The 142,615-nt window shown below is 51.1% G+C and overlaps 1 protein-coding gene and 1 long non-coding RNA gene across 3 annotated transcripts; one reads left to right on the plus strand and one right to left on the minus strand.

The window, feature by feature from the left end:
• Positions 1 to 34,072: 34,072 nt before the first annotated feature.
• Positions 34,073 to 74,503, minus strand: LOC124985434 (uncharacterized). Of its 2 annotated transcripts, XR_007108861.1 has the most exons (4): positions 74,344 to 74,503; positions 38,281 to 38,577; positions 35,808 to 37,924; positions 34,073 to 35,014 (listed from the first exon to the last, which is right to left on the minus strand). It is a non-coding gene; the product is annotated as an uncharacterized LOC124985434 (long non-coding RNA). The 2 variants fall into 2 exon arrangements; XR_007108860.1 differs by having other exon boundaries at positions 35,808 to 38,577.
• Positions 74,504 to 74,944: 441 nt separating this feature from the next.
• On the plus strand, positions 74,945 to 100,116 carry Irs2 (insulin receptor substrate 2). Its single transcript, XM_047552355.1, has 2 exons — positions 74,945 to 79,478; positions 99,393 to 100,116. Exons 1-2 carry the CDS (start codon positions 75,449 to 75,451, stop codon positions 99,395 to 99,397), a joined length of 4,035 nt encoding a protein of 1,344 aa, XP_047408311.1. The 5' UTR covers positions 74,945 to 75,448; the 3' UTR covers positions 99,398 to 100,116.
• Positions 100,117 to 142,615: the final 42,499 nt, after the last annotated feature.

Genomic DNA, 142,615 nt, shown 5'->3' on the forward strand with positions numbered 1-142,615 from the left:
CATCTTCACGTGGCCGTCTTCCTGGGTTTGCTTTGTGCCTGGTCCAAATCCTCCCCCTTTTAAACTGAAGTCCATGTTTTATTCAGATTTCCTTTTTCAATTAAATTCATTTATGACTTATACCTAAAAACATGAAAACTGCACTTATTAATGGGATGTCATGGGATGTTTTGATACATGCACACGTTGTGTGGTGTTTAAATCAGGGTAACATGTCTCCTCTAACAGTTATTTTTTTATGATGAAAACTTTCAAGATCCTTACTCACAGTTTATTTAAATGTGTAGTACATTATGGTTGCCTGCAGTCACCCTCGGGTGCAATGGCCCGGCAGAACTTTCTGCTCCTGACTGTAGCTTAGCACCCATCGATCAACCTTTGCCTGTCCCTCCATCCCTCCTTTTTGGAGGGACATCAGTCACAGTGGATTAGCAACCCCCTGTGCTTCAGGGCAGCCTCCGCTTAGCTAGCTCTATCTGCAGTGACTCCTGTTTCTGAATAAGGTCATGTTCTGAGGTGCTGGGGTTAGAACTTCAACATATGAATTTTGAAGGGACAAAATTCAACCTACAGCAGTTCTCATTATAGCAAAACTTAATGTTGACTTTGCTCACAAATTGAGACAGGGCGGGATGGGAATGGCTTGTCTCATCACCTCAGGGCCTTAGCTGGGAGGACCCAGGTGACTCTGTGGCTGGAAATCTCCAGAGGGCCTATTCCCATGCCTTCTCCCGGGCTGGATTTTGCCATGCCGGGAACACCTGCCAGGTGTCCAGAGCTGGGCTTCTGCACAGCATGGCTGCCCGTGGTCAGACTTCTTGGAGGCTTTGCTGCAGGTTCCAGGGTGAGGTCGCCCGTGAACAAGGAGGACGTGCCACATTCCAGAGCATCAGTCCACACACTAGTGGGTGAAGCAGTCACAGTTCCTGGGTTGGAGGACAAGAGAATTAGACATTACCTGGCTTTGGGGAAAGGAACATTGCTGTGGCCATTTCTGGATTATAGGGTCTTTGAGGAACAGCTGTCTTCCCCAGGGTGGGCCTCGCTGGCAGGGAAACCCTCTCTATCGATATGTGTGAGGTGACTGTTGGAGCTGCCTCAGAATTTTCTTTTCCTCTTAGTGCCAGGGATTTAACCATGGCCTCCTGCATGCTAAGAACACACTGTACCCCAAACCACTGCGCCATAGTGGAAGGAATTTTAGACTTGCAGAATGTCAAATCTGTCCCCCAATGGTCTAAAACCATGACTAATGCTTCCAGCTCTCCCCCTGACAGCCCTGTGTGAAATCCGTGGGGCTCTGTGTCTGTGCGTGTTCACAAGGAAGTCAGATTAGTCTTCATGTTTATACGAAAATACACCCACTGCTTTCTTTGCTTTCTTTGGGCTCCTTTCTCTGTCTTCTTTAATTGAGTGCTAAGTTTATTTGTATTTCCTTCATGTTTAATAAGGAAATCATTTAAGGATAAGACTTTTGCCTCAAGGAACGGCTTTGGCTACCATTCCTGAATTTTACTACTTTGTAGTCTCAACATTTGATTTTCAAAATAATCTGTAACACTGCCTAACCCCTCTTCTCTTTATTCAGTTTTCTATAGAGGAAACGTTAAAATTTTGTCCTATAGAATACAAGGCTACTAATTCAAAGATGAGGTTGCATAGGACCCTGAATAAGTCACGCCAGGTCCTGGTGAGATTTACGAGAAAGGTCTTTTTGTTTTATTTATTTATTTATTTATTTATTTATTTATTTATTTATTTTAATAAAAGAGAGTCAAAGCTAAGACCCCAAATGCATGTATCAATCCAGTGTTTGTACTGAAAGGGAAACACTGTGTATTGCTTTTAGTTTCAAAGCAAATTGCATAAATCTGTGTAAAAATCAATACAAGTGTTTTCATCCCAGGGAGAGAAGATACTGACCCGACCTCTCCTAAAACAGAACTGAAGGCAAGCCCTGTCTTTTTTTCCTAACCACTAGCCACCAGGGTAGGGCAGTCCCTTCTGTCCTATGATCATGGCCCTAGAACTGACCCAAAAAAAGATTTAAATTCTTCCCAGGCTGAGCGAGCTCAGCGACTCCCCTCCCATCACACATGCAGGAGATTCCAGGCATGGCCCTGGCCACCAGCAGGCAGGCTCTGGCTAGCTCTTTCAGCTCAAGACAACTTTCCACTCCTTCCTTCTTGCTCTTGGTTCATAAAGGTCAAGAATCACTGTTCATATCCACCTGCAGATTTTCCAAAGTGGCTGCTAGAAACTTCCTTCCAGAGTTTTGCTCAATTCAAGAAAACTGACCGCTGTGACCACTCAGAAAGATCCGCCCTCAGCCTGCTCAGCCTGTGTCACCAGGAGCTGAGTTCAGAATTGTCTTCTGAGCATGGTGCTCCTTTCTGCCCCTGCCCAAGCCAGGAAGCCACTTGCTCCCAAATGGCTTAATATTTTAGTATGTGAACAGGAACAGCCCTCCCTGCAGAAGGCCGTGTGAGATCTCTCGATGGCTGTGTCTGTGTGTGTTCGGGAGGAAGTCAGAATTAGTCATCCTGTTTATATGAAAATACACTCACTGATTTCTTTGGGCTCGTTTCTGTCTTCTTGAATTGAATGCTAAGTTTATTTGTATTTCCTTCATGCTTAATAAAGAAATCATTTAAGGACAAGAGTTTTGCCTCAAGGAACAGCTTTGACTACAATTCCTGAATTTTACTACTTTATAGTCTCAATGTTTTATTTTTGAAATAATCTGTAACTCTAATTTTTAAATTTCATTTTGGCCTGAGAGTTAGAATTTTTATTCTGAAGCTACATGTTTTAATAAAATGTGAAAAATGAGAAAAGGAAATGTAAACTATAACATCTTCCCATCATTCCAACAGAAAAATCGTTACCATTATTTACCATTTCTTCTGCACTTTAAAACTATACATATAATAGATGTAAACATTCTTCTTAAAGAAAGAAAAATAAAGAAATGTTATCAATGACCCTCAATTCTCATTGATAATTCCCTGTGTTATTTCTATTTCCAAGGCCCTGGGTTCATTGACTGGGCCAGGACACACGAGCTGAGCTCATTTTCAGTTCTAAATGCCTTCATGGTAACCCATCCTGCTGCATTTATTCTCCCTCCCCCCCAGTGGCTGTCCCCCACGGGGCTGTCCCCATAGTTGGCTGTTTCGGTCAATCCCCACTTTCCCCTGGAGCCTAGCTGTGGGGGTTCTTGGCCAGCTGTCCCGCTGTCTGGGGGGAACTCCAAGGACCTCATGCAGGCAGCAGGCAGCAGGCCAGGTGTGGAGAGGTCTAGGTGCTTTTCCGGCCTCTGCAGAAGCTCACAGGCAGCGGGCCTTCTCCACGCGCCTTACTGGCCAACTCTAGCGGCAGGTGACCGAGGGCGTGGTTTATGCCCTGCCTTCGGCCCGTAGGCCTTAAGCCCCTTAAGTTCCTAACGGGTCGTGCTTAGGGTTCTGATCCTAATTTCAGTTGCATTAAATTCACGTCCCTTGTGATCAGGTGGCGTCGTTGCCTTTATAAGTTCTGAGCCACTCTGCCCTATTCCGTCTGCTTCCCCTGTGCGTCCTAAACTCGGGGCCACCACACCGGCGCTCTCCTCTTTTCCTGTCATCTTTCCTGCAATCCCTGCCCCTGTCTTGCATCTCCCACCCTTGAGATGGAGATCGAATAGCTTATCATTGACTTCCTGTCCTTCTGGTGTATCACTTGGCAAGAGAGAACTCTCAGGGCGACTTGATATTTGTTCCTTTTTAGATGATTTGGTTATGATTTGAATGGTTGTGGCGATATTCTGTAGGCTTGTAATGAAAATCCATTCGCGGATGTTCTTCCTTTGATTCTTCTCTAATTGCCTATTTCAAGCTGTACTCCTAAGCCTTGTTCTCTGCTCTGCATGACGGTCATTGCTGGTGGGTCTGCGGCTCTGCCAGCCCTTGCTCTCTGCGGGGCGCTTCTCGTCCTCCAGGTTGCTGATTCGGTATCAGGTGTGGTACTTAGTGCTCCCCACACTGATGCGCTTGCTTTCGTTGTGCATCGAGTTACACTCTCCTGCTCTCTCCACCTCGCGTCCCTTGGGGAAGACCTTTGTGGTGTCATATGGAGGCACAGAGTTTAGAAAGCCCTATCCCCTGTGGGCTTCCCGATGGTGCTGGCACAGTGACCTGTTCCTTCCTGTCCATCCCTGCTCTGTGGATGGACATGATCATGCTGGAGACGGACTCGCTGGGGCCCAGTGTGGAAAGCCTAGCAGGCGTCCTGGAGGAGGCTGCTGCCCATGGGAGCTGGAGGGGCAGTGGGAGGAGGGGCAGGGTGGCTCTATTCAGTGTCCACCAGGGTCCTTTGGGGTCGTCTGTGAGAGGATCTTCCCATCCTCCTTTGGCTCTTTGCCACCCTCACAGCCGAGGCCCCGGGCCCCAGGCCGTGGTCTCTTCTCCAAGGGCATGCTCCTTGCTGGGACTCCCATGCACCAGCCTCTGTGCTCCTCCTTACTATTCCTCTGTTCTTATCTTTATACAGATGATAAGATCATGGGAAAAGCTGGCCGGGGTGCCGTGCGGGTGTACAGAGGGAGCTGCAGGTCCTCTGAGCTCTGCCTGGGCGGGGCGTGGGCAGCACAGGCTTCCTCCCAGCACCCAGCACCCAGCACCCAGGGTGGTGTTTTGAGGCGTGTTGAGTGCTGAGGTGAGCGTGGTGACACTTGGCCGTGTTGGCTGTGTCCTGCCGACTCCGGAGAGTGCTAGCTAGAATCTGCTTAATGATACCCATCCTAAGGGGCTTTCGGAAAACCCCAGCTCCCTATCGTGCTCCTCATTAGATGCGCACGTAAAGGTTGCTGAATGTCAGACAGCTATCAAACGGCATCAGTTCCACCAGGCAGTTACTTGAAAAGCATCATGAGATAATTCTGTGTCACAAACGCCTGGCGTCAGGGAATCACTGATTAGTGGTTGGTGCCCAATAAATGTGACTGAGTTTACTGAGTTCACAGAAAGGGGGTGGAGAAGGGAAGTGGGTGGAGGGTGGGAGCCGTGAGGGGGGAGGAGAAAGGGAAAGAGGAGGGAGGGGAAGGGGAGGAGGAGAGAGGAGGAGAGGAGAGAAGGAGGCAGAGAGGGAGGAAGGAAGCAAGAGAAGAAGAGAGGAGGGAGGACGGAGAAAGGGAGGAAGGAAGGACAGAGGGAGAAGGAAGGGGGGGGGAGAAGGGAGATCAGAGTCCCTTATTCCAAAATCTCTAGGCTAATTGGAGACATTATGAGATGAACAGCAGAGCATTTTCTACCTGTAGACCAATGTAAATAACGGTGCTGATTAATCAGAAAGTGAAACATTAGAATAAGCCAGGAACATTCTGTTCTGTGTGCATATATGCTAATATTTTATAGTTAAGAGCCACAGCCAGAGTCTAGCTGGACAGTTTTATTGACTTTGTTGTAAATTTAGAAGCAGAGGGCACACTATGCTTTTTATAAACCTCACAGCTTATAAAGTCGCTGGAAAGCTGGCAAAGGCCCACTGCGCGTCGGCGTATGGTGGTGATTCCTGCCTGCTCCTCGTGCTCCGCCTCCTCGGCCAGCCCTGACCCGCCACTCCTGCGCTCCCCTCACCTTCAGCTGGTCTGCAGCTCCCTGCCCGGGCCTCGCGCGGCAGGCTGGCCGAGCCACGTGCCTGTTTCCATTCACCTATGGCCCATGTGCCCCGTAGCTGTCAGCCCCCGACTTCCCATGTGACCCCACGGCTCCTCTGAGGATGTCCCTCTGTGGAGAGTCCTCTGAGGGGTCACGCGCCTTCCTTCAGTGCTGGCCTTTGCTTGTGGTTTTCCCTGAGGACACTGTTCTGCCAGGTGGGCCTGGACTTTGTGCTAATGAGTCTCAGCCTGGCGCCTCCCGACCGGTGGCTCGGGTGCAGCTTTGATTTCCATGCAATAGGCTCAGCCTGGCTGAAAGCCCGCTGTGCCCTTGGGCGTCCCGAGCGTGTGGCACCATTGAGGGACTAAGGGCATGGTCTACCCAGGAAACCCCATGGCTTTCCATAGGAAGCATGCTAAAAATCGTAGTATTCTCTGCCTGCCAAAAAATTAATTAATTTCAAAAGTAAAGGTCAATGTGAATTTTCGTCAGATCCCACTCACAGAGGAACGTGAGCCCGTGGCTTTTTGTGCCAACCTGAGGACCTATGAGCAAGTCACGGCCCAAGAGTGTTCGGAAGACATCAGCCTGAATACCACCTAATTAACACAGTCAGACAATGGGCAATTAGCCGGCCACGGTGCACAGGGCACCTGGAACATGGCCGTTCATTACAGGGGAGCACATTCCACTGGGCTCGGATGAAATGCCAATTCGGGGTTTATAAGAACTGACAGAGCTTAAACAAGCTAATAACATTTTAACGAAGATTTTAATACCGTGTTGACGACTAAGGCCAGGGGAAAAGCGTTTCCAGTTACCCACGACAGGCTGCTGTCCCTTGCCCTGAGGGCCTGTTTCACTGCACGCCGCGCCTGTGCACCACGGAGGGAGGCCGGGTCAGCCGGATCACAGGCTCGTGACCGACTATTGTTTTCCTGCCGGAGGAACAAGCTGCGCCGAGTTAGGTCAGCTGCCAATTCAGTCCTTCGCTCGTCCTCTGTTCTCAGCAACGATAGCAGCGGGCCGGGAGCCAGGCCTGCTCTGCCCGCCAAGCGGCCTGTGGGCAGCCTCGCGCCTGCTAGGGTGAGGGGAAGATCCATCGTCAGTACCCAGGCAGCCTGAGACGGGAGCCCAGGTGGAGGCCCCGGGGGAGGCCAAGGCAGGACGCCGTGAGGGCAAGGCCCTGTGACTCTGGCTCCTGGTTGTACCAGGGAAGGTCAGAGGCAGTGGTGGAGAGGCCTCGTCACGTGCAGAGCAGGGCCGAGGGGGACGTGGCCAGGCCGTGGCTTCAACCGCCCAGAGGAGAGCCAGGAAACCTGAATGAAAGGGACTTGTCCACGCTGGACTCTCCCTCTGCGTCCACTCCACTCAAGAAGTGCGCCTGGAAGCTGTCAGGATGGAGCCGCGCCTACTGGCCCGGCCATCTTCTCCGTCTCCCTTCCCTCTGATCTGTTCCCATGGCAGCAGACTGCCCCCAGGGACGGGAAGCTGGAAGTCATGCTGCAGCTCTGCCCACTCATCTCTCCCCTCCTCCATGCCCCCCCACACAGGAGTGTCTCCCCACAACACTACAGCTGCGGAGCTCCTCGGCTCAGGCCCATGGAGGACAGCAGCAGTGCCGTTCGAGTCACTACGCGGCTGAAAAGTCCCCGAGAAGATGGTATCAAAAGCCGAAGGAGACCACCTGGGCATGTGTGCGTGCACTCTGAACCACAGACGGGCCTACTCCTGGCATGGCACCAAGAAGCCCTGCCGAGAGGAGGGCACACAGGCTGAGGCACATTTTACACACAACTCCCCATGCTTAAGTGTGACTCTCAGGGCAGTGTAGGCGGCTGGTGTTCAACACACACACGCCAGACCCACAGGGAACACAGGCGTGCTCTCTGATGTGGCCACACTCCCCAGTGAGATGGAATTCAAGTACCTGGCAAGGGTCCCGGAAGGTGGAGCTAACAGCGTGAGCAGTTGGGCTCTTCACATGTATCTTTAAAAGAAACACATTTCGTGTTTCTTTATGTTGCATAAAAATATACAATGTTTGCACCTCAAAACCAAGAAGGCAAACAACCCAATAAGAATACAACACTATGTGCAGAGGACAATCCACAAAAGGTGTGCAGAGGACCCCGGAGCACAGCAGGGTGCTTGCATTGTTAGTCACCAGGGAAACGCATAGTAAAACCACAGGACGCTGGGGGCACGCGACAGCGGGGCCCACCCCTGCCCTCCACGCCCACCCGCCTGTCTGTCCTGAGCCCCACGGCGCTTAACCCCTGACCCTCAACCCCAGACCTCTGTTATGTTTTGAGATAGGTTCTCACTAAGTTGCTTAGAGTCTCCTAAGTTGCTGAGGCTGGCCTGGAACTTGTGATCCTCCTGCTTCAGTCTCCAAGCTGCTGGGATTATAGGCCTCTGCCACCATGCCCAGCTCAGAACCTGCATTTCTCAGACAAAAAATATCATCATAAGTCAAATCAACAGAATCACTTAGCTACAACTTTCCTATCATCAGTATTTAATGTGTTTGCTGCATACTGTCCACCTTAATTACATGTGTGTGTCTGTGTGAGTAAGTGTGTGAGTGTGTGAGTGTGTGTGTGTGTGTGTGTGTGTGTGTAGGCAAGGAAGCTGTCATTATTTTGAAATTCTAACAATAACTGTAAGTTTACAAGGAAACTGACAGACATTAAAAAATCGCTTGTAAAGTGCTCATGCTAAAAAATAGATCTATAGATACACCAGTCACACGAATCCCCAGCCACACTTCTGTGGGACTGGGAGGAAATGTAATTTTAATGTTGTCTGGCAAGAAGCAGGGGTGGGGAGGCAGCAGCGGGGGTGGGGTCCGGCCCCATCTTGGCCATCTCGTGCTCAACTCAGACCCCCACCCTCGGTAGCAGGGAAGTGGGTGGGGCCCACCTGAACTAGAACGCTGGTGGGGGGCACTCTATAAATAGTACCTCTGTCCAGTCCTCGACCACCTCCTCTCTGACATTTCCAGCCACTCAAGAGGCAAGGTATTGACCTTGTCCACCTTGGACAAGTCCTATTCAGCACGCAGGCACTTCAGGGTGCGTCTCGGGTGGTGGCGCGGTGGCTGCTAAGTGCAGGTCCCATGGGTGCAGGCCCTCTGCTGTGCCAGTGCCTCTAAGCCATTTGGGAAACGTGTCTTCAGTGTGCAGAATGCAAACCTCGGCCCTGTGTCTGCAGTGCTCTTGATGGCGACCTCTGAGCCCCTTCTTTGAAACCACATTAAACTCGGGATCTTGGAGCTGGCTGCCTCTGAGCCACCTGGGGCAGGCCAGGAACCGGGTCTTGTTTCTCTCTGAGCTCTGCTCGTGGCCCCTGGTGCGTGTGCCATCTGCATGCAGACAGCACATGGCACTGATCCTCTGGTGCCAGACTTTCAAGGCTGGTCCGTGGACCTGGGCTCCCACAGTGCCCAGAAACTTGTGGAGCTGCAGCTCCTCCAGCCCTGCCCAGACCTATCAAACCGGAGCCTGCATTTCCACCAGACCCGGGGGATGCGTGGACCCAGCAAGTTTGAGAAGCACTGTCCCCAGGTGAGGCAGGGTCAAACAGATTTCCCACGTAAACCTCTGTCCCTGACAGTCTTGGCTTCCTGAGTGGAATTTGGACGTGAGGTCTGCGGAGACCTGGAGCAGATGGTGACTCAGGGATCTCTGGTACTCTCCAGGCCACCCCACCGTGCAGCAGCAAGGGGCTCTGGGAGTGGAGCTGAGGTTCTGCAGCGGCAATACATGCTGCCACTGCAAACTTGCAGGTTGGTCCCACATCCAGGGTGTCTTGCGCCTGGACAATTAAACACTAGACATGCACCCTGTCTGCAGCTGCTTCTGCCAACACCACTCTGCTGCGGCCACCAAGCCAATTCTGTTTTGAAACCGAGCTGCGTGCCTGACCCGCAACCTGTAGATCATTCCAAAGATTTGTTTGCAACCTGTTATCATTCCGAAGTACATTTTGGTTCTTATGCACACGTGCACATGCACACACACACAGGTTTGAATTTAGAATGAAATCTGAGTACCTTCCAGTATCTTCAATTGAGCTCCACAATGGTGACCCACTCATAATGTATTGCTCTGGAATTATTCAATTCTTTTGCTAGTCTATTTTAAAATTTTGAACTAGATGTAAAGTTAAACTCTTAGGGACCCAGAGTATGTTTTGTGCTCTGTTTTCCTTAGAGAGACGCAAGCTCTGTGGCCACACAGCTCTTGTCTGGCTCTTGTCTGGCATTGTAGTGTGGAATTCTCCACATCCTAAATGCTGAACCTGGAGAATGTTTAGGTGACATTCTCAGAGACGGCTGCTCCCCATCCTTCACTCAGAGGAGGAGAGTGCAGTCAGGTGGAAACACAGACCCAAATACTCAGATTCCCAGCCCTGGCTCATTTAAGGCACATGCTGCCTCCAGCATTGTGGACCCTCTGGGAACAGGAATCTGCTGCCCGCACATGGGCACATGTAGTCCCCTGAGCCCTCCTGAGCAACTCAAAAAGTTCATCCAGGGTGAGATGTGGAGCTGAGACAGGGTGGCTGCCGTCCTCAGGAGCAAGTCAGGAAGAGAACCACAGGGCCTGGATGCAGGCACTAGCAGGGAATTCCTGGAGGCACCTCCATTCGACCATCTTGGTCTGAGACGTGGCCTCTTGTCCCTTGAAGAGTTTTGCACAATATCTTGACCATAAGAGGTGTTTAGTGCATGTTGTGTTAGGTTACAAATCTCTGAACTATTTTATTTGGATAGGCATTTACATCTTATGCTAGTTGCCACTGGCTGATTGCTTCGTTAATATTAAACAGCAATAATAAAAAAAATCATGCGATATTTTGAGACTTGACTTTAGAGGTGAGTGCTGGTAATGATGAAATCCTGGATTCACCAAGGATGAGACCAGAGAACAGATTTTAAACACTGAAAATATTGAAGCAAATTTTATTTATTTTTTAGAACCAGCATTTTAAAATGGAAAGACCATCCAGATTTACTATTCACTGAACTCATCTAAATAGGCCTAAACTCCCGTGCTTGGTGAGTGTGGTGGCTGTGCTGTGCTGCAGTGCGGGCAGCACTGGAAGTCCCTGGGCTTCCCCTGCCTGTCCGTCATGGGACCCATCCTTCTGCTGCTCTGTCCGGGGACAAGAGTGAGTCACAACTGAAGAGCTAATTTCACATGAAGCCCAGGGTATGGATTTGCCCTGCCCTTCAGGCTCTTCTTGGAAGAAATCATCTCCTTTCAGGCGCCCGTCAGAGGCCTTGTCCTGTGTTCACCTCCGCTGAAGTCCTCGCGGCTGTGTCTCTTCCCCTTCAGTGGCTCTGGGCTACGTGTGAAGATCTTTCACATCTCTCATGCTTCACATTCTGTGGCTGAGCCCAAGCCACGAGGGACCTCTGCCCTGGGCAGAGTGTGAGCTTTGGTCCCACCCTCCGAGCCTGCCACGTCAGGGAGGCGCTGGACTGGAGGTACCCGGGAAACCAGCATGGCTTCAAGGGGCCCTAAATCTCTGGCCATCCCACTTTCCGAACCCCAGCTGCGGAAGGACCTGGCTGCTGCTCTGCAGGGAGACCAAGCCCAGGGCCCAGCCAGCACAGCAGCTTCCACGGCTGGCCCGCCCCCAGGACAGAGGCCGAGCTCACAGACACTCGCCTGACACACGAAAACATTTCTGGTGTCTGACATCAGTGTTGAAGACTGTCTCTGTGTGTCCTCAACATCTCAGTGTTTCACAAACACGTGCCACTGCCTGACTCACCACAGTGATGTCTCATGCCGTGAGACATCACCAATGAGAGGGCCACTGCTCTGACCCTCCTAGGGTGTGGCTTCCCAGGGCAGATGCTGCAGGCATTAGGTCCATGGCAGTTTCTACTCTGTGGAGAGATTCACGGAATTTAGAACAGGAAAGACCTAGGGTGAACGGGTGGACCCTCCTCCCACAGATGAGGATCCTTTCAGGCCTTGGTCTCTTGGCTCTTTGGAAGAACCCAACTTCAGTCAAAACCATGTAGTTCTTTGCCTGAAGGTGACTGACTGTCATGAAGCAAATATGGATTCCAAACATGGCACAGAGCAAGCCAGGGAAGTGCATGGTGAAATGCGCCAGAAGGAGGCAGATCTGCGCTGCAGATTTAATCCTGCAACTTAGTTTTCTGTGCGGATTTTGAGCAAATCTCTTCATGCTTCTAACACACAGCTGCCTCACTAGGCAAGAGTCTAAATGGAGATTCCTGGCTACAGGAGTCCCTGGTGCACCAGGCAGGACTCCTGGCTGTGGAAAATGCCAGGGCTGTGCTGGTGGCTCCTTGCTGCCTGCTCAGGACATGCAGAGGACTGTGGGGCACGTTGCATTTTCTCCGTGGACACGGACATCTTTTCTTATGCTTGCTTTACACACCTGTAAAGTCAGGCCAACAGACAGGTCACAAACCGATTTCTAACATGTGCAATGAAGTGGATCATGAGCGAACTGATGGGAGGAAGTCCCGGGTTTGGACAGAGTCTGGGAGTCAGTGGGGCTGGAGGCACACAGACTTCTTAGATCCACGGTCTTTTTTTCTTTCTTTCTTTCTTTCTTTTTTTTTTATTAGTGAAACTGAACTCTAAAAATTGAGTCCGACTCAGGTGTATAGGCAGAGAGTTTGTATGTCTCTGTCAACAATCCCCTTGCTGATGTCTTCTAGCGTCTGATCCAAATGCACCTCGACGGCAGTGGGCAGCAGCACCGCTCTGCCACCAGCCGTTCCCTGTGAGGTGGGGCCTGTCCAGCTGCCGCGTGGGCTCCACTTCTGGCTCACCCCCACCACAGACACCTGAACCTTACCGTGCCCACCTGTTCTGGGGACTTGTTTTTAGCTGTCTCAGCCAATCCATGCTCATCCTGAAGAGAAAACACAGGTGAGGGTTGCTTTGTCTTTGAAACATCTTTTTAAAAAAATGTCCTACCCAGGCGCCCTGTCCCAGCATTGCCTGGGGTCCCAGAGAAGGCCCAGACTGGGACAGAGGGCCCCTGCCAGCTCCACAGGTGGTGCCTGGGCCACGCATCACATGGCCTGAGGTGCGTTCCTCGGAGGTCAGAACCACTCAGAAACAGAAGAGGACCTTCCCAAGGTCAGGGGCTGATCAGCTGGGACTTGGAAAAGGATATGTGTGTGTCATAAAATCAGAAAAGCTGGTCAGCCTGCTGTGACCCTTAAGCCCCACAGAACGTTTCTTTCACAACGCAGATCAAATTAAAAGTGATAGCAAGGATAAGCATCGTCACATAGGAAGATCTCTCGATATCCTGCTGGGTCTCCTGGTGGAGAGATGGAGAGCGGGTAGGACACTCTGGGAGAGCCAGTCTGACCTGAGGCCCACCTCCCACCTGGCCAGGCCTGCTCTGCTGGACCAGCCCCTGAGGAAGAGGCTGGCCCTGGAACCCTGGGGACCCACAGTGGCTCTGGAAACTGGGAGCGTGCAAGAACTGATTGCCAGCCCAGGAAGCAACCAGCTCAGACCGGGAGCACCAGGCTTGGAGTCCAGGCGTCCGTTTTCAGTGGGCAGATGGTGGGGCACGTCCCAGATGGACACGATGCTGGGGTGCAGGATGAGCTTTCTATTGCGCGGCCTGAGCCCTCCCTCCCTTCCTTTTCCCTCTCTCCACACTTCACTTTCTTTTCTTTACTTTCTTTTTAAATTCTCTTTTTAGTCAAAGTACCCAGCATCTCTGTGAAGTATGGCACAGAGCTATGATCTTGAAACACTGCACGGTCTCCCTGGTGTTCCTTGGGCTTCCGTTTGGCTCCATCAGAGAGTGGGAAGGCCCCACATGGATGACGGTCTTCACGTGACCAGTGAAGGGACCAGCTGGTCTTTGTCTTTTGACACCTCTTGCAGCCTTGCCAGAAGCCAGAGACGATCAGGCCTGTGTGGTTTTACGTCATCCATGGATCAGTATCGAAAAGTAAGGGCATGCAAGGACCTTCAGTTCCTTGGATTTTTCGAATGCTTCTCATACCAGTTAAAAGATGATTTTATCAGTGGCCTTTGTGGACTAACTCTGCAGTAAACAGGAAAATATCCAGCCGCCCTGAATTACGTAACATCTGAAGTTGTCTAGACAGCGTTAGGAGGGCAGCAGATGGAGCGCATTCTGAGAGAAGCAGTTTGGCAACCGTATTCGGAGCAGGATGTCTCCATGTCCCCCTGCCGGGACCCCTCCGTCCCCTCCCCTCCCCTTTGGCCCTGAGACACAGAAGGATTCCCCTTTCCACGGATGCAGCAGTGTTGTATTTCTCCTGCTGTTGTCTTCCTGCCGCTGGGTTAAGGTGTTGCTAGAACGCGCGAGGGCACAGCAGACAGAAACAGTGGCTGCGAGGTGTCTGCCCGGCGCCCTGCCTTCAGTTGCAGGAGGGAAGGAGCAGGGAGGCCCTGGGACGCCATCGATGCCTGACCTCAGTCTTCAGAGCGGGGCTGTGCTCCTTCCAGGGTGGAACACAGGCTGCGTCCTGAGACTGTCCTGAGCATGTCCATGGCAGGACATGGAAAGTGAGAAGGAGGAAGGCAGACCCGACAGCACTGTCCTTGCTCACAGAGACCCCCTGGCCAGAGGCCGAGGAGGAAAGAACGTGGAGACCACAGTCGGCTGACCTCTCCTCCTGGTGAAGACAGAGCAAGATGAGAGTGAAGCCTGGAGAAGCTAAGAGAAACATGAGCGCCCGGGAAAGTTTCCGCAGCGGGAGGTGCGCACGTCCAGAGGGCGGCCAAACGGTACGAGACTCTCCAAGGGCCAAAGCAACAGGAGGCAAGGGCGACCCGGCCCTCTGTGCTCGGTGGTCAGGGGTCGCCACGTAGGAGGGGCAATTTGAGCTGGTTCTTGAGGGCAAAGTTTAGGAGACAAAGGGGAGGAGCACCACAGGCAGGGGGTGTCCCTCAAACTGGGCAGACGGGAAATCCTGCAGGGGCAGTGGCAGCAGGGTGCGGAGGACCAGTGAAGGCTGGGCAGAGGCAGGCGCTGCTGGGAGTCTGGCTTGGGTGTGGGTGTTGACAGGTGCACTCCCGCCACCTGTGGGCTCTCCAGGATCCTTGCACACACCTGGGCAAAGGCACTGGCCGCCAGCACTGTTGAGGGAGGCCTCCCCCTGGCTCTCACGCTGTCATCCTAACTGGTGCCCCCATAGCAGAGCTGAGATGGCATTTGTCTATCTGGAAGGTCAGAAAACGTGAAGCACAGGGTGGGGCGGCCAACAAAGCAGGAAGGACCCAGGGGAGAAGTAGGCTTACAGGGAACACATGGTCATAAGGTGACCACTGTCACTGACCAGTCCAGCCACACAGGAGACCTTCATCCAGGCCAGCCCTGGGCAGGGCAATTGCACATCAAGGCCAGCTTGAGGCCCCTCTGGGTGTCTGAAGAGCTCTCTCTGGCCAAGCAAAGGCCTCTGGGAAACTGGGGGTCAGTCTGTAGTGGCTCGGAGTAGGGTCTGAAAGTCTGCTGCCCAGCAAGGGCAGGCAGAGAAGACCCTAGAAGTGTCTTCAGAGGAGCCAGACAGCTGGCCCAGCATCAGGCCCACGGAACCTGGTGAGTTCTGATAGCTGGATGAGGGTAGGACCGTGGTCTGCAGAGCGGGTTTCCTCCAATAGTCTTTCCCATAGAACTTTTGCTGTTTTCTTTCAGACTGGCTCTCCAAGGATCCCCGTCCAGGCAGGAGGACCTTCTGGCACCACAAGTCAGGTTGCTGGGCAGGCTCCCACCCTGGTGGTACTGGGATCCTCTACCACCCCAGGTACACCCTGCGCCCCTCTCTGGAAGAGCTAGTCCCAGGCAGCAGTTGAAATCCTGCAAAGGCAATAGAGGAAACTGTCAGGAAAAGACACCACGAGAAGCAGAGAGGAGAGCACCTGGGACGTTATTGGAAACGAAGCCTTTGAGTAGCTATTTCTTGGAAAATCTTTGGAAGAAATGTAACGATTTATCAATCCAGGGAGAGTTATCTTTGGTTCACCACCTGTCTTTTCTCCACTGGGAAGAAACTGTTTTCTGGAAAAAGAATGGAATTGATGCTGACAAGTTTTGAGAACTGGAAAAGGCACCAAATAAGGCTTGTTTCTCTCATGTCTATGTCCCTTTTAAAAGGATGTGTATGATTCAATTAGTAGATTCAATTAAAATCGATCGAGAGCCCCCAGACTTTGTGGGATTGGGTTTCTTCTCCAGCCTTCTCACCTTTCATTGCTTGGAAATTATCCACTGCAGGGCAGCTGAACCAGAAACATTAGCAGGGTCCTTATGTGATTATTTGAGAGAGCAAGCAACTTTCCCCTGGAGCCTTAAAAGACACCCTCAACTCTCAGACCAACAGGGCACACCTTCCTAACTCTATTTCTTCTTTCTTTGTACCCTGGACTCAGACAGGAACTGTAACTCACCAGTCTAAGGGCTAGATTCTTATTGCATTCTGATCTAGACTACAGTTCAGCAAAGACTTCTCCACGGGGTAGAGAGAGGCAGTAGAGAAGGGATGGAGGGTTAGGGTTAGCTGGAATGCCCTGGCTACGGGCAAGACAGACCGCCGTCCTCAGCATGTTCACCAGCACAGCTCCAAGGTACCATGCATCTCAGAAACAAACTTTTCTTGAAATTGAAAGAGGATATATAAAAATATGGTGCCCTATATTTTACTGGTTTGGAATATAACTTAAGGGGCTATGACTTAAAAATGGATATCACATAAAGGACTTCATAGACTTAAAAATGGATATCAAATAAAGGACTTCATACTTTGTGGTACTAGCCAGCAAAAACACCTGGTAAACTGCTTTACACTTTCCCTGTATTGAGGGACTGTAAAGAAAGATTGCAGATCCAAATCTTCTCCTGGTGTCCGAGGCAGAGGCTCCATCGTCACTGCATACGATGATCAACAGTCCGTATTTCTTGCCAGAAGAGAACATGGGCTCAAACGCCTTTGCATTCAGCTGCGTTTCTTTATGGCAATCTCCCTCTACACTGTGTAAACACACCTCCCAGCTGCTGAGCAGAGCGTTTCTTGAAGCAGCTTTTACTGAGTGCCTGCTAGGTACTGAGGATCTAGGCCCACTCATCCAGCTCTGCTCTAGAGGGTCTTTGGGTGTTTGGGGGCAATGGCCGCTGACCAGACCTTCTTCCTGGGAGTTGCTGCTCGTCCACCTGGTTCCGTCCTGCTTCCCTCTGATTTGGGCATCTCTTCCTGCCAAGGTGATTACAAATCTGGACAGGAGACGCACCCTCTTAACTAAAGCAGCCTGCTCGCCTCACTTGGCTGCTTTATGCCTGCTGCTTAGTAACTTCCAGAAGGAGTGCTTCTTAGAGGCCTCTTGCCCTCCGCCACCCACATTTGGGCTGTGGTCCTCTCTCTTTGGGGTTAACGTAGCCCACACTGCCTGTCCTTGGGTGCTCAGGTGACTGACCCTCTACTGTCTGAATTCTCACCCTATGTACCTCTCAGGATGCATGCTGTCCTCTCCCTGTCTTCTCTGCCTGGCCACAGAGCAGACAACCCACGGGGCTCTGCGAATTGGGAACGGAGTTAGCAGGTATAGTGTGTGTAAAAAGTCCCTTCGTGGGTGACCATGCAACAGGGCTTCCAGGCCCAAAGCTTCCCAGAGGGCTTTGGCAGAGCAATAAGCATGTGTCAAACAAGGAACAGAGCCCTCCAGGGGAAAGGCAGCACACCCAGAGGTGCCCAGCTGTGGAGGACTTGCAAGCAGACTCCACCTACCCACGGGAGTGGGGGGAGCAGGGTGAGTGCAAAGGGGGTAGGCAGAAACTGCATTGCCCAGGGCACTGCAGGGCGACTCCCTGGCTCTAAGGGGGCACCAGTGAGAGGAGTCTTTAGGCAAGTGCTTGATCCAGAGGCTGCTAAATCGGCCTCTGTGGATGAGCCCGACGTCTGCTGGAGGAACTTCTCATTTCTTCAGGGCTGGCAAGGGAACCCAGATCCTGGAGCACAACAGGAGAGGGATCCACCACTGAGCCACACCCCAGCTCCCTGGAGGAACTTTCCAGCAATGAGCCTCCCCAGGCCTGGGCTTCTGATGGGTAGCTTTGGTGCAGGACTCCCTCTGTCACTCAACAGACAGCACTTGTGTCGCACACAGGCCAGCCGGTTTTCAAAGGTCATGGAGATGGAGAGCAGTGGGTCGGGGTGCCACCCCGCGCTGCGCACCCATGTGCCTGGAGAAAGCACGCAGCAGTCGGCTCCTGCTCCCTCACTTCCCTGCCCTTCCTCGCCGCCATGTGATCACCGTGGGAGACCGAGAGGAGCAGGTCCCTGGGAAATGCGCGGCGCCAGCCTCACATCCCACGGCGACGTCATTTCACCATGACTATTAGTAACTGCAGTCACGATCGCTAGCAGTTCCGTGCGGGGGCTGGACGCCGCCTGGTGGGGCCTCCCCAGCCGGCACTCTTGCGCTCAGCCCCTTCCGCGCCTTGAGATTCTGGTCAGGTTCCTTCCCGTTCCCAGCGCACTCCAGGCTGGCTTCTGCGCAGCGGGCTCCTCTGGGTTTCTGATGTGCTGTTCTTCATGAGCAGACGCCTTGCCTTCCCCGTACCGGCAGGGCCTTCCCGGCACCAGGGGGAGAAGGGGCTTTCCCGCGAGCCGGAGCGGCGGGCAGCCAAGAGGCCTGCGCGGCGCCCTGGACGCGGCCTCCAGCCCAGCAGCTGGCCGCCTTTGTGCGCCGGCGGCCGGCCCTCTCCCTTTTGTCTGCGCTCCCTCCCGGGCTTCGCAGATTGCCTGGCAACGTGCTGGTGCCTCCGACGTGGGCAGCCACTCTCCCTTCTCTCCCTGTCATGTGTGTACTCACCCAGAAAGATGGCAAAATGGCTCCGGAGTCGACCGTCTGCCCTGCACGTCTCCACCTCGCCTAGCGGGCTGCTCGCCCCAGACACTTCACTCACAGCGAATGCTTGATTATTTTCCAAGTGACGGTTCCCTGGAGTTCCCAGGAATGTGGCCTCTTTCTCTCCCTCTGAGAGGAGACCTCGGGGTCTGCCTCTGGAGGAGAAGAGTGTGAGGCAGGTGGCGTTTCCCCCGCCCTCAGTGACACAGGCCACACAGCCAGGTGGCTGCACTGACTTCCTCCCACCAGGGGCAGTAGCCATGGGGAGGTCGTGTTCCTGGGAGCCTGTCCTCCACTCAGCTCCCCAAGGCTGGACTCCCTCAGGACTTGTGATGCAGCTGGACTGTATTCTCCTGCCCAGGCAGGCACTCAACAGCCTGCTAGTTCACTGGTGGCTGCAGGCAGCTTGTGGCCACCCTAGGTTTGTCCCCATGGCTCCTTGGGGTTCTCATCCTTTCTGCCCTATTGTTTTGAATGTTTCAAGGCAATCGGAGATGACTTTGAAGTCTGGTGACCTCAGGTCATGTTCCTTCTCAGAACTTTATGAGCCATGTGATCTCGTGGAGGTAATAACAATAAAAATTAGTACAATCACTAAGACCCAATATGTCAAGTGCTTGCTATGCCCCCCGCAGTGCCCAGCACTCACCGGATCAGCTCAGTTAACCCACGGGGAGGCATGTGCGTGACTTACGTCATCTGTGTGATACCAGTCAGTGTGGGGATGGTGACAGTTGCCTTACTGAATCCAAACAATGTTCTGAGGATTGAAGCCGCGGCGTAAGGTGGAAGTACTTTGCTCTCTCCAAAGTACCATCCAAACCCATGGATTGGACCCTCCCTGAGCACCTTCCTGACTCAGGGTTCTTGGGACAGTCGTACAGAGGGGTTCACCCCGGCGCAGGCAAAATTCGCACCATGCTGCACAGTGTGCTCTCCTGTGTGACAACAGGCAGGAAGGGCAAGTGCTGTCCCTGCAGCTAGCACAAAGGGCTAGTGCCCTGCAGGAGCCCAGCTCTAAACCCCACAGCCCTGCATACCCATGACCATTAGGCACCGACCACGTTGCTGTTGCCGGTTACTCTTCCACCTTGCTAATTTTAACAATGTTTCCTTAATTTAAAATAAGCCCAGCATCTCACTATAACTAAATCTGAAACAGCATTTGGATCTCATTGTAATTTCTACTTGTAACAATTTCCTCATCCAGGGGTCCTTGAGGAAGGTCCAGTAATTACTGCTAAAAAAGTCAAGTTGGATCATTTTCAATGTTTTAGTCATACATTGAGAGCTACATTATTACAGCAACATTTTTTATTGTCCCAGGTTATGTGTTAAATAAAAACTGTATATGTACTTTGAACTGAACTATTAAAAATTTGCCTCTGGGTATTGGAATGAAATTGTATTTTCCAAGAGCAAACTTTGATCAAAAGGCAGGATTTTTATTTAAGGACTGCAAATATTTTTACAACCATCCGTGGGTACGTGTGTGTATGTGCACGTGCATATGTGTGCCTGGGCTGATAACATTATGTGCTGAGTTATGTCCCCTCAAAATCAGACACTGAAGTCGTAACTCCAGAACCTCACAGTCTGACCTTGTTAGAAATAGGGTCTTTGTAGATAGTCAAGGTAAGATGAGGTCATTAGTGTAGGCTCCAATGCATGGTATGTCTGTGGTCCCTTAAAAGGGGGGACTACGGTCACATGCACACAGGGAGAACATCATGTATAGATACAGGCAGAGCCAAGGAACCCAAAGGTGGCCAGCAAATTTCCAGAGGCTGAGAGGCCTGGATAGATTCTGCACAGGCTCAGAATAAACCAGTCCTGCCGACGCCTCCACTTCTTACTTCTGGACTCTGTAACTCTGAGTTGACACATTTCTGATGTTGGAACCATCCAGTTTGTGGCTCTCGGTTATGATGACCCTTGGAAACTGCAGTTACAGATGAAAGACAGGCAGACATAACAGAGAGACGCAGCAGCCCATGTCTACAATCCGTTTTTTATCAGCTTTAATCCGTATGTGTGTGAAATGTACGTTTAGAAAAGTGTGCGTATAGTAGATGGGTGACGCTCCTGCTCGACCTCCACCCAAACCCCACGGGGCCTCTCCAGGCCCCTTCTGCTCTCTGTTCTCACTGCTTCTGAGAAGCTTCCCTTCCCTTTTTCTGTCAGTTTAGATTAATTACTGAAGGACGGGACTATAAATCTGGGACTATTTAAATAGTGCTGTTATAAAGATCTCGTGGAGTCTTTGGGGCACGGTCGCGTGAGTTTTGGGTGGACACCTGCGCACCGAGCGGGGGAAGCGCTCGCTGCAGAGCAGCACAGCGTGCGCCTTGGAGAGTGCTCCCAGCTCTGCCCTGGGTTCCCTTGGCCACTCGCTCACCAACGTCAACAAGCACCCCGGTTTTCCTTCCTTGCTCCTGCCTTCCGCCCTTCGCCCTCTGTCTGCTCTTTATTCCTTTCCTTCTTCCCTTCCTGTGACTTAGGACCATGGCCCCGGGTGAACATGTGCTTTGTGGTCTCACCAGTTTCCCGCCCACGCCTCCTGTGTCCCCTAGTGTGGGTGGACGCTCCTGGGAAACACCTTTTAAATCCTGGCTTTTCTTGATTCTTTCAGGTTTTCTACCTCTTTTTCTTCCAGGTGTGTGGAAAGTCTCCATCTGTTCTGAGGACCATCTCCTGTTAGACACGCAGCGCAGATCGCTGTCTGAAACCCTCCACCCGCTCCACAGGTTGCGTTTTTATTTTTTTAATGGTGAATTTCATGAACAGAAGTTCTGAATTTTACGGAAGGAGAGTTGATCTGGTTTTATCCTTTCTGGAGAGCACAGTTTGCACTCTGTTGGAGAAATCTTTGCCTACCCCAAGGTCAGGAAGATTCCTTACATTTCATGATTAGACCTTCAACCCATCTGGAATTTGCTTTGATGTGTGGCACGAGGAAGGAGTCAAAGTCTTTCGTGCCACACGGACACTCCATTATTCCTGTGGCATGCATGGGCACGAGAGGGGGACATCAAAGCGTCTTCAAATGCCACAGTAGAGGGCAAGTTTGGTTGTTCTTTTCAAGATCATCTTGGCTATGTCTTGAATCTTTGCTATTTAACATTCTCAAAATGCCTGGTGGTATTTTGTTTGAGATTGTGTTGAATACAGAAGTGAAGTCACAGATGATATTCAACCCCTGGATTCATGAACAAAGAATATCCCTTTACTTGTTCAGATATTTTAAATCTTTTCCATAAGATTTCCAACTTGTCAACTTTGTCAAGTTCATTCCTAGTTGATGTGCTATCATACTTCACCTCATTATAAATATCGTCTTCTATTTGTTGCTGGCTCATAGAAAAGCAGCACACATTGAATATCGACTTTGTTACCCGAGACATGTGTTCTGCAAGCTACTTTCAGTAGCTTTTCTGTGGCTCCTTTTAGACGTTCTACAACAGAATCATGTTGTCTGTGAATAAATATAGGTTCGTCTCTTCTTTAATCCTTACACATTTTCGTTCCTTCAAAGTTTGGTGAGGAGGTCAAGGAGAAGGGTATAGTATCAGTGTGCTGCTGTGACTAAAAGACCCAATCAGAACAACTGTAGAGGAGGACAAGTTTATTTGGGGGCTCATCATTTCAAAGGTCTCAGTGCATAGGCAGCTGGCTTGATTCCTCAGGGCTCAAGGTGAGGCTGAACATCATGGCAGAAGAGTGTGGTGGAGGGAAGCAGCTCACATGGTGATCAGGAAGCAGAGAGAGAGAGACTCCACTCACCAGATACAAAATATATACCCCAAAGCCATGCCACCTCCTCCAGCCACAGTCTACCTGCCTTTAGTTACCACCCAGTTAATCCCACCAGGGGATTAATTCACTAATTGGGTTAAGACTCTCTTAACCCAATCATTTCTTCTCTAAAACTTCTTGCATTGTCTTACACATGAGCTTTTGGGGGACACCTCAAATCCAAACCATAACAAGTGGTGAAAATGGACATGCTTTCTGACAAGTGGTGGCCAGGCCGGGGAAAACCGCTGGAGTTTTGAACATGAGAAATGAGATTTTAGTAGCCTTGCTACAAACTGTATTTAGCAGGTGAAGGAAGCTTTCTTTCATTCCTAGTGAATGTTTTTAAAAATTGTGTCTATTTATTAAATTGTATAAGGTAATTTATTCATATATAATGAATATTTGACTTTTTATGTAGCAAATTACAATGACTTATTTTTGAATGTTAAACCAACCTTGCATTTCAAGGACAAATAACAATTTAGTCTGATGGGTTATGTATTTCATATATTGACTGATTCAGTTTTCTAAGATTTCATTTAGGAACTTTACATCTACATAAAGAAGGTGGCCTATAGGGCTAGGGAGATAGCCCAGTTGGTGGAGTGCTTGCCTTGCAAGCACAAGGCCCTGGGTTCGATCGCCAGCACCGAAAAAAGAAAAAAAAAAAAAAAAAAAAAAAAAGAAGATGTCCTATAATTTTCCTTTTTTCTAATGTAATCAGATTTTGGTGTTATGATATTGCTGATTTCACAAAAAGTTGTGAAGTACTCTCTATATTTGTAAAATATGACTAGTTTGTGTAAGATTAATAATTTTTTTCTTTCTTAAACATTTAAAAAAATATTCTCAGTGAAGCAACATACCTCTATTGGTGTTTGGGTGGGCATATTTGTGTGTGTATATAACAACAATTTAAATTAGGTTATAAAGTTATTTATGAGATGTGAGTCTCCTCAATTTTTCTATTTATTTTTGTCTTAATTTTAGTACACTTTTTCTAAGAATTTATCCCTTCATATAAATTTTTAAATTACTTGTGTAATAATTACATATAATAACTTGCAATTTTTTAAAGAGGACCTTAAACATCTCTAATGGTGTTCCTTTTCATTTCTAATTTTTGCAATATTTTCCTTAGTAATATTTTAGTGCCTCAATCTTCTCAGGGACATTGCAGTTTTTATAATCCTGTGACAAAGCCAGATTTTCGACTTATCTACTATCTCTATTGTGCCTCTGCTTTTCTATTTTATTAATTTCTGCCTTTATCAATTTAATTTCTTTTCTTCTATCTTGTTTGAGTTTCACAGATTTTGGTTTCCAAACTTGTTGGGACAGTTAAAGAGATTATGTGTGTGTGTATAATATATAAATTTACAATTATAAACTTCCTTCTGCAGGACTTGCTGGCACACACCTGTAATTCCAACAACCTGAGAGGTTGAGGCTGGAGGACTGCAAGTTTGAGGCCAGCCTCAGCAACTTAACAAGACTGTCTCTAAAGAAAAAATAAGGATTAGGGGTGTAGCTCAGTGGTAAAGCACCCTGGGTTCCATCCCCCAATTTTATTTTGTTGTATTTTCATTATCATTTCAAGAACATTTCCTAATTCTCCTCGAGATCCTTTCTTTGCTCAGTTTTCTGTAAGTGCATCACTTGGCTTCCAACATTTGGAAGTTCCTGGTCATTTTATTTTATTTATGTTTTTACTTCTGGAACAGCACCACGCCTGGCCAAAGTTGCAGATATGAAGATGGTATTCCTGCAATGAAGTGGGTGGACTTCGCTGACCTCCCTAAGATTTCTTGTTCCTCTCCTTTTCTGAAGACCAGCTCTGTAGCTGGGAAGGTCTCCCCGCCACCCAGGAGCTGGCCACCATAGCCCCTCTGCCCTGGACTCCCATCTCTCTGTGTCAGCGCCTCAGGGCAAGTGCTCTAGCACATCCCTTCCCGGAGGTCATGTCCGCCTTCCCAGGAGCAAGCTGGTCTTCATCCATTATTAACTCATTCTCAACAGAGGTTTGAAGCACTGTGCCTGGGCTTCTAGTCCTCAGCTCCACCACGAGTTCTCGATTGAACGTGAATATGACCTACTTTTAAAAATGTTTTGCTGTCCGTTTGTTTCAGCAAGTACTTATTAAGTTCTTAAGGTATAAAAGGCATTATGTGTGCAAAGGCTAAACAAGAAGCCCCAGGGCGCCCACAGTCCTGCAGGAGGGCAAACCTGCCATCTTATACTTTTAGTGTCACATCCTCAGACTTGACCCTGAATCACATCCTGGAAAGGTTTGCCTCTTCCCTTGTGGGACTTTCTCTGTGTCTGAATGTCTACGATTCATGCAAGAGTCATACTTCAGGCTTTTTAAACAAAAAAAATTATTTATTTATTTATATGTGGTGCTGAGGATCAAACCCAGTGCCTCACCTGTGCTAGGCATGTGCTCTACCACTGAGCCACAGCCCCAGTCCCAGGTTTTTATTTTTAATGCATAAATATATAAGATGATAGATGGGCAGACTGTCTAGAACAAGGGAACAAACCACCGCTGGTGATTCCCGGTGAGCATGGTGTGCTTTCCCGGGGTCCTCCAAAGCATCCACCAACCCTGCCTGAGAGAGAAAATCCATCTTTATGCCTCATACTTTTCTCTACGCAAGAAGAGATCCTGTTCAAAGAGGTTTGGGTAATGACGCTATGGTCCTGCTTTGAGATTCACAAAGAAGGTCAGCATGTCAGGGCCCCTCGGCACATCTGCAATAAAGAAAATCGCACTTTAATTCAACATTTTCCATGCAAAGCAAACTTCAGCTCAGAGCACCCCTTAAACTCCAGGCCCGGATCTTATTAGCAATGGGGATGTGCGGCCCCAGCCCTGGAAGCTCCAGATCACTGTCACTCCTCCCCCGGTGACGTCCTGCTGCCTGCTGCTGGAGGAGATGTCCGTCATGCCCCGTCACCCCCACGGAACTCTAGTCCTCACATGTGTCCCCTGCGGTCGGCAGCCAGAGCCTGGGGAGTCTCGCGCACAGAGCTCACCTCGAGGCTCCCCTGAATACCCTCCCGGGGCCGCTCCTGCCAGGCTCCCACCCAGCATCCTGGCCCACACTTCCTCCCCACGGATGCTGCGGCTCCGCGCACAGCATAGCTCAGCTCCACTTCAACATGCTCTGCACACACCATCCTAAGAACTGTCTAACCCAAGTCCCCTGATGAAGGCTGTGGTCACCTGTAACTGAGGCCCAACTCCTGACGAAGAGTCCCTGGCCTCTCACAATCTGTCTCAGTCTCAGCTCCCAGCCGTGTTCCATACTGGCAGTTCCCAGCACTGAGGGTCCACGAGGATCACGTGCAGACACTAGGAAGCCCAAGCACCGGGGCCCAAGGCCCAGCGTGATCAGCAACTCTGGGAGGGGCCTCTGGGGTCTAGCACTGGTCACACATGAGGTCGGGAGCTGTCACAGGCTCCAGCGTCCGGGGCTTCCGGCCACCCCATAGTGGGCCCCATCTTATCCTTGTCCCTACCTGTAGCATAAAGCCACCTCTACTCAGTCAGGAAGAAAAAGAAGAGAGAGGGAGAGAGAGACAGAGAGAGATCACTCTTCCCTTTGCCCTTATTGTAATATCCATAATGGATTTCTCTTCCACTCCAATTTAGTAAAGATGAGAGCAAATGTAAGAAGTCCAGTAAAAAGCGATCTTCCAGGAATTTAGACATGCCAGGGGATGCATTAACTTAATTGGCCTTTATTAATAGAATGAGGGAGAGGCACTCAGTTGTCTTCAGGATGTATTATGAAAGCATGTTGCTGTTTTGCCGTAAGAGAAGATAAAAAAGCAGCGTGTGGGGTGGGGACACACGGCTGTGGACCTTTGGTTTCTTCTTTAAATTTACTCTGCTGAAGACCAACTTTTCTGATTTTCTAACTTGGCAAAATCCTTACTGTGAATAAGACTTAACTGACAGTCTGAACAGTGATGAAGATCATTTAAAAAATTCCAGGTCAGGCAAAAGAAAAAAAGAGATTCAGTCCCATATTTCACCTCATCTTTAATTTGCCAAGATGAGTATTGAATTTTCCATCATATTCTCCACATAGCTTTCTGTTTACTTCTTCTAAACAGTAAAACCTATTTTGTTTAGTATTGTCATTTTAACTAAGCATCCTCGGTTAACCAGTAACTAGCTAACGAATGTCTTTCTTAGTCTTTAGTTCCAAGGCACAGCAGCACCCACAAGCAAGTCAACCTGCTTCCAAGTCCCACATGGAGGAAGAGCTGCTGGAAATGAACCAAGGGAGTGGACAGACACTGTGGGTGGCCGAAGGAGAAACAGAGAGGACAGCTGGGCAGTGAGTGAGGACCAGCCACTCCCTTGATCTCTCGGAGAGCAACAGGAGAGGGCGCTGGAGAGCCAGGCACTGGAGAGCCAGCTGGGTGCTGACCAGCTCTGGGAAACCATCTCTCCCTCCTGAGGGCAGCTAAGAATGGGCCACAGGAAAGGATCACCATGTAAGTCCACGCAAAGTTTCTCCAAGAGAGAGAAGGAAGGAAAGGCTGTTCCTCCTGATGACTAGATCGGAAAGAAGTGCCTCCCAAATCGGAAAGCCAAACCATCGCAATGAGCACTTAAAAGTGAATGAAAAGATACCCAGGAAGTAACGGAAGATGTAAAGATCAACCTGACTCAGAACTAGGAAACTCAAGGACGTCGGGGGGCGTTCAGCAAAGAACCGGAAGTTTCAGAAAAGTTGTTTTACAAATGAGAATGATCTAAATGAGGAGAAACACAATGCCTTAATAGGTTAAAAGGAGGAAGTTTTTTTCCTTTTTTATTACATTAAAACATAAAATTTGTACATATTAATGGAGTACTTGTAATATTTACATGCATGTATATTTTTAAAAAATTTTTTTCATACATGTATGCAGGGTGATAATGTCTGTCTCATTCTATTGTTCTTCCCATCTCCACCCCCACACCAATCCCCTCACTCCCCTCTACAATCCAAAGCTCCTTCAATCTCCTCTGCCCACCTCCCATGATGGATCAGCATCTGCTTATCAAAGAAAACCTTTGACCTTTGTTTTTTTGGGATTAGCTTATTTCACTTTAGTATGATATTCTGTAGTTCCATCCATCTACCTGCAAATGCCATAATTTCATTCTTTAAAAGGAGGAAACTTTTTAAAATCAAAAGGAAAAGGATTCAAAAGAAAGTGGCAAAATTTAGACTTTAGGGAAAAAAGTTTCACCGTGTGTGCAGTAGAATTTCCTAAGAAACAATGAAATAAAGACTAAACATTGAAATCCAGTCAATATTTCCTGAGGTTGAAAGGTTTAAAATACATATTAAAATGGAAACTTGTTTCCTGAGCATACAGACCAATGGACCAAGATGTATTCCCATGATATTATTGGATATGACAAAAAGATTGTTTAAAGTCCTTTTTAATCTAGACCAACAAATTGGTCGATTCATGTCTTAGTCCGCTTTTTGTTGTTGTTATCAAAGATCCAGCAAGAACAACATAGAAGGAAGAAAGATTAACTTTGGCTCATAGTTTCAGAGGCTCAGTTCATGGTTGGCTGACCCCATAGCTCTGGGCCTGAGGTGAGGCAGAATATCATGGCGGAAGGGCATGGTGGAGGAAGGCAGCCAGGAAGAAAAGAGAGAGCTCCACTCATCAAGGACAAAAGGCAAACCCAAAGGCACACTCCCAGTGACCCAGCCCCTCCAGCCACACCTGATCTACCTATAATTGCCACCCAGTGAATCCATATCAGTGGATTAACTCGCCGGTTAGGTGACACCTCTCATAATTAAATCATTTCACCTCTCAACATTCTTGTATTATCTCACACCTGAGGTTTTTGGGGATGCCTAATATCTAAACCATAACAATTCACAAAGGAAAGAAAATCAGGTTGCCTTCAAAATTTTCAATGGCAATGTTGAGGGATAATTTTGACACTTGAGGGAAAAAGTATGTGAGTCAAACATTTTGTATTTTGGCACATGATGCTTAAATATGAAATTGCCAACAGTTATAAAACTGTGGACTCTCAGGCAACATTGTTCCCATCAGCCCTCCCTGGGGAATGTTCTGGAGAAAGCTCCAGACCATCAAAGTCAACATCAGGACAGGCGAAGGGAACACCCAGAAGTCCCAAATGGCAGGAGGCCACATCCTCACTGCCCACCAGCTGGAAAGACCCACAGAAGGTCCCCACCAACCAAAGGCCAAGCCACCTTTAGAGGTAGTACCTGGCTGCCCCCACACACCAGCTGGGCTGCTGAGACTACTGTCTTCTCTAACCATCAAGATGCCCGACCTTTCCTTGATGAGTACTGACATCAGCATCGGGAAGTCACATCTTGGGAAAAGAGCATGACACTCCTAGGTATTCTACCATGTGGACTATTCCTCACTTCTGTATAGTCAAAACAGTTAGCAAGTGGTAATTACTCTTTTCTTACAGATATCATTCATTGCTTTCCAAAATTTCCTGTGTTGAACACTCACTAGTATTATATACCCCAGAAGGTTTTAGAGATAAAGGGCAAAACATTTAAAGCAAATAGGTAGTCACTTTAAATAAGGAGACACCGGATTTGATTTTTAAATTCAGACTGTTAACAGCTGGTTATGGAAAGCTGTCAGCCTGAGGAGGTCCAGTCTGGCCAACTAGGAGCTTCAGCAACAAGGACACAGCCTCTCTGAGGAGAGCTCAGCAGCAGTGCCCCCTTCACTAGAACCCTGCTTCCCGGGTGCCTCCTCTCCTTCCCGCCCGAGGCCCATCAGAGGCACGCGGTCTGGGGAAGACTTCCAGAGGTAGACGCTTCCATGCAGTTAACTGCTTCAATCTCTAAGCCACAGGTGCTGGGCAAGGGACAGCGGCCCCTGCTGAAGCCAGCTCTGTTTCAAAACCTCCCTCTCCATCTCAACATTTATGAGAAGTTCCGCTAGTGACGCTTTGTTCCTCACTGTCCTCCCAAGGCTGGCGGTCCTCAGCAGGTCTTGTGCCTCACCCAGAGGTCACCGTGGTTGACCTGGGATGACCTGATTCCAGGCCCAGCCCCTCCTGGGGAGTTCCTGGTGGTCATGATCCTTACACCTGCATGTCCCACATCTCTTCCCACCTCCCCTTTCCTCTGTTCCTCCTCATCTTATCTCTGACTCGGTTCTTAATGTGTTTGAAACTAAGACTAAAGAAACAGAGCCAAGGCATCCCTCAGCCAGTTAGCAGCTCCTCGCGCTCTTTCCCTGCCTGACTCTCGGGGTCTGGTCTGCGCGGTGGCCTCTTGCTCCTGTTGAGGCATGATTTTGGCTCTTGAGGGCAGCCTCCTCAGGCTCCCCCCAGTTCTTACTGCTGCTGATGGAGGAGGCCGCTCTCTCAGGGGCTGAGACAGTCCCCCAATGTCCAGGATCCCACTGCTTCCCAGACTCCCTGTCCTTCCCTTCCTGTCTCTGAGAGCCCCTCAGGAGGCCGCTGCTCCCTGGTCACCACCATCTGACATCCTTCCTGTCCGTGCACGGACCCTCCAGGCCCTTCTGTGGTCCTCCAGAGGGTCGTATGTGCATAGTTAACCCATATTTTCTATATTCTTTTAACCTAAAATATGCTTAAGCTGTTTTGTACATTAGGCTAACTCAGATGCACCCTGGTGTGCTCACGTAATTATCCAGAAGACAAATTCAAAACGTGGCGTTTAAGAGCACGTGCTTTGACTGCACGTACTCTCTGAGACCCTGAATCGCCCTCCGAAGGCAAAGCACGAGTTTACGTTCCCAAGAATCCGCGTGCCATTTCCTCGTATCCACAGCGGGAGTGTGCTTTCCAACTTCCGTCTTTGCCGGGTGACAAGAGGATCCCCTGGAGGCTTTCCTTCTTGTTCCCTAGCGGAGGACTCGACAGCTTTTCATGTGCTCAGGAGTCACTCCTGCGTCCTTCAGATGAATCGCCCATTCACGTCCTTTACCCTTTTCGATGTGGTAGTAGATTCTTCTCTTACGAATTTGTGAAATAAATCTCTTATATATTAAGAAAGTTAAAATTCCATCTATCCGATATATTACCACTATCCCAGGCTTGGCTTTTCTTTCAACTTTGTTACTTTTAGCAAGGAAAAAATGTCATTGACTTTATCGGTCTTTTTGGTGGCTTCTCGGTTTTGTGTCCTGCCCATATTGGGAGAATGTGCCCACATGTACTGGCCTGAGGGTCATCTCCAGGTGGTCTCCAGTTGCCTCTTCCAGTTCCCATGTGGAGCTGAGTGTGTCCCTGCTCCAGACCTGTTCCTCAAGGACTTCCCCTCCCAGCCAGGCCTCCATTATCTGCTCCTGCAGAGGTAAAGGTGCTCTCTCCCCCTTTCACACACCAGCCAGCCTCTGAGCTATGCTGAGTCTCCACAGAGTCTCACTCTCAAGTCTCTCTGATTGCCAAGGTCACCAGAGCAGCCCAACACCCACCAACATCCCAAGTCCAGACTGCAGAACCTGTCGTGTCTTCCTTGATGTCCCTGGACCCAGTTCCACTGCCCTGTTGAGTTGAAGGCAAGGGTTGAGCCTCATAAAATGTCACTTAAATATGTTTTCTATAGCACGACCCCTAGAGCAATTGTGTAGTGGTTCCTAAAGTCTTCCTTGTTTTTACTCATTGCAGTTGGCAGATCGGGCAGGTTGGGTGGTGATAGTTGCAGGTACAATCCATGCAGAGATGCTCACCCGAGTGTTCTCACCGCCACTGAACAGCCGAGGCGAGGACCAGTCAAAATCACCTACTCCATAATGTTGCCTGGTTGTCAGAAAAATGTGTGGTCCCATGCAGCTCTCTTGAAGGACAGAAGCCAGGAGAAATCAAGTAATCAAACTCCTGTCAGCTTCTACTTTTTGAGAGATTTCAAACAGAACAGGTGGGCAGGTGGGAGCCAGCTGGGGGTGCCTGAGTGGGCTGTGTCTGCAAGCGTGACCCCGGAGTCTGAGGACTTCTGCACAGGAGGACCACCAGGGAGAATCAGGGTCCCAAGGCCGCTTGGGGTAACCAGAGGCTACTGTGGTTCCGTGCAGAGGAAGACTTACTCCCTCTGACTCCACAGAGGAGGGGCACAGCCGTCAGTGGAGATGGCCCACTTGGCAGGTCTCCTTCCTGAAGCCTTGGCAGTGGCCCCTCAGGCGAAGGGACAGATCAGAGCCAAGAAGCTGCTCCCACAGGGAACATTGAAAACTCCTCGCAGCCCTGGCCAAGTGGTAGGGTAATCCCCCACCCCTAATCCAGAGGGGCCAAATCCAGTGGGCAGAGTGTCTGCTCCTGCGGCACCGATTCCCATTGGAAATCCCAGGCTGGGGCACCCTCGTGTGCAGGCCGGCCCCCTTTCCTGTGACTGTCCATTCCAGGAATGGACAGCATCGTTTCCTGGTCTCTGCCATGGCTACTGTGGCTCTTGGGAATGCTTCCTCTGCCTTTTTAGATAAGAAAGTGCTAGAATGGTGTGATCGAAAATGGTGGTATTGAGGGTTTTCTTCAGCTGTGAAGAAATGGGTTGTTTTGAAAATTCATGCTGGTGTCTCTGAGAATAGCTAATGCCACACACGGAAGCCTGTCACTGAGAAAGCCACATTCCATGTGGGACAAAATCTGGAATTTTCTGGCATGGGCAGTTTGATGTAGTCTCTTAAAACTAATAAAGATCGATTTTTTTAAAAAAAGTTTTCCATTGATTAGATCAGAAGACAGAAAAGGTATAACTACTATACACAGGTTTCACTATGGTATTCCACAAAAAAGGGAGATATCAAAATAAATAAATGCCTTTTTACACTAAAAATAAAACTGGAATGACAGTTGAGAGTTACTTATTACCTAGTGAGTAAACTTCAAAGTCTCAGAGGTACTTGTCCATAAGAAGTATTATAAAAAAAAGAGTAAATAGAGTAAATTACAGCTAAAGCGATGAAGAAATGTTGATAAATGTATATAAAATACCCCCATGCCTTAGGAGCCCACAGAACACAAATGTTTTTTAATGAATAAAAAGTAATGTGTCGTAAGAGTCATACACTAATTCAACTGTTAAATATTGTAATTTAACTTTCGAACTTCGTTAGTGGTTCCCAAAGTATGGTAACTTAACTTATTCTGCATTTTTGGAAATTGAAAATCAGAAAACTAAGAAATGATCTTTGTGTCTGCCCATGGTGCAGAGGACTCTGCCTTTGCTCCTTCCTCTGTACCCTCGCCACCGCCGGCGGGCAGGGGACTGAGACCTCCCCAGGACAGCTCCGTAGTCACAGGAGGCTGACCTCCCTGCCGCCGCCTGACACTCAGGCCCCTCCGGGCACTCCCTCTGCACCCCTCGACTGTCAGCAGGTGGTCACTTTCCCCAGGGGCCTGAGGGTGGAGGGGCCGCTGGCCATCCTGTCACTGTGCCTCTGAAACGGGGCATCTGTCCAGCAGGAAGGCCCCACCCTGCTTCTGCCTGGTTAATAGAAAATAACCGCAAAGTCGTCCTTTATTTTCATCTTCATTCTCCTGTATATTTTCAAAATGTCTGTGGAGTGTGAACATCGTAATTAACACACTTCAGGGCGGCAGCTGCGGCCTCAGGGGCTGTGCCTCATTCTCAAACAAATGGGGATCACTGTCGCCCAAGAGCAGAAGAGGATCTGAGGAGGAAGAGCAGCGGCAGCCTCCAGGGACTCCGGCCCTTGCTCGGCTCTTTCTTCCGGCCTCCTGCCTGCTGGCCCCCAGGAGGGGCTGCCCGTCACCTATGTGAACATTCCATGGTGGGGCCCAAATCTCTAGTCAAGCATCACCTGACCCCTCTTCCTGCTCAGGACGTGTGGCTGCGCCCGGGGGCCCTGCACGTTCACTTTGAGTGTGGCGAGGAGGATGGGCACGCGGACAGGGGTCCTCAGGGCCTCTGCCTGGGTGGCCGGCTGACCGAGGGCAGGGTTGTGCAGCGGTTCACTACCTCTCCCTGCTCTGTCTGCTGGGTGCCTGCCTTGGTCACGTGTGGCTTCATGGGCGTCCCTGTTCCTGTCTTGGTCCCAATCCGCCAGCCAGGGCTCTCTTGGGACACCTCATTACCCTCATGTCCTCCCCAGTCACAGCAAAGGCTGAATGCCTCCCAGGGCACCTCTGCCCGGTCATCTGTGCCACTGCCTCACGCGTCTGAGACCTGAGCTGTCGTCCCTGAACCAGTGAGTGGCACTTGCCAAACGAATGTCATTCAACATCCAGTTTTTGCGAAAGGACCTCGCATCTTCCATCATAAGGTGAAGCACTGAATATTCTAAAATGGAAACCTTATGTGAACTACGGGTGGGGAGGTGCCAGCCTGTCAGTCATCGAGGCTGGTGGCATCCAGTAAGCACCTGACGGACTGGCCTTTTCCAGAGCTGAGAACTGGAGACCTCGGAGGGGGAGATTCCTTCAGGACCAAGTTCATATCTGCCTGACATTAAGTCTGGTGTCATCGGTACTGGGCAGACGGGCTGGCGAATAAAATGGCTTTATGATTCATATCCCAGAGCACTTGTGCAGAATGAAACGCAGCAATTAGACAGAGTGCTCCAAAGTGTCCCTGTGAGGGAATGTGGGAGGGACCCTGCTTCCCACACGATTTTAATACATGAGGTCACAGGCTACTTATATGTGCTCCTGGGCAGGCGTTTAGCTGAAGTGGGGACCAGCAAACATGTTTGTGAGACCCCAACCCTGTGCACATTTGGAGGATTTTATTATTTCAGAACAAGGCAGTTCAGAAGAAAAGCAAAAGAAAGAGCATTAATGGATGAAGAAAGCATTTTCCTTCTCATCTCTTATAATTGTCTTCATGTAAAAACTGAAGATATATAAACAGACTGTGGTACATCAAGGCAATGGATTATTACTCAGCAATAAAAAGAAATGAGCTTGGAGCCATGGAAAGACGGAGGGCACTAAATGCACGGCACTAAGGGGAAAGGCCAATCTGGAAAGGCTGTGTGCAGATGGCTCCAGTCGTACCACAGCCTGCGAAAGGCAAAGGGAGAGGTTGAAATGTGAGTCTCTGGGCGCCACCCACACCTTAGAACCAGGCCCCAGAGTGAGCCAAGGTGAACCCGGGCCTTTGGTTCACCATGCGTCAGCACTGCTCGCCGTGTAACCAGGGTGGCTCATCCATCCAAGGGGGCACAATAAGGATTGCTAGCGGTGGGGCTCAGGTTAGGGAATAGGTGGGGATTCTGTGTACTCTCCCCTTGATTTCCTTCTTTCTTTTCTCTTTCTTTCTTCCTCATTTATTCATTTTTGTAAACCAAAAACTATACTAAAAAGTACAGTCTGTGAGTTTTTAACAAAGTGAAGCTAGCTCTTGGCCACTTGGAATTTTCAGGGACCTGTTCTGTGCTCTCTGGGGACTCCTCCGGGCCCTGGGCTTCTGCCCATTTCCTGTTCTGCGTCTTGGTTCACAGTGCTGAGGGACTTCCCTGGAGACAGGGAAGTTGGCCCCCATGTTGCTCCCATGCCTCTCTCCCTGGGACCTGGGTACCAGGCCTGAGTCGAGCCCACTTCAGAGGTTTTGACCCTTATTCCACTCTGCTTTCCATGTCGTTCTTCTCAGCCATGGGAGTGCAGAACGTGTCCATTCCACTGCACCTGATGTTGGGTGGACCATGGCTTCTTCTTTCCTCAGGTGACTCCTGTGGAATGGGAGAGAACAAAGATGTTTAGCAGTAACCTTTTCCCACATCCACAGTGGGCCCCACAGCACTGCCAGGAGGCGCTCTGGAAAACACACCTGTGGGCAGCGGAGCCCTGCCACCCGTTACGGGCCAGGGTCTCTAACGGCCAGGGAAGATGATGCGAATGCATCCAGCCCTCCAGAGACTTGGTTAAAGGGATGAACCGCGAACAAGGTAAGGGCTATGCTTTGGAAGAGGTGTGGGAGGAGGGATTGAGGGTGGAGTCATAGTGGAAGCAGCAGGAGGAGCTGGCCAGCAAGCAGAGGGGGGAGAAGAGAAGCTTCGACAGTGCCCAGTGCGTGTCCGCTCTCCTGCAGCCCTCCAGGCCAGGTCCCTGTCCCCTATCCACCTGTTCCCCTGGTGGGACGTCAGGACAGTCCCTCGGCCTGCAGGTGAGGCTCCTTCCTTGCCCTGTGGTGGTACTTACCACAGGATCATTCACCCAGTGTTCTTTGGGTGCCATTTCCAAAGGCAGCAACGCTACAGAGGAGGATGCCCCTCAGCGTGGCACTCGATGCTTCTAACCAATTTGTCATATGACATCAGAGCCGGACGGGACCTCTGAAGCCCTCTGTGCCTGCTAAGGCTTGAGGACCAGAGTCTTCGGGGACCAAGTCCAGACAACGTTCCCTGCACTACCGTGACGTTTCTCCAAAGCAGGGCTGGGAGAGCAGAGACCTGGGAGCTACGTTCTCCTCTGGCATATGCCAGTCTTGTGGGTAGGCAAGGACCCAGGAGCATGAGAACTTACCGTGCCCAGGGCAGGGAAGCTGTTTTGGGGTAGGCTCACAAATGCTCAAGTGCGCACGTGGCCTGGCCGTCCTCGGGACACTGCCAGTCCCCCAGGTGAAGTGCCATGTGATATTTTCCACACTCCTGGGAAGACGTGGGTCCCTGGCGAGCAGGGCGCTGTTGGGGCTTTCTGAGTGTCTTACGAGTGTCCAGTTCATGCTAGGTGGTTGCAGCGTGTCCCGGGCACCTAGTAGACAGACGCTCTTCCCATGCCTCTGGGTGGGGCGGCTGCCAGCTCTGCTGATGGAGACGGGGTGACTGCTTCCTGTCGGGGTGACTGCGGAGGCCACTGAAACCGTCTCTAGGCAAAACGGAAGCAGAATAGGGCAATCAGGGCTCCACGTTTCCATCGGTTTTGTAGCTGTGAGGCGGGCGTGGGTGCCCGTGTGCCAGTCATGGTATTGCTATGGTGATGCTCGGGCTGGAGCGCCTCGCAGCGTGGACAGTGTTTTGTTGCTAGTGACCTTCGTAAAGGGCCCTGCTGTGTAGGAGAAAGGTGCTGGGTGGTGTCCGCTGGGCTGCTGGGCCTCTCCCCAGACCCTCGGTGGCAGAGGCTCCGGCCGGGGCATTTCTCCAGTTGCAGCCGTCAGGGGTCCAGAGCAACAGGGGCAGCACCCAAAGTAAGCGAGAACTCGCCTTGGAATGAGGAGGGGTGAGCTGAGGTGACAGGCCACTGTTCCAAGGGGGCTGCACACCAGAGAGAACGTTCTAGAGCAGAGCACATCTGCCAGTGGCCATGAGAGCAGCCAGCTGACTCCTGTCTCCCCGGCTCTGTGAGTCCTTCCCAAGTGCAGACCTGACACTGGAGAAGAGAGCCGGCGGGGACAGCTAAGCCTGGGGAATGTGGCATGGCGCTCCCGGGTGGGGACCTGCCCTCCGTCTCTTCGTCCTCTGAGGAGGGCGAGGGCACACGTGCTGTCACTTGGTGCTGGCTCAGGTCCACTTCCCAGAACGTATTCTTCCGCTTGCTCTGCTGTGGTGTCAGATGGTACCTCTATGACAAGGTCCACCCCGAGAGCACGCTGCACCCCAAAACCACACACAGAAAGGCCCACGGTGCCCCGTGCTGCGATCGTGTGCCACCTGCCGGCCCCTCTGCTATGAAGCCCTTGAGGGCGTCTTCAGCTCCCCTGGGGCAGGGCCCGCTGCCTTCTGCTTCCTGGGTGCTCGGTACACATTCTCTGAGGAGGCTCTGGAGGTGAGCAGCCGCGTGGGCACTCAGCAGGACGCGGGCACTGCAGCCTCCCCCGGGAAATGGGTCCCACGTAGGATGGTGGCTTTGCTTTCCCACTGTTGGGCTAATCTTCCCCAAACACGCTTCCTGTTTTCTCTTAAGTACCTCTTTCCCTCCATAATTATATTTTAAAAAGTGCTTCCTGTGCTTTGTGCTATTGATATGGGTTCTCTTAACCCTAAGAAGGAGCTGGCTTTTCAAGATTAACTTGCGGATGAGCCAGGCCTGCGCCCAAGCTGTGGAGCGTGCGCTGCTTGCACCTAGCCGCGGGGCGTTTGCCTGCTGTGCCTCTCAATCCCTCGTCTGCCACCAAGGGTGGGAGCGCAGGTTGATTTATTCACTCCGGAGCTAATCCAAGGAGAGCGCTGACTTTTTTGTGGTCTCTCATAATTTCAATAAAATGTTTGTTCAGTTCTGTTGGTTAGTCACAGATGACCCGACAAAAATGGATGTGTTATGCCACCAAGGAAAGTCGTCCCAGAACCCTAATGGCAGGAGAAAAAGCTGACCACACGAAGCCAGTAGTCAGCACAGTGCCAGAATCTCTTTACATTAAGATCCCAACGTGAAAAACGCAGGACGGTGGTTAGCTCTGCGTGGCAGGCCTACGAATGACCTCAATTCTCTTTTCTGTTTCTCTGGTTAGGGAGTTTTCCTGGGTGAACAGAGATTTCTTTGTAATAAGTGGGGAAATCCACTTTAAAAAGTCTGGGACATCTGGTAGAGCCTCACCCGCAGTTTTCTCCTTGTCCTCCACTATCGGGAGAGACAGAGGTCTTGGTGCACAGAAGCCAGAATATTCCTGTTCCTCTTCAGGGTCTCAGAAAGCTCCGCCACTGTGGCTGTGAAGGACAGGGACAGCTAAGCCACAGGACATGTGGCTTGGGAATCCTGAGGACAGGGACAGACAGGTGCCAGCAGCAATGGAACATGACGAGCCCTGATCAGGGAGAGCGGGGTTCCTGGAGGTAGGCGAGCAATCCGTGCTTCCCTGGGCCACTCGCACCCAGGTGAGCCGAGACCCCTCAAGGACGCCGTGGCAGACGCCTTGCTCACACAGGGCACAGAGCTGCCTCCTCAGGTGGGGGCCCCGTTCTCTCCCAGGTAATGGGCGCTGACCCAGGACTGAAGCTGGACTCTCTGTGAAACCCACCAGCACTGCACACACTTAAAAAGGAGCAAAGAGGCTCCCAAGTACCTGCTCTGTAGAGCCTGTGAGATAGACGGATGGCGTCTTCACCAGACCGTCAGGGAAACTGAGGCCGAGCCAGAGAGCCAGGGCTGCCACACGCACCTGCGCCCTTACCACATGGCACCCATGCCCAGGCCATGGCACGTGGCCTCGTACCAAGCAGGTGCTCCTGAGCTTCGCCTCTGCCTGCGCCACCAGGCCAGGAGCTCAGTGGGTCTCAAGACGCTCTTTCTCCTCGGGTGTCAGCTTCATCCGACCTCAGGTGAAATGCGGCATTCTTTCTGCCGCTAACTTCACACAGTCCTGTGAGCAAAACAAAGAGAGGTCACACATTCAGGGGATGGAAGATTATGAGAGAACTTAACTGGAACTGTCTCCAGTGGCCGCAGCCCCCGTCCCCAAACAGCACCAGAATGTTGGAGGAACGGAGTGTGGCCCAAGGCCTGGGAAGGGGGCTCCGTCCTCACTGGATCGCGCGTTGACCTCTGCATGGCTGCACCTGTCCCCCTTCCTGCTGGCAGAAGTGCAGATTAGCTGCTCATCTCCCTGGAATCCTCGGTTCCTCAAAGCCTTGGAAACAAGACTACAACGTGGCACGCGAATCCCTTCCTCCTTCACTTCCACACTAAAGTGTGCACAGGCCCGGGATGCCGAGCGCTCTCCCTGTGTAGGAAGGGGATGAGTCTATGAGAGGGCCACAGACCGAGCAGGCCAACAGGACAACCAGCCAGGGGAGCCAGTCGTGCCAGTCACTCATATCTTTGTACCAAAGTTCTTCAATTTATAGCCGCCATTAATGACTGGAAAGAGGATACACTGGAGTGTCAGAATTTCACATTTTTTAATTCTATGGTGTAAATAGAAAGTTCAGTCCCTAAGTTTGTGTGACTCTGTGTTCCTAGAGGCATAAGAATGATGTGAGCTGACTGCTGAGAATTGTTGAGCAACAGGACTAGAGAAGGACTGAAGATGATGTCAAAACCATTCTCTACAGTCTGGGGAGGAAAGGATCGATACGATTTTTTAACGTTTCATGGGCCTCAAGCTAGATCAGAGTGGAGACCCATCGTCCATAGAACAGCTCTGTCGCTGACTTGGAACGTGGATGGAAAGAATTTTGGTAAAAGAAGTCTCACAATGCTAATGAAAGTAAATAATTTGTGAAATTCTTACAGAGGTTGATTAATCAGCCACAAAATGAAAATCTAGAGAGTTGGAAAAGCTAATCATTTGGAGCATGCAAAGATGTAACTCTTCACATGTGGTTCACCAAGGGCCAGGGAAAGCACAGATGGACAATTAGTTTTTCCGACTGGTCACCCTAACTTTTACTTTCAGTGACTTATCTCATCAGAACCAAAGGCTTAGACAGTAAAAGTAAAGCTGCCCTATCAGAACTCTCCCCCAGGAGAGTGGGGTCCTTTATTGATTCCTGTGGTTAGTATTTCCCCATCGATTTAGTCCAGGGTGAGGGCTCAGAGTCTGAAATATTACAGAAGAATTTTCATAAGAAATGCAATCATATGCTCTATTATCCAGGCTCTGTGCCAGGTTTTTAATCTCATTATCACATCAGAGATATAATTTTTAATATTGCATATGCCCAGGATTTGGCTAGAAACACAACCTCTGGAATAATCTAGAATACACTGTAGTTAACTTCTTTGTCCTCAGGAGTGGGATGCATGTTGGATGATGGTGGGGGAAGTGGGGGGTTTGGACTAAATCACCCAGAGAACCTGGTTAGAACTACTCTCTAAATGGTGGGCATGGTGTTTGTTTCCATCACATCCACAAACAAGACCACGCTGAGAGAGGAGTCCTGGATTGCCGCTCCTGAGACTTGAACAGGCAAAGCAAGACACAGATGATGAAGTGTCTGGAACCGAGTCCCACTCTGTCCTGGAGATGAGAGGACCATTTGAAAGAGCGGGATGCCGACCCTGGTCTGTTCACATTTTGCAGAAAGACATGCATGTTTCCTTATCCTGACCAAACAACAGCATGTCCTCACCCACTGTGGGTTGAGAAGGTGGTTTCAGAAAACCTGATCTCTGACATTTTCTGCCTGTTCCACTCAAGCTCTTCATTTTTTGTCTCAACTGATGAAGCCATGGCCACATGTTATCAATCGGTCTCCCCACCCATGAGAGAGAGCTGTCCTTCCCACCCCAGGGTGTTGTCATAGTGAGGTCCATGGTCAGGGTACAGGGCTGGACCCGCCACCACCATCCCCAGCTGAAGACATCAAGGAGATGCATGGGGAGATGGAGAACGAGGAGAAGCTGGGGTGTCCACTGGAGCATCTTTAACCTAGAGGATCACAGCAGTCCGTCAGGGCCCTGACCTTTGGCCACCTCAAGGCATCACAACCCTGGTGCTCGCCTGGTAGTTTAGTTTTCAAATTATTTTTCATCAGCTGATCCTGTCCTCCAACAAATCTTAGGCGGGTCCCTGGCATTAGAAAACAGGTAGTTGGACGCAGGGAGAACTGCCCTGATTAGAGCAGGCGTGGGCTGGGGCCCAGGCGGATCATTCTAGACGATTCTAAGAGATTTCAGAGCCAGGTAGCAACCCGAAACAGTACTGGGATTGCCAAGGTGCTGTGCAGGGATCCAGCTCATTAAGCACAAGTGCCATTAGAGCCCAGTCCCTCTGAGACACAGGGCACTGTGCTTCTGGTGTGATGTGGCATTGTGGCAACAGGAAGCATCCCGTCAAGTTCGGGGGGATGGTGAAGATGCAGAGGGAGCTGCGGTTTGATTCTGAAAACTTCCCACTAAATGGTCACGTTGAAACACCTGGTGTCCAGGGATTCGCCTCTGTCCTTCCAGACGAGTTGCTCTGGTGAAGGGACACTTCATCCGAGAGCACCGGGAAACAGGCAGTTGGGTACATTTGTAGATAACAATACAAACCCATTCTTGGTTTTACGCTGTGCACCTCTTTTGAAGCCTGGGAACCCCAACAAATCCCTCCTGCACTTGCCTCCTTCCCGCCTCTTTCCGGGGGTACCTGGGAATTTCTCAGGGTCAAGAGACCAGCTCGGTGCCAACATGGTTCCCGGAGCGTCTCTCAGGGCAACACTGCCTGTGGGAATCTAAGCAAAGCCTCCCCCTCTCGAGGTCGGCAGGACCGTGTCAGGGCCTCTGGAGCAGAGGAAGCTGGCAGAGTGACCTTCCTCCTCCCACCCACTCTGCTGCTTCCCTCGGACACCAGTGACTGTGCAGGGGGCACTCGAGGGGCCATTTTTTAGACGACATAGGCTGGGCTCAATCTACGCTGAAGTGGAGAGGTGCGGATCCGCACATGCGCTGCAGTGGTGTGACTGTCCTGGTTTGATGCTGTAATGTCGTTTCGCAGCATGTAACCACTGAGGGCAGCTGGGTAGTGGGCTGGATCGGAAACCTCTTGGTATTTTTTTTGCAACTTTTTGTCAATCTCTAATTATGTCAAATTAAATCATGTTTTCATTGGGATTTGGTTTTTCTCTCTGCCTTCCTCCTGACCTGCCTCATCTCTGCAGCCTGGGGGCTGACAGGTGGCAGGAGACCTCAACCTGGAAGGGACACTGGAGCCCAAGGAGCTGCAGGACTCCTGCCTCCCCACCCTGTCTCCTCTGCCCATGCACATCGAGCACGTGGACGGGGTGCTCCTGATTTGCTCTGCTGCTTCTGGGGTTTTGCATTCAGTCTCCACATGTCAGCCAGACCTCTCACGACAGATTCTTTTAAACACAGATTATCTTGGAGGAGAAGTACACAGAGATTTCAAGTTTTGGAGTGCATGCATCCCAGGTAGGTCTCTGTGGCCACCACCAGAGGTAAACAGCTGCTCCTCTGTGGCTGCCCTTTGGCATGACGGGCAACAGATCCCCATCTGGGAATCTTCCTCCCCCAGTTTGTTTGGAGGTGTGGGAAATCTAGGTACTTTCCCCTCAGCAGGAAAGGTCTGTGCAAAGGGAATAACATCACAGGACAACAGAAAGACCCAACGAGAATTCCTCAAGTATTTTCCCAAATATTACTCCCTTAAAAATCACTGTTTACAGTGACCACATTTATTCTAAGGTTTATGCTTGTGGCACAAAATGTATGGATGCAGCTTTTTCCTTGGGATATGCAAATCATACATTGGAAATGGCAAAGCTGAATTGAAGCTTCTTCAATCCCGCCCCACTGAAGATGCTGCATTTTTGACCTGTTAGCAAAGCCCTGTGGCCTCTGACTGTGTCCACCTTCTAATGATTGTCAGGTCTGTTCTTTAAAAGTTCCAGTTGTTTAAAAAATTGCAAAACAATATTTTATAATCACCCAACACTGATTATAAATTGTGTTCAAATTTTTTCCAGGAATTTCAGAAACTTGTTATTAACGAATTGAAAGCAAGAGGAAATAGCTACTCCTGGTCTTTGAAGTCATTTGAAATTTAATTGACTGTTAGGCCACTGACCATCTTGGCACATGACCATTAATAATGAGAAACTCAACATTACATTAAGAATAGGAGCAGCGTAATTCATCAAAAACTACACACCACTTACACTGCTTTCCATGGAGATTTCTTAGGGAAAGTGCAGAACACACAGTTTTAAGTAATTTATGAGTTTTTAGTAGTGTTCCAGCTATTGAGTTCTGGCAATAATGAAAATGTTTGTTGACAAGAATGCTTAATTTTTTTGACTTGAGCCATGATTATACCTCGTCTCTTACTACAAAAATTTAGACTGCCATTAATGAAATCACTGGGGCAAAATTTCAAAAACAATTTGGTGATTCTGATAAACAGAAATATCTTCAAGTGTTTAAACCAGTTTAAACCATACTGCCTAACTGCCAAACTGCATCCATTTGTAAAATCATACAACTATTCTGAGAAATCTCAACTGATCCATATGGACTTAATTATTTAAATACCAATTTAACAATTAATTTTCAGACTTGAAAAAGCACCTCTGTCAGGTTAACCCTTCAATATGCTTGTGACAAAGAAATGTAGCCCCTGTTTTTTCATGATTTGATTTGAGAATGGCCCAGGCCCTGTCCCCCGAGGGTTTTGCACAGAGGACACTGAGTGGAGCAGGTCCACCTTCCTTCCTGCATCAGAGGCCAGTGGCTCTCCGCAGGAGGACCCACAATAAACTGAGCTCTCCCCCAGTGAACTTGCTGGCCTCATCACTCCACCCTCTGAACTTGGGTTTCAGCCTCGCCGGTCTAAAATGTCACGAAGGATTGTGGTTTTCAAGCCTCAAACGCACCTTCTGGTCAAATTCTTCCCCTCCAATCACTGCAATGTCAGATGAAAACCCCACGCCCAGCCCACGCCCAGTTTTATTTATTCCACAGACTTTTACCTACTGGGTCCTGTACAGAGATGGATTCTGGGTGTGGGCACAAGACATCCATGGGGTGCAGGGGGTGAACCCACTGCTGCTTTTCAGCGTGGCTCTGCGTTGATTTGTTGATTGCCGACTGCTCCGCATTAGCCACGGGAGGTGTATATTTTGGGAGAAGTTTGCCTTGCAGAAGTACAACAAAATAACGGCTTTAAACTTTTTCTCTGGCCACCACTCTATTATTTATCAAACGGTATTCTGAGCCTGAGCCTAAGAGCCTCCAAGATAACTAGCTGCAGGTCTTTCACGGGCTCTCCTTGTCTTCCTGCTTGAATGTTTAGGCATGGCCATATTGCCCACCAGCATTTCTGGGGAGATCCCGTCATGCGATTTATCACCCATAGGGTGTTTAACATCCCTGCTGAGAGAGCCGCAGCTTCCATGGTGAACGCTGGACAGACACAGGATGCCACTCCTTAAACTTGAACCAGACAGGTGCCAGCTGGGTTCTGATAGTGTCTGTGTTGTACATACACCCCCACCCTTCCATTCGAGTCCACCTCCCCAGGCTGGGCCACGCGGGTCCCGCCCGCGCCTGGGAAGCCTGGTCTGCCCCGACTTGGTGCTGGAGTGGGGACCCAGCAACTACAGACTTAAGTGAGCAAATACATGTATTGGATCCCACTCTTATTTGGGGTCACATTTTGCAGAAGAGAGCGATGTCTTTCCCATTCCACTCTATAATCTGTGCCTTCTGCATTACAATGATTTTCTAGAATATAAAGTCCACTCCTGCCCACATGATCACTATGACTGATGTTAAGTCATTTGAAGTTGCTGTGTTTCAATACATTTATGTAAATTCTGTTATTAAAGTACGTGCACATAAAATGTTTAAAAGAAGTGATTATTCCTAATTATGTGTTAACCACATTCTTTCTTTATTCACTCGAATACATTTATTTCAAATAGTCCACAAGAGACAAGATCCCTACAGGAACCCACTTTACTCTGGCAATACTTTAATGTGATACGATTTTGCAGATACTAAAATGTTCTTCTTTTTCCAAGTTTTATTTCCTATTTGAAATTTGACCAGATTATTTACTGATACCCTGTGTAAGGAGCTACAGGGATTTTCTTAGCAATGTTTTTAATGACAGAAATAACAGCTCAATGATGCTGAACTTGAAAAGTAAATAAATGCTTCAAGAAAGCGTCTTGGGAGGCATGACGATTTGATGTAGCCTTAGTAAGGACCCAGAGAATGCGTGCTACCCCAATTTCAAGTATTACAATTGCAGAAGCAAACAATAACATAAAAGCCCAGAAGCAGCCCTCTGCATCTCATCACGAACACGAGGGCTACATACTTTTGAAAACTTTTCAATAGCTCCACGTTTTTCCTATCATTTTTATTAATAAATTCAACCAAATGTTTTACTTTTGACCAAAATAAAATATTCCAAGTTGATGGCTCAACATTTGTTTTGTATTATTTTTGTCACAGACATGTTTAGTTGCTACATCTAATTTATGGCTCGTGACATCATTTTGAACACAAATAAAGATGAGTAATTTCTTTAAGGGAGCATGTTTTCTGAGACCTTGGATTCTGAGAACAAGTTTGGAAGGAGTTGTTACAGCTATTAGTCAATCAACAGTACTGAAGGGCAACCACGCTACAGGTAATCAGTGTGTCAGGGGACACGGAAGACACGGGTGTGTGTTCTAATGTGGGGCACGTACTGTGAAGAGCAGATCCGATGGCAAGTTGAAAGTGACTGATGTTATCAGAAATGAAGAAGGAGGGGTAAACTAAGGGACCGAGGACACGTGACCCACGCCTGGAGGAGCCTGTAGGGGAGGGTGCCGTGGGAAAGTCCCCGGGCACGTGTGGGACGCACAGCAGCCACGAGGGGCAGAGAACCAGGAGTGAGGGTGGACATGTGCTGTTGGTCCTTGAAGGCGCTGGAAAGCCCTGGACTTCCCCTGAAGAGATGGGGAGCCACGTGTTGTCTAGAAATTACTCTATGCAGAAGGAACAGAAAGCACAACCCACCTGTGGGAGGTTGAATATGTTCCCCCAAAACAACACTTGACCCCGATCCCCGGGACTCGCAGTGTGACTTACTTGGAAACGGGACCTTGGCAGAAGTTGTCGGGTTAGGATGAGCTCATTAGGTGGGCCTTATCCTTCTGACTGGTGTCCCTGTAGGAAGAGGCAAAGACGCACGGGGGGTGCCCAGAGAAAACAGAGCTGGACACTGGAGGGCTGCACCCATGAGGCGAGGACCGGAGCCACCGCGGAAGCCAGAAGCGGCCCCGGCTCCCTGCAACTGTCGAGGTCAGAGGGCACGAGAATACTCCTCCTTAATTTTAACCTGCCCAGTTTGTGGCAGGCTACCTCAGGATTGTGAGAAGGGCCATCAAGGCACAGAGTGAGGAGCAGGGATGAGTGACGGGGACAAGGAGAGGGAGGGCAGGATCACGGAAGTTCTGCAAGGTGCTGCAGAGTCCACGGACGTCCGGAACAGACCCTGTGGTCTCAGCACACGGCCTCAGCCATACTCCAGTGGGGGTCTGCAGGTGGGGCAGGGCTGGGCGCACGCACAGTGCTCGCAGCTAGTTGGCTGCAGAGTTCAAGCTGGGAAGGGAGGGAAGCCAGGGCTGGGGAGGAACGAGAAACCACCAAGAACGGGAGAAGCACTGCTGTGTGTCCAGCAAAGGCAGGTTCCCGGCCAGTGCCCAGCAGTCGCTCACGGGCGACTTCTGTCCAGGGGATCACTCTCTGGTTTCATGCAGCGCCCAGGCTCTGTTGCTCTGGGCTTAATGCTGTGGAAGAACGTACATTTTTAGAGCAGGAAGGAGCCTTAGCAAGCCTCCAGCCAGAACCCACCTCTTTTTGATGAGGAAATACGTTGGGTGAGTCACTGTGCATATCACACAGCATGTCACGGTGCAGAAACGAAACTTGGGCAGCCAGTGGCTGTCTGGTGTTGCCCCCTCATCCCCTCTTCGTTTGAATGGAGATCGGTCATGGCCTTGGGTCTCAATAGCGACACATTCTATGAATGTGGGGCCAACAACAGGGAGGGACGAGAGGGAGAGGGAGCGGAGGGGAAGACACATGCCTTGGGCTAGGCGTTGATGCTTATGTCAAATTGTGCATTTAATCGTAGCACGGGGAACCGATGGGACAATTTCAGCGTGCGCACGCACCCTGGTCTGTCTCTTCTCTTCCCTCTTCTTTACCCTTCTGTTCCTGTGTACTCACAAGTGTGACTGTGACTGTCTGACTCTCAGCAGTGAACACCTGGGAATCCAGGGAGAGATCCGGCCCTGCACAGGCCCCGGGCACACCACCACTGCTACCCCGGAGCTTGTAGGGAAGCAGGCCAGGTGTGGACTCATTGGTTCACAGTTCAGGAGTAAACACAGGTCCTTCCAACCGGAAGCTGTCCGGGGTCACCTGTAACTTAGGTGGCTTAAACAGCCATCAGCACAAACCTGATAGAAGCAACTCTGAAATGCAGTTCTGTTAAGGTGTCCGTGTTTCTTTTAAAGATTATTTAGGACAGTTTGCTTATACAGCTCATTTCAGAAATCAAGTGATATTAGAATAAAAGTAACCATGCCATTATATCCATGTTCAGTTTAAACCTATTCTCCTTTCACACTAAGGTACGAAACAAACTGTTACACTTTTCTTATGTCTTTGAAGGATAAGGCCAAGGCAGAGGTGTCCGGCAAGGCGAGTGTGGTGATTGGCATGAAGGTGGCATGCCAGATGCTTGGTGATCATTACGGACAACACATTTCACTGGGGCTTAAAGGAAAATATTGGTCATAAAAGGGAAAATCTGCACTACTGGACCTATCCAATGTACCATTTTATGTTTCAGTAAGCTATTTTGGAGGGATTAGGCATTTGCAGCATGGCTGGGCTTGTTATTGGCCTTCAATACACTAATCCTTCGTGCAATTTATCAACTTTATAAGATTAGTAGAACCTTAATACTTCCATTTCCTTCTGCTCAGGTACTCAGAGCAACGGGCACTATGAAGCAAAGATCAAGGAAAAGGTGGGGCCGCATACCTGCCCCACTGGGGACAGCAGGACTCCTGCGAAACCTGGGACTACTTCTGCCTTGACCTCCTCTACTCCTGCCACTCCTGCCCCGGCTGCTCCTACCGAGCCCGTCCACTCACCGCCCCCCAACTGTGGACGGACAGCATGGCTCTGACCCTCCTCTTTCCACTGAGAGCATTCCCCTTTCATCCCATGTGACTGCTAGCTGACACCTCTGGGACCCACCTGACCTAGCCACAGAAGGAACACGCGTCTGTCACCCTGATGTCCCACCTGCCCTCTCCAGGGTCAGGTGCTCAAAGGTAGAGACAAGTCCCAAGCGGAACGATGGGAGTCGTCCCATCAAAACTGACCAGCAGCTACGGACAGAAAGAGGGGGCTGGTAGCTTTGGCTTGCCGGCTGCAAAGATGTCGGGTGCTTGCCAACAGCCACTTCCCCTCATGTGGTGTGGTCTGCAACCGGAGACCATGAAGCCCACAGAAGAACGGACTAGAAACGGCGAGAAATGAGGAGGAAGGCAGAGGCGGCAAGGAGGGGCGGAGCAGGCGACATTGGCACTTAGGCCCCAGATCTAGGCGCACACTGGGTCCACTCCAGGGCTGAGCTTGGGGCCCTCAGGCAGGAAGTCACACTGGGTCCACTCCAGGGTTGAGCTCGGGGCCCTCGGGTGGGAAGTCCTCCTGCCTCAGCACCTGCACCCCACACTAGAAGTCCTGCGCCACCTGAAACAAAGCCCAGTCTCTCCCCCTGTTGAAGATCTGTCTTCTTCCCAGGTCAGGACCCCCTGCAGCTCCTGGTGCCAGCAGTGAGGCAGGGGGCCTGGGGCCTGTCCCTCCTCTCTTGCTGTGCCAGCGGGTCCCACTGCACCTGGCTCTCCAGAGGAGGAGAGAAGTTCCTTCGAACACACTTTAGTAGCTCAGCTGTTTATTCCTTCTGTTAAGCAAATGTCTGGGCACTCTCGGTGTCCCTGGGGGGAGATCCTCAGGGTCCTGAAGCCAGCTGGGACTACACTTCATCTATGCCTCACTTTTCCCACAGCCCTCTTGGAAGAAGACCTTGCACAGGCTCCGGGCCCTGCCACAATGACCATCCGGTCAGTGGGAAAGCTTGATGTCTTTCCTCATCCTCTGCCCAGGCTAGGACAATTGGTTTCTCCCACTGCTGCCCTTTCTTGCACTGGGCCTGTGCTTGCTCCAGGCTTTCTGCTCTCCTGTGTCTCCTAGTTAGTCAGTTGATGGACATTCCTTTGTTCAAAAGTGGACACCAAGACCTCCCCCCAGGAACTTAGCTGCATGATTGAACCCAAGGGCACTGAACTACTGAGCCACATCCCCAGTCTTTTTCATTTTTTATTTTGAGAAAGGGTCTTGCTAAGTTGCTCAGAGCCTTGCTAAGTTGCTGAGGCTAACCTTGAACTTGCGACCCTCCTGCCTCTGCCTCCTGAGCTGCTGGGATTACAGGCATGCACCATGGAGCCCAGCTGAAGTCTCTGTCTTGTAGGTACAGTTGGTTCTCCATGTTGGTTCTACAGATGTGGAACCCAACTCAGAATAAAAAGACATCAGAAAAGTTTACAACTATACAGAATATAAACAGGTCTTTTTCATCATTCCCTAAACAGTAGACAACTTTACTCACCCCTTACCTTGTACTAGGTATTGTAAGTAACCTGGAGATGATTTAAAGGATGCAGGGGTGGTTAGGCTCCTGGCAAACACCAGGCAGTTCACCAGGGAACTCAAGCATCCCTGGAGTTTGGTATCTGCAGGACTGGGGAGGGGATCCTGGGACTCAGGTCCCATGGATTCTTAGCCTATGCTGCTCTGTGCTTCTCACAGGCACCCACCGATCTGGGAGAACAAATTTCGCATACTCCAAAGAAGCCTGCCGCTCCCTTCCAGGGAAGCCACCTCAGTGATCCAGCTCCTCCATTGCTCCTCTTAAGTTACCCACTGGTGGGCAATGGGCCAAAGGTCCCAGAGGTGGTCTTGGCCACTCTTGGCGAGTCCTGTGGGTCTTCCGCTAGTGAGGAGGAGATTCCTGCCCCACTATCCTCAGGTTTGAAGCTTCAACGGAGTCTCCAAGGCACGATGGACTTCCACTGGTTTCAGCTCAGGCTGTGTGGGCTGCAGTAGGGGGTCCCGACACACACCCCCGTTGCTCGTGCAGCCCTAAGGCCTTCGGGTCTGTTTCTTGTAGAAGCTTGCTTCTCCCCTGTAAACGCTAGGGTTATTACTATGGTGTTTTAATTCCATAGCTGCTGATTGAGCCCTGGGGCACTTAGGCACTGAGCCACATCCCCCGCCCTTTTTATTTTTTATTTTGGACAGGGTGCCATCCATTCGGAATCTCCTAGGAATTTCCCTCTGCTTACACAGAGGTCCTATATTTTCTTCACCTGCTCCCGGCAACAAATGGCTGTGAGCGCATGCGTAAATTCATCCACGAAGGTGTCAACATGCCCCCTCCTCCTAATGTGCTCAGGCCAGTGATCTTCCACGTGAAAGTTCATGTCCAATTCTCACCTTGAGCAGTAAACAGACCACTTTCCTCCCCACACAGAAAAGTGCGCATCTGTCTCCACAGAGATGTAACATGAGCGGTGAGCTCCACCAAATGACCAGAAGACAATGACAGCCCTCAAGGAAAGGGGAATGAGCTTCTGCCAGCTTGGGCACAGCGAGAGGAAAATAGGAGCCTTCTCAGGGACAAATCAACAGAACAGACACTACAGGAAGAAGATGCAACGTGCAGTGAACAGACACAGAGCTCACACATTTGTAAGGGCGACCAGACCAGTAAGGTGAACTGAATTAGGCTCCCCAGGAGACCCGTGCACCCTTGTCTCAGCCGTAGTCCCCTCTCTCCCCAGAGAAACCACTACTCTTGTATTACTTGCTTCCTGTGTTTTAAAAAATGCTGGCAGTTAAACTTGATGTGTTTTATGTCTCCATGTCACCCAGTGGCCTTCATTTTCTTGCAGTCCATCCTCAAGGAACACAGAATCTGTCCTGTTAGTTTTCCCAAGTGAGAACGTGCTGAGTCCCACTGCACATGGCGCTTCTCCTGTGTCTTCCCTGTGCAGCAGGATGCAGAGGTTTGATCAGATCTGGATCTAATTCCGATGGCAAGATGACAGGTGGCACCATGCTCTATCATCAGGAGGCACACAGTGTCTGGGTTTTGCTCCATTTTGACAGAAACATTCATTGGTGCTCAAAGCCTAGATCCATCAGGTCATCTGGGACTAGAAAGCACTTATTCTTCTGTTTTGTTTTCTTTTGCTTCCAGTGGTGCTGGGGATGGACCCCAGAGCCTTGTGCATACTAGAGAAGTGCTGTACCACTAGGCTACATCCCCATCCTTAGAAAATATTTCCATTCTAATTCTACCATCATCATGGTTCAGATCTGGAATTTCCCCAACACTGCAGCCATGTTCAGAGGTAAAATGATTGGCTCACAAAGGCTCTGACCCCATCAGTGGATCGATCCATTTGATAGACTAATAATTTGAGCGAACTGCTGAGGGGTAACTATAGCGGTTGGGTCACAGGTGGAGGAGGGAAGTCACTGGGGGCATGCTCTTGGGGGCTGAACCTACCCTTGGCCCCTGTGCTCACTTACTCTCTGCTTCCCAGCTGCTATGAGCTGACAGCTTTCCTCCTGCTCGCCTCTGCCACAGTACGTCTACCTTGGAACCAGGCAGCCAGACTGAACCTCTGAAACCATGAGCCATAATCCTCTTCCATGTTGTTCTTATAAGGTATTTTGGTTACAGCAATGGAAAACTAACTAACACAGTCATTTTGTTTGCATTTATTAGTTGGGATAAACTTGCAAGGAGACCTCTCATCAAATGTTTTGAAATTCCACGGTGCAGTTGATGGAGGATAAGCAGTGCTTGGTTCTTTCCCCTATTTACTCGCCATCCTTAGAAACTGATTGTTGTTTAAAATCATCATTATGAACCCCAGTACCTAAGCCCACGTGATGTGCAGCAGTCTTGGCTATTCCCACGCCTACTGAAAGGAACGTCTTCCGTGAGAGCCTTCATCCACGCATGGGAAGTAATGACTGGCAGGACACCATGAGGAGCCTTCACACCCTGACGGTGGGCCCCGGGGTCCAGGACCGTGATCCCTACAGCAGACGAGAGGACAGCACACTTAGGGATGGGTCAGAGGCCTCTGAGTTGTGGGAACGTTAGCAACAACAGTTGGGCTCAGTCAGGGAGGAGGGAAGAGCGTTCAAAACTTTTACTCTGGGCCAAGATTCTGATGCTGCTAGAGTCCCTTCCTTGGCGTATGTGCTGTTATGGCTGGATCTGGAGTGTCCCCGGAGGCCCACGTGGTGAGCTCATTCCTGATGCAGCAGCCTTCAGAGGTAAGGGCTTCAGGAAGTGACAGATGGTGAGAGCTCTGATCTCATCTGATTAATTCATTAATTGATACTAACTTGATGACATTATTGGGAGGTGGTTCTAGTTGGAGAAAGTATGTCCCTGGGGTCGTGCACTGGAAGGGTATGTCTAGTCCTTCCCTGGCTCTGTCTCTCTCTGTCTCTGGCTCTCTGTATGCGTCCCACCTACCACGAGCTGAGCATCTCTGCCCCACCATGTCCTTGCCACCATGAATGCTCTGCGTCACCTCAGGTCCATAGCAGTGGAGTCAGCCAACCATGGACTGCAACCTTGGAAACTGTGAGCCAAAGTAAACCTTTCCTCCTCTGTCATTTTTGTCCTCCCTCAGGAATCTTGTCACAGTTAGCAATGCGATTCCAGTGTAAAGGGACGGGGTTCCTTCTTTCTGATTCTTGTCTCAGCCACTCCTTGGTCCACACTGCTGCTCCTCTCAAGCCACAGCTCCCTCTGGGCTGCAGGAAGAAATTGCTCTGCCAAATTGCTTGGGGCAGGATACGCAGCAGCCACCCTGAGGATCCACAAAGAGCATGAGCCTAAGGACACTTACACCTGGGCCAATTTTTCAGGGAAATCCGAAGCTGGCACTTCCAGGAAGCTTCTTAGCCCAACTGCACTGGAAAGCCTCACCCGGTGCCAGAGGTTGGCAGCAGGGACACAGTGGGGGTCCTTCCATGGCCATTTGTGGTCAGACAGAAGATACTGGACATGATTTCCACCCAGAGGGTGTTTCACGGGGTGACAGGAAGGATCCACACAAGCTCCAACCATCTGCAGGGCCTGGGGCAGCTGCTTTCTGGGGACCCCCTGTGGATTCTGGTTCTTGCTCTGTAGGGGCTAGAGCACTGGTCATTCTCAGACATTCAGGGCACCCCTAGCCTGGCCAGCAACTGCTCCTTCCAGTCTTCCCTTGTGGTGACCTCACACAGAGTCTGAATAGGCCCTGGAGGCTGAGCTGGACCAGCCTGAGGTCTTGGGACACAGTGAAATCATGATACACGCAGCCAACACAATGGTGTCTTCTCCCATCCATTTTATTGTGTGATTCCCGAGGGCAGGAACCATGGGCATGCTTCACTGCCACCCAACCCCAGGGCATGGTGCATCACACACAGAAGCCCAACCTCACACTCTTTGCTTAGCAAATTATAGATGTTTTAGAAAAAAACAAGCCATTGGCAGTATTTCCTAACTAGCTGACTGTGTGGGTTCTGAGCCCATCCGGCTGCTGCCCACACCATGTGGCTTCAGGAGGATGTCCAGAAGGCGGCCTGCAAAGTCCAGCTCCCTGGCCCCAAACCCTCGCTCTGCTATCCATTTGCTATGAGTTTTTAGCCTTTAGCTGAATGCTTCTCTGTGTCTACCTCATGATCTAGAAGGCAGCAATGCAGACATATTGAGACCGGTTCCTCACATACTTTCCATTTTCTTTACTCAATTTTATGTCCAGGAGGGAAGAGGACATGTCTCCTCTCTGTTGGTCCTCAAGAGCCAGGCTTCCTACACACAGTATGGGCTCAGCACAAGTGTGTTGGACCGACAGAGCTGTACACCCGACCTGGGAAGTCCGCACGTGCTGGGTGTGCTGTGGGTGTGGCGGCCTGAGGGCTGGGACACTGATGCACGACTCACTGGGGTGGTCTTCCAGTCACACGGGAGGCTGCCCTGCCCACACGCGGAGCATGATGGGTCCTGTGTCAGGCCAACAGACCGTGAGTGGTCCTGATGCACACAGCCCTGGTCGAAGCTCTGAGTGCTACACCATCCTCACTGCCCTCTGCTCTGCTGGTGGAGGGAGGAGCACCCAGAGGCCCCTGGATCTGCTCTGGGAGTGATTATGTGGAGCTCTGCCCCCACCAACCTGAAGGCAGGTTCATCATATTAGCCAACTTTTCATTACCATGACAAAACACCCAAGGCAAGCTAACTTACTAACAAAGAGGTCTATTTAGCTCACCGCTTTGGAGGCTGGAACTAAACAGCATGTTCCAGACTCTGCCGGGCCCCCTTGGCTGCATCACACCTTGGCAGGAGCACCTGTGCATCTCTCTGGGTGGTCTTTCTCCCTCTCCCTACCAAGCCACCAGGATTCAACCAGGGGGATCCACCCCAAAGGCCTTGTCTAATGTAATCACTTCCTAAAGGTGCCACATCTAAACCCCATAGTGGAACAACGTTTCCACCCTCATAATACCTTTAACATAAGACTTCAGGGATTTCTCCTGGACGAGCTCAGGGGGACAAACCCCAGTCCCACCAGAGCATGGACTGGCATACATCTGTGAGCAGCCCTTACGACCTGGTAACCATCAGTCACCAGGGCAGGACAGAGCCCATTCTAACATACCTCCAAGAGAACACGCATGTGCGCCCAGTCAAGTACACAGGACCCACGATAAGCAGGCGAGGAAACAGAACACCCTGCTTTCTGACTTGCTCAGGGTGAGCGCCTGGTCCAGCGGCAAGAATCCAGGCCCAGTGTGGAGCAGTGTCCTCCACCCACGTGCGTCTCCTCCCCAGTATCCAGCCTCGTGCTGCTGTTCCTTCTACCACGATGGACTCCTCCTTCCCTGTCCCACGTGGGCCCCAGGTCCTCACGTGGGCGTCCTCGGAGCGTCCCTGGGACTGTGTTCTAATCCATGAAGCCCTGGCGCAGGGCTCTGAGCTCCCACCGCTATCTGATGCCCCTCCTGAAGCAGATACGTGACCACCGTCCCCTCCTCTGCGTCCCCACAGATGGAAGCGGTGAGGTCAGGGCGCGCCAGCCTTGCTCCTCGGAGGCCCGCGGATGAACGCGGGAATACGGCCGCTGCTCTGGGTCCAGGTCGGCACCGCCCTGCACAGAGCGCTCCCATGAGAGGATGTTGCGGTGCCCTGATGAAGATGAGGAGCGCCAGGCCAGAGTCACAGCCTCACCCTGAGTGACGGAGCCAGGGAAAGTGCAGACGGGACCTGGACCTCGGTCTCTGAACGCTGTGTTCTCATCACCCCTGGCTGCTCCGCCCGCGATGCCCAGGGCATTAGGGCAGATGGCCGCACTGCCTTGTGGGAGTAGGGCTCCGCAGCCTGCTTCCAGGGCTGAGGTACCCAAACCTGCCTACGTGAGCTTCAGGCAGGTCCGGCCAGTCACTCCGAGCATGCTGCTTCTCCCTCCTCGCGACAGTCGTGGCTCGTTTCTGCAGCTCGTGATGTTGCAACTGATCAGACTCTGCCTTAACCCGCTGCATGCGCTCTTCCGGTCCACACGGCATGTGTCCTCCAAGAGCCTCTAAGTGGGGCGCTGCCTACTTGCATCCTGTCTCCAGTGCGGGAAAGTGCTGCCAGGCCAGCGCTGGCTACGAATCTCTCTGAGCCACAGGGAGGGTGCCCCAACCACAGTCCCAATGCACATTTAAGTACTTCCCTCAAGAGAACAGAAGCCGGCCCTCCTCACCTTCTCCAGACCACGAAACACTTTGGGATCAAAGAGGAGCTCAGCCCCAGAAGGGACCAGAGGTTCCCTGGCCTGAGGATGTCAGGTGCTCGGGAGCTGTGGGCAGCAGAGTCCTCCCCTGGGGAGGCCTGAACTCTGTCAAGGAGGTGCTGGTGGCCACGCTGATGTCCTCCAGAGGCAGGAGTGCCAGCTACCCTCCCTCGTGGGCTCTGGTGGGCTGCACAAAGCCCTGGAGCCCGTCCTGGTTCCACAGCACAGTCCTGCACTCGCAGCACGAGGTCGCCCTGAGGCAGGTGGGCACTTGCCTTCAGCAGCCTCCCGAGCCCTGCAGGATCAAGGGACCCAGCCCTCCGTGGCCTGTGCCCCTTCCAGGCATACCACCAGGGGTCCACCCAGGGACCTACAATCTGCATCTCTAAAGGGTCAGGCCGTGACGACTTTGGCACTTGTGGACCAGACAGCTCTCGTCAATCCCTGAATAGATGGGTTGGTCCAAGAGTTGAGCTCAAGCTTTTCTGACTCTAAATCCTGCCAGATTTTCTCCCAGGGACCCCAATAAAACAGCAACTGCAGAACCTTCCTGGGTCTACGTACGCCAGGCACTGTCTTGGGCATCCTTCAAAGAATCGGCTTATGGGATCCTCACAGACCAGGAACTTTGCTGATGTGATCCTGCCTTTCAGGTAGGGGTTGCTTTCATTTCCCTTTTGGGAATAAGGAAATGGAAGCACAGGAAGTTTAAGCAACTTTCCTGAGGGTACAGGGCTCACCTGCTGGTGGTGGGGCTGGGATTTGAAACTAGGCAGAGGGTCTCAGGAGTCTGGGCTCTTGACTGCTAAGCTACAGCACAGAAGAGACCATGATGAAAGCTCTTATGTAATCGAGTGCTAAATTGGGTGACCCAGACCCAAGTGACTGAGTAGGAAAGGCCGCACGGCTCAGAACCATCAAAGCAGGCCCTGACTGGGCCGAGCGGTTGCTAGAGCTGACTCCTGTTGGGAGGGCAGGGGAGGACAGCTCTGCGGAGGACGCATCTACTCGTGTCCAGACACGTCTGTCCCACCTACAACCAAAATTTATGGAGCACTTAAGAGTGTGCCTTACTCCATTAAGCACTTTCATTTCCCTAAAAGACAAATCAATCCGTTTTACAACAGAGATAATCAGAGAACATGAGAGAACACCAGGGCCCTAAGACACCTGGAGGGCTCCAGCTGCTCCCCTTCAGGAAGGCGGCATCTCAGTGTCCGGCTGGCTTCTGCGACATGGCTGTGCATGCCATGCTTCTGTTGGCTGGGTGGCTGGCCAGCAAGACTTTGTCTTGCCCAGATGTCTGACAACCCAGTGTGATCTGACCTGAACCACAAAAGGAGTCTGTGGCCATGAGCTGATGTGCCCAGCGGCTGCAGCAGAGCCAGAGGCTGGGCCACCTGGCTCCAAGTCTCACCCGCGTCCCTGGCTCCACCGTGACCCTCCCAGCCCCACAGTGGCCTGGTACTGTACACCTGCAGCACCTGCACGGGGCTGAACAGAGAGTAGCAGGGAACAGGGCACACCTCCATCGCAGCCCAGGGCACACTCGCTCCAACCAACTCATGCAGTACTGCTCCATCCCAGCTGGCACAGGAGCGGACGGGCAGGTCCAGGTTACAGACGGTCCCTGAGCTTGGATGGAGTCAACTTCTCCAGGACAACACAGACTGCGTGCGAACAGGCCATTTTGAATCCTGTCGCCCAGTTTAGCCTTGAACGATCAATACGGTTTTATTGTGGCTGCAGAGCCGTTCCCTAGAGGCAGAAGTCAGGCACTCTCACTAAAAGGGAAAGGGTGCTGGTGTCCTGGAAACAAAGTTCACCTACTCTTTTCAGTAGTCCTGGGCCAGCACCTTACCCTCAGTTTGTTTCAATTTAAAACAAGCATGTCAAATAACTCAGAAGATTGACGTGCTGCATGTTCAAGCGCTAAAAGCGAGGTGGCATTCTGTTCTCACCTTGAACAGTAGGCAGTCCCTGCCATGGCCCCCACCCCGTTCCTCCAGTCCAGTCCTCCAGAACTGTGGGGGACCCCTCCCTTGGGAGTAGGAATCCCTGGGGTGGAGGTGATGTTCCCAGGAGACCCTGTGCTTCGTCCTTTCAGAACGTATCTAAAGACAGCAATACCTACTCATGGAGGGGCTCAGGGGTGGCGCCATGGTGGGTGTGCATGCCTAGAAAGGCACAAAGCAGGATGGAATGCATACACATCCCCTCCCGGAACGGGACAGAGCCTGGGGTGGGAGAAGCAGAGCAGCACCCCCACACCGTGAGAGCTGAAGGGCAGCGAGGAAGGCCTGGGATCTAGATTCACACCTGGGCAGCTGCAGCCTCAGGAAGCTAGCCGCTAGGAACAGGAGGTAAGTGGCTGTCTGCACAGCACTTTGGCCTGACCTAGCCAGAGCAGATTTGGAGCTCCATTGTGCCTTGCACTGATCCAACCAGACACTTTTTCTTCCAAAACCCAGAGAAGACCAGGGAGTGCAGAAAGAGCTGGTCCAAATTGGAAAAGTCCAGACTAAATTCCTGAGAGGTAAAAGGGAATGGCAGAAGGGAAGAAAGAAGGCAAAGAAGGAAAGGGGTGTGTCCATGTGGATAAGGGGCTGGGGCTGTCAGAGAGCTGGGAGTTCAGGATGGGAAGAGAAGTTGGGGGGAAGCAGAAAAGGCTACAGGGTGGAGAAGGAGAGGTTTGGAGAAGGTGGCCACTCAACACTGCTGCTGCAGGTCAGCAAGTAGGTTGCTTTTAATGTTCTTTGACAGATGCAGGAAAATGTAACAGTTATTTTCATATCTTTGGTTAGTAAACTGCTTTCTTTGAATGCTAGCCCTGTGTCTTTCAAGATTGATGACAGCCTATTAATATGTGTTGAAATAAAGTAAGTATTGTTTTAAATAAATAAGATGGATAAGAAAAGAATATACCAAAGCACACAATAAGGAAAAGAGCTGCTTCAGGAGACTTGCTCCTGCTGAGCGCACCATGTTTTTCTCCGGGATCTTGGTCACGAGCTCTCAAAGTCTCTCCACTCTGCTATGTGGCACTGCCATATGTATTTGTAGTGCCTGAACATTGAGGTAATGTGCACAGAATTCCAGTACAATGCCTAGCATGTGCCAGCCCAGAAATCAGTCGATAACATCCTTTGCCATGCAGAAATGGTATAGTGGAGGTTTAGATATAAGGGTCCCTACCCAAGCTCACGTGAGAGACAATGCAGGACCACTCCAAGGGCAAAGGACTAGATTCAGGGGTATAACTTAGTCAGTGGATTAATCCACTGATATGGATTACCTGGGTGGAAACTGTAGGCAGTTAGGGTGTGGCTGGAGGAAGTGGGTCCCTGGGGGTGTGCCTTTGGGGCTTATATTCTGTCGTGGGTTAGGAGAGCTCTCTGATTCCTGGCTGCCACATCCTGAGCAGCCCTCCTCCACGCCCTTCCACCATGACATTCTACTTATCTCAGATCCAGAGGAATGGAGTCCACCCTCTAGGGACTGAGACCTCTGAAATTGTAAGTCAAAATAGACTTTTCCTGCTCTACGTTATTCTGGTCAGGTCTTTTGTTCACAGCAATACAAAAATTAAAGATTAAAAAATTAAAAAAACAAAACCTGACTAAAACCCAGGTTAACAGCTCCAGGACAAATAAGTAGCAGCAGAGATGAGTCTCTTCAATCCTAGGTCTCTTCCAAAATCACATGCAACTTCTTAATGGCTGCTCCACCCAAATCAATCAATTTGCACTTCTCAAAACTTCTACAGGGCTGGCGGAGCTTTACCTTGGCGCATGACACTTGGCAAACCACTTCTAGACGTTAATTCCACACCAGCAGGCTTTCACTTGTCAACCGAAGGATGAAGTACAACATTTTTAAGTGTGTAGCTTGAAGAATCCACAGTTTTATGCACACCGTGAATACTTTTATATCTACGCACTGAGACCAATCACGTGGCTCCCAGAAGGTTCCTGGACGGCCTTCCTCAGTTAGGACATTGTCACGCGGCACAGGTCTTCCCTGCCTGCAGCTGCACGCACGTGGAATGGCGGTGTGTCTTCCCGCCCTCCACATCTCTTGACGCAGTCTCACTGCCTGCGCAGCCATTTCTTCTTTTTCATTGCTCATGTTCATTTTCTGCACCTCTCCTAACTTATTACCCATTCTACTCAGACGAATGTTTCGCTCGCTCCTAGTCTCTGCTCCTGAAAAGACGGCTGCCAGGGACGTTCCTGGGCCTGTCTTATAAGTGGGTGAAAATCGGTCCCCGTCTGCGCTGGTCACTGGCACATGCCTGCAGAAGACTGTATGTGATGACAATTTCATGTGTACAAAGCTCATCAAAGTATCGTTTACGAATGAAAGCAGGAGAAATGACACAGGTCAACAGGGAAAAGAGTTCATTAAATGCATGGTGTTGAGAATTAAAACTTATATATGGAGAAAAGGCAGTTCTGATTTTCACTCATGCCATTTTACTATAAAAAATCATTAAATAAATAATAAAGCCATAATAAAGTAAAAGAAAACAAGCAATTCTTCTATCCAGTCATAGCAGGAATTCATAAGTATAAAAATGTATTAAATAAATGAAGATGTTTTTACTGCGCAGCAATTTTAAGTTTCTGCAGGCCAAGAGATATAATTAACAAAATTATAGTTCACCTAATAATTTATAAATATTTATAACAAATATGTCACAAAAAAGGTCATCACTTATAATAACCAAAGTTCACATATGTCTGTGAGCAGAACACTACCAACCCAAGAAGAGAGTCAGCAATCTGTAGGAACAGATTTATAAAAGAGAAAAATCCACGTGGTTGGTCAAGGAATCACTTCATCCCTATTAGTAATCAAAACAGAGATGAACACTGGGGCCTCATTTTTCCATATCATGAAGTACAAATATTGAACAATATTAATTCTGAGATGGAGAAGGTGGAGAGACAGGTGTCCTCACAGGCTGAGGGATGGCATCTCTGGGAAGTCACTTGGTGATATGCACATAAATGTAAAGACGCCACCTCCTTTGGGCCAGGACTTCTCTATGCGAGAACCTACCCTCCAGGGACAGGCAAGTGAAGGAAAGGCACGTTTCACACACTCATCAAAACAGCTTTATCACCGCCAGGAAAATGAGAAAAAAGGCCCTCACAGTAAGAAAATGGGCAATGACCACTGGCTGTGTGATGGAGTAAGACACAGCTCCTGGGCGACGCCACACGTGCAGCAAGGCCAAAAGGACCAGCAGCGTGTCCCAGGAAGGGACAGGTGTATTGGGCTCATGGAGTTGAGTCAGGGAGGCAGGGGACGAGGGGCACACAGGCAGGGGAGAGAGACATGACAGATGCTGGCCGACAGAAGAAAGCCCCTTGGAGACTGGACGGCGAACACATGCATGTGCAGATGTCACACACACACGGGACCAAGCACAGCAAGAGGCTGGACATTCTGTGGCACAGAAGAGAATATGAAGCCAAATGAAGAGTAGCCTGTGATCCTATCTTTAACTTCCTGTTGTGCTGAGCTAGGGAAATGTTATAGGTACCCAGAAGAGAAAGAGAAAATGTAAGAATAATGTTACCTAACTCGCTGTGAGATTAAAGGGGAATAGTGGGAAACTAGGACAAGTGAGTTTCTTTGCTGCTGCCCTTGGCTTTGACCAGGGTGTTTTCCTGACTCTGTTATGTAACCTGAAGGTTTTAAGGTAAAAAGCAAGCAGGATCTGTGGCAACTTCACAGGTTCTCAAAGATGTGCTCAGAGTGACCCCAGCTGTGTAACAATGCCATGCATATTACCCTGGTCACTCACAGGGTGGACCCTCATTATGACACTGATGTCATGGGGGGGTCACCAAGTGTTGGTGGACATGATCTGCCTCACCATGAAGACAGCTGGCAGAGGCGCTCAGGGGTGCTCCTGTGCAGGGCATGGCTTCCTGTACCTGTCCGGGCCAACCAGAATAGGTGGTTCTCTGCCATCTGGTTCCAGGGCCTCATGTGACTAAAATATGCAACTGAGTGAGGACAGAGTTTTCTCTTTCCATTTCGTAAAATATAATTTATATTTCAAATAATATTCCTCTCAAATAAAACTTACTAAGGAAGTAAGTCATCCTTTGACAGTTTAATATTTTTGTAAAAAATCAGGTAACTGGGAACTATATTTTATTTAATATTGCTATCTATTGGTCTGACATAGTACTACCATCAAATACCATTTAAAGAATATATATATATATGCATATACATAGAGTCATATTTTCTTTCTAAGTATAAAAACAAGGAACTAAGCCATTAAAAACTTTTCCAGATTGAATTGCCTATTTGAGAGCCCCTGGTTTTCCCTTCTTGGAAAGCTTACAGGCTGTATATTCTGTGAAATATCTGCTATAAAATACATATAAGGTCTAAGATAAAAATTCTAAGCTCATAATGAGCATGGAAGAGAGTAAGGAAAACCATAGGGACAAAACCAAAGGCAGGGAGGCAGCTGCGGGCAAGGGGTGCAGTGGAGGTGGCTCGCTGGGGGCACCCGAGCACAGCCTTGCACCTGGAGCTCAGGTTTTCACTGGGGGTGACATCCACAAAGGCAGAGAGAGTTGCCACGGGCTCTGGGAAGTAGAGTCTGACTGGACTTTCTCAGTTGGTTAGAGGGAGAGAAGGTCCTTAAATACCAAGGCGCAAGGACCGAGAGTCAGGTAACAGGGAAGCCCAGGTGCACAGGACACCAAGCAGAAGCTGGGACTGCCGATGCAGAGTCCTCAGCACAGGCTGCACAGAGGAACCCTGGTTAAAGAACGGCTGGGTCGGGTTCGTTCCAGAAGTGTAAAGTTCACCCAATATTTGAAAGTCAATAAATAAAGTTCACCACACTTCTAAATTAAACTAGAAAAGCCCAAGATTATCTCAGCAGGTGCTGAAAGATGCTCGATAGATCTTTTATATCCACTCAGGTTAAAGCCATTAGCTGAAGGGGATGGAGGAGAGCTTTCATCCTTTCTTTCCTTTCTCAGTGGGTTTGGGGTGGTCTGTTGCCCAGACTGGCCTTGGACTCTTGATCCTCTTGCCTTGGCTTCTACAGGTGTACACCACCACACTCAGCTTGGAGGAAAATGTCTTAAACTGAAAAATAATAATGATAATAATTTTTTTTGAAACTGTGAAATCCTAGGAGCAAACATTCTACCAAATGGCAGATTTAAAGCATTTGCTTTCAACAGGCCTGAAGACACGGACACGGTGCCATTGGACCCCCAATCTGTGGCTCCAGCCATGCCTTCAGGTGTGAAAGGCAAAGGGGCAAGAATTTGTAAGGAAGGTACAAGAACAACATTACTTGTTTATTTTCTACAAGGAAATCCCCTCCCTACATTTTCAAATTATTAGACTGTTGAACAAATTTGGGGAATATAAGATAAATTTAAAACTCAATTTCATTTCCATACCCAAGCAACAAAGAAAATATAATTTTATGCAGGTACTATTTATTAAGAGTAACAAAATATGCAATGTGCAAGAAATAAATCTAAGAAAATATGTTTAAGACCTCAATGGGGGAAAATTTGAAACTACACAGACCTGTAAAGTCCCCTATGTAGATCGGGAGATGAGCCATGCGTGTGGGTAGGAGAACTCAGTTACCTTGAAGATGTTCAGTCTTTTAATTTATGTAAATCCTAACAAGGTGGTTCATTAAACCCTAACAAGCTGACTCTAAATGAATAAGGAAAAGGTGGCCAGTATCCAAGATGCTCAAGAGGAGCAGGTGAAGGCAGGGTGTGCAGCCAGGGAGACCGGCTTTAGAAATGCAGCAGCTGAGACGGTCGTGTCGCTCTTGGAATAAGCAACAAAGCACAAGAGGAAAAGAACAGAGGACCAGCAACTGCCGATGGATTCCAGGAGACTCCGGCAGCAGCTCAGGCCAGTGAGAGCCGCAGACTCAGCACGTGCTTCAGAAATGAGGGGAAAGTGGCTGCAGCCACAGTTACGCTGCGCACGAACACGTGAGACGGGTGAATAAAAGCCAAACCCATAAAGGAAAGACAGGGTTAAACACTTGAGAGTTTGGGGGGAGGAAAAAAACTTGAACCAAATGAACAAAACATAAAATCCCAAAGGAAAGCTGACACATTTGACTTGAGTGAAATTCGGAATGGCTGCTCATTACAGCATTAGGAGAATGGGGAGACAAGAAATCAGGAAAAAAAACAAAAACAACAACAACAAAAAAAACTAAAGCATTAGTACTTGGGATGTTTGTAAACTATGCCACTAAATCAATGGAAAAATGTAGGAGTCAATGCTGTTGGTGGAATTTTCAACTCGTTCACTTACTTAAGAAAATAATTTTTAATTATGCATTAAAATTGAAGGTGGGATGAATAGTGGCAATTTTACTCCTTTGTCCAAAACAGCCTGCATGAGAATACATACATGTGCATGAGGAGTAATTGCTAAGAGGAACTTTTACTGTTAAAATGCATGTAATTATTAAATATACTTTAAAATGCTATTATTAAATATACTTAAAAATACTGTTAGAATTAAAATTTAAAAATAAACAACCATGCATGATTTATACTTCAACTAGCAGATATGAAAAACTGTTACGTATTTATTACAATTGAATGAACTCAGCTACATACATTAATATAGATGCTGCTCAAAAGCCCAATGCGGACTAGAGGCAGAACACAGTGATTGGCAGGGGCTGGAGGTGGAAATCAGGATGAGACTCCTGGGCACAAGGATTTGGGAGGGTTTTTTGAGTGACGATGAGTGACAAAAACGATCAATTCATGATGCATGCATATATGGAAATATCACATTAAACTGTACAATAAAAAGGAAAAAGAAGAAAACAGTTCCAGATTTAGACAGTTCACAATGCCATGAATACACTAAAAAATACTGAATTGCATATTTTTATGTTGTGTGGGTTATATCCCAATTAAAAATACCAAGAATGTTGAGCAAAAGAAGCAAGTTGCAGAAGAACACAATACTTACGGTGATGTTTCTATTATGCTTAAATAACAGTACAATGCATCCATATTTGGTAAAACCACAAAGCAGCCGATGAAAAATAAACAAAATTTAAGACAGTGAGAAAGCTGGCCAAAGGACTTAAAATACTGGTGATGTTCTCTTTATTAAGCTCTTCAATTGAAAATGTTTTCCACTTTGCCAGGTCAGATATTGTTTTATATGTTCAGAGGAAACCTCTGCTTGGATATAAATTTTCTAAATGGAGGATCCCTCCCAGTCGAACATGAGTTTGGGAAGCAAGTATGACGGTATGGGGAGAGAATTCATTTCTACTATATGGAAAGTGACTTCAAAATAAGAAAAAGATTGTTTCCATTGCAATAAAAGCTCTCAATCCACAGACAAAAGGTCACTGAGAATAGCTGCACTTTACTCAAGTGACCAAGGGTAGCTGGTACCCCAGGCCCAGGCCCCTCCTCCAAATAACCCCACAGATACTCTCTAGCTCCAAAGATTACACACTTCATCCTTGTAGTAGGTGAAACTAGGAACTGGTAGAAATAAATTCTAGATTATTATAATAGCATGTCAGAAACAGACTTAAGATTTTATAGTTTAATCGTCTTCCCTGCAAAGGCATACTTGTTTCTCTGAAAAAGCCTCAGCCATCTTTGACTTTCCTTATTTCCTCACCAGCAATGATTTTTTAAAAATCACTGCTTTTCTGAAGCTAAGGAGAGAGATGTTTATTAAATACCCACTCGTCCGTCCTCCACAGTCACAGATATTTTTCCAGATTATACAGAATGGCTGGCGAAGGACCACTGGGTCCCCGGGAGACAGCAGCAGTGACTCCCAGAAGCAGGAGGCTCCACCTGCAGCCTGCGGCTCAGTCACTCTTTCCTCTGTCGGGCTCCCAGATGCCCTTCTTTCCAGACCACTCCGTGGCACCCTCCGGAATTCCCACGTGTCCATGAGGAGACAAGCCCCCAGGATCCTGGGATGCAGCACTTCACCCCTCGAGTGGACAGGCTCCACCAGGTCCTCGACGTACGGCTCCCAGAAGATGAGACAGGACACAAAATGAAACAGCAAACACTCTCTGGCTGTGTGTGACGCGGCGGCAGGAGACCTCAAGGACCTTGACGCACACGTTTCTGTGCACTTGTCACAACCCCCTACAAAACAAACAAACAAACAAACAAACAAACAAAAAACCCCACACTTGAAAGAAAATACTACAGAAATACAATCCCAAAAAAGCCTACCAATTCTGTCACAGAGAGCATCTGCTATGTGGCAGGTCCTTTGAAGAGTGAATCACAAACTTGCCATTCCAGACAAGAGCTCAAGGGACAGGTCTGGACCCAGCAATATGCCATGGGTACCCTTGCAGAGAGATCCTGTCACAACGCAGAGTGATTGCTAGGAGTTAAAACAAGGATGCAGGCACTTGGGTTTTGGCCGTTTTGATGGTGCCATCCAATTACCTTGCACAGGTGAGGCTTCTGTCTACACCACCTGCAGTTTTGGGTGGGAACCCACTTCCCAACAGTCTGCAAACACCCTGTGGAGTTCGACTTCTTGGTGTGTGCCAGTCTGCTAGGTGAACTATCTGACCCACTGTAGTGGCAACCTTCATTGTCTCATTACGCGACAGCATAGGCAGCTTTCTACACATACTTTGGTGACTAGGAACTTTGTGTTCAGATTGCCCATTTCTGGTCTCTTTGTTATCTTACAGCTCTTAAGACATGAGATGAACAATCAGTACTTCATCCATGATATTGGCAGCGATGTCTTTTCCCAGGTTTTAACTTTCCTTTTACTGTTTTTTCCTTACAGAATTTAATTCTATTCTAGAAAGTCAAATTTACAATTTTCCTCTTCTTTTCCTAAGTTTTGGGGGTTCGTATTTTAATATTTAATTCTTTGATTCACCTGGGACGTAAGTAAAAGATGACAGGGATCCAACTTCTATGTGGATGTATTTTCTGGTTATGTCGACCTCATCTGTCTTGCCCCTCACTGCCATTGAATGTCAACTTCACAGCACACTACCTTGGTATGGCTATTTGCAAATAGGGTCTCCACCTCCCATTAGTCCGAGTGCTTCCTGGGGATACTGTTGGGGTCAGGGATCTCATTCCATTTTCCTCAGAAGAGAAAGAGCCTGGTACCCATAATCAAATGCTAGCACAGGATGCCCAGCACTGGGGTCAGAGAATCATGGACAGCAAGCAGCAAGGCTTTCCTCATTCCTGTTGTCCCCAAGCACCTGGAGCAATGTGGAGAGGCCACACCCACAGGCAGGAGGGGCAGGTGTCTCAGTTGACACCCTGGCTTGGAGAGCCCACCTCTTCTGTAGCAGGAAATAAGCAAGGTTGCTCTGCTGTGGGGAGAACACACCCTCAGGTGGGTTTCTGCAAGCACAACTCCTAGAACTGGCTCTACTGAGCACACTAGGATTATGCATGGTGGACTTAACCACAGAGGTGGTGGCGACCAGAGGGAGGACCATGTCTCCTGCAGACACAGGTACAGGTTTGCATTTTGTTGTCCTCAGGACCAGACAGTGTCTAGCACAAAGTAGAAGCTTGAGGTACATGGATGAACTTGACAGAATCCAATAAGCCATTGGGTTGATATGACATCACCAGATAACGTAACCAGGAAGCAGTCTTCAGCACCACTGTACACTGGCGGACACCTCCTGATCTCTGGACCCAGGCATCACTTTTGAAAATGCAACCTTAAAATGAACTAAATAGAATCACCAATGCTAGGCTGAACTCATTCCCATGGCAGGCCGTTTATGGACTATTTACTCTTCCTTATCTTGAAATGTTTGGCTGATAACTTGGAAGGCGAGGACAGGGTTAAAGCACCACGAATTGCTTCTAAATGGACATCCCTTATCTGTGAAATGGACACCATGTTCCTTGTGCACTACTATGTTGGAAACTGTGATCACCATCCCCAAAACAAATCTGGACACACAAAAAAAGGGTGTTCCGCTCCTAAGAGAACAATGGGAGAAAGAAAAAAGAAACAGACAAGCAGCGAGCCACTGTGTAATCATACCTGAGAAACGTGTGGAAATGAAGGACACAGGTGTGGAAAACCACTCACACTGTGAAGCCAACACCGAGAGCTCAGCCCCTGGGCAGCTTCTGTGGAAGCCGCAGGTAGGCATCTCCGCACAGGTGGAAACCTGGGGCCCCTTTGAAGCTGAAGCACTGGAAACAACTCAAGGCCACTTTCCCATCAACCAGGATGCTCACCTTCAATCAGCAGGTTAAAATAAAAGGTGTGTAAAGAAAGATCCACTTTAAAGTTGCCTCCATTTACCTTCTCCTTGGTCTTATTTATGGTCTTATTTATCCTTTGTCTTTCCTCCTAGTGCAAACATAATTTTCATGAGAAGATAAATCTGTTTAACCAAGGTGGAGTTCAATTCATGTTTTCTTCTTTATCTTTACGTCATCTTTTCCTGGAATTTTTGCAAATATAAAATCCGATGTGGTATTTGATACTTTGTGAAACTGTTCAGCCTCAAAGGTGAAAATCACTCTCCCTACCATCTACCATTAGCAAGAAGAGGCAAACATGGCAAGACTAGGAAGTTAAATAAACATTCGACAGTAAAGAAATGTGCCAGCTAATGGTTATGATCATAGATGACCACTTTTTGTTTTCAAATTAGATGATAATATTGTAACAAAAGGTACAAGTAAAAAAGAAATTTGTCAAACATGAAAGGAAAATAGTATGTTATTTAGATAAAAACCAAAGGAGCAAAGACCTATGTTCTTGATAATTCCTAAAGTCTGAAACTTAACAAATATAGAACACATGTTTAGGAATTCAATCTTGGCTGATTTTTATATTTCAAATTGTGGGAGACATAGATGATTACTTGTATATAATTTCTTTTGACATTCACATCGTGAGGGATTTGAGCACCCATTGGAAATTGTTTTGGAGATTTTTGTGTGAAAGGATTTTAAAATTAGGTACAAATTTACCCAAATAAAATTAGAAAAGTATCCAGTGTATCTCATCTTCTGTGTTTTGTTTTGTTTTGTTTTGTTTTTGCTAACTGGGGATAATATGAAATTTTACATCTTACTTTTACTACCTAAAAATATGTTCTTGCAGTATGAGACATAACTTCAAGATTTTTGAAGTATATGATTCTTTTCCCCTTTCAGCAGGATGCTTAAAAAAAAAAAAATTGGTTGGCATCTGAAAATTTAATAAAGAAGTAGCAAACATCAGAATGCAGGCCGATGCTTACCTTCAAGTCATAATTCTTAGAAAGTGTTTATCTGAACTGAAATCTGCATTCAGCCGAGTCAGCGAAAATGGCAATAAGAAGCATCTGCCTGAATTTCACAAGTTGTTGTTTTATTTACTTTCTTGTGAACCTCACTAATGCGTAGCCCCTTAAGTTACTTTAGTTTAGTTAATATCATTTGTTTTAAATGTTCCAAATAAGGAAAAAGTTGTACCATGTATATGAACAACTAACTGTCCTTTTTATCATTGTATATATGCGTGGTCTCACAGGTACCTTGGTAAACACTACCCATGCAAGAATCAAGACTTCAGCTCAGTTCCCAGGTGTGTTATGATCATATTTCATAATAACTGCATTATGGAAGTATGATTTTTTTTATCCTAAACTACTAAGAATCAGCTGTCACAGCATGAACACAGTGATAAACTACTCACACTAATTATTACTATTACTGATGTTTTATATATCAGGGTTCATTTTTTTTTTTTCCATTGATAGACAAAGGTACCACATAATTGAAAACAAATTAATCAGGTCTTTGGATCTCCTCACTATCTGAACAAGAGCTCTGGCTAAACATATTCATCACCTTGAATATCTCCATCAATTGCATTGCCCAAACTGAGACCAAAGTAATTCAAGAAGGAAATGCAGTTTGTACATTTGGAATTAACAATTAGTTATGAGTATTTGAGTCCAAATAATTTTACTCAAAATGACAGTCACATTCGACACTTATTGCCATTTGTAATTTATAATTTTGAGAATATGCTTTTATTATTTATCATTTTTAATATACATTTTCTTTCCCATCCAGACTTTTTAAAATTTTGTTTTTCAATATCTTTCAAGATGACTTTGGCTTATTCTAAAAAGAATCTGAGACTTAAAGGTAAATGTATGGGGAAACAAAATAACAACTTAGCTTGCAAGACAAGCAAATCTTGACTGTAATTCATGTTTGATCTAGTAAAAATACCAAAAACAAAACAAAAGCAAAAAACAACACCCTACATTTAGATTCTTGTTTTTTAGTTTGACTAGTTTTCTAAAACTATAAATTGAAATTTATATACATTTTCCATTCAACAATTCTTGATCAGTGGATATGAAAACTAGAATATAAATGTTTTAGAAAATGTAAATAAAATAGCTTGATAGTTATTTCTTCATTTGAAAATGTACCACATTCATAATGTACCCATTCCTCACCTGTCATCTGATAAATGCTCTTAGTCATTCATTATCAATATTTGTTTTTTCTCACATTGTTTGTATCAACTTCCTCCCTCAATTCACACTAGCCTGTAAGCAACCTTTCATGAGTAACCGCCGCGGGGGCTGTGGCAACTCCCTGGAATCTGCCTGGGAAGAGACATTGCCAGTGGGTGGCAGCATGCACAAGAGCGGTCACATTTCCTGTTATCTTTAGGTTGAATTTCAAAACAACTCTAGAATCCAGACTCTGAAGCAAACCTAGGAGCAGCCTGCAAACAAGTGCAGCAAAGCACAAGATTTCTGAGGAGGAGATAGTTGGAAGAACACACGAGGTCACCTGGTGGGCAGCAGGAGGCTCCGCCCTGCGGTTACCTCCTGAGCAGTTTCAAACCAGGGTGAGAGCCGGCTCCCAGAATCAACAGTGGGCTGGATGCACACGGGCTGACGGTCCCCTCCTGCAACATTTGTACTCTGCACAAGGTCACTCCCAGCTATCTCCACTGCGCATCCCCCCCGCCCTCTCCCAGAAAATATAGCTGTGTCATTTCAGAGACATTTTTAATGTCATCTGCTCATGATGTGCAGACTGAGAAGCAGACAATTTTGTTCTGCTCTGCAAGAAAGACGAACCAAAACAAAAACATTTTAACCTGGCAGCTAGAACAGCAATAATACACAGAGCATCCATATAGTCATGCAAAATTTGAGTGTATATTACACGAGCCAAGCATCGCATGGAAAAGTGCTGGTCTAAGAAGGAGCGGTTGCATCATTTTTCCTACGCTTAGTAATGTTATACAGCTATTATTATGTAATTTTTTGGCGGTTCTGGAGCTCAAACCCAGGTCTCCCTTGTGCTAGGCAAGCACTCTGCCGCTGAGCCACGCCCCCAGCCCCATATGTCCTGTTTTATTTCAGTCATAGCAAATCTTGTTTAAAAAGTTGTTGTTGTTTTTAATATAGAAGTACATTCTCCAATTCAAACATAATGAAATCTAGAGGTGTGAATAAGAATATTAAGTTCCTAACTGCATTCACTCTTTAATTGAGCACTTATCTTTGACATAATTATATTTTAAATGAAATGCTATGAATATTGAATTGCCTGCACAGATATTTTTCAAAATAGAATCAATTCAATTCATACACTTTACAGAACAATTATTGTTTTAAAAGTTATAGTGTTTTGCTCTATTATATATGAACATTAAATAAGCATTTTAGAAAATCCCTCCAGAAATAAGTACTTAGGAAAGAAATCATTTAGTTGATATTTTGAATGAGCAGAATAAATACTATAGTGGAAAGTCTTTATAATTTCCAACTGATAAAATCTATTGACAAATCCTGATTCTTTAAATGTTTGCAATACCATTCATAGATACTAAATGATCCAAACAGCAGTTACATTCTTGCATGTAAATCATTCTATTGCACACAGAGTTAGCATGTTACAAAATTCTTGTGCAACTTCAGTTGAAACATATTAGCAAATAGGTTTGCACAGAAAAACTAGCTGGGAAAGTGCAATAATGAATCAGATGAGCAAAAGTCTGTGCAAAGTTCATTCATCAGAGAAACAGAAAAATTTTAAATGAGTTCCTGAACCACATTATTTAGTATATCAAAAGAGGACAAAATGTTGCCATTCTTTCTAAGGATTAAATATATCCTCTGACATAAACCTGAGAAATTAAAATCTGTACCTTCAAAGATACATTTTTAATGAGAACTATTCTCAATGGAGCATTCCACTGAACAATCTGCTTAGTCAGATTTTAGATTGAGTTCACCTAGACACACAATAGTTTCAAACATCGGCAGGATAAAGAATTAAACAGAAACAAAACCTCGGAAGCAGTGAATTATGATCTACTTTTCTTCTTCTATACATGCCTCTCTTACATGAAACAAAATTAACAAGGCTCACTATTACTATCAGTATTGATATTTGTATTATGGATTTGTAACATATTTTACATTTTTAAAAAATTGATGTTTTTATGACAAATTATTCCATGAAGGACCTTTACCTTTAGCAATAAAAGTATCATTATTGCATATGCCTATTCAAAAACAAAATACAAAAACCTATTGGCTAAAAGATGTGGCCATTTTGTTAGCTGTGGAAGGAAAGCAAGCTTCCAGCAAAAGGTCCTGAACTATGAGAAAACCTGCATCCGGGCTTTTCACTGGCATTGGGCCAGGCAAGCAGCACCCAGTCCTGCGTGTAGAGCTCAGAGGCAGGTGCTATTAGCTGACTGCTGCTGAAGGGTATGGGAGAAAGGTTGGAAGATCATGAAGCGCAGAAACAAGTTCCAATAAGTAAACAGCTTATTTAGCAATACAAAGGGGGTAAGAAAAAGAGCTGTTAGGTGGAGAAGAATGGGGTATTTCCAATGACATTTTTAAACTGATGCTTCCAAGGGCTGACTGGTAATGAGAACTGAAATTAGACTTCCTACACTTGAACTTGGAGGTTCTAGGACTTCTGAATTACAAATGGTGTGCCGTCTGCTGTAGACTTGTCCTAGTCATGATATGAGAGTCACCCTTCCCTCTTTCGCCCCAGCTTGGCAAGAGGCAGCACAGGGGGGAGTGTTACCCACCAACTTAGAGTTTCTGACACATTAACCCAAATACTGGAACTTCATGCCAGCACAGCCTTAAGGAAAACAAAGCACAGGTGACACATGCTGACATCTGATGGGAACAGCAAGTTGATGCTCCACATGTAGATGAAAGTCTACTCTTGTATTGAGTCAAAATCAAAAATAAAATAACTGCATAACACACTTTCTCAGAAGAAATTATCACACGAGGTTGATGCCAGGAGGCCCATCAGCATCACCCACTATATGAAGTCATGGCTTATTCACTTCTCTCATAAAGTGGGATGTAAATCATCACAAAGCCAATAAGATTGGGCCACATTTTCTTCAAGCTCCAAGATAAGAATCTCTTCATGTTTCTTCTCTGAGTAGACAAACTGCTTGGCAGTATTTGTCAACATAAAAACAGTGACAAAATTTATAAACAGAAATTCAAAGTATAAAGTCCATAAAGACTAAGGGCTGTGCCCCAGCATGCACACATTCATATACACACAGGTACAGAGGTGCACACACTTAAAATGTCATTCATTTAAATATCATGTTTAAAGCGGTTAAAAAAATAGAAGATTGACTTTACATGCAACTGAGGCAAATTTTATGATATTCGCTATACTGATTATTCTTCCCAAATGTATCTTACTAGTTAATAGTCCTAACTATATGCACGTTAAAAATATGTTATGATCTTTCTCAGTATCTCTTAGCGCATAAAGTTAACTCCTCTTTATGTCGCCTTTTATACAAATGTTAACAGATATTTCACCCTTTCAAAAATCACAATCTTAAATCATTTTCCTCAGATTTAAAATCTCATTAAATTCAAAACAAAGACTTTTGTAAATTGTAGAGGCATTCAAAGACATGATTCTGGGAGTTAATATTTTAAAAACAAGATTAGGAGATAAACTATTGTCACAAATTATTTCATGAAGACAACATTTTCTGTCTTTCTGGAACCTGCTCTGCTGTGAACTAGAGGAATCCCCGCCCTCAAGAGTGGTCCTCACTATCACTTAAGAGATGCAATTGTCTGGGTGCTTTTTGTCATCGACTTTCAAAGTCACCAAAGCCACGTAGATACAAACATTCGAAGCAGTTCAAGGGCATCTTCCGCGCGCAGCTGCCGCCTGCGCCACGCTAGCAGGTACGGAGACGCCCACTCCACGCCTGTGCGCGAGGGGGGCGCCCGCCGCGGGGACCCGCTCCAGCGCCGCGCTGTCCCGGAGGCCCGCCCTCTTCCCAGCGCTATGGAAACCGCATTTTCCTACGCATGCACGTCCTCCTCCTTTCTCCTATTACATCCCCAACAGTCGACTTCCACTTCCCGAGAACCTGACAAGTGAATGGCGCTGATGACGCCCCGGAAAGAGCCCACGACCGCGGGGTGCGGGGGAAGGGCGCCCCCGGCGCGCGGCGGGGTTCCGGGGCGCCACGCCCGCGTCCCCCTCCTCCCAGGGAAGGGCGCAGAGCCGCGATCGATCGGGAGCTCGCCAGAGACGACTGTGATGCTCGTAAACAAGCCGGGCCGCGCGCCCGCCACCCCCGCGGGCCGGGCACCCGGCACCGCCCAGCGCAGAGCGGCGCGGGCGGGTTCGCGCGTACCCCGAGCTTGGCGCGGGATCGCTCACCGAAATCGGGGAGAGGGCTACGAAGGGCGGCCAAGTTCATCGCCCCTTATTGCCCGGAAAGGCCGCGAGAGGAGCGAGCGGGGGCCACGAGGGGCTGGAGAAGGGTGTTGCCGCCGGCCCCGGCCCCTGCCCCGCCCCTGCCGGCCGTCTCAGCTCCCGACCTCCGCGGCCCCCGCCTCTGCCATTCCCCTCCCCGCGCCCCTCCCCGGCGGAAGCTCGGAGTCCAATTAATTGAGTCAAAGGCGCGAGGGAAGGGCCCTCCCCGCCGCGGCCCGCCCCCGCCCCTCCTCCGCGCCCCTTTTCCCGCCCTGGGTGGCATCTCCTCCGCTGCATCCACAACGAGCCTCTGATTAATGAGGCCCGGCCCGGCCCCGGCCTCCGCGGGAGGGGGAGGGGACGGCGGGAAACGCGGCCCCGGGAGAAAGGGGGGCGGGGCGGGGCGGGGGCGCTCGGCCCGCCCCCCCGGGTCCCACGCCCATTGGTCCTGCGCGCCGTCCGTCTGGGGGCGCGGCACCAATGCGGGCGGCGGGGCGGGGCGGGCGCGCCGTGTGTGCCTGCGTAACGCCGAGTCACATGTTGTTTTGCTCTTCTTAGTTCAGTCACTCGGTGCGCGATGTGTTACTCACTGTGCGGCGGGGACCGCGACGAGCTCGGGTCGCCGTTGGCAGCAGCAATAGCAGCCCCAGCAGAGGCGCGGACCCCGAGTGCCCGGGTGCACCCCGGCTTCCTGGAGCGCGGCGCGGCGTCAGCAAAGGTGCGGCCGCGCGCGCCTTAGGCTCGGCCCCGCGCGGCTCCGGGACCCCGACTCTCGGCCCAGCCAGCGAGTCCCCAGGCGCCGCCCGAGAGCCCGGGAGGCAGCGGCCGCGGGCAGCCGGGCCGGGGGGCGGCCACCGCCCGCGCCAGGCATCCTCCAGAGCCTCCGAAGGCGCTGCGCCACCGGAACGTGCGGGCCTCCTCGGACCTTTCCCTCTCCTGGGCCGGAGGGACGCGTGCTCCGGCGGGCGGCGGGGCGAACGGGTGGCAGGGAGCCGCCCCCGCCCGCGCCCCTCCGCCCTCAACCAGACCCTCCACGCCGGGCTGGGCTGCGCGGCCTGAAGCGCCGGCGATGGCGAGCCCGCCGCTGCATGGATCCCCCGGGCAGGCGGGCGGCGACGGCCCCAACCTCAACAACAACAACAACAACAACAACCACAGCGTGCGCAAGTGCGGCTACCTGCGCAAGCAGAAGCACGGCCACAAGCGTTTCTTCGTGCTGCGCGGGCCTGGCGCGGCTGGCGACGAGGCGACAGCGACTGCGGGCGGGGGGTCGGCGCCGCAGCCGCCGCGGCTCGAGTACTACGAGAGCGAGAAGAAGTGGCGGAGCAAGGCGGGCGCCCCGAAGCGGGTGATCGCGCTCGACTGCTGCCTGAACATCAACAAGCGCGCGGACGCCAAGCATAAGTACCTGATCGCCCTCTACACCAAGGACGAGTATTTCGCCGTGGCGGCGGAGAACGAGCAGGAGCAGGAAGGCTGGTACCGCGCGCTCACGGACCTGGTCAGCGAGGGCCGCGCGAGCGCCGGCGACCCGGCCCCCGCCGCCTCGGCCCCCGCCGCGTCCTGCAGCGCCTCCCTCCCCGGCGCCCTGGGCGGCTCGGCCGGCGCCGCCGCGGCCGATGACAGCTACGGGCTCGTGGCGCCCGCCTCGACCGCCTACCGCGAGGTGTGGCAGGTGAACCTGAAGCCCAAGGGCCTGGGCCAGAGCAAGAACCTGACGGGCGTGTACCGCCTGTGCCTGTCGGCGCGCACCATCGGCTTCGTGAAGCTCAATTGCGAGCAGCCGTCGGTGACGCTGCAGCTCATGAACATTCGCCGCTGCGGCCATTCGGACAGCTTCTTCTTCATCGAGGTGGGCCGTTCGGCCGTCACGGGCCCTGGAGAGCTGTGGATGCAGGCCGACGACTCGGTGGTGGCGCAGAATATCCACGAGACCATTCTGGAGGCCATGAAGGCGCTCAAGGAGCTCTTCGAGTTCCGGCCGCGCAGCAAAAGCCAGTCGTCGGGATCGTCCGCCACGCATCCCATCAGCGTCCCTGGTGCGCGCCGCCACCACCACTTGGTCAACTTGCCCCCTAGTCAGACAGGCCTGGTGCGCCGCTCGCGCACAGATAGCCTGGCCGCCACCCCCCCGGCCACCAAGTGTAGTTCGTGCCGGGTTCGCACAGCCAGTGAGGGCGACGGGGGCGTTGCGGCCGGGACTGTGGCGGCGGCCGGCAGGCCGGTGTCGGTAGCTGGAAGCCCCCTGAGCCCTGGGCCGGTGCGCGCGCCCCTGAGCCGCTCGCACACCCTGAGTGGCGGCTGCGGTGGCCGCGGAAGCAAAGTGACGCTGGCGCCGGCAGGGGGCGCCCTGCAACACAGCCGCTCCATGTCCATGCCAGTGTCACACTCGCCCCCGGCTGCCACCAGCCCCGGCAGCCTGTCGTCCAGCAGCGGGCACGGCTCAGGCTCCTACCCGCTGCCGCCGGGCCCGCACCCCCACCTGCCTCACCCCTTGCATCACCCTCCAGGTCAGCGGCCCTCCAGCGGCAGCGCCTCCGCCTCAGGCTCCCCCAGTGACCCTGGCTTCATGTCCCTGGACGAATACGGCTCTAGCCCTGGTGACCTGAGAGCCTTCTGCAGCCACAGGAGCAACACACCCGAGTCCATCGCTGAGACACCCCCAGCCAGGGATGGCAGCGGGGGTGAGTTGTATGGGTACATGACCATGGACAGGCCTCTGAGCCACTGTGGCCGCCCCTATCGCAGAGTCTCAGGGGATGGGGTCCAGGACTTGGACAGAGGACTAAGAAAGAGGACTTACTCCTTGACCACGCCTGCTAGGCAGCGGCCAGTGCCCCAGCCCTCCTCTGCCTCCCTGGATGAGTACACTCTGATGCGGGCCACCTTCTCTGGAAGCTCAGGCCGCCTCTGCCCTTCTTTCCCCACTTCCTCTCCCAAAATGACCTACCACCCCTATCCAGAGGACTATGGGGACATAGAGATTGGATCCCACAGGAGTTCCAGCAGCAATCTGGGGGCTGATGATGGCTACATGCCCATGACCCCTGGTGCAGCCCTTATGGGCAGTGGCAGCGGCAGCTGCAAGAGCGAGGACTACATGCCCATGAGCCCCACCAGCGTGTCCGCCCCAAAGCAGATCCTGCAGCCACGAGTGTCACCTGCAGCAGACCTGCCCCCCACGGGAGCGGCAGCACCACAGCCCGCCTCTGTGGCCAGCAGGACCTTCCCAGTGAGCGGGAGCAGCTACAAGGCCAGCTCCCCCGCGGAAAGCTCGCCCGAGGACAGGGGGTACATGCGCATGTGGTGTGGCTCCAAGCTGTCAGTGGAGTCTGCCGACCCAAAGCTGCTTCCCAATGGGGACTACCTCAACATGTCCCCCAGCGACGCAGGCACCGCGGGCACACCGCCCGATTTCTTCTCAGCGGCCCTGCACGGCAGTGGGGAGGTGCTCAAAGGCGTCCCTGGCTACTGCTACAGTTCCTTGCCCCGCTCCTACAAGGCCCCTTATGCCTCCAGTGGGGACAGTGACCAGTACGTGCTCATGAGCTCCCCCGTGGGACGGATCCTGGAAGAGGAGAGGCTGGAACCCCAGGCCACCCCAGTGACCTCCCCTTCGGCCAGCACCTTTGGGTCTGGCGGGGGTGGCCACACCCAGCCTCATCACCCAGCAGTGCCTTCACCTGTGAGGCCCAGCAGTGGTGGCCGCCCAGAGGGTTTCCTGAGCCAGCGCTGCCGGGCGGTGCGGCCCACACGCCTGTCCCTGGAGGGGCTGCAAACCCTGCCCAGCATGCATGAGTACCCCCTGCCACCAGAGCCCAAGAGCCCTGGAGAATACATCAACATTGACTTTGGCGAAGCGGGTGCCCGCCTCTCACCACCTGCGCCTCCACTGCTGGCATCGGCCGCCTCATCCTCCTCGCTGCTGTCCGCCAGTAGCCCGGCTTCGTCCCTGGGCTCGGGCACCCCGGGCACGAGCAGTGACAGCCGGCAGCGCTCCCCGCTGTCCGATTACATGAACCTGGACTTCAGTTCTCCCAAGTCCCCCAAGCCGGGCGTCCGAAGTGCGGACCCTGTGGGCTCCCTGGATGCCCTCCTCTCCCCCGAGGCTGCTTCTCCATACCCACCCCTGCCTCCGCGTCCTCCTGCCTCTCCGACCTCCCTGCAGCAACAGCCCTCTTCACAGCCTCCTCCAGGGGAACCGTACCGTCTGCCTCCAGCATCGGGCGCTGCCACCACCCAGGGCCCCAGTGCTGCCTCTTCCACATCCTCCGAGACTGGGGACAATGGTGACTACACCGAGATGGCCTTTGGTGTGGCTGCCACCCCGCCTCAACCCATTGTGGCCCACCCCAAACCGGAAGGTGCCCGAGTGACCAGCCCCACATCGGGCTTGAAGAGGCTGAGTCTCATGGATCAGGTGTCAGGGGTCGAAGCCTTCCTGCAGGCCAGCCAGCCCCCAGACCCCCATCGGGGGGCCAAGGTCATCCGTGCAGACCCACAGGGGGGCCGCCGCCGCCACAGCTCGGAGACCTTCTCCTCGACCACCACAGTCACCCCGGTGTCCCCATCCTTCGCCCATAACCCCAAGCGCCACAGCTCGGCCTCTGTAGAAAATGTCTCTCTCAGGAAAAGCGGCGAGGGTAGTGGAGGGGGCACCCTGGGTGGGGGTCTTGGAGCCAGCGAGGAGCCACCCACATCCCCGGGTCAGTTGCAGCCATCGCTTCCTGTGCCTCCACCGCCACAGGTGCGGCCTTGGGCCCCCGGCCAGCCTGGGGGCTTGGTGGGCTGTCCTGGGGGCAGTGGTTCGCCTATGCGAAGAGAGACCTCTGCGGGTTTCCAGAATGGCCTCAACTACATCGCCATCGACGTGAGGGACGAGCCAGGGCTGTCCCCCCAGGTGCAGATGCAGCATCCGCAGCCAGGAGACAAGAGCTGGGGCCGGACCCGTAGCCTTGGGGGTCTCCTCAGCACTGTGGGGGGCAGCGGCACCAGCGGGGTGTGTGGTGGTCCGGGCCCTGGTGCCCTGCCCTCGGCCAACACCTACGCCAGCATTGACTTCTTGTCCCATCACTTGAAAGAGGCCACCATCGTGAAAGGTGAGGCCTTTTAACCTTGAGCTGGGGGCGGAGGGCGGGGCAGCGGGTGCGTCTCTGGGTTTTGCTCTCTTCCCTGTGGGCCCCTTGATCTAAATGCCAGCTGCTGGCTCGGATCCTGGCTCTTGGCTGCCTGGTGCCCTCCTCCAAAGAGCTTGTCAAGTTCTGTCAACCTCTGGGGTGAGGGTGCCGCCTTCCCATGGGAGGGAGACTTCAGCCTCAGGCCCGGCCCATTTCCGGTGCCCCCTGGCCTCCCCTGCCTTGGGCATCAGGAAGTCCTCCACTGCAGGCAGGCAGCGCACTGGCCTAGGTGCAGTGGGGCTGGGCGGGGCCTGCGGACACCTGTCTTCTCCTTGTGGCCTGTAGCTGGGCTCCAGCTGAGACTCACTGAGCCGCAGGGCTGTAAAACCAGGCCCCCGTGTCCTTACAGAGTGGGCACTGGGTGCGGTGGCTGCCAGAGGGAATGGTCGCGCCTGAACTCCCGAGCTTCTCCTCAGAGGCCTGTTTCCCCAGGGCTGAAATGGCAGCGCTGTTCTTACACCTGAGCGGGCCTGGCGTCGCCAGGAGAGCTCCCCGCACAAGCCAGGGTTCCTGATGCGGCTGCCTGCAGCCCGCCCAGCTCTGCTGCACTGTTGCTGCACTCTGCTCCCCGGGGGAGATTGGTGGCACTCCGGAAGGGAACGCAGGGCTGGGTGGAGTCCAGGACCAGCGTTTCCCTGGAGACTCCAGCGTGCAGCCAGGATTCACGCTGTGGAGAAAACAAGTGACAACAGGAGCAGGTCTTTTCAAGAACAATTGGACGCGAGGGTGCCCCTTCCCTTCCTCCTGGTCCCATCGAACACAGAGTGGCAGCTGAACACAGAGTGGCAGCTGACCGTCCCAGACTGTGAATGGTGTGTGAGGAGGAGTCAGAGCGGCTTGGGTGTTCAATTCGTGTTTCAGATGTTGTCGTTGTTTCTTTGTGGAATGGCTGCAGGATAGACTCCAGGAAACACCCAGCACATACTCAGTAGTCTCTCCTGTGACTGGGAGGCTGGTGGATGATGGCCGAAGGTGCATAATCTGCAAGGGCTCCGAAGGTTTGACGGAGGGGCCTGGGATTCCACATGCCTTTTGTTCTTAAGTAAACAGACCAGTTTAATGCAGTCTGAAGCCAGTATATGTTTTATAGTATGCTTGGGACTGTTGGTTCAAGCAATTTAAAATTATAGCTGTAGGGTGAACACCCTGTAATAGAGGAAAGGCTATTTCCTTTTTTATTAAAACTGTATGATAGAAGATGAAAAGTCATGGCGAATTGTCAGGAGTGTGGTGCTTCAGCATCTAATTAAATCACTTGGAAGCTGTCAGAATGCATCTCGTAAATGGAGACTCAACTGAAGGTCACTTTGCTGGAGTCACGTTAAACACTACAAAATTGCCAGTGTGATGGGGGTCGAAAGCTTAGTTGCCTTCTAAGACATGGACCATGTAAACACAGCCGCGTGAGTGTAATTGAGTGCGGGAGATGTGCGCGCACGTTTAGTTGGTATGCCCACTTGGGTGTGCGCCAGAGTGAGCGTGGAAGAGCTACCTCGCCCAGGTCTAGCCTATCAGCAAACAGCCTGAGAACGAGCGGCTTCCTGCTCTCGGTGGAGGATGGGACCGAGGGGCCCGGAACAGGTCCTCAGGCAGGCAGCCGAGGCCGGGGCTGCGGGCGGGCTGCAGGCCTGTAGGACTCCAGGCCTTTCTGGTAGACGCGGCTTCCTGGGAGACAGGGCCCTTGCACACGCAGAGGTGTGAGTTTAGTTAGAGCCCTGCTGTGGCTGGTCTTGAGCTTCCCCCGGTGTAAAGTCCTCTCGGCTGCTGGGATTCACGCTCTGAAAGCCAAGCAGCAGTGCGTGCTCCTGGGTCGCTGAGCAGAGAAGAGGTCGGTGTGGTGGCTGCTTTTCCGAGGTCCGTGGGCGCCGTGGCGCCCGGCAGACCACCTTCTGCAAAGCACAAGGCCTATTTTAAAGAAAAATAGCTAACTGGAGTTTGTCCGTTGCGCCAAAACCACATGTTGAAAACAGATTCGTGTGGCAAATCAGGTTTCCAGTAAACCAGCAGCAGCGGAGCGCGGCAGAGCGGGAGGGGCCGCGAGCCATGTTGGTCAGATGGCTCCTTCCCGAGGTCTGAGCCAGAAGGGCGCCTCCAGGACCTCAGCAAGAACATCCATTCTGTGCCATTCACACGCGGGCGGTTGGCGGGGGGCTGTGGTGCTCCTGGGTTAGAAGTTCAGAGAAGGCAGTGTCCTTGAAGAGGGCCAGCACTTCTCTGAAGAGGCGTAGGACAGGCACTTCCCGGCTGCTGGCCGCCCTGCCCTGGCTCTTAGCGGCCGTGCTGACAAGGCCAGCACTCGGTGGAGACCTCCAGAGTCACTGGGGGAGGGTTATGGGGTCCCTGGGTACTCTTTAGTGTCTGCTTACGTGGCATCAGCAACGTTCGATAGTTGTTTACAGCATGACTGGAAATATGGCAGAGCGCTTTAAACACAAGAGCCGATTCAGAAACCATTTAGGTGTCGATATCTTTACAGTTCAGAGCAAAGGCTAAGCTATGCTTCTTATTTGGGGGCCAGGGAAGGTTGCTTCTGTGTTGTGTGTGTATGTATAGAAAAACCCAACCAATACGTTAAGAGTTTTGTTGTTTGGAACTGGAAACATACCGTAGAATTTACTGTTCTTTAGAACTGCTTTTTAAAATTAACTTTTTATATTTTTGCATTGTTATTTTAATATTCTCTAAAATAAGTTATTTTAGTTTTCCTCCCTAGTGGGATTTCATTCTAAAATTGGCTTCTGTGGATGTATAAAACAGATAAGAGTTACCACAGAAAGCATCTGTATTGTTTGATGAAAGGACTCTCCATTCATGTCTTAGAATAAAAAGATTGTGAGAAAAGTTTTCAGAGGAACAGAAAAGTCACGATGTACGTCTGAAAGTCTTGATGTTAAAATTAGCCTGTTCTGGAAATCTGAGGGACTCCTGGCCCGCCCAGGCCTGAGTCCCAGCTGGCAAGGGCTGGGAAAGTTCTGGTGCCTCCGTTGGCTGCACGTGCAGGAACAGGGAGTAAGGTGCTAACGAACACACGGGCTTTCGTGAATGAAAGTCACGTGACCCGCTCCATTTCCTTTATTGAAAGAGAAACCTTTATAAAAATAGTGCCTCACAGAAGGAAGCACAGTGCGTGGAATCAGGAAGCCAGGTTCCTGGTGGCTGCTCTTTGTGAGTCACCGTGTGACGCTGGGCAGCCACCTGATCCCTGCTTCTCACTTTCTGTGAAATGGGGTGATTGTCATCCTGTGTCTCAGGGCTGCTGGGAGGGAAAGGAGACCTGAAGCAGCAAGTGTGTTTTCAGCTCCTTGGAAGGAAAGTGGTCATAAATCCAGAAATTCTGATGGTAGTTGTTACTTTGAAACTGTGGAAAGACTTTGGTAAATGGGCATCCTGAGTTCAAAAAAGAAAAGCCCGCGCCCAGGGACCCGCACTGCAGGCAGGACTGCTCCGCACTGCTCGCCCTCAGTTAAGATTTTTCAAGGACTGGGGTGGAGCTCAGTAGTATAGCCAGTGCTTTGCGTGTGGGGCTGGGGCTCCATCCCCGGCAGCAAACACACAGGCAGAAAGTCTGTCCTATAGAAAACTGTCCAAAGTTAAAAAGTAACATTTGAAATGACAGGGCACAATAATGGGGAGGGAAATGGCATCTGATTCCTGGCCTCTGTGAAAGGGACCGTTGAATTCCCTTTTGGGATTTGTTCATGTATTAAGAAATGTTGACAAAATGAGAATGTATAATAGAATATACATTTTTAAAAAATTAGGTCTTAATACAGGCAGCATGAGGACACAAGAACCCCTAAACTTCAGGTTTTTAATTCCTTATTCGGTCTTGGAGTTCAGTCAGTTGATTTTATTTATTTATTTTTCAGATGTTAATGGACCTTTATTTTATTTATTTATATGTGGTGCTGAGAATCCAACGCAGTGCCTCACACATGCGAGGCAAGCACCCTACCATGGAGCCACAACCCCAGCCCCACTCAGTCAGTTTAATTGGGGCAGCTCCTCCTGCAGCTGTACTTCACAGCTGTTTGGTTGGGTTAGAGTAGGAAAATGTTCGCATCTTTTGCGTCCCCCCCCCACGAGAGTTGTGCTTGCTGATTTTCTTTAGCAGGATCAGTATTAAAATGAAGATCTTTTTCTGAAGAGAACTTGCAGAAGTCCTAGTGAGAGCGTGGGCATAAAGGGTTTTCTATTAAGATTCCCACTAATGCACTTTCTTTAGAAGTGCAGTTCCAGGAGCTAGGTAACTTTTGGTATCAGATTTGGCAAGTGGAAAGGTTTTCTGTTTTGTTTTGTTTCAGGGGGTAGCACAGAATCAGGTGTTCCCATTTCACCTTAGAAACTGAAGGGAAAATGTAATCGTACCTGTTTATCTGCGTTGCCTAGTGAAGCGGTGAGAACAGGCTGGGGAAGCAGAGCCCCGTCCCAGCCCGAGCCTTCCTTCCCTTCGGGACCTGTGGCTGTGGATTCTCTCTGTGGACATGAACAGGATGTATGTTTCTGTACAAGCTGGGCAGAACATTCTAAGTTGGCATTTGAGTAGACAAAACAAAATTTTGTGACTCTCTGAAATTGTCCGTTAGAACATTATGTTGTTCATCAGGTCATGGGTTTTGAGAAAACAATGCTATGCACATTCTGAGCAGGATACTCTGTTAATTTTATTTCGTTTGAATGTGATCTTCAAGGCTGTGGTTACTTGGAACCAGTTAGAGTAGATGAATTGTTGGCAGGGCTCCATGGTGTTTTGTTTTGTTTTTTTTTTTTCTGGGGAGAACTGGTGAAGCCTCATTCCAGGCAGAGGAAATGCTGGGGGCTGTGATTGCTTTTGAGTATTCAGTGTCTTTCAAGATACCAACCTGGCAGGCAAGGCTAAACTTGGGAATATAGCTATGTGAGACCTCTTGGTATAGAAGGCAATTAATATTAAATCATAAAGGTGAAACTCTTTAAAAAATACCCATGCTAAAATAATATGCATAGGAGAAAGTTTGAATAAAGAGAGTTGGGGAATATGTAGTTTGCTTCCTTGGTGCAAATAATGCTGAAGTAGAATTGGGTTAAAACTCACAGGCTGCATGCTTGCAAGTGATAAAACAGTCAATTTAGCAGCACTGATTTCTTTTTTATTGGACTAGAAAAATATTAAGTTTGCATAAAATCATGTTTACTTGTCCAAAATGAATGGGTAAATGTGTCTTTAAGCTTTCTTCTGTTTTCTTAGGCCATGTGTATATGCTGTTTATTCACACAAGCAATATTTATAAAAATACTCTTGCTTATTGTGCCTATACTAAAATTTAGGATATTTGATCGAATACTCAGATCCACAGCATAAAGATTAATGATCACATGCATTGTGCCATATAAATACTGGGCTTTTTAATATTTAAATAGTATCAGTATTCTCCAGAAATAAATATTTGGGGCAGTACATGAGAGTGTGTGCACGCATGCAGTTTCATAAGATCTCATCTAATTATGGTCTGAGGAGCATGAATTTTTTCTTTGTAATTGAAACTCAGATACTGATGATCTGCTTTTGGATCATGTTAAACCTTACATGAGAACTGTAAGCATAATCGTAGATCTGCTGTTACTTTAATCTTCATACAGAATCCTTATAAGCACTCGAGTGAATTATTATGGTGTAGTATCAAGTTTGGGTTTTTTCAAGGCATAAAAGTAGGCATAATGATAGTTTGTCACGTATGATTTTAGTTATTACCTTAAAGTTATGTGTTTAGGTTAAAAAGGACCATGTGCTTGCAGAGCGTTAACACACATTATTAGTGTTCATGAACGTGACATGGTCCTTCTCTTTGCATCCTGTGAACTTAAATCAAGCCCTCTCTTGCCACCAAAGTATAAATGTAGCTCACAGTCTCAAAATATCGCAGCCAGTTAATGATTTTGAAAGACTACTATTGAAGTTGAATGCCATGAAGATGTAACCACTGGTCTGATTGGTATTGAAAGATAACTGCATGGGGCAAAAGAATTGGGTGAAATTCGAAAGGTATTTTTTCTCACTTCAGTGTTAAAACATCTTTCTGCTGCACCTTCCCACAGGCTCCAGAAACCTTATGACAACAGCATCAGCTCTATCCGATTTGGGAAGAATAAAGGCCTGCAGCTCAGAGTGCCAAGTGAGCTGCCCAGGGTCACTGTGGGGAGGAATGGCTGGGGTCAGCCCCCTGTTGTCCTCCCCTCCCAGGCTCTGTGCTCCCAGTGGAATTGTCCCCTGGGGAGGGCGCATAACAGTTGCCTAGAGACTTGGACCCTGCTGAGGCTGGAGGGCAGCTGTCAGGTTAGGGTCCTGATTTGCATTTCACTTGGAGGTAGTTGCTTACTTTCCTTCCACAGTGGGGACAGTTGAGGAAGAAGACTGGGCTTGGTAGGAACCCTTTATTTTCTTTAAAACCAGTTTCACACCTGCCATTTGAAGAGCTTAGATTTTTTTGCCAGTGAAGCTGAGAGCTCATAATCCTTTTGTCCGTTGGTTCGGTTCTGGGGTCCAGCCTTCCTTCCTGGACCTTGCTTGGAGTACAGTGGAAAACTCCTGTTCTCCAGCTGGTTTTAGATAAGTTTTAGTACAGCGAGTGGGCTGTTGCGTTTGGAAGCACACCTCCTCCCAGAATATCCACCCTTCAGCTCAGTGTGCTGGCAGGCAGGGAGAAGTCCCAGGGCAGCGTGAGGGTGAAGAGTCAGGAGCCACTGACATAATGTCACTTATTTTAAGGTTGTGAAAACAGGGGCCATGCGAGGTGCCTCTGGCATCTGATTCAAGGTCGTGGATTTAATTACCAGAGTGTTGTTCGTACACAGTGTGAAGGAGGAGTGGGCCGAGGAGGGGAAGCGTGGCTGGCTCCTGTGGTCCCCTGGGTGCTGAGTGACTCTCTCAGCATGCGGCCTGCTCCCCTTGGACCGACTTGGGATGTGCAGAAGTGACACCAGTTAGTGAGATGCTTCACACAGAGACAGAAAGGCCGAGGAAGCCTGAAAGACGTGCTCAGGTCCAAGTGAGGAAGTGGGGGGGCAGGGTGAGAGCTGTGGATGCTCAGGGTCACGGCTGTTAGGAAGGAGAAGAAAGCCCGGCACAGTCCAGATCCGAGGGCTGGGTGTTCTGGGGAAGCAGAAGTCCTGCTCCTTGCAGGTGCTCACCCTGGGCGCTAATCCCATCGCGAAGGGGCAGGCCTGTGTGTCCTTACGATGCACTGCTCCTGGGGGTGGACCGTCAGACGCTGATCGGCATGAACGCGTCCCCGAGAAATAGTCATTAACCCACCTAATGGTGATTGTATTTAAAGCTCATCAATTTAGAATTTGCTAAGGACCAATTAGGTTGTTGGGTGGTGAGCCTCTGGGGGTTGTTTTTCACTGAGGTTTTCACCAGCACCTTTAATGTTTTTAAGGTTTTTTTTTTTTTTTTTTTTTAATTTTAAGGAAAGAAATCATCCAACAGAACTTTTACATGAAGAAAAATGGTTTTCCTAAAAACTTAATTTGTAGTGATATAACTGTAACACCCTTTTCAAAAGAAATACTTGAGCAAACACATGCAAATTCATAAGACACATGGCCTGGTGCTCTGGGGGCTCAGCGTCTTGTCCCCAGTGACTGTCAGTCCCTTTAGCATCCAGGAAGGGAACGCTGACTTCCGAGCAGATGGCAGCACATGACCGCCCAGAGCCTCCAGGTGGGGCGAGGAAACTTCTCTCCAGGTTAGGAAGGACAGGTTCAGAGTCCCCTGTCTGGGGGTAATAGGTTTATTGACACTCACCAAGTTGCTTTTAAAAACTAAGCTTCCGATGTCCTGTGAAGGGAGTCTTCCGCCATGGGCTCAGAAGTCTTCCTGAGCAAGGTGTGGATTCTTCCGTGAGCTTCTGCCTTCCATAGAGGGCCGGGAACTGAGCACTTTCCTGTATTGCCCAGTGCTGTGAAACCACTGGACTTAGGCACTGGGGCCAGGCACCATCTGATCCCCTGAGCTCCTAGGTATGTGGGAGCAGCCACCGGACCCTGTCCCCTGGGTTAGGCCCCCCAGCTCTCTGCCCTCTCTGTTCAGGGCTTCACATGCCCCCAGTGCATGGACAAATGGGGGAGGTTGTAAAGCAGGGAGACGAGTCTTGGAAATAGGCCAAGATGTCCTTACTAAATTTAAAAACTATGCAGATAGTACTTGGAAACTCTGCGCAATAAGCAGGATTAACCACGACATGGATTAGAGAGTTGAGCAGCTTGCTTTTGTGTGAAGAGGTCAGAAATGGAGGTACTAGGACCCTGGTGTCCTGCGGACACTGCAAAGCTCCTGAGCTTTCCAAACAGCAGAAATGCCTGGAAAAGAAGAGTCCTGGGCACGTTTTTGAGTTGCTTCTGTCATTCTGACGTGATAGGAGGCATGACCTAAAATAGCACTGGACACGTGCAGCTGGCACAGAGGGCCATCCCAGAGGCCACCCTACACCTCCTGGTTGGATGCCCAACGTGCTTGGCGCGACTTCTGTGGAGAACTGAGTCACACTGTCTGGTGGACGCCCGGCACACATTGAGCTCACGTCAAGCGAGTGCTTTAGCAAAGCACCTTCATTCCCAAACTACAAAATCTTTCTCCTTTAGAGTATTGTGAGAGCAGGATTTTAAACTTCTTTTAACAGCAGTATCAGAAAACTAACTTTAATTTTTTTGGTTAAGAAAGACGTTGAGGGCTGGGGATATAGCTCAGTTGGTTGAGTGCTTGCCTCTCAAGCACAAGGCCCTGGGTTCAAATCCCCAGTACCGCAAAAAAAAAAAAAAGAAAGTTGAATTTTAGTTGTGAACTGTGATGAAGTACTAGATACGGAAACCACACAGGACATCCTAAACACAAGTGTTAACGAATTTGTGAACACTCCTGAGATCTTACTTTTGACAGGCTTTTCAAGGCTGGGTGGCTTCGGCATGTAATGGCACCCTGGTGTCTAGGGTCCTGTTAGAATCTTCCAGATGCCATGGAGCCCGTCTTCTCTTCAGTCTGCCTTTGGGCTTTTTTTCCAGTGTAGTTATCAGCCCTGCTGGATCAGCACGTGGTCTTAGTTCAAAATGAAACAATGCATTAAATCTCATTTTCCCGGCACGGGGCACCCAAGGGAGTTCACAGAGTGAGGTCAGCTGTGTGTGTGTGTCTCCCTTGAATCCTGGGTTCACCTGGCTCAGCGGGAGGGGTCAGAGTTTGTGGGGTCCTGGGCTGCTCACTCAGGGCATCGTGCAGTTGGTGCCTTGGCCCGTCTGATTGTTGGGAGTCTGGTGTGCAGGCACAGCTGTGCCTGCTCCAGAGGCAGAAGAGAAAGGAGGGCTCTGCCCTCTGGGCCCTGGGGTCAGCTTGGACAGCCACCACCTGAGCTGCCTTTGGGCGAGACCGCTCTGATCGTCTGGAGCCACCCTGCAGGGTGTGTGGCCCTGCTGGAGGACTCAGCTCCGTCCTCAGCTGGTCCCCTGCGGGGCCTTGGCTTGGCTGGGCCGCTGCTGCTGTGCCTGGGTGCTGGCTCGCCCTCACCCTGGTCTTCCTCGGGCTCCTGGGGCGGTGGGACGCCGGTGCTCCAGAGGCTGGATGTGGCCCACTCTGCTCCTGCGTGTGGCCAGGAGTCTTCCGGGAACTCCGTGGCACGGCCCGCCGTGGCTCCGCCTGGGGAGACAGCTGGCTCGCTTGGCTGCCTGTGTCCAGTGTGCCCTTCGGAGCTTAGTTCACGTTTTTTTCATGAATGACCCGTGAACGTCTCGTAGGATCGTGCGTGTTTTCCTTCCGAATAGCTCCATTTGCGGTCACTTCCCTGACATCCGCACTAGGGTTGCCTTCCCAGGACCCGCCGGGGCCCCTGGCCCACCCTCCACAGCCGCCTGGCTTTGCAGGAAAGCCCCCTCCTGCCTGTGGAGGCCGCTCCCCTGCCCCAGCCGTCCTGGGCTGCTCCCTGCTCTGAATGTGAGCCGCTTCCTCCCCAGCGGGGCCACCACCTGAGGGAGGCCTGGCGGGCGTGCCGCTGTGCCCAGTCCCTCAGGCTGATGTGGGGTGGGCTCAGGCAGGTTACCTGTCCACTTACCTCTTGGAGTTCTTCCCAGAACAAACCCCAAAACCCAGGAGTGGCAGAAACGTCCCTCGGGCCATGGGAAGGGTAGAAAGTATGGGGAGGCTGGACCGTGGCAGGCGACGGCTGTTACTTGTGGACTACTTCACGCTCATTTCATCCGTTTGAATGATACAAAAATAGAGGCTGACAAGAAATGGTTGTTTTTCAAGCTAAAAAGAAAGTCCTCAGTAGGCTATCTACCTCCGAAACCTAGGAACGAACCCTGTTGAGGTGTGTGTAGGACAGACGTGTGGTAAGTGGTAGAAATGTTCTGGGATATATGGCAGGCAGATGGCATCTGAACTCAGTGACCGGAGGGGGCGTAGAGTCAGTCTGATGACTCCCAGGGAGAAGGCACACAGGTGAGGAGGGGGCAGCCATGCAAAGGCCCTGGGGCAGGAGATGGCCTAGTGTGTCCCAGCGTCTGAGCTGCTGGCAAGAACTCAGGAGAGAAGAGTAGGTGAGAGTGAGGTTGCAGGGAGCGCACTGTGCTGGTGCCAGCCCTTCCTAGCCTGGCCTCGTGGTGGCCCCAGGTGGCATTTGTACTTGGTGAGGTTTATGTGCATTCCTGAGTTCCTTTACACAAAAACACATAAAGTCTCCCAGTGGAACAGAGGCCCTGAAATGTCACTGAGGTTGGGGAATCCAGAGGGGAGTGTCTGCAGCCTGAACAGCAGAATGGAGGGAAGCACGGATGTCGAGTCGCGGACGGCAGACTTGGTCCTGGAGAGCCACGTTGCTGCAGTGGCTGTGACGGTCTGCAGAGCGTTCTGGAGCCTCCTGGAGGACAGGTTCCTGCTGTCCTCCTCCTCAGCGCCCGCCTAGCCACATGGCTGTGCTCTGGCTGTGGAGTCTTTCTGGTGGGCCCTTGTGCATCTTGTAGAGAAGAGGGCACTCCCTGTGCCCGTCCACCGCCTGCCTGCTCACTCCCCACTCCTCTGGTGGCGGCCGGGCACCCAGTGCCCGCTGCTGTACCGAGACTGCTCCGCGCGGGCAGATGAGTGCGGTTCTCCACCTGGTCTGGAAGCTGAGTGACGGAACGCAGGACGTCCGGAGGTGACTTACAATTCCACATCCTCTGTGGAATTCTGACTCGACGGGAAGGTGCCTGTGGAGGGAGTTGAGAGCTGAGGTGACCGAGGGGCGTGTGGCTGTCACAGCCTGCGTCGTGGGGAAGCTCACAGTGTTTAGATCTTTCTTTAGACTTACGACTCCGTGTGACAGCTGTTGGGAAACACTTGTTAAAAAGGTATTATTCATAAAATGTCTTAGAAAAACTTCTCCGTCTGATGACGTAGGAATAGGGCCTCATCTTCCGTGTATGTTAGCGCTGTTGCTAGTTTTTCCTTCCAAGTGGAAATTACAAGATGACCTGTTACTCTCCAAGAGGAGTGGAGGCGCGAGTGACTCGTGGTGGTTTCATAGACTGGGTAGCGCAGGGTTCACAGCTGAAGCGTCCTGCACGGTCGAGTGGACTTTCCAGGGCGGCCCAGCTCCCCCAGAGGAGAGCCACTAAGCCCGTGAGGCGTGGGGCGTGACCGTGGCGAACAGTGTGCTGGTCCCTGTGTGTCACTCTGGTCAGCAGAGCGGTGTCGGTGAGGTCCCTCTCCTTAGCTCTGTTCTTGTCTGTCTTGGAGGACCCTGCCCGGCCCAGCTTCGAGGCACTGGACGTGTGCTCCCGTAGGCCCTCCCTCGCCGTTCCGCCTTTTCAAATAAGAGGCGTTTCTCTGTGATCGGTTGAGAACGCTCCCCTTTCCAAGCCTCAGCTGGGGAGTCGCCTCCACGGGGCTGGTTTTCTCTTGAGATGCTTCCTTCCTGCTGGAGAAGGCTGGGTGGGGACAGGGTTGCCATCAGTCGTGTCCCCCTGTGGTCCCAGCGAGCCTGTCTGGACAGGAGCCAGACTGCACAGTCTCCAGCCACCTCTCCAGCTTGCCCGCTCATCCAGCGTCCCCAGGAGCCTATGGAAAACACCACGGCCAGCTCTCTGACCAGGCAGTCCAGCTCACCAGCATCTGGAAATGTCTGTAGGGTTCCTACTTCTCAAGGTCTTGCCAGACAAGTCGTCCTTTATGAGGTGTGCCCCGTCTAGACTCGAGGTCGCGGGCAGCCTCAGGGCCCCGGGGCATTTGCCCTGCAAGGGTGTGTGAGTAGCCTGGTGGGATCTGGGCACCCAGCGTTAGAGGCCATCGGCCAGGCCAAGTTGCAGGTAGAGCCGTCCTGGTGGATTGGGGCATCCACATGGGGTTGGGGAGGCAGGGAAGAGGAATGACGAGCACTGGTGGCCCGTGTCCCCTGCCCCAGGGAGGACTTGTCTGTTTTAGTGAGTGGACTTTCACTGTCCCTAGCCAGTGACTCTCGCCTCGGCCGGGGATCTAAGCGCCTGCTGGTGCTGCGGTGCCCCTTCTGTATAAACCAGAGGGAGGGAGGGCCCAGCGAGCCGCCTGTCCGTGCCCTGCGTTTGTGCAGCACGTGTCACAGGGGGGCGGGTGTGGTCCTGGGACAGCTGCCCTGCGGTGGGCCAGCACCATGCCTGGGTGTGTTGTCCTGTCCTGGTGTCCTGGTGTCCTGGTGGGCAGAGGTCCTCCTGCAGCCTGTGAGAACTGGGAGCTTCAGGGGGCCAGGCTCCCAGCCCCGCATTCCCCTCCGGTCTGCTCGTCTGGCCGAAGGACGCTGGTCCTTTGCCCTGTGGCCTGTTTGCTGTTTGCTGCAAGAAGTTGCAGTTCGTGATGTCCTTCCTGGATGCCATTTTGGAGGAGGACGGGGCTGTGACTGAGCGGCCCCGCTGCTGAGTGCATGCGCGGGGAGGCACTCTTCCCAGCAGCCCAGCCTCTGGAGTCTTGTAGCGACAATGCAGCAGGGAGCCCACCGGGCACCCCAGCACCCCGTGCTGCTGCGGCGCCTCCGCGTGTGGAGGGCCCTGTGGGGCCCCGCCACGTATCAAGCAGGGCCTGAGCTCGCCCGGCTGTCCCCGTAGGCCGCAGAGCCCCAGGGAGAGGGCACACACTCCAGAGGGCTCCGGAGCGACCTGCTCCTCCGGAAGAGGCCGAGCCGTAGCCCTGTCTCATGCAGGGTCAGACAGCGGGAGGAACTTACCATGGTTGCTCAAGTACTTGAAGGAAAGGTTCACTGAAATGATATATAAAAACAGGTCATTTGGATATGGGTATATTTTGAAGGAATTAGTCACTCCACATTTCCTTAATTTGACAGGAAAAATAGAAAATAAGATCTGTAACTTTAGATGTAAATGTTTTAACAGTATATGTAAAATCCATATTTTTTATATTAGTATTAGTCATACGTACAAAAATGTGTTCAATCTCAGAAAAGAATTGCATTGCTTTTTTAAAAATATTTTTATTAGTTGTTGATGGACTTTTATTTACTTATTTACTTATTTATATGTGGTGCTGAGAATTGAACCCAGTGCCTCACACATGCTGGGCAAGTGCTCTACCACTGAGCCACAACCCCAGCCCCAAGAATTGCATTGTTACAGTGTATTTGCAATTTTAATGCAAATCGTAGCCCAAGTCCCAGATGTCCTTATTAGGGAAGAAGGTCCAGCTTATAGTCACCTTTTTAAATGACCTGAGAAAGGATTTGGCGTTCTTGAGTGGCAGACCTGGTGGGTGTGACCTCCCTTTCCCTTTGATGCTGGGTGTCCTCCTAGGGTGTACTTAGTCACAGTCAGAGCAGCAGCGCCACAGTGAGTCTGGCTTCCCACACGGGTTTTGGGCTTGCCTCCTCACCCTCCTCACCCTCAGCGGGGACTGTGCAGGGTGTTGGTAGTAGGCAGCGTGGCACAGAAGCTTGCTGTTTTCAAGCCTCGGGTGTCCGGCAGCCACAGGTGGGACCGTCGCGTGGGACGCTCCCACGTTGTTCCTTGGATCTTCTCGTGGGCTTCCGTACCAGAAGTTACCCAGACGCCTTCCCTGAAGGGCCAGCTGGCAGGTGTTGGGTGTTGCTCCAGGGTCTCTGCAGCAGCTGCTTAACTTGGCTTCAGCTGGAAGTAGGCATAGACAGGTAAGGGGACAGGTGGGGCTGTACTTTACTGACCTCTGCCTAGAATGTCATTCTCAGGTGAGGTGGGAAAGGTTTCCTTTGATGCTGGGTCTCATCTACTCCTAAAGTTTTTTTTTCTTCAGAAAACTCTATTTCCTTTACTGCCTCTGAGAAATGACATAAACCACCTGGGGTTTTAATTCCAGTTGAGTTCAACGTAGGGTGATTGAGGACCCAGTAAGCCTTGTGCTGGATGCTGGGGGCACCAAGGTAAGAAAGGCCTGGTTAGACTTGGTCTAGCAGGGAACAGATCCCTAAGGCGACACACATCACGCAGAGTGACTTTTTAGTGTCAAGTATAGTGTCGTAGTTAATATCCCTGAGCTAGGGAAAGAACAGTGTTGTGTGAGCTCTCTTGTACCATATGTAGGTCCTAAAATAATAATAAAAGGTTGGGTTACAGAGGTCAAGAATGAGACTGTGGTTGCCATCAGGGGTGGGAGGAGGGGCGGCAGAGGCAGAGAAGAGGACTTGGGAGCACATGGAGCTGCCCGAGTCCGCAGGTCCAGCACACGCATGTGACATGTGACTAGGGCAAGCAGACCCTATCGTATTAGGGGATCTTGTTAAACTAGTGTGATGGATCTGCTCTTGTCACGAAGACGTACCTCTGAGATAGAGCTGCTCGCCTACCTGGCCAGGTCCCCTGACTGTATATATCCCGTTGCGTCATGTTGTGATTCTCAATATGCACAGTGACACTTACTCAAAGAAGTAAAAAAGTTAATGGTACAATTGGAAGTTTGAGCTCTGGGCCCCCACGAAGTGGTCATGTCCAGCAGCAGAGCCCTGTCCCGTCCCCACACCTCCCTGTGGCCCAGGTGGGGGCATGGGGGAGGGGTTGAGCACAGTCTTCCAGGAACCCACGGGGAGACCTCGTCAGGTCCTTGATGCTTCCTGGTGTGGACTTAACCTAGGGCTACTAGCATTTCATGATCCCAGAGAAGTGTCCCTCAGCAGCTTAGGAGCCACTTGGTCTCAGAGCTGTTTGTGCCAGAGAATGTGAAGACTCTCCAACATGGTGCTGGATGCTGTCCTGCAGGTAGGGTGGAAAATTCTTGCCATAGAAGAATAGCTCACATGACACGTGTCAGCAGACAGCCCAAAAAAGAAACCGTCCTCCCAGTCCCGTGCTCTGGAATCCGCCAGGCCAGTCTGTGCAGGTGCCTGTGCCTTGGAAGGTCAGTGGTGTGAGGAGAGTCCAGGGACGCAGGGGACAGTGGGAGTCCCCACTCGCTGGGTGACTAGGCGAGGTCTGCCGGGAAGGATCCAGTGCCATGAGGGAACCAGGCTGGCTTCTTGCCGCCCGCACTGTGTCAGGAGCGGCTTGGGGGTTTCTCCCGCAACAGGCGTTGAGAAGGAAGAGGTCCGAGCTCATGTAGAAAGTCCTGCTGTCATGGGGTTGGTGGACCTTGTCCCTACTGCCTGCAGCAGCTTATTCATCCACATTTTCCTTCTGAGTGATTTTCCCCCCAATTTAAAAGAAAGTCGCAGCAACCGTTTTTCTCAGAATCTCTGGTTGCTGGTTATCACTCGCCACCTTACTCTTGTTCACGTTCTCAGTGAGCTGCTTTTAGTAAAGCTGGAGATACTGAATTATCAGACGCATTTTTTCTAGGAATTTCTCCTACAACTGAAAACTGTATTTTCCTTCGTAATTCTGTGTTTAATAGAAGAAGGTCTAAACTGGGGGCGAGTTGGGCCTAAGATGGGTTTGAACTCAGCCGAGGGTTTCTCCCTTGATTGTGTTGGCTTGTGGTTGTGAGTTGTCGCTCTAAGAAGTGCCTGGCTTGGCAGTCAGCATGACACTTCTAATTCAGAGATGCTGGGGGTGTGGAGGCACCCTCCCTGCTCTGGGTGGGCACTGCCCGGGCACCAGCTACGAGGGGCTCCTGGAGAGGAGAGAGGCAAGGCCTTGGTGGGCAGGGGTTACTGTGACCCCGCTGAGTGGACTAGACTCTGAACACTGAAATATGACCTTGCAGTCGGACAGGTCCAAACCCAAATTCTCATGAGAAATCATAACAAAAAGTCAGGATGAGTCAAGTACCTGCAGTGCCACCTGATCTTATTTGCTGGACAGTTTGCCTCATTCGTAGCTGACACAATGCTGCCTTCCATGCTCTCTTGGTCTTTCTCATGTGATTGTGACGTGGGCCTCAGTTCCCTGGTGCTGACCTGTCCCTGGGTGTCACAAGGATACTTTCTGCTTGTTTTACTGCCCTTTCCCAATGGTGGGCGCTCCCTCCCTCTCCTCCATCCCTCCCTCTCTTTGGGGGCAGGTCAGAGCAGACTGAAGACCTGGCCTTTATCACGGGCACTGGCTCCTCTGCGTTCTGATTGCTCTTTAAGTGCAAGGATGGAATCATGGCTGGCCCACCCGGAATTAGCGGAATTAGCTTACACCCCCCCCCCCCCCGTGTGACTGCCCCACATAGGAATGTCATTTATCACAAAGGACAGCAGGAAAAATACCAGAATGATAGCCGGAATGCCTGGCGTGTCCTGTGGGGCAACTTTCTCCGCCACAGGTAGTGGTCATTGCTGGGTCTGGTTCACCCAGTGACTCGTGAGTGTGCTTCTGTGAAGGACTCTGCAGAGCAAGCCTGAGGCATGCAGTAGCTTGGTGTGGCAGATTCAAGCCCTGTGACTATGAGTACATGTCCCTTTCTTAGTAGGCACTTTCTGTAGGAGGGGTTGCTGCCTGGCTCTCTGAGCACGTGGGCAGCCTGGAATCTGCTGCTTTTTTGTTTTGCTCTTGGGCCCCTTGAGTTCAAAGGAAGTCTGCCTTCCCAGGGTGAGTGCAGAGCAGTGTGGCGGGGCTCAGAACCGGCGCTTTGCTTCTAGTGGGGTAGCAGACATAAACAAACTTTTGCTGGGATCTCATCAAGGAAGCATAAACATCCAAGGACTAAAGATGTCATAGGAGTAGTATAAGACAGTATTTTTTTTCTCCTAGCTTGAATGAACCAGACTAGTAACTTACCTTGAAAACAAACAAACAGGAAGGGGAGAATGCGCTCGTTGCTGGGCTCAGGTCCGTTGCTGGGTTCAGATGCGCAGGAGCCTTTCCCGGCTCCCGCTCTGCCCTCCTGCCTGCAGCACGAGTGGCACCGAGGAGTGAGCAGTTGTCAGAAGGGCCAGACCCTGGGCTTCCCTGGGGCCTCCCCCAGGGCCAGACTCAGGGTTTGGTGTCTGGTGCTGCAGGCGTGGTCTGCAGAGACCTCCTGCACCTGCTGGCTCAGGTGCCTCCCCTAGGTAGGTGCCCTTTGGTCGTGCTGGGTCAGTGTCCTTGCTAGCTAGCACATGGGACAGACACATTCTGCTCTTTTGATAATGGAATGGAAAGGGGTGTCGGGTACTAGTTGAGGTGGCCAGTTTCTGTCTCGACCTTCTTACTGTAACACATAGAAGACCTGCAGTCAGATTTCTGGCACGATTCCTTTCTACTCCCTGCATTCTTCCTGGGTATTTTTGGTCTATAGGTCCATAGGTCCTTCTGCTGTGGCTCAGCAAGTCGAGGTGGGTCCAGTTTGAGGTGTGGGCCGGTCTTCCCTTGCTGGCCCTTGCTTTGCTTCGCACCTCCAGGAAGGATGCCTCTAAGGGATGGCTGGCCCTCTCACATTCGTGTGGTGCTTCTGGGCTGAGCCAGCAGCAGCGCCCAGAGAGGACTGAGGAATAGGTGGTGAACCAGCTGGTCAGGAGTGGCAAGGTGCTGAGCAGCACGGCTAGAGCCTGAAGCTCCCCAGGAGACCCAGACAGGAGGCAGCCATAGCAGGAGACAAGGCTCATCTCCAGGTGTTCACCCCGGTGCCCTGTGTAAATGTGAATGGGTTTGAGGGACCACAGTCCGGCTTGCAGGCTTCGTCTCCAAGCCAAGAGCTGTTTTCAAGATAATGGGCTTTGAGTTAACATGAGACATTTAGCTTCATTTAGCTTAATTGTTAAGGTGAAAATAAACTTTGATTAGAGATCTTTCTATAGTGGATTCACAGGGTCTTGACATCTGCTCTGGCGCAGGAATTATCTCATGATCAGGGCCTGAGTGACAAAATGCAAACTCGAGTAAAACTTGAGTCCAGTTTAGCAAACGGGGACTTTAAAAGGAATGCAGACGGAGCTCACTGCAGAGTGGAACATCGTGGTGTGACCGAGGTCCCTGGGAGGAAACTGGGAGCCTGGGTGTGTGTCAGGCTTCGTCTGCGGAACCCCCTTTTGATTTTTGAAGGCTGTAAACTTCATTAGAAGAATAGGAAAAGCTGCACAATCTCCAGATGTCACCTCGCAGGGCCGTGTGTAGAGGCGGCGTGGGTCTCTGCAGGGCTGCTGTTCTGTCGGGAGGAAGTGAAACCTGGAGTTGGTGGTGGGCAGTCTCCAGGGGTGCACAGTGTCCTCGCCAGGGTCAGTCCTCTGAGCTCCAGGTGCGGAAGAAAGAATTAGAGTCACAGAAAGGGAAACCAAGGTGAGGGCCAGAGAAGGGCCCGGGCTCTCCTCCATTGCAGAGGCGCCCAGCTCCACAGGCAGGGCAGGGACAGACAGCTGTGAGGGGACGAGGGTCACCTGCCCTGGGACCCAGTGCCCAGAACGAGCAGAGTTCCAGTGACCTTGCTGCCGTCTGGTGAGGGGGAAAATTCACAGTATGTTTTGGGGGAGTTGAAAAACCAAGAAAGTTAAAAAAAAAGGCAGCACCAGGGGAGGTGCCGGGATCTTGGGAGCTGACCCTGCAGTAGTGACCTGGAGCAGACCTGGGCTTGACACGCAGGAGCCGCCCTGGACGGCGAGCTGGTGACGCCCCCCTGCCTGCCAGCCCCCAGGCAGAGCCAGGCGGGCGAGAGCTCTCTGCAGCCAGCGCGGGTGGGCTCCTGCTGCGGGTGGGCTCCTGCTGCGCCTGCCTCACTCGCTCCCTCTGCAGGGTGCGCGGTTTCCTGAGCTCTCTGGGGTGTTTTCCTCAGCTTTTGGCTGCTGACAGGAACAGTTAGAGGAGCAGATATTTGGTTCACGGAGTCAGAGGTTCAGTCCATAGATGGCTGCCTCTGGCTCTGGGCCTGAGGTGAGAAGGGCATGGTGGACGAAGGCAGCTCAGGACAGACCTCAAAGGCGCGCCCCCTGGACCCACCTCCTCCAGCCACACCCCACCTGCCTCCAGTCACGACCGTTTTAATCCTTCAGTGGATTAATCCACCTCTTGGGTGACACCTCTCATGATCTGAGCATTGCAGCTCACAACCTTCTTGCATTGCCTCACACATGAGCTTCTGGGGACACTTCACATCCAACCAGGACCAAGGGGGTGTGTGATGCTCATCTTCTCAGCAGCCCCGTGAGGAAGGTAATGGCTTTTGTTCCCCCGGCCCTGCGGTGGTTCCCGGATGCACAGGTGCTCAGTGCGAAGGTGGACTCTTGCCTCTCAATCTCTTGTAGCTCACTGGCTGGGGTCACTTGTAAAAGTGCATATGAGCCTTTTCTTGGATTGAAATTGCAGACGTCCCTCACAGACGGCTCAGGGTGCGCCCGGGGCAGTGCAACACGGAAGGAGGTCACGGCTGCTCCTCCCAGCACCTCCTTCCATGGAGACCGTCAAGCGCAGGTCGGGGGTCTTTTCTGGATCCCAGAGACCACCTGCCCTTGTGCGAGTTGCTCCTGAGTTCTCTGCTCTCTCTTTCAGAGTGAAGCACTGTCCGGCCGCATCGCCCCTGAGGTCGACGGCAGAGACCCACTTGGAGATGCTCAGCATGTTTCCAACCTGAAGCTGCATGCGACCTTCTGTCGGATCTGGGTGATTCCACGTTGAGACATCTGTGAACTGGACAGGACCCACCAGGACAGAGCGCCTGCCTCTCTCGCTGGGCCCGGCCGGGACATGCATCATTGTGCAGTGTGTGTTGCGTTTGGTTTTATTTTACAACTAAATTAGCTGAAGAAGTTTTTCTGGAGCAAATTGGATGTTTTCATTGGCCTTCTTAGATCATGGCCGGTGTCTTCATTTCTTCTTACTTTCATTTTGGCAAAGCAGATTTATCCCTCAGCATGCTAGGAGATGCTACAACACCCACCGAAGTGGTAAAATCTGGTATTTACTGGCTTACACTCAACTCTACCACAGTCCTACCTCAGTCCAAGGTAACGCCGGATCACGTGGTTGGGGTACAGGGGCCTCCTGCATGTCTGCCCTGGGGGCTCGAGCGTGGTCCTCGGCCTGGCTGACCTGCTCCAGTGACACGGATTCCAGTCCAGGGACCCGCCATGTTCGCTGGTACAGAGCCCGAGTGGGACTGACAGTTCTCCACGGAGGTGAAATCTGGGATTGGACTTGGAAGCTGGATTAATAAATAATAATTATTAAATGTACCTGAAGCAACCTACTTTTGAAAATCATCAGTTGTATCGGGTGGTGCGGGCGGGAGGGAGGGGACCTGGGAGGGTGACTCTTTTTACCTTTAACAGGCTTGTCTGTCCTTCTCTACGTAGGTGTTCGTGTAGGTACTTCAAGTTGCAAAAGCCTTCTGTCCCATTCATGAGCTCAGATGCCTCTGCTGTCCTGAATCTTGGGCTTACATTTCCTTAACCAAAAACTCGCGTAGGCATGCTGGCGGTTCAGGCTGCTCTGGGCCTGGCAGATTTAATTTTTGAAAGGTATTCTCTTTAGCATACTGCTCTTAGGTTGGCCAACAAGCCTGCCCTGAAAAGAGAGAGAGAGAGAGAAACTGATTAAAAAAAAAAAAAAAAAAAAGAGGCGTATAGCCCCTGTGCTAGAGTGGAAAAAAGAAAGAAGAAAGCAGTCTCTCACAGTGCACGTCACTTGTCAAAGAAATTCTTGACAAGACTACCCTGGTTTTATGTTTTCAGTGTTCTGAAAATTTCAGTGTTGTGGCAATTATCGATTATCACAGATGTCGCCCGGCCCTGCTGAGCTCGCCAGCAGGCTGTGGTCCCTCGCTGCTCCCTAGACACGCTCCGGAGGCACCGCCTCCCCCAGTGCCTGTGCCCCTGGTGGTCCCGTAGAGGCTACACTCATTCTTGGAGATGTGAGTTGTTGGTTTGTTTGGGTTTTTTTGTTGTTGTTTTGTTTCTGTTTTGGAGAAAATATATATATATAAATATATAGATCTATATCACTATAGGATAATGCATTAATCAAATGAGGCTTTTTAGAGGAAGACCAAAAAATTCAATGTCTTAAAAATATATTTAATGGCAATGCAAACGTCTTCCTGCTTCCGTGCTGAACTCAGAACAGAGGATTGTATTGCAAGACAAAGTTGAATGTAAAGTGATCCCCCGACCATTCTTACGGTCTGTCTTTTCTGAAATTACACATCACCATAATGCACAGGCCGCACAGTGCTAGTCTGAAGGTCCGTTCCGGTGTATCATATACTTTAGCAAGATGTATAAAATGCCCTAAAGTTCTATTTAGTTGTGGGACTAGGAGCTGGCACGTGGTTTGCTATGTGACTCCCACAGCACAGCAGGATGCCAGGGACCCTACTGGACGCAGCGCTGATGCCTGTTTATCTGCCCCTGCTGGAGGAGTCACGGTACCATACAGGTGGTCCACGTCCCTGCTGCCACTTAAAATGAGCAAAATACAAAGTTGATAATGTACTAAATTTTCCTCGATCCTGTACATTTCAAAAAAAGGCATATGCAATATTTACATTTTTAATTTAGTTTACAGAATGGAACCAAAATGTATAAATGTTATGTTTGCTAAAACTTCTCGATGTACATTGGGTCTTTGTACATTTTGCCTGACTTACCTTAAATTTAAAATATTTTTTGCTATATAAACTTTAACAGTTATTAAACAGTGTTTTCTTTGGGTACGTATTGTTTCTGGATATCAAGCTGTTGAATCTATTTCTCGTGTTGTGTTAGGACGAGAGACTTAACCTACCCCCGCTCCGTCTTCCGCTGTACACTCTGTATAGGGTCGACGTGCGCTGCTGGAGAGGAGAAGGAACTGGCCTGGAGCAGCGCGTTGTATTTAGTCTGTATTGATCCTGGATGCCTCCTTAATAGCCATATGCAATAAAATAAAGTACATTATTTATGAAACGAGCAATGCTCTGAGCATATTTTTTCTGCGTGGATTTTGAATGTCACAGAAAGCCAAGCTACTCCTGGGGTTTTAGAGTCAATGAATAAATACTAGGCTTCTAAATAGACTTGGATACTGTCAAATTTTAAAACTTTTATTCTAGAAACCAGAAAATGTTCCTTAAATCACAAAACAATGAAAAATTAGTGTTAAGAAGAAAACCTTTTTATTTACAAGACATAGTTGAGTGTCCTGCGTGCTTCTCTAAATGCTTTGTGAGCATTAACTCCTTCATGGCCTGTAACAGCCTCAGAGGGAGGAATTGCCACTCCAGTGTTATGAATGAGGAGACCGTGGCACAGAGAGGTTAACTGACTTTTCAGAGAACACACAGCTCACTAGTGGCAGGAATCAGTCCCAGCAGCCTGGAGTCTGTTGGCCGCTGTCCACTGTGCTTTCTCCCTGACATGGACATAGCAAGAAGATACACCAACACATTCATCCGGAGTATCGAGCAGTGTGATCTTCAGACCCAGCAAGTGCAGATCAGGAGGCAGAAAATACAGAAATAATGCCAGCTGACTTCCATCCAACCCAGTTCAGGCTCCCTGTTAGGAATCACTCTTCTGTATGTTCACTCTGCCTGAAATCATGGTCGAGTGTGTTCCTCTCTTGAAAACATACAGTCGGAGCATTCTGGAAGGTGGTCTCCAATGGCAGCTTCTCAGTGAGCAAGGCAGGTGCACACTGGTGTGTGGGGACCCATGGAAGGGTCACCGGTCCTGTCTGCCTGTCCCTCCCTCTGGATGGTTCCCAGGAGCCTGTCAGTCACCAGAGATAGGCACACTCGGCAGGGCGAGCACCCTGTGGACCCGCTCCGGGGTTAGAGGGGGCAGGTGAGGCCAGGCCTCCCCAGGGACGGGAGGACCACGAGGGCCGAGCACAGGTACCACGCAAGTGGAGCTGCATCCAGGGTCCAGAGAGCTGAGGCACCCGAGGCCAATCTGGAAACTTCCACGGGAAAGCTGAGGAGGGGAAGGGTCGAGCTCGCTCCACGCCGCTTTTGGAGCATGCGATTCCCACGAGGGAGAAGCGCAGCTGCTCCTGGTGCCGCGCCGGGACGCAGCCGGTCCAGCGGGGAGGACACCGGCCGAGGCTCCTCGCCGCAGTGCGCGTGCGTCAGCTCAGGCTCCGGTGCTGGACGAGGCTCACGTTCCGCGCCAGCCTTTGGGTGCTGCCACTCCGAGCGCAGAGGGCACTGGGCAGCCCTTCCCCGCCGTCGTGCTGAGTGCGGCTCTGTCCCTTTTCCTGCGTGGTGCCGCTGAGTGGCACCGGCAGGGACCCGGATGTGACGGAACCGCGACGCTGTCCACGGCCGCAGGCCCCAGACACCCCGAGCCCTGCGGGGCCCTCTCCAGGCTGCCTCTGTCCCTTCGGCTTCTTTTCTCCAGCTCCAGGTGGCCCTTTGGCGCACTTGGGTGGCTTCCCGTCTGCGTGCCACAAGGATTCTCCTGCTTCTGGTGTCCAGAAGTTTTCAGATGGCCTGTGGCCTTCCCCCTGCTCTTGGACACCCCTACCCTATTCCCGGCATGGCTGAACCAAGCTCGCTCGGGGTTGGTGCTCCCGAAGTTTTCTTTTCTGAGATCCCTTCCTTTCACCCAGGAACTCAACCCCCCCGACTTTTACCAAACTTACCTGCACCCGCAGGAAGCTGCCCCAGCCCGAGGGTGGGTGTCTCAGGGCGGGTGGCCCGTGCAGGATCTCCACAACCCTGCAGGTCACACTGTTCTTGGGCAATGCTGACATAAAACAGAAGCATCGTACTGACTGACAGGCGTTTTTTCCTAGAAAGAGACATAAAATGCAATAAAATAGCTGTATTACAGTGCCTTCAGCTGCAACCCCAATTCAGTGCCTCTCAATTGGTTTGGGCTTATCATAAAAAAGTCACAGAATGGGTGGCTTGTAAACAACAATCTTGTCTTGTAGTTCTGGAATCTGTAAGTCCACACACAGGGCTCCATGAGTCTGGTGACCAGGTCCTGGTTGGCGAGTAGCTGTAGCCTGGCTCTGGTGACCCTGCAGCTCTCTGGGGTTCATGAGGGCTCTGCCCCATGACCTAGCCACCTCACAGGGGTCCACTTCCCGGGTCAGCACTTGGGATGGACTTCAGTCTGTGGACTGGGGACACCAGCTGGGAAGCTTGGTGGCATTTGTCAGCCCACCTGGGGACTGGAGACCCATGGCTGGGCTCAGGGCCTGGACTCCTCTGGGTCAGGGGCTCAGCCCAGGTCGAGTCCCTAACAATTTCCAGATACTGATGTGGCTAGTCTGGGACCTCGCTTGGCCAAACATGGAAAAGCCAGGGGATTTTTCATCTCACCTCAGGGCAGTCCAGGCTGGTCACCTGGCAGCCAAGTGACCAACTTCACAGACCAGCTCTTTCCTTCTCAGCCATCCTCAGGGCGTGGCTTTCCTGTCTCAGTGGCCCTCATGTTTGTGGGAGGGCAGTGGCAGCTCCCAAGTGCATGTCCTCCCCTGATCCTGCCCAGAAGGACAGGGCTGACTTGGGGACCTTGGGGACAGGTGTGGATAACCCCAGGACCACACCAGCAGGCCGTCTGCGCACACCTGTGGCCAGCACCAGGCCCAGGCTTACACACAGGAGGGAGAGGAAGGGCTGCTGCAGAGTCGGCCATGATCCTGGGCTGGGCGGAGTCCGTGTCCTGGGAGGAGAAGGGATGAAAGGTGGGTGTTGGCAAAGGGACTACGAAGCAGGCAGCGTGGCATGGGTGGCCAGGCCACCTGCCAGGAGAGGTGGCCATGGGCTCCATAGCCCTTCCCACTGGGCTCTGAGCCTCACAGCAGGCGGAGGCAGGTCTGGGGGCCTCTGCTAGGTGGACTGCGCCTCTGGACTCATGCAGGGCACTGGGACAGCTGGTAGAGCCCCGTCCCGGCCCTGCCTGGGTTCTCTGGGGATGAGGGGACCGAGTGGCATTGGCGTTCGGCAGCTGAGGGAGCCATGGCAGCGTTACCCTGCGCCTCGTCCCTCACACGGAGGGGAACGGGCACCGAAATCAAAGGACTGCTGAACCTGAAGAGCGTTTATTTACCCAGCGACGTCGCTGCCTCAAAGGTCCCTCAAGAAGGGTTAACGCAAGGCGCTGGAAGTAGGAGGAAGCACGGAGCACATGCATGGTCACACGTCGCACAGCGCCCTGCGTTTGTCCTGAGGGCCGAGGGCATTCTGGTCTCACGTCCTCCCGCCAGGCCTCCCCCTCAGGCCCTGTTGCCTCTGTCACAGCACCAGAAGCCTGTTTCCCGCAGCAGGACTCAGGGCGGACACGAGTCCTCCTCCTTTCTCAAGGACGCAGCTCCTGCTGCTAGTCCTGCTCGCACGCTGACTTCCAGTCCGTCTATTTACCACTGTGTTCTGTTGCTAAAAACAAAAACTCTCCAGGCGTCTTTGGGAGTCCTTTGTATGTGCTGTTCCCCTTGAAGAAGGGCGGCAGGTTCCTGAGGTCGCAGACCCCCCTGGGTTTTGTGGACTTTTCCCCCTTGCTTCTCACACTGAGCTTTCTTCTAAACACATCTGCCAGCCTGACCTCAGGGCTTTCTCCTCTGCACGGACACCTGGCGAATCCTGCCTTTGCCCTTGAAGCCTACCCAGATGTCTCTGGTGAGCATCTTGCCGCCCCTCCTGGCTCTCTGGACTCTGCCTTTGCAGATGTAGACCTTTGCTGATGTGGAGATGTTGTGCTCTGACTGGATGTTTTCCTTCTTCACTTGCTGAGCTCTGTGCTTGTCTTGACCCATCTTCACCGCATCCTTTTGCATCCCGGGTCCTCTCTTGGGACCACTCGAAGTTTCCCGATGTCTCCAGCCTTGCTGATGCTCTTTCTTACGGATGTTATGTATTTGTTAATGTGACATCGTGTTGGGGTCTCGATTCATTGCCTTGAGGACTGCCTTATTCTGAGTTTTGTTTACTAACTCAATTTTGAGCTTAGTTTACTGAATCAAAAGGTTCCAAGTTCAAATCACTTCTGCAGAATTCACCTTGTCCACAGGTGCCCTATGCCATCTGTCCCTTACCTGCCCAGACTCAACTTCTGCCTCTTATCCAGTGGGCCCAGTGTTGGAAACTGTCACACTGAACTAATCACCAAATTTGAGTACCTTCGTGATTGTGCTTTGTGTGAAATTCCTTCTGACTCTGCTCTGCCCCAAAGTGTGCCAACCTCCTTCTCCACCCAGAGGCACACTCCCTCTTCAGGAGAGACGCCATCGCCTGGATGGGTCAGAGCAGCACTGAAGCGGCTGTGGGGCTGCTTCACTTGTGACAGGCTGGGGCACGGCCTGGCTTCTGGCCCAGGCAGAGGAAGGCACAGTCCTTTGCTTCCACAGTCCCTTAGCAGTGGAGTCATGGCAAACATCCACCTCCTCTTGAAAGGTGCACTTGGAAGTGAGACACATCCCTCCCGGTTCTCACTGGTCAAGGCTGGTCCCAGGCAGACACCCTCCAGGGAGACAGGAAGATCTCTCCAATCAGGAGGAGGAAACAGGAAATGCCTGTTCAGCTCCCCAAAGGAGCTGGTGACAGCCTGCCTGCCGGCCAAGGCTCACCTTCCCAGTCTCCGGGTTTGGTCTGTCCCTGCTCTCAGAGCCCCCTCTGTAAGGTGGCAGGTGACCTGCACCACCTCACTCCCAGCAGCTGTGCGGACGCCCATGCCCACTAGTCGGGGGCTGGAAGGCCAGGCTTGCCCACAGGGATCTGCACGCAACACATAGCAGACACTCAGCAAATGTCGTCGGTCAGCTGGGACAGGTGCCTTGTGTACGACCAGAGCACCCCAGCCTGAGGGCTCGGTTACTTTGAGTGACGGTAGGGTGCACCTGCCTGATGTCACTGTTGTGCTGCTGAGGGCTGTGTGAGGGCACACCTAGGCCCAGGGGCTTGGGTGTCCTTCTCTGAGTTGTAGCAAGTGACCACTATTGGCTCCCGACGTCCCATCGATGCATGCACAAGTGGGAATCACACTTAACAGCACGTATCTGAAAAGTCAAAGAACAATGACCTACACACGTTGGTTCATCCAGCTACCGCGGCATTCTGAGCTCTGCGGCGTTTCAGCTTCCTGGGAGCCTGTCCCACCGTCACTCGCTTTGCCATCTTCAGCGCACTTCTGTCCGTCCTCGGGGTCTGACGTGGCTCTTGCAGCTCCAGCCATCACATTTCTTTTCCACGAAGATGAACGGGGAAGCATCAGATCCTCTCCAGGCCAGTGCTGAGTCGCCGTTCGTAAGTGAGCTTCTGAGGAAGTCGCTGCAGACACCTGTGGAAGACACCCTGTGCCCCAGATGCCGTCAGACCCGAATCTGCCGACGGGCGGAGCAGGCGGCTCGGGTCTCGCCTTTCCAGATCTGACTTCGAAATCGGCCGCTTCTTCTGCATTAACTGGATCATGTTTCTGAATTTTGAAAATACATCTCCTCTGTTAAAAAGTCTTTAAAATAGCGTGACTCTGAACCGACAGGACCTAGTGAAGACCGGAGGCCGGAGCTCGGGGCAGGAAGCTCCAAGGGGAGCGGGCCGAGGTGGGAGCTCAGACCGACTTTGGCCGCGCAGTGCCGGCAGGCAACGGGCGTGAGGACCGCACCCTTTGAGACCGTTGGGTCTCATGCCACGAGACACCTCACCTGCGTGACCAGCTCGACACCCGAGGTCACGCCTGGACCTCTGCTAGTGGGACGGCCTAGCTCCGGCCCCGCACGCAGCAGCCAGGCGGTGGGCAGGAAGCCTGCGGCCTTGCAGAAACCTTCCTCAGCGAGGCAAGGCGGCCGGTCCTGGGAAGGCAAGGCGGTGCGCCCGGTCCAGAAGGCTTCGCTGGTGTTGACCCCGTGCTCCGCCTCCTCTGCCAGGGCTCTCCAGGCACCGGAGAAGCAGTGGGAGAAACCCGAGCGCCCACACGTGTGTGACTCCCAATTAGTGGCAGATATTAGATGAAGGAGAAAGAGGCAGTAAGCAGAGAGAGGGTGGGGGTAGAAGTGGGCGGAGGGAGCGCTGTTGTATATAGAAAGCCTCTCTGGGAGGGGACCCTAAGTCAGGACCCTGAGGGGTCCACTGTGTGGCTGTGCAGAAGAAGGTCATCACTGAGAGCCTCTGGTCCAGAAAGTGCAAAGGTCCTGAGGCAGGAGCGTACTTGGGAAATTGAAAGCAATGTAAGAGGCCAATGACCCAGTTTCTGCTCTGTGGTTCTACTTTTTACAGTTCTCTATTTAGAACTTCCTTTTTTAAATGAGAGCCAATTATGGAATAATCTATCACAGTTTTGCCATTTAAGTGTGATCATTGAGAACCCTCGAATTCCTAGTGCGGAGGTGGGACTCAGCAGAGGAAGGGCACAGCATAGGCGTCAGCTGCAAGGGTTCTTCTCTTGGGCTGGCCTGTTCTGACCAAGCGGAGGACCTGAGTGGCCTGGACATCGGGTGGACAGTGTGCCTCCTAGCAGAGGCCCATGGGGCACGCCCTGTGCTGGAACAGCTGCAGGTGGAGGGCTTGCCCCTTCTGCTGGGGCTATCTTGGCTCTGCTGTTCCAACCAAGGGCTCCCTCCTGGAGTGACCCAGAGGGCCCAGAAACCACAGCAAGCGGCACAGGCCATCGTCTCCACCCACGTGTCCAAGCAGTGTGGCCTAGGAGGGCAGGGTACTGACCTGCTGCTCTCGGTCCAGGCAGTCTCTGCTACAGGGTGACCTGCATACACCTGAGCCTTCAGCAGGCTCCTGACAGCATCAGGGTGGAAGTGAGCTGGGCCCGGGCTACCGAGACCTGAGGCTGTTGGGCCCACGGGGTCACGTTCAAGACCGTCTGTCTCCACGACCTTAGGACTTCACAGGTGTGTATTGCTTTACGTGCTGATGTTCATACTGCTCAGTTCCACTGTGATCTCCACCATCATCTGCCCCAACTCTACAAAGATCCACGCTGTCCAGAGGAAAGCGAAAACCCAAAGGCACGTCCCTGGCCTCACAGCGTCACTTGAACCTTCGCTGGACCTTTGCTGGCATGCCCAGGAGAGGACGTCTCCTCCTGTTCACCAGAGACAGGCTTCAGGTCAAGCCCAGCCCTCCGCCTGTGTGTGCATGAACAGGGAGTGCAGAGAGCCGTCCCGTCCCGGGGACTGGCAAGCCTAGGACTCGGGCGAGGGTGGTGCCGGGTGGGGCGAGCAGCTTCCTGCAGGCAGCGTGGCCAGGCAGCTGGAGCCCTCAGAGGCCTGACCCCGCCTGCCCCTGCTCACGCCTCGAACATCTGGACCTGAGGGGTGGCCTGCGTCAGGAGCAGGGCCCAGTGCCCTGCCCCCAGCACGCCTAAAACCTTGACCTCAGGGGACAGGAACTGCTGCTGAGAGCTCCCAGCTGTCTGTCATCTATTGCTGGTGGGGCGTGGCCGACCCTTGAGAGGGCTGCTCAGCCAGGGTTCATCCTAAGGCGACACCACTGGGCTTCTCTGCCTGCCATCCTGGAGGCCTGGCACTGTGGCTGTCCCCAGGGCCCATCCCGCTGCCTCCTCCTTGACCCTCAGAGGCCACCTCACCCCTCAGGATCCTACGGCAGGTGCTGCAGGCTCCTGGCAGGAGCCTGTGCTCAGTTTGCTCCTCCCTCCGCCCGGTCAGCTTTGAAGACGGTCGCTCGGGCTCACAGCCCTTGCCTCCTGCTTCCGTCTGTCTGTCTGGAACAAGGACCAGCAGTCAGGTGGCCGGCCAGTCCTCTGGCTTCACAGAACCTCGAGGGCAGCAGCCGCTGCCTTGCCGGGCTGTTCACAGCAAGGCTGAGGCAGGAGGGGTGGGTGGGAGCTGTGCGTGCCCTTCTTCTCACTTTCCTCTGCGGAGTATTGAAAGTGGGTTCTCCTTCCAAGGCCCCCCAAGGGCAGCACACACAGCTCCTGCAGCAAGACGGCGAGCCCCTTGGTGGGCCCTCCAGGCCCTCCTACATCCTGGCAGCACTCCTGATTGGAACCTCCCTCCTGGCAGCCCTGGAAGGCTGACTGAGGCAGCAGGAGGCGGTGGCAGAGTGCTCTTTGGTGTTCCCACCTCCTTCCACGAGCGCTTCTCCAGTAGCAGGCGGAGCTGCTGGGCTCCGGCTGCTCCCTTCCCCACCCGCATCCCCTGCACACCGTTCCCATTACTCAGAGGTATGTTGTTACCCGGCCAACTAGAAGTTTCTCTTACTCCCCTGGAGGCACCCAGGTGTGACTGAAATGTGCTCAGCCACAGGAGTGAATATCTGCACCTAAGGGCAGTGGGCAGCCAGCAGAGCAGCCTGTGCGGGTGCGGGTGCGCTCCCGGCAACCTGTAGCTATTTATCGGGTGACTCAGACAGGATACAGAGGCCAGATGGTTAGCATATTGCAAAGGCTGACGGGTGCTTTCATTTGATTGTTTAAAAATAGGTTCACACCGGAAAGGGGTTTTCACACGTCCTCTTCCATTCTGTGGTTCCAGTATTTCATTAAGCAGCTTTATGAACTATTATCTCAGGGAAGGAAAGACATTTAATTAGGTTTCCTTTGCATTTGAAGTCAAGTATGTAGGTGAGAATTTTAATTATTGATCTGCACCAAAGTGCACATGTAAACAGATTTTGAATATGTATTGAAATAGTTCCTATGTCATTTTCTAGAAAACAAAACTTCCAATTTTTATTCACAAAATAGCCTCTTGTGATGTAAACAGAAGTAGCTGACTGAAGCCATTTGCATAAAAGTCAAAAACGGTAAACAGCAAAGGAAGATAGCTTGCTGCCCTCCATCTCAGGTGCACAGAGAATGCCTGGGGTACCCTGGAAATTTGGCCTGGAGCCCAGGTTCAAGGCCTGTGTGGCGCTGGGCAGGTGGAGAGCTTCACCGGGCCTCACGTGCTCCACCACCAGCAGGTGCAGCATTGAGGTCCCTAGATGGCCATGGGGTCAGTGCAAAAGGGGACGAAGGTTGGTCCTAAGGTCACCTTCAAGGAGCAAGCGTTGGAGCCCCGGGGCCCCAGAGTGCAGGCTGTGGCTGGCCTGGTTGTACCTGGGTGCTTTGGCACACGCCTGGAATCACTCAGTCCCTCACTGGAGGGTGACGATGGCCCACTGTCTACTTTCTTCAGGTTTTCCTTTGGGAAACCCTGGCGAAGTGTCATTTAACAGCACATAACCGTGCTTTCAAAGGTCAGCATGAACGGAAACTCCCCCTGGTGACCTTTTAAAATGCAGGTTCTGACCCAGGAGGTCCAGGTAGGGCGAGAGTCTGCACGTCTCAAGCCCCTAGAGGAGGCCCAGAGTGCAGGTCAGGGACCAGACTTGGGGCGGGCTAGGCAGCAGGAGCGTAGAGAGAAGGGAGGCACACTCAGGAGAAGCGAATGCTGGAAGGTGGAGCCCGTACCATCTTCACCTTCCCCAGGCTGTACCTGCAGGCACAAGGTAGGACCAGGAACACCAGCTAGAGGAGAAAGGGACAGTGTGCACAGACATGGCCCTGGGGGACTGAGCTGTGGTCTGAGCGCCTCTCCTCTGAGGCTGCAGTGCTGAGGGCCCAGCCTCCTCTGGGGGTCTCCATGGGGAGGTGCGACCCAGACCACCTGGATGAGGGCAGTCATCCTGGGACAGAAGGAGCCTCACGGCGAATGCCTGCCTCCTCCCTCCACATCCCGCAGGTCACCCACGTGTCACAGAGGTCCCGGCGGGCTTTGCCTCTGTCGGGACAGCCATCAGAAGTAGGCGAGAGTTCCGCTCTTCCCTTTCCTGCCCCTCCCTCCAGGAGGCCCGTCTGGGATGCTCCTTCTTTCTGCAGATTACCCTGGAGGTTCTGTAGCAAGTGGCACTGACTCAAACTCCTCTCCCCTAGCGTTGCACCACTTGGCAGCGAGAATTTCCAGGCGTGGTGGGAAAGGACCCTGGAGTCCTGCAGGTGGGAGACATCCGTCACCTCCTGATTGGTTTGCCCGTCACGTGGGTCTCTCATCCCCTCGTCTTCGCCTCCAGGTCCTGTGCATATCAGCATTCACGTCTGTCCCTCAGCTGGTCTCACTTGGCACCCTGCCCAGGTGCCCCAGTCCACTCTCATTAGTTCCCCTCCCAGTCTCTGTCCCCTGCTCTGACGGCCACGCACCCCAGCCTCGAGCGTTTCCTTCTGCAGAAGCCGGTCCTCACGTGCCCAGTGTCTCCAGCTCCTGGTGCAGAGCAGAGGCTCCTGGCCCGCCTAGAGCAGGGCTTCCTCCTGAGCCCCAGGGGCCACCAAGGAGAGGGTGCTCCATCCTCTCCCTGCTGCCCCTCCAAAGCGCAGGGCCTGAGCAGGGTCTCAGGCCTCACGGTGCTCAGATACCACCCCCGCCTGGACCGGCCAGCACCTGCACGTGCATGTCTAACACATGCCCATATCAGCACGGCCCTCACCGCAAGGTTGCTCTCCCTAGTCTCCAGCAGGCAGCCGCCCATCCAGCTGGACGCTCAGACACTGGCCACTGCACACCACATCCCATCCTGCAAACCTCACGGTCCTGGCCTCAAAGTGGATCCCAGGCCTGATCCAGCCTCTGGTCACCACCCCCTGCACAGCAGCACCTTAGTTGGCCTTAATGCTTTGGAGCTATGGGAAGGATTGGAAACGGGAGAGGAGGAAAGAATTAAGTAACTACTATTAGGTAATTCGTCTTTATCCATTCATTTGAATTAAAAATACGTATCTGAAGGTGTGTGCAAACATGAACAATTTAAATACGGCTAACATGAATGGGTGTGGTCAACGCCTAAGAATGGGAGCCTTTGAGTCTTTTTTTGCCCCCATAATGAAGTGAACGCAGTTGTCTAAGCCCAGCACCCCAGCTCCCCGCTCTGGGTCACTGCGCTTGCCGCTCCCCTCCGGTGGCGCCCTGGAGCCTGGCCCGTGTCTTCGGCTTTGGCAGACAGCACTCTCGGGAGGTCTGCGCCTTCCTCAGCCACGCACCTGATGCATTTGGGGGGTGGCACCTCCATTTGTTCTGGACAAGGGAGGCACAGATTGAAAATAAAAACATGAGGACTGTCACTGGGGCCACCCAGAAAGCCAAGCCCTAAGGAGAGGACCTGGAAGCCATGGAGGAGCTGTCTTGGAAGAATCGGGGCCAGAGTAAACTAGAGCTGATGGGCTGCTCAACAGCCCTCTGGGTTTGACTTCTGAAGCCAAGGAGGTGAGAAGCTGCATGGAATCTGGCTCCTCACGTGCAGGACAACATGTTTCATCCTGTGTATCTCGGCAGCCACAGTGCTTGGGGGAGAGGAGAGAGATGAACCTACTCTGCAGCCGGACACCACCAGGTCTTCATTCTTTTCTTTTACCACGTACAGTAACCCAGTGGATGAAGCAAAGGGCAAATGGGCATAAGAGGGTTCCGACAGAGGTCCCCTGTGTGGCGCTGGGCAAACGTCTTCCTCTCTGGGCCTCGTTTTGCTCGCACCTGAGTCATCTCTCCAGTGACTGCACTGGATTCCCTGGGACAAATATCTTCACTCATCTCCCACCTTATCTCAGGCACGGGCTTCCACAGAATTCATTGATTTTATGATAAGTGACAAGCCTCGAATAATCACCTAACAAACCCTGAAGATCCTCTGCTGAATTCGCTAAATCACAGTCGGCTTGACAGATGAGAATATGCACCAGCCACAGGGAGAACCTACTGGCAGTTGAAAGTGTTCCGTCTCCAGTTACGAACTGCCCAGCTCCCCCGCTTGGCCGCACGTGCCTCTTCTTGGTCCTGCGGGGGTCCCCACATCCAGAAGCATCACCAGGATGCCCCCTCCTTCCCGCTGGGCTCCTTCCCACGTGAAAGGCCCATCACTGGCCACGTCCCTGGGGCCTAAGAAGAGCAAGGACCCTCAGAGACACTTGAGTGGGGCCACCGGTTCTGTCGTGGAGAGCCAGGGGAAGCGTTGGGAGAAGCTCTCAGCTGCAACTTAGAGGGCAAGGGCTGGTTACAGGAACAGAAGCCAGGGAATAAGGTGCCCACCTCCTCCCGTCCCATGCGTTACTTCCTCCCTGTCGGCAAGTCAGCTTCCGCCACCACAGCTGGGGGCAGAGCTGTGCCGACAACCTCCTAGGTGCCAAAAGAAGGCTCTCTCTGCAGTGGCCCGCCATCCACTCTTCCCTGCAGAGAAGAGCGGCTCAGCTGGGGCCCCAGGTCCAGTTGGGGCAGGACGAGGCTCTGGGGACTCTGGTGCTGGCTGGGGTCAGACCTGGCACAAACGCTTGGCGCCGCACTGCGCCCTCAGCAGCCTCTGTCATTCTAAACACAGGGGAACTGAGAGCCGCAGCTACACACGCCAGGCCAGGAGATCTAAGGGTGGAGCCCGGGCTCCTGGTCTGGCCTCAGCCTCCCCTCCCTGCCTCCACGGGTGCCTGCCTTCCTCCTCCACGCTCTCCACAGTGCTGCCTGTGCCCATCTCGCTGCACCCCGCCATGTCCTCCTTTAGCTTTTGCCTCCATCTCTGCTCACATTTTCAATTTGCCTGCAGGATATCTGCCTCGGTTTGCCAAACGGCATCTAAAGTTCAGCCTGCATCAAGAGGGATCTTTGTCTTCCCTGAAACCAGGTCCCCGCCTGCCGTGTTCTCCAAGTCCCGGGCTGGAGCTTGGAGTGGGCACCTCTTTCTGGCAGCCAGCTGGCCTTCTGGCCATCGTTTCCTGTTGCAAGTGACCCCTGTGCCCACCTCTCCCTTGGCGTTCCCTGGGAGGGTGCGTTACTCCTTGCTCACTCCCCTCGCTGGGGTCCCGGGCCCTGAGAAGCCTTCATGGGCCCCGATTCTTAGCCCACAGTCCGGCTGCTCCCCAGTCCGCACCCTTGCAGCTGGGCTCCCCTGCGGCTGGGCTCCTTTGCAGACCGTGGGAGGTGGCAGCAGGACCCGTCAGGGGCCAGGGGAGGTGGCTCTGTGTGCCTTGCCTTTCCCACCCTCTGCAGCCTCTTTCTCTTTTCTCCTGGTGCTGCAGGCTCCTCCTCTGTCCCCTCCTCTACCTCCTAAGTCACCTGACTTGCCAGAGCACTTCCCTTTCTGGTGGCATTTGTGGCAGAATTGAGGTGGCTGTTCTGCCCCGTACAGAGGGGCACGTCCTCTGACGGAGGCAGGAGTGACTGTCCATCTGCGTGCACCTTGACCGGGGGTAACAAGAAGTCGCGGTGATGGGAGGAGGGTGGAAACTGCCTTCACAGCTTGGGATCTGCTTTGGAAACGTGAGAACACCCCACAGAAGCGGGCTGCAGAGGGCTCCTGTGTGGTTGCTAAGGAGCAGATGCCGTGGGGACTTCTGTCCAGAGGCCTGTGACTTCCCAGTGAAGGTGCTGCTGCCAAGAACTGGTTCTGTCACAGATGGAAGGTTTGGGTCTTCAAAATCATTTCTTTGTGGAGTTGTGGATTGGTGTGGTGGGTCAGTTTGGCAGGGAGCTGAATTTGGATTTTGATAAACAGCATTTGTGGGCACTATGGGTAATCTTGCTACACTATGTTCTTGAAAGAAAAGATTACATGTAACTCAGGTAAGGATATCGTAAGTACATTATTTTTTCCTTTCTGTGTTTTTCTCCTTCTCTCTTTTTCCCTTTGGATTTAATGAACCTATTCCCAAGAGAAACCCTAGCTGGGTCTCCAGAAGTTCTAGCCATTCCACAAGGGCTTACCAGAAGCCCTCTACCTGAGTGCCTCCTTCACTAGAATTCTGTTCAGTCTCCCCCAAGAAGCACTTCCGTCTCTTCAACGTGGAGACCTCACCTTGCACTGGGGGGCCCAGCTGTCCCCTGTGGCCAAGCCGTCCCACAGGAAGAACGTGGCTGCAGGTGCCCATGAGTCCCTCACAGCAAATGCAGAAGTTCCTTCACTCTGGCTTCGGTGCTTCGATTCTTCTACTGGTTCCAGGTTCCAAGCTTTGTTTAGGTGTCACAAAGGCAGACACACAGCAAGCCGACCAACAGAGAGCCGAGGCCCTGCCCATGTCCACATGGAGAGCATGGCTCTGCACATGCTCTCAGAGGGTCTTCAGCAAGCCGAGGGCCTGTCACCCAGGGCTGGCTCTCCCGTCAACACACCCGTGTGGCGCTGCCCCTTCCTGTCTCACCCGCACCTCTCCCTGCTGTGGAACCAGCTCCCTGGTCCACTGCTTGACTCGGGCTGCTTGGGGGCAGCTTCCTCCCTGCAGACCTCTCTGGTGGCTTATTAAAATTCACACTACAGACATCACCTCAGCACTTCCTAGGTTTTCCGATTTTGTTTGTTTGACATTTTTCACTTTTTAAAGTAATGTATGTTTGACTTCCTCGTCTTATTTATTGTCTCTTTACTACCAGAACGTGACCTAAATGTTGAGGGTAACCTTGTTGGCTGTTTATGCATACAGTAGACATGGGATAAATTCTTAATCTTGGGGTTAGAAGCGGCCTCCGATGCCACTGAATCCTGTCTTCTGCGGTGCAGAAAGCTGGGGTGACGGGCTGACAGTTACCCCATCTTTCCTCCTCTCCTCCAGTTATTCTGGTGATGGGGTTCACAACATCACAGAGCCAGTTCCTCTGCTGGAGAACTCCGGTAGCTCAGGTCAATCTTTCCATGAGAGCAGAGATCTCGCCCAGACCTGCAGACCCTGCATATAAGCAGGCCACCAACCCATGCACACTCGGGGCCCTTTCTGCTACTCAGTGGGCTGCATGGAGGCCAGGTGTGGGGTGGTGGAGGGGCTCAGGGAAGGCTTCCCGGTCTCACTGGGAAATGAGACCTGCATTTTATAGTTTAATGCACTTTACACTAAGTTTTATAGGGAACAAAGTGTTCCCTATAATCATGAAGAAACGTGTTGATTTCAGGAGCTCATGGATATGGCCCAAGCTATAATTCAAAATTGAAAAGAGTACCTTGGCCTCAAGTGCCCCACATCCAAGGAAGTGGTTGTGACTTCTCATTATCTTGGGCCACAGGTTCATTAACTCTTATGTCGCTAACTGGAGAGTTGTTCCTGGGATATTCGCTGCATCTTAAACACCACTGTAAATCTTCAACTCTTAAATAATGACATGGTAAGTTTCAATTGGGACACGGAATCAGACCATGGAATGGCAGCTGAGCAAGTCCTCCCAGCTAGGGGTCATATCTTTTGTGGTCTTCACATTGCCACAGTTCCCCCAAAGCGTGCTACGAAGCAGGTGGGCGTCTTCCTGCAGCGTGAGAGGTGAGTTGTCTGCGCTTTTCCCAAGCACTGTTGATGAAAGGGGAAAGTGAGACGGGACTCCTGAGTGAGGAGGCTGGAGCCGGCAGAATGCTGAGAGGCCTCTCAGCGGCTTCTTCAAGGAGTCGCCTCCTCAGTCAGCTCAAAGACCACGACCTGGTGGGGTGCGTTCCACAGAGGGATGGCAGGAGACGGGGAGAAGGTCTGGCGCAGGCCGGGAGTTCTAACCGGTGAACCGTGCACAGGGCTGGCTGCGGGCGGGCGGGAAGCAGCAGAGAGCAAGATGCCTTTGCAGAGCTAAGCCAGCCTGCAGGCATTCCTGATCTGAGGAAAACACTTTAATTAATATGTAAAACAGCAGTGGGAAGAAAAGCAAGGTTAATTTCCAAACCACATCAGTAAGGGCTCATTCAGGTTGGGAAGCCTTGGGAACTTACGAGGTCTGTCTGGAGGCACAGCGTGCTTTTGTGTGCGAGCAGCTTCCTGGGGGCTCAAAGGCCCTTTCATCCGCCCCCCACGGTGGCATTCCTCTTTCTGCGCTTCAAAACATTGCCTTGACTGGCAGGCAGCCTTCCCGCCGCCATGCGCCCTCCATTTTTGTTGGGGGCCGCCTGCAAGCCCGTCTGGAGAGGGAGAGAGCCTGCCTTTCCCTCCCTGTCCTTCTCTGGCTGCATTTTGTTCCTGCCGCCATCTCACTTTGGAGTTGGTGGCCTGGGTCTTCTTTTGCTGCTCAGGAGACTGTCCTGTACTTGCCTGTTAGAAGACTGTGGCTCGTTCTGGGTGGAGGTCTAGGTCCGGACCTGAGCCTCTTACTGGCCGCCTAGCCCAGGACCCCAGCCTGGGCTCCTTTGTTCAAACTGCAAGCGCTCATTTTCCATCTTGTGCCTATTGCTTATGCAGGCGGGCGGCTGAATCCAGCCGCTGGGATGCAGGCAGGGTCCTGGGGCCAGGCTTCAGTGACAAGCAGAGTGCATCAAATTGCTCATGGTGCCCAGGCCAGCCCCTGATGAAAGAGGATCTCCCAAGTCAGATGTGAGAGAATGTGGACAAGTTTCCCTGGACTGAAGCAAACTGCTTCCTCCAGAGCTGGAGGGATAGGCACACCTGCTGCTTCCTGGGGTGCCCAGGCTGCTTGCGCCCAAGCCTGTGCTTCCCACCCTCCTCAGGAACGGCCTCGCTGCAGAGCAGTAGATCTAACAGGAGAGCTCCTTGTAGGCACTCTGCCCAGCAGTCAGCAACTTGGGAATCAGGCTGGGTTCCTCCACCTCTCCACCTCTCGCTGTCCCATGAAACACCAACTCCCATTAGCTCATTCGCTCTGAAACAGTCAAGTGGCTCCAAAGGGGGAAGGATGTTTTCCTGGGTCACAGACTCCTTTGAGGACTAACTCTCTTCCCTGGGGAGCTGCAGATGTAGCTCAGTAGTCGAGAACTTGCCTAGTATGTGAGGGGCCTGGGTTTGATCCTCAGTACTGCATAAAGCATAGGAAAAACAAACAAAACTCCCCAAACTTCTTCCCAGGAAGAAAAGAATGATACAGATTCATGTGAAATTCTTTGCACACCTTCAGGGGTTTGCTTCAAGCCTGTTAAGCTCTCTCCACTCCAGAATCTCTCCCTGTGTTGCATTTCCTCTGCCACATCCTCTGCAGGGAATCCCTCCCGCCCCGCCCCACGCTGGCTTGGAGAGTTGCTTAAGGGCCCGGTCTCTGACTCCTGTCCCTCTCCCCACAACTCCCCAACTCCCCACTGGTCAGAGGTCTCTCTGCAGCTCCAAGGTACCCAATGGCCTTTAGAAGAAAGTGCAGATTCTAGTGAGACTTTGGAGGGGGCGTTCCTGGGTTCTTCCCTGCCTCGGGGCTTGGAATGAAAATCTCTTCTGCATCTCCTGCCTGGCCAGCCTCCCCTTCCTCCCATGTCCTGCTGGCTCTCCTGTGGATGGCTCTCCTCTGGAGCAAGCCTTGCATCGCCAGTGCAGGCGTGTGCCTGCAGTGTCCCTTGGAGCACCCTACCTGCGCCTCCCCAGCATCCTCCAGGGCCCCACGTTGCTGCTGCTGTCCCAGAGTGTCCTCCACACTCCCCTTAGAGCTCCTTCAGGCAGAGTCCCTGTCCTCATCTCTAAGCCGCCCAGGGCAGCAGCAGCTGTTGTTCCACCCGAGCCCCCGACCCAGGCCCTGTGCCCCACGTCTTCAATGACATGACCGGCGTCCATTGGTTCCTCTCTGGCCGCCTCCACTTGCTTGCCTTGGGTGAGGTGGTAACACGCTACTCTCCTGTATTCCTCCGCTTGCATCTTTCCAAAGGTAAGTGAGTAATCTCAGAAAGAGATTTCCAACATCCACACACATCTTCCAAAATACGACTGGCTTTAAGCAGGTCGCACACTCACCCCTGGATTAGTCACTGTGTATCTTAGGATAACCTAACTCCCCAGCCTGGGCCACATGAAGACCTTCACAATGAGCAGGTGACATTTTCTGACTGACCGCTTTCCTACCCACCCCGATCCAGAACCGTATCTAAAGGAAGGAAGGTGGGGCAAAGGAGACATAATTACATGTATACCTCTGTCTGCAGATTGAGCTGGACCAAGTACTTAATCTCTCTGAAACTCACTTTATGTATCCAGATAATTGGTTCCAAAATACCAATGTTCAGGATCATTATCAGGATTAGAAATATCTGCTTATAGCAGCCAGCACCTCACTTGCCACGTAAAATGAATGAAGGAAATGACAGCTAGACATTAGGGGGAAACTGTTCATCTCTGCTCCCATGTCACCAAGTGAAAGTGGTTCAGGATGTGCCTAGCCCCAGATAGGACAAAGCCGAGTGAGGATGTTCACTCTGTCCATCTGTCCCTGCCCAATTCTTGCCCTTGTCCAGTGGCCATGCCCCCAGCTTCCAGGCACATGAACACTGAGGTTCTCCCCTGAAAAACGAGACTGAGTGTTTAGAAGTTCCTGTCAAATGCCGTCCAATGCCTGGCCCAAACTATGCTCCTTCCTGCGGCCATGGCGCTCTTCTGTAGGGCTTCTACTCTGTTCCTTGTGGAGTCTTCTCCAACCCTGGGTATGTACAGGTCTCCAAGGGCACTGTGGGGTCAGAATTTCCTTCCTCTCTTTGCTGATGATCTCAGTTCCGAAGTCCCTGCAGGTCCCTCCTCTGGCTGCCCGTGGAAGAGACCCCTCCACAGAGCCTATGTGAGGGTACTCGGGTCCCTGGTGGTACTGTCCTTTGCTGCTTTGTTCTGAGGTCCCGGACTGCAGGGCAACCTAGAGGTGACGGCAGTGACGGCATGGCCCTCGTGTGCGGGGGAGTCTGTTCTACACGGATCTCCTGAGGCCCGTGAGGTAGTGTCTGAGTTTCCCCACGAGGAAGCTGAGGCTCTGTGGGGTAAACGCCTCCTCCAAGACTGCCTGGCAGCAGGTGCCGTGGGAGGCAGAGCTGGGTGTTCTGGGTCCTGTGGACGTCCAGCCTGTGACCGTCAACCTTGTGTCCTCGGACCCGACTGGGCTTCTCCAGGAAGAGCTGGGCTGCTGCTCTAAGTTGAGTTACATGTGAATTCTCTGCCTCCAGCGAGCAGTGAGATTTTGGCAGTCAATGAAGACGCATCGCCTGACCGTTGCCATGGGTGATTTTCTCAAATCACTGCTCTGGGCGCACGGCCATGGCACCAATTCAGCACACTGCAGAGGTGCCTTCGTGAGTGCAGAGGCAACCCCAGGCAGCGCACGCCTCCTCCCACCCCGGATTTTAGGAACCACATTAACGGTGGAGTTTGCAAGAGGAAAAATGGGCCTTGCTGTTCTCCTTGGGAGTGAAACCAGCAACTTGGCTGGGGACAGGGCTGTTGGCCCTGCCCTCCCTGATCTGCCTGCACCCCAGGGAGCTGTGTCCGGGTGGGCAGGCACCTCCCAGCCCCCAGCCGGGGAAGATTCTTGCATACCTGTAAGCAAACGATGAGGTCTGGATATGCGATGCAAGGCTTCACCTGCCGGGAGGCCTAGCTCTTACGGGGAAGCCAGCCCTCGCTGCTTCTTGTCATGGCAGATGCATGTGGGCCACCATCTACATGTCAGTGGTTTGGAAAAGTTTAAAGACCATGATTGGAGGGCCCCTGGTTTTACGCCTTGCCTGGTGATCTGCTGTTGTCTGCTTGTTGCCCTCAACCCAGTGAATAAACCTAACGAGTGGACCGATGCATGAAGCTCTGGACCTGCGTAAATCCAACACTGGAGAATGAGGATGAAGGTAAATTTGTTGTCTAATTGTTACCGGGGGCCAAATAGAGTGTCCTCAAAGTTTGGGACAAACTGGAAAGCATTTCCAGTCTATGGGGAAAATAAATCCCCCACATTCAGATAGGGGAAGCTGCCACGGAAACCCACTTCCTCCCTGAGAAGAGGCTGTCCTGTGATGGGGGAGAGGAGAGTCAGCCCTGTGTGACCCGTCAGACGCCCAGGGAGGGGAGCTGGCCTTACCTGGGGCACAGCCTATTTGAGGGTCCACCTGTCCAGCTCACTGCCTTTCCTTTTCGCCTCTTCCTTCTTTGTTTTTCTGGGTGGGTGTTTCCTGGGAGGGGAACCCGTCACCATGTGCCTGGGCATTGAACTGGAGGAAGCCTGGAGGGGACAGAGGACACCCACCACCTGGCCGTACCTGTTAACGGAGTTCCTGTAAGTGACTGCTCACGCCGCCCTTATATGAATGAAATGTCATGCCTGCAGGCGGGACGGTGCCGAGTATTTCAGTATCTTCATTCATCTGTAAGCTCGCTGCTCAAGGCTGCAGCCACAGATCACTGCTGAGAAGACATCGCCTCTGCATTTCTGTTTTCTTAGGTCAAGAAAATGTTCGTTTTTAAGTAAGACAAATTTCTCTTCCCTGATAAACATCAGACTTCACTTTTCATTGGTTTTATAAAATGACTTGGGCACATTCAGGCTCAGGTTGGCCCAAAGCTTGACCTGTGTCTTAAGGGGACTACTATCCAGTGTTCTGTGTTTTGTAATTAAGTCTGGGTCAAACAATTCGCAAGTGTTAGGACCGACGTGGGGCCCAGTGGTCCCACATGCCCGGTCCCTCTGCACCATGCTCACAGCCCCGGCTTCGTACATGCAGGAAATGGTGTAAAAAGGTGTGGCAAGAGCCCCGGCCTCCATTAGACGCGGGCTCTAGAAGAGTCCCTCCATTCAATGCTGTTTGTGGTCCAATCAGGCAGCACTCATGACCTGGTCTGACAGGTGACAGATGTGCAGTAAGCCGATTTTTCTTTGAAACTGTCTTATCAACCAAGCAGATTCTTCCCTGTGGCCATGTGCTCAGTTCTGCAACCCTCACCTCTTCATGGGGTTGAAAAAGTCACTGTGGGAAATCAAGGCCCTCTCTGCCAGAGACACAGATCAGCCTTCACAGGGAGACACTGGAGTCATACCTGGGTCGATCGCATCTCCACCCAAGAGATCTTCAGTTAAATAAAACTCAGCTTGGCTGACAGTCAAATCATTTGGGTTGTTGTTTTAATAACAATTGAGTAATCTTAGAAGTAGAAGAAAAAACCCACGGACTTTCTTTAGAAAAGGACTTTCTTTAGACTTCAGACACGGATCATGTAGACAATGTCTTGTGGAGACCATTTTCCTGGTGTTTTTGTAACTGTAGTTCCGTTTATAGTTTCAAAAATACAAGCTTTCAATTTGGCTCTGCTTGGGGCTCGGCAAATGAGCGCAGTGTGTCCTGTGCTCATTCGAGGCTGTTTGGTCCACGTCCGGGACTTGGTGCCATGTTTGTGAACAGGCCCACTTTCATTTGGGCACGTAAACAGGAAAAGCTGGACTGGCAGGGAGCCTGTGTGATTCCCCAGCATGTTTGCATGCAGGGCCCCCAGTCCACACGGGACCCGGAGGTGAGAGCCGCTGCTCTGCTCTGGACTTCCCCACGATTCTGATGAAAGGCAGGGAGAGGGAGTTGCCTGGGAAGGGCCGACCCCGGCATGGCTGTCTCTCCCACCCTCACACACCTGCCAGAGAGGGCGGAAACCTGCTGCCATCCCTGAGAGTCTGTATCCAAGACGGGGTGCTCTCTGGAGGAGGGCGGGGTCCACAGGGGCCCTGGGTCAGCAGGGGCCCGGCCTCCCCAGGGTCCCCAGCCGCAGCAGGGAGCCTTGAGGAACTCACACCCAGGAAGGATGCACTTGGAAGTCCTCTGTGGACAGAGCGGGAGGGAGTCCCCGTACTTCTCGGCTGTCCATCCTGTGGCCTCCATAAATACAGGTGACTGGGAGCATGTAAATTGTAAAGTTCAGCATTTTTATAGCCCAAACATCTGCAAAAACCACAGCAGTATAATTATAAAAATCCCAGGTAAGTATAAATATTTTAAGATGGTGAAGCCAGACAGCAACTCCTTTTATCTGCATATAGCTGTATTATAGGCCAAGCCATGTTTTCATCAAACATAATCATTACGTCTCCTAAACCTGTTATTTTTTGGAAGCAGTTTCCCTTATCCTTGCTGGGAGAATGGCTTTCTCTGGATTAAAAACAAGACTGGAGCCGCGATCTTGTTTTTCTGTTCAGCAGAGGTGGACGGACATGGGAGCAGAGAGGTGACCCTTCACCTCAGTTCCACAGGCCCCGGCGAGCAACACCGCAGCTCAGCCACTAGGCTAATCCCGTGTTTGCAGAAAATGAAATTTATATAAGTCTCTGTTTTTCCTTTGCTGTGGATCAGGTCAATCAAGCAGGCTACTGGAAGGTGCCGCCAAGGTGAGATTCAGATGCGAAGCACATAAGTACTTGCACAGCTGGAGCTGCAAGTTCCCCAGTGCAATGAGACCCCTACAGTGCAGTTGCTACAGGTTTTGTTTCTTTGGGGGCGGGGTGGGGGGGGGCGGGGTGTTTGCTTTTTGGCTGAGGAATACTGTTCTCCTCCTTCTTTAAAAAATTCTTTTGTGTGGTTTCTACTCCCAAGTTTTCCTATTGGTCTCACTCCACTACAGAACTTTAACTCACCTCCTCAGCTAGGTCTTAATACATATGGCAGTGACCCTAAGTGAGCAAAAGGATCCTTTGAACCGTGGAGTAGGTGAATGACCTTTTGAAATACACACATTCTGGTGCCATGCAGCCAGGGAGAACAAATGGATGGACAATCAGGTAAAAAGACACCGGTCCCACAGAGGTGCACCTGCCAAATCAAGGCCGCCAGCTGGGGCATTCTTACACACCTTCCTAAGTGGCTGTTACATAAAATGCTGCAGTTGTGTGTATCTGGAAGTAACCATTGCTCGGATATTTAAAGAGCCTGGTGCTTTCATTTTTCCTTCCTGGAATGGAGAACCAAGAGGCCAAGGTTTACATATTGAAAATGAGAAACCAAATCAAACAGTGGCTTATTCTTTAAAGTAAACAGAGCAAAGGCTATCAGTGGCAGATGCAACCAAGAGCTGGCTCTGGCAGACAAAGAGGAGATTATGGAAACGAAAATCTCTTCCACTAAAATAATTATCTTTAATTACTGATCCAGGAACTGCATTTATGTTTTTCATTTGCACAATGTTAGGGGGAGATGACACTGACAAACACAAATCAAAAAGCAGAGCGGGTGTTTGTGGATCTGGTGGGGGCGGCAGCTGCCTGGCTGGGCCCTGCTTCTCCCTGAGCTCCTGCAAGGACCCCTCTCTTCAGAGAGCCCCGCCCAGCGCAGTCCTTCCTGCCTCCTGCCCTGTCTTCTGAAAACACAGAAAGGCCTTATCCCTGCGGAGACCTGGCTTGGTGCCTTCTCTGAGGCTGATCCAGGGGGGAACAAAGGTGGGCTCCACACAGGGTTGTTCGACTTTGAAAAACTAAATGACAAAACAGAGAGATGCTTTCACCCACGCCGAGAGGAGCTCTGTCTCCTCTTCTTCCACAGCCCTGCGTGATGCGGTCAGAGAGAGGGGTCCACATGATGGCCCTTTGGTCACAGCCACCTGGGGAAGGCAGACAGGGCCTTTGGTCAGATTGCCCCAGTCTGAGCCTGGCCATTTGCAGGGCGCTTCCGTCCTCCTCGGGAGGTGGCATTGCAGACCTCAGCCGGCGTCTGAGGACGGAGCGGCCCTTCCTTCGTTGCTAGCCTGAAGGAGTCCTCTGTCTTTCAAGGGCGGGGTGCTTTTAGAGAGGAGCGGCTCCCGTAGACGCCATGGCCGGTGTCTCCCTGGCTGCATGTTTCCCCGTGAGATCACTGGGCCCTTGGAAATCCTGAGACTGGCCCCTCATCAGCTGTCCTCACTCTGAGTCCAGCCAGGAGCTAGGGACCCTGCGTTAACACAGGCAGTGCCAATCCACGTTCCGGCCTCAACACGCATTCTCGCTTTGCGTGCCCTCAGCAGTTCTCGTAAATGTTACACAGAGTACTGTTTTTCTTCTTCTACAAAAGCAGTAGTCTCTCTCTCTCTTATGACTTTTTTTAAAAAATAAAGTTCTATTGAGGACTGTTAAATATTCAGTCCCTGCTGTGTGTGAGAGACCAGCTATGAATTCTATGTATGAATCTGAGCCTGAATGTAGCTCTCAACATGGGGTCCAGCCCTGGTGATTGACACTAGGCTCATCCGTCTCTGTTCCGGCAGTAATGATGTGAGAGTGGGATCGGTCACAGTGTTGGGACAAGTGATGGTTATTAATGTGTGTGTGGGTCATGGGTGCCCATCGCAGGCACCTGAGGAGCGTGTACTGTGCAAGAGTGTATCCACGTAGCGTGTGCCCATGCACGCCTATTTCAGTCCTTTTGGATATGCTGTCTAATTTCTTTGCAAAATAAATGTTCTCATCCTAAGGAAACAAGTGTCTGGCAAAAGTGCACTTGAAGTATTAGGTTGTTGATTCAAAAGAAGTCTCTCTGAGAAGCACGAGGTCGGGCTCAGCTGGTGGGACTCCTTCCCGAGCCTGCAGAGCTGTACGTAAAAGGATTCTGTGCTGTTCCACAGCCACCGTGGCCTGGAGTCCAGTCCCGGGGACACGGAGTCCAGTCTCCTGCTGCGTCTGCAGGAGAATCGCACTACCACACCCTCCCCAGGGCTTTCTTTTTCTTGTTTCAAGCTTCTTCCGTCCTAGGATCCCTTTCCCAGGAATCGGCCAGAGTCCTTTATCTCTTCACTGAACTTGCCCTGTCTCAGAAGAATTCCAAGAATTCCTTTCAAAGGAGAACAGCAGATTTCACAGTGGGGCGTAGAGGGAGCACACAGGCCACACACTAGGAAGGACCGTCCCTGTGAGAGTTAGGTATCTGAGTTGGAGTCCGCGTGTGTCCCATTGGCTTCCCACAAGGACACTTATTTCTCTGGAGCTTTAATGGAATCTTATTGTCTAATAGGTGCTTTTTTTTTTTTTTTTTTTGGTGCTAGAGATTGAACCCACCGTTACTCCACCACCGAGCTTCATCCCCAGCCCTCTTTATGTGTGCTTTTGAGCACACAGAAAGCACACATATCTGTAAAGTTACATAGGCTGGCCTCCAACTTGTTCTCCTCCTGCCTCGGTCTCCTGGGATCGCAGGCGTGACCACTGTGCTCAGGCAATAGGTGGTTTTGTCTTTGTTTTGTTTTTGGTACTGGAGATTGAACCCAAGGGTGCTTAATCATTCCAGCCCCCCTTTTTGTTTTCAATTTAGAGACAGGATTGCACTAGGTTGCTTATAGCCTCCTTGCTAAGTTGCTGAGGCTGCCTTCAAACCTGTGATCCTCCTGCTTCAGTCTCCCAAGCAGCTGGGATTACAGGTGTGCACCACCATGCCTGGCTAGGTGTAGTTTAAGTAATGTGATATTATGAATTGTAGGAAAATAAATTTGTCCTCTGAGATACAATAGATTTTTTTTTTTTTTTTTCATGGTAAAAGCAAGCAAAACTAAAAGAAAGTCTCCAAGTATTACCAACTATCCATTGTGCCTCTAGGTCCCCAGAAGTGTCCATTTCTCCAGACCTGCCCTCAGTTTAGCTACAATGTGACCTAATTGAAAATAGGGCTGTTTCCTCTGGTCACTTCCAGAGGAAGTGGGAGGAAGTGGCTTCCTCCAGGAGGTTCCCAGAGATAGGGGTGGATGGCTTGCGTTCTCTTTGGCCCTCTTGGGTCTCCACAGGCTGTAAGCACATCTGTGGGGAGCCAGGAGGCCTCTCCCTGGGATTTGTGGCCCTGATCCACGTGCTGGCTGCAGCAGTCCTGACCTGGATGGCTGGGGTCCTGGTGCTCCTCGCAGCTGCAGGAAGGAGCCCCGGACTTTGCTGCGGGCCTGTTATGTGATCCTGTGAGCTGGGTGTGTTATGCACATTACCTCAGGAGCCTGCATTCACTGGGGACATCCTATTTAGGTTTCCACGGGTGTAATAATTGCCCAGTCACAGATGGTGGGTGGGAGGTGGGCATGGACCTGGTCAGCAGGAGCCTGCCTTGTGGGACTGTCTTCTGACCTTAGTTCCATGACACAAGTCCCTGCATCATCCCCTTGTTCCCGTGGGGGCAGAACCGACAGGGCTCCTGACACATCCCCCGGATTGTGGGACCTGAGTAGTCACGCACCCCAGTCCATTGGATGCAAGTCCTTCCAGAGGCCCAGCCCTGCCCACCGTCCAGCCCATGAGGCCTCTCACCTCCTCCAAGTCATTCGGCACCTTGGAGGCCCAGGCGAGAATTCCCATTGTCACAGCGTCCCGGAGTGAGCACCTCTGCCTCGGGAATCCTGACCATGATGAGCCTCACTGTGGGTGCCATTATTGTTTGCAGCAGCAATGTTATGGATTGAATCATGTCCCCTCTAGTTCCTGTGTTGAAGTGACTGATCCCCAGTAGCTCAGCTCAGAAGGCGACTGTTTTTGGAGATGGGAGACTCACAAAGGTGATCCACGTAAAATGGGGTCCCCTGGGTGGGCTCTAATCAACATGAATAGTGGTTTTAAAGAAAGGGGCAATTTGGACACGTGTGGAGGGCAGGTGAGGTGACCACCGTCCAGACCAGGCAGAGGCCGGGCAGCCCTTGCCTCCCTCTCAGGAGGAGCCCGTGCTGCTTGGCCTCCTGGAGCCCAGAGCCTTGAGGTCATTTTAAAAGTTCCCCGGCAGTGGTGTCCTTTTCGGTAGCCCTGGCAACGTAAGGAAAACAGCGACAACTTTGAAATCTAGACCATTTGCTACATACATGCCTTTAATGTGCCCAAGACGCCGTGCAAAACATCTCAACGCAGGCACAGCAAGACTCCAGCCTCAGTGTTACCAGGGAGACCAGAGACGGGGGAAGCCGAGGGCTGCTCAGCTGGCGGGAGAATCCAGGACCCACCGGCACCCGCCACTCCAGAGCAGGGGCCTTAACCACAGGCGTGCTGCTTCCCTCCAGGCAGTCTCCATGAAGTCCGCCCAGCTCCGGGTGGCAGCCCTGCCTGTCCCTGCTGTGGACATGTCTCAAAGGTCGACACCTTGCCTGGACAACAGGATTTCTTCAAGTTGGTTTGACATTCAGGGGACAGCAAGTTAAGTAGGGGTTCTCCTGTTCCCAGTCACCATGTAGCAGAGAAATCCGTTAGGAAGAAGAAGGTAATCTCGTTAGTAAGCTGTTATCTGGGAACGGAAGTGCCACGGGCAGGGGAGGACTCTGATCCCTGCCAGCCTGTGGGGGGCTCTGAACAGGTCACTGTTCAGCCCACAGCTGAGTGCTGCCTCAGCCAGCCTGGCTCCTCCTCACTGGGTCAGGGGCGGTGGCAGGAGATTTGCACGTGGCAGGTCTCTGTAGAGATGGGCATGGGGCTCCTCTCTGCCTCAGCCCCTCCCAGAGGTAGCACGAGATCTTCCCCCACCCCCTCCCCAGTAGCCCTAGACACCTTTTGCTGGGGGCTTTGGAAAGCGGTCATATGGATGGCCCATCCTAGGCTTAATGAACCCTGGTCAACCATCAGCCTGTCAAATAGATCCACTTGGTTGTGGTGTTGTAAGTGGGTTTCTCTCACTTCTCCTGATTGTTCAATATTTGTTGCCTTTTCTGGCACTCACTGATCTTTCTTCCCTATAAAGATCTCAGGGAAATCAGGGCAGGTGTTAGTGTTTCTGCAGTAAGGGAATAAAGCTTTCCCTAACATTGCTCGAAGTAAGACATCGAATAGCAGAGAATCTTACTTTTTTAGTACCTTAATTGAATTGGATTAATGGAATTACTATTCCTGTTGATTGTGTGAGGTTCTGCCAGTAACGAGGAAACTAGTCTGGAGGTTACATTTGCCTTCAGTATATATTTTTGTCATTTGACTTGATAGTTGGAATTTTTTACCTAGTGAGAACCTGAGCAAAAACTTTTACCTAGTGAGAACACAAACACTTTTTTTTTTTTTTTCTGAAAGTATACCTGGTTGGACCGTTTGGGCTGGACATTTGAACAATTACACTTTCTCAATGGTTAAGACTTGAAGCCGTGAGTGTCACCGTGCCTCAGCAGAGGGAAGACACAGTAGAAGGATGGACAGGGGCAGAGTCCCATGTGACAACCCACCCCTAGGACCCAGGTGATGAGCAAGGTGAAGGGACCTCACCCGCTGGACAAGGTCCAAGGCTGCACCTGTCCTTGCTCATTTCTTGCCTGACTGGGCTTCACTCTGACAAAGGGACTCACAGGATTTGGGAATAGTAAAGAGCCATCAGATTGCAGCCAATTATCACATTTTATGGAGGAGAAACACAGAACTGAAGAGACACAGTGACCTACCCAGCAAGCAGGTAGCCACCCTGAGATGGTAAGCCCAGCTGCTGAGCCGTGGGTGGGCGGTTTCTGGCAGAAGCCAGCGCTCCCAGGTATTCCTCAACTGGATCTGAGGTGTGTCTTGAAAGGCTCTGGCTGGCTTTGTCCCCATCCTTATTCCTTGGCCCCGGAGCCTAGCACGGTGCCTGGGGTACAAGTACATCTGTCAGATTAAAGCACAAAGGAGTGAATGCTTTTCCTCTCCATGACGACTTTCGAAGTAAAGCTGATATTCATTAAGCACACTAATTCCCTCGGCCCTGCTAATGCTCACGAATATAATCGTTGCTGGGCTTTGGAAATAAGGAAGAAGAATGAAACCCACCTGTCTACCTGTTGTTAGTGACCATTAAAGCTGATGGGGAAGTGGAGTGGGGGGTTGGCGTGGTGTCTTCCATCTGGCCGTGCGCTTCCCACGGGTTCGCAACGCAGCAGCAGCAGAGGTGACGTCAACACCCCCAGGTTCAGCACGTCCTGGTGATTCTGAGACCACTGGGTCTACTAGTCCGGCACAGAGCCAGAGTCCAGTCACGGTGGAAAGCGTGCTCCGCTTCATTGCCTCCTGGAGTCTGCAGGAAAGAACAGAGACAACAAACTCACACACTCAACCCAAGAAAGAAGAAACCAAAGCAAAGCACCCTCTGCAGAGCCCTCACCCTCTGATTTGCAGGTTCTGCCTCTGTGGATCTGACCAACTGCAGATTGAACACACTTTAAAATATTTTAAAAATTAAAAATTGAAAAACATAATAAAAATAATACAAATAGATGCTCTGTAACAATGATTTGTGTTGCATTTATTTTGCATTAGGTGTTATAAGTAATTGGGAGGTGATTTAAAGAAAAGGAGGGGCTGGTTCTGTACGAACACTGTGCCATTTCACACTGGACTTGAGCATGGCAGGGAGTCCTGAAGTCACCCGATGCAGGGACCCTGTATTCGACGTGGTTCCTTGAAAGCCCGGAGACAGGCTTCTGCCCTAATGTCAGCAAAAGAAGATCCCGAAGAGGAAGAGCAAAGCCCTGGAGTGGAGCCCTCGGCCCCAGGGCACCAAGACGATGGAAAGGGGTCCCTGGAGCAGAAGAGGACCCTATTTCCATGTTCTCTTAGCCCCAGGGCTTCTCGTGGGGCTTCCTGGTCCCCGCGCTGGGAGGATCTGGAGAGCATGCAGCATACAAATGAATTCTGACTTCCTTCTGACCACTGTGTGCTTCCCCCCAAATCCACTGTGGCTCTCAAAGTCAGGTCGCATAGGCACAGACGTCCCTTACAGATGGTTTGAATTTGTCCCGGGTAAAGGGTTAATAATTTTCGAGTACCTGTAGGCCAGTGGTTGATACATTTTGTTTGTCCTTTGAGCTGCCTTAACTGTACTGTGGGAAACTGTGCCCATATGTCTGACCCAGAAATCTCCAGAAGTACCTTCCTAGCTTTGAGGTCCAGTTACAGAAACCAGGGCTTGGGGCTGTCGGTGGGCCCGGAGGCTCTGGAGCAGGTGGACTGCGTCTGCTTAGCAAGGATCAGCAGGCGTGCTGACTGGTTGACTCTCTCCCCAGGGCCTCCCCCGCCCCACCCCGGCATTCTGCCTGGGTCCCACTTCTTTCTCTCCCCAGGCTTCCTGCTAATCTCCCTGAAAGTGTTAGCTGATAATTTAAGGTGTGACCACTCCCAGGAGTATTGCATTTCAAAAGAGGCCTGGGAGATAGAAAATGCTTGAACTGAAGGAGCAGAGGAGGGGGAAGGTTGTTATTTTTTAACCTACTTGTAAACTGCGTTCCAGGCCATTTAACCCCATCTTCAGTTAGAGTCCCCGCAGAGCACCCCAGCACTGACTCTGAGAGCCGGTGACTCTCAGTGCCATTTCCTCCCCGGGGAAGCAGCTCATCACAATAATCTCAGCCTAAAATTTAGTTTATTCACCTGTGTCTTAGCTACAGATTGTAGTCTATAACCGTGGTTGATTTCATCCAGAACAGAAACATGAACACTATTCGACTCTTGCTTGACATCTTAATAGTGTGTGAAAGACAGAATTTGTATTTCCAGGACTCTGCACCTGCTGCAACTCAGCTGGATCACCATTTTTATTCTTTGGACTTAAAATACTATTAGAATTCTGTTTCCTATTTCCTCAGGTATTTGGACACTCTTAAATATGAGTTGAGCAGCATACCAGGGTTGCTCATTAAGGTTTTATTCTGATGAAATTCAGAACATGATATGTATATAGGACTTAGATATAAATATATATATAGATTATGCTGGTATTTTCAATTTATTCTCTTACTACAAGAGTTGTCATAACAGTGATTTCTATGTTCAGAAGTGACCGTTTCTTGGCTTCTTTCTATGATCAGCGAACACAAGACACTATATGCACCTCTGAATACAATATGCAGCACTTTAGGTTATGAGGGGTCTTCCCTTGCATATCTTATCCCATTTCAATCTTTCTGAAGAGATGAGGACACTCGGCTGGGCTCCTAGTGTAGAGAAATACCTTCAGCCTTGGTTTCTTTAGGGCTTACGGCTACAATTGTCTACTCTCTGTTTGGGGCAGCCACGGGCTACGGCCAACTATCCAAGGGTGTTCTCCTGACAGTGACTTCCTCTTGTGTTTTAGCTAAAGAAGGTGCACTTTATACTCCCACTCAGGACACCGGCATTCAGAGGAAGGGGTGTGGGGATCACACCAAAGTGAGGGGTCATAGCCCCACATTCCTCCAGCCTGCTCCTGCCGCTGCTGGCAGCCGTCCGAAGCCATGGGGAAGATCCGTTTTGAGACAAAGCAGAAATAAAATCAGTACCCTTGAATTTATAAAATTTGGTGAATGATTGCAGGCCATTTAGGTTTCAGTTACTGATACCTCTAGAAATTCTTGTAATCTTCTCGGAACAATGACACTGTTTTTTTACATTTAGGGTTAAAAAGTGTTTGGGACTTTCTCCCTGAAACAATAATGCAGCTGTCCCTTCAGCACAAAGCAATGCCAGAGACAGAAGGTGTGGCAGAGGCCTTCCCTTCAGAGACTGGCCCCCAGAGAACCTAGGGAGGTACCCCCTCCCCTGTCCTGGACACCTGCAGCCACCTGCAGGAAACCAGTCTGAAGCAGCCTGCCTCACTCCTTTTTGAGCAGCTATCTTCTAAATGTTACTCCATAAGCCAATCTTGAAGGACACGTTTGTTAACGCATATTAATTTTTGGCTTTCAATTTTAAAATTTTAAAAAATTATTTATTTATTTATTTGATTTTTATTTTTTTGGTACTGGGGATTGAGCCCAGGGGCATTAACCACTGAGCCACATCCCCAGACCTATTTTGTGTTTTATTTAGCGATAGGGTCTCGCTGACTGGCTTAGGGCCTCGCTAATCTGCTGAAGCTGACTCTGAACTCACAACTCCTGCCTCCCCAGCTGCTGGGGTCACTGTCAATTTACAAACGTTTCGGTGGGCAATTAAAGATATGCACAGGTAGAGAACACGGTACAGCGAGTGGTCATGCTCCTCTCCCCAGCTTCAGCAATTACAGGCCATGGACCAGTCTCCATCCACGTGTCGCCCCGCACAGGGCTGGGGGGACGGGCACGTGCAGCCAGGTGGCTCCTGTCTGCCTTTCCCATCACTTGTCCTTGAGCACACCTGGGCTATGAATTTCCATGGGCCTTCTAGAACGCGGGGACAGGGGTCCGCTTTCCTCCACACAAAGGCTCCCGTGTCTTCTCTAGGCCACATCCAGCCCTGGTGGCCGGTTTTTACTTAGTTATTCGGAGTGGATTTTCTTTTCTTAAGCATTGACTATTCCCTGAGACCCACAGTAGGAAACCTCCGTCTCACCCTCCGGGGACTTCCACACTTTGCCGAAAGCCGCCTTTCTGGCTTGTCCCTGCCCCGATCCTTCTTCCTCAAGGTCTTTGACCCCACTTGCCATGGTCTGGCCACAGGAAGTGAGCTGGTGGGAGGGAAGCTGGCCTGCTTCCCGCTGCAGATCAGTGGCTAACGCAAGGCTTGGCCCGGGGAGGATGGCTAGGTGACTCTGCGTGGGCAATGACACTGCAGTCCCCTTTCCTGTGGAATGTGCCCGGCCTGCGTGGGAAAGGATGGGCACAGCCCTGGCTTCCTCAAGGCGCAGGAGACCCCAGCTAGCCCCTGGGCCACTCTCGACCATGGAACAGCTCTCCTGGCCTTTCCCAAGAACGATCAAGTTTTAAAATCTCTTGAGCAGTTGCTAAAGTTTTTACAAATCATAGAAATATATTTTATGATAATTATTAATCACATTCAATTCCAAGGGTTTAGATATTTGGAAATACCTGGATATCCTTAGTATATATTTACAGTTTATTTTATGAAGCTTTTATAATTTCATTCGGAAGTTCTCAAAAATAAAAATTTGAATTATTTTCTCTTACTGTTAAATCTTTTTTCTTTTGGTTGCTCTTCTTTGATAACTGGGAATCTACTCTATTTTCTTTTCCCCCAATTTTCTTTTAAATATCTTCTTGAACCTCAACTGACGGAACCCTTGTGTTGGGCCGAGGAAGGCCTCCGAGGAGCTGTTTTTCCTAGACTTACAATCAACAGCCAGGTGGAGGTTTCCAGCCTGAGTGTTCCGTCACATCCATTGATGAGGAAATCAACTTTGACACCATCCTCCTGGTGCCGTATGAGAGCAGTAAGCAAGCCATCATCTCGTGTCTTTGGTCAGCTCCTAGCCATGCAACCTAAGGTCCTGAGCCCCATCAGGGGCCCAGGTGCTCCGGACAAGAGAGGTGGAAGCAAGCAAGACGCCCACAAGAGATGGGGACTCCCAAACCCGCCCTGGCTGCCCGCATGGAGGAGCACCGTGGACTAGACCACCCCGGCCTCAGGCATGCTCTCAGCTCCAGGCTCCAGGTTCTTCAGCTGTGGGGCGGGGATGGCAGGAGGCTGGGGTGTTCTCCGTACCTGGAGGTGGCCGGCGTGGTGTCTGCTGACTAGCTAGTCACTTAGAGACAGAGATGTAACAAGTCTTCCTTGTCTGCATTCTGCCTTTGGTTCAGTTCACTCATTAAACCAAAGATGGAGTGAGCACTGTAAACGACCACTGCTCCTCCAGGTGTCCATGAGTACTCACTGAGCACCTGTTATGTAAGGGCAGGTGCTGGGTGCTAGGTACTCCACATTCCAGGTCTAGAAAGCAGCTCCCTGATCTGGGCTCTGCAGGTGGCAGAAGGCTCTTGCACTTCGTCCCCACCTAGCCATTCCCCAGGACCTGCAGAGGAAGCTCTGCACCCTGTCCAGGCAGTCGCCCCTGCTGGATGAGTAGGTGCTCACTTGGGGTGTCCTTGGGGCTGGCCTGGCCCTGTGGGAAGCCCTGACCGTGGCCTCAGCCCAGCAAGAGGCATTGAAGGCCCTGGTGCTGCTCAGGGCTACTCTTCACCCTCCCCTCCACCTGGCTTCCCAGCACACACGCGGCATTTCCACGGACATCCTGAAAGGGCGTCCTGGCCTTTGCATCCCAGCGTTGGGCACTGGTCTGCAATAATCCCACTCTTGGCTTTTGAACATCCCGGGAGCTTCCTGGCTTCCCTCTGCCTAGGGGCCCTGCTCCCAGGCTTCTCCTGAGACTTTCCAGCTGCAGTTGCCCCTCCTCCCCGTGAAGGTCTCCTGTGACAAGATGCCTATCGCTTTGCATCAGGTTGCATCATATGATGTCGGAAGGCTGGAAGAAAACAAAGTGCCCTCCCTAGGGAGCTGGGCCCCGTGACAACAAAGGAGAGCTGGGGAGGCCTGGCTCGGTTTCCCTGGCTTCCTGGGCTCTGGACCCCGCCTTCGCCTTCCGCACGTGAAAGGTGTTGTCGGTTTGATTCGCGGACATTGAAAGTACCTCCTAGCTCTCCCCTGTCTTCTGGGGTTCGAGGTTCATTTGCTAGTGGGGTGACTGTCAGCATCCAGGACTCCTTGACTTTGTGTCCATTGTGAGTCAAGGGTAGAGATTCAAACACTGTCCACAGTCCCGATAGAAAACTCTGTCCTGGAAGGAAATCCCATTGATAACTGTCTTGCTAAAAACTTGTAAGTCCTGACTTTCCTGGGATCAAGTGTTTTGAAATAAAAATGTGTCTGTAAAACTAAGTGTTGGAGTGGTTTAAAATACAGGTTACGATATGACGTTAGGATCATCCTACTGTGTGTGGGTCTAGGGCTATTCATTTCTTACGATGATGCTTTTCCCGTGGTCTTGCCTTACATTTCATGAAAAGGCTTCTAACGCATATTGACATGGCCTTTCTCATGGACCCTCCTCCAAATCCTAAGGTAAGACCCTTGAGGGCCAGGCCTCCAGTGACTGGCCAAGGCCCTTCTCAGAGGACGAGGTGCAACTTGAAGTGCCCGGGTACCGGATCCTGCCCCTGCCCGCAGGGTGCAGTCCATAGCAGGCAGCCAACGGGCCGACGGGCAGGGAGGTCAGAATCAGGCCCGCGACACCATCAGCCCGTCTGACTCCCGTTTCCAGTGCAAGACAAAACCAGTTCAGCTCCTTTCCTGCCCGTGATTCTTCTCTGCGTGGGAAGCACCACGAGCTCCCCGGGGGCAGGCCGTCCGGCCCCTTATCCAGGCCCATCTACCTCGAGAGGACCCTCAGACCCAGACGCAGGAAGGGGAGGCATGAGCATGGTACTTGTTCTTCCTAACAACCCCGGGGCCACTGCGCTCTCTCGCCCAGCTGGGGACAGCTGCAGAGGCCCAGGCGGCAGCAATGCTTGGAGAAGCACCCTGGTTGTGCTCACTTTGGTCCTGAGCATGTTGGGGACAGCTCACTCCCCACCGTGGGTGGCTCCAAGCTGAGGAAGGGGACACAGCGGGGAGTTGGTGGCAGGCAGGTCTCCACATGACCCTGGATCTCAGGGGCTCAAAATCTTGGGTCCTTCATTCTGAGGATGGTTAGTGAGTGGAGAGAAGTCCTGGAAAGAAACTCACCAGCACCAGGTGGCGTCTCTGTGCCCTGGTAGGGTGGCCTTAAGGGCGCCCCTGCTGCGGCCCCCTCCCACCTTGCCCCTCTGTTCCCCGGGGTCCCATCTGAGCCCTGAGCCGGTTCCTGCCTTGCCCACAGCCCCACCTGCCTGCCGGGAACCCCAGCTCTCGCTTCTCCCCCATCTGCACCTTGCTCTCTCCTCCCTCTGGCCTCCCGGGGTCTGCAGATGCTGGAACAGACCCGTAGGTGTTTTGTCTTTTGCCCCAAACACTTCTCCCTTCCTGTTGACCAGGTAATTCCCTGGGGTCCTTCGGAATTCACCCCAACGTCTCTGTTTCTCTAAGGAAACTGCTTTCCAGGCCCTCTGGATTAGGCAAATGCTTCCTTAGGACCCCTGTTGTGTGGTGGGACAAATCTTTTGCTTCGCATTTCCTGTTACAAGGCTGCCCCCAGGCTGGTGGTGGTGGTGGTGGTGGGGGGTGTATGTGTGGTGTGATCAACAAAAACCTGGGGACAGGTCTGCTCCAGTGTGGGGGTGGCAGCTCCTGGCATGCTAATTAGGATATTTGAGTTCCCAAGCACACAGGCCAAGACTCAGCTTTGTGGAGGAGGGAAAAGCTTTCCCAGGCCAGGCAGCTCCTGGCACTTGGCTCAGCGGGGAGGGCGAGGTCCTGGGGTCACTGCATCCTCAAGGTCCCACAGCAGCGTGGGGTTGTAGAGGGAAGCTGAGAAATCCAGGGTCCATCTCTCTGGAAAGACTTACTAGACCAGGAACCCAGTGGGTGTCACTGACAGTTTCAGGGGTCCGTGGGCCAGAGAGGAAGGGGAGTGGCTGGTGTTTCCTGGGGAAAGTGGCTGGAGGCGACCGAGGTCAGCTGTTCACTAGCCATGAACTGCAGCCTGACCTGCAGGGAGACCTCAGGAGGGGCCCCAGCCTGCGGGGACTTGCAGCCTGACACCAGAGCAGGTGTGTGTCTGCGGCTAGTGTGTTCATCAGAATTGACCCTGGCCCAGGTCTGCGTCTGCATTTAATCCCGCGCCCTTCTCAAAATAGGTAACAGCAAGTGTGTTACTTAAACTGTTTCAGTTGCTCACTAGTATAAGTTTATTTTATTGTTGAAAAAATTTGGTAAGGTAAAGCAAGTAAAGCCCTAAGAACAGCAGCCACCGGCCAGAGCGTGTGGTTGTATTGGCAGCGCTTTCAGAAGGCAGCTGCAGGACAGCCCCTCTGTCTCCACCAGAACACTTTTGTGGCCATTGCAATGCTGTGCACATGTTGGGGATCAGCAGTGTCTCTGGGCCAGGTGTGTAAATGAACAAATGAATGAATGAACGAACTAAAGCTTCAGCCAGAACAGAAAGATTCTTTAAAAATACAACATATCTGTGTTAATAGCAGGAGATGATAATAAAAGAAGTATATATATAACAGAACTATTATCAATAAGATCACTCACCACAATATACAACAAATGTAAGTGGATTAATCTCCTTAATGAAAGACAAAGACTCATATTAAATTTGATACCTAACTACATATGTATACAATAGCCATGGGCGTGGGATACACCTGTAATTCCAGGAAACTAGGAAGCTGAGGAATGGGAATCACAAGTTTGAGGCCAATCTGAGCAACTTAGTGAGACCCTGTCTTAAAATAAAAAATAGCCAGGTGTGGTGGTGCAATGCCTATAATCCCAGGGGCTTGGGAGGCTGAGACAGGAGGATCTTGAGTTCAAAACCAGCCTCAATAACAGCAAGGCACTAAGCAACTCAGTGAGACCCTGTCTCTAAATAAAATACAAAGTAGGGCTGGGGACATAGCTTGGTGGTTGAGGGCACCTGAGTTCAATCCCTGGTATCCACCCCCCAAAAAAAAAATTTTAAAAATAAATAAATAAAAGGGCTACAGATGTCGCTTAGTGGTAGCGCATCCTTGGGTTTAACTCTAATACTGCAAAATAAATAGATAAATAAAACTAAATATACAAGTAAGCGGAAGCACAATGACCCAAAGAATATACAAATAGAATGAAAAAGAAATAAACAACAAATAAAAAATAAAAAGCCCCAAGGAGCACACATTATCAGATAGAGTTGAATTCAAGTAAAAATAAGCAACAAGGGGTGAACTGAACTATTTCCATGATTTCTTAAAGTACCATTCATAACGAGAGTAATAGGCAAAAATGTTTAAAGCCAAGTGACAGAGCATCAAGTGAAAAGTCATGGCTTGGGTCTGGAATGTCCCCAAGTCTTCGGTGTTGAAGACGATTCCCAGAGCAGCAGTGTTCAGATGGAGCTTTGGGATCATGAGGCTCTGACCTCACAGTGGATTAATCCGTTGGACGGATTCATGGCTGAATGGACTATTTGGAGGTGATAGCGACTGTAGGAGGTGAGACCTAGTTGAAGAGCGTGGGTCCGTGGGTTGTGCTGTCAGGTACTACATCTTGACCCGGGCCCCATTTTTGCTCTCCTGCTTCTTGGAGGCCATAGATGAGCAACCTTGCTCCGCTGGGCCCTTCCATCATGAGGTTCTGCCTCACTCAGGATCACAGCAATGGATTTATACCACCGTGAACTAAAACCACTGAAACCATGAGCCTAAATAAACCTTTCCTTCTCTAAGTTGATATTCTAAGGCATTTTGTCACAGCAATGAAGAGCTGACTAACAGATATCAAAAGATGTCGGAAATACAATAAGAAATTGGCACAGTCTTAAAAGAATACTTCAACAATGTCTCTGTTCTTCATATATGTTAAAAAGATAAAATTCAAAGAATTGAATAATTTAAGGTTTTATTTACTCAGTATTTGCTAAAAAAAAAAAAAAAAAAAAAATCCCTGTGTTCTTCAAATGTCCATGGTGCAGTTATATGATTTGTAACTTAAGCCTCAAAAAGAGCCTAATACCATCAATCCCAGGCCATGTTTGGCAATGACCAGAACACTAACCTACAACACAAAATCTGAAACCGTGTGAAAGTTAAAATGCTCCTAAATAATCCTTGAGATACAGAGAAAGTGAAACGGAATGGAAAGGTAGTTAGTTGCTAGAAAAGGATGTGAGAAGACACAGGATGTGGCGGCTGTGACAGGAGGAAGCTGTGTGAGTTTCAGAGGTTTTTATTGCTAGATTGAGGGGGATACAAGCCAGCCATTCCACCCCAGAAGCAAAATGTCGCAAGCACTGACAAAAGCGCAGGAAATGAATAAAGGTAACAGTAGACTAATGAGTCAGACCTTGAAAATTGTAGTAAGCATAGTAATTCAAAGTCCGACTGTTGGAACTGCAATTCCTCTTGGCCAGACCCAGGGACACGGGAACAGGCACAGGTGCTGGCACCATGAGCACTTGGGCAGCGGTTCTCTCTCCTGCAGCCTGGGTTCAGGTTCCTCACCTGCCGCTGCCTGGCCTCGAGGCTGGCCTCCCTCTTCCCAGAGCTCAGGAGGCGCTGTTGGGAAAGACAGAGCGCTAATGCTCGTAGAGTACTCAGAACAGAATTTTGAAAATAAAAATATGTGTTTGTTAAGTTAAAAAAATTATGAATGGAGTCCTAAAAAGTAAAACCGTAGAGTGTGAAGCCATATAATAGCACATCTCCGTACCTTGTTGAATGAATGCATTTCTAAGAAAACACATTTACCACAGGAGACCCCGAAAGAGTCAGGCAACTTGAATTTATTAGTGCTACAGAAGACACTAAAATAAATCTTTGGATACACTGCTGCTTGCAAAAAGACATATTTATGTTTTACATCCATTTATTCATCTAGCACGTGTTGCTTGGTTACCACTGTGTATGGGACTCTTGCCGCCGTCGTTCATGCGAAGGTGATTTTTCTCCATTTTGTACTTTTTGTTTTTAATTTCAAAAGTGATCCATAGTCCCTGCTGCAAAACAGCAAGTGCCAAAGGCCAAACGCCCCTCCTCTCTCCCTGGACTGTCTGCTGCGTGTCCTTTCCAGCAGAGTGAATTTCTGCTCAGCTCAGGGGCTGTCGTCTGTCCTCACTGTGTGCACATTTCACGCAGTGTGACGGGATCGCCCATTTGTTTTGTGACTTGCTTTTTCACATTGTGACTGTCGCTCTGTCAGCACACAGTACCATGACCAGGCATGTGTTGCTCTCTTTAAACGGGGTGCGTGAACAAAGCCACACCAAAGGGAATGTCCTCCCATGTCCCTGCCCGCTGCCACTTGAGGAAGAAGAGCAGCCCAGGCCAGAGGCTGCTGGATGCCTCTGTGGATCCCTGGGTTTCCTTAGCTCCACTGGCTATGGGTTCGGGGTCCCGTGGTCCCCTCTTCTGGTGTCTGCTCAGAGCTTGGACACTCTTCCTGTCCTCCGTCCTCCGTGACTGTCGGCAGGGAGTCTGGGGCAGACGTGTCCCCCGTCCCGTGCAGTCCTTGGTAAGCTCAGCTGGGCTTCTGTCCTCTCTCTTGTTATTTTTTGCTTTCTGGCATTCCTGTTCTTCATTACTCACATCTTTGCTGGACAGGTGGTCCCCTGGGTATGTCTTGCAAGGCTCCTAGGTTTTCGTATTATTTTGCTTCTAAACCTGGCTGATCTCCTGCCTCCACCCTCCGGTTTCTGGTCTCTGCAGCGCAGGGCAGAGGCTTCTCTTCTCAGCAACCAGCTCGGCTCCAGGCTTCAGTGGAGATTTCCTCAGTCGTGTGCAGTGGACAGCACCTCCTCCCTCCAGGGAGAGGCCTTTTCTCTTCCTCCCTCTCCTCCCCTCCCCACCCCCTCCTTCCAATTGTAGCCACTTCTAATTTTATGGGTGCAATTTCCTCACTAATCTCTCTGGAGTAAACTGGATTTATTATTATTATTGTTTCCTCTCAGGTGAGCTGTTCTGTTTGTTCATCATTATCATGATCTCCATGCTGATATTCTTCTGTCTTGGGTGGACCTCAGTTTGGCTGTTTTTTATGAATGGAGGCCGGGTGGCTTTGCCAGGCAGGGTGGCCGTGGGTTTCCTCTGTAGTTACGCACATCTGTTTCCTGCACAGGCCTCTCTGAGTGGCTGACTACAGGCCCATGTGCCCCGTGAGGCCAGCAGCAGGAAGACAATCAGGAAGACTGGGGACCTCCCCACCGCGCCCCTCCTGGGCCAGATGCCAGCCTGAGAGGCTTTCCCCAGGAGAGCTGATAACTCCAGAAAGGAGGTTTGTGGGTATTCTGGATTCAGGGCTCTCTCATTGTCTCAGAATTTTTTTCAGAGCACTTGTAGGCCAAGGGAACTTCTCAACAGTGCTGTTCAAAGTAGTTAGATTCAAACAACTAAATAACTACGTATGCTTAATAACGTGTAGCTGGTTGAAAAACTAATTCAGGTACATTGAAGGAAAACTGATATTTTCTTTCATTTTTATTTTATATATGTATGTATATATTTTTGGTATTGGGAATTAAACCCTGGGCACTTTACCAATGAGCTATACCCCCCGCAGCCCTTTTCGTTTTTCATTTTGAGGCAGGGTCTTGCTAAGTCACCTAGGCTGGCTTTGAACTTCCCATCTTCCTGCCTCGGCCTCTGAGTCACTGGGTTAATGGCATGTGCCACTGCGCCTGACTTTCTCTTTCAGTTTTGAATCACCGCTGCTCACCTAGGGGTGGTAGGAGCTGGGCTGCTTCTCGAGCCTTGGGCGTTTCTGTCTGCACTGATTTTCTGTGGTACCTGATTTTATCACAGCGATTGTGTGAAAAGAGCTCTGCAGAGCCTCGGTGTGCTGGAGCAGAACGCAGGTCCCTGAACACTGGCACCATCTGGCGCTGGCCTCCCCTGTGCCATCTGATGGGTGTGCAAAGGGCCATGTTTCCCTGGATAATGTGCACGCCACACCGGGCCCCACAGAATGTGCTGGGATTGGGTGCTGTGCAGGCTGAGGCCACGGAGTCTGCGTCC

Source organism: Sciurus carolinensis, chromosome 5 (genome assembly GCF_902686445.1).
Source record: "Sciurus carolinensis chromosome 5, mSciCar1.2, whole genome shotgun sequence".
Lineage (NCBI taxonomy): Eukaryota > Metazoa > Chordata > Mammalia > Rodentia > Sciuridae > Sciurus > Sciurus carolinensis.

What these genes read in the sequence shown, in the direction of transcription:
- Irs2 (XM_047552355.1), top strand. Translation starts at nt 75,449, where the DNA reads ATGGCGAGCCCGCCGCTGCATGGATCCCCCGGGCAGGCGGGCGGCGAC.